The sequence below is a fragment of the Phascolarctos cinereus genome, unplaced genomic scaffold (assembly GCF_003287225.1).
Source record: "Phascolarctos cinereus isolate Bilbo 61053 unplaced genomic scaffold, phaCin_HiC Scaffold_3;HRSCAF=262, whole genome shotgun sequence".
Lineage (NCBI taxonomy): Eukaryota > Metazoa > Chordata > Mammalia > Diprotodontia > Phascolarctidae > Phascolarctos > Phascolarctos cinereus.
Genome location: NW_027555736.1, coordinates 190,289,715 through 190,433,893, shown reverse-complemented (window position 1 = coordinate 190,433,893; position 144,179 = coordinate 190,289,715). Strand labels below are relative to the sequence as shown.

The window sequence follows — 144,179 nt, the reverse complement described above, 5'->3', positions numbered from 1 at the left end:
GACTTGCCCAGGGTCACACAGCTAGTAAATATCTGAAACTAGATTTGAACTCGGGTCTTCCTGACTTCAGGACAGGTGCTGTATCCACTGTCACGTAGCTGCCCTAAGCCACCAATCTCTGGAGGCAATTGTACAACAAATGGCTAAGGCCTGGGATGAGAAGGGTTCCTTCTTGGTAGAAGATAATGAGTTAAAATCAAAATGAAGATAAAGATTCTTATCACTCAATGACCTAAGTGATCTCTAAAATCAACTCTGCTTTGTTCTCAGACATTCTTGAGCAGGGTGGAAAATGAGTATAATTAGAGGAAAGCATACTGGACTTGAAGTCCAAAGAAAGCTGAATTACTCTCTGACACTTACCACTAGTTGAGCCTCAATTTAATTTTCTGTAAAATTGAGGTGATTATCATTAGGTTGTAAATTCCTTGAGGGCAGGGACTGTCTTTTGCCTCTGTTTGTATCTGCTGTTCTTAGCACAGTGCCTGCCACATAGTAGACACTTAATAAATGTTTACTGATTAGTTGAATGATTGAATGATAATGCATGTACTATTTATCTTTCAGGGTTGTTGTGAGAATCAAATAACATCATAGATTTAGATGTAGATGGTACCTTAGATGTCATCTAGCCCAATTCCCTCATTTTACAGATAAAAAAAAAGTGAAGCTCAGAGAGGATGTGTCATATATCCAAGGTAAGTGAAAGAACCAGAAGTCAAACCTGGATTTTCTGACTCTAAGCTCAACACTCCTTCCAGAGCACCAAGGTATTTCTTCTCTCATGAGCTGATACATACACAGTTATTCCTTCCAATCATGAATTTCCCCATTGCAGTTTCAATACACCACATGTCAGCATAAGAAATTAAATGTGAATTTGGGGGGAGTTTTGTAGAAGCTGCAGACAATGTGCAAAGGCTAACAGATGACAGAAAAAGTTTAGAAACAGAAATACATAAAATATATGTAGTGTTATATAATAATAAATACTTTATCTTTTAATACTGTAATAATTTAGACCTTCTCTAATATAGGAGGAGAGCCAAAAAATTTTATATGGATTTTCCAGATCATGGGGATTGCAGGTGGCACTGCGTCCCTGTCCCTAACTCTCTTGCTATGGAAGGGATAACTTATACCATGATAAAGCACTCTGGCTTTACATAGCACGGGAGCTGGTTGAGGCACCTCATCTGAGTACCAGCTATCCCAAGAAGGACTCAGGATAGATGCCTTGGAGAAGTGGAGGGGGCACTTACATCCATTGAATCTTAGAGCTTAGAAGAGTCCTCAGAGATCATCCTACTCCTATTCTCTGCATGACACACAAACTACTTATACAACATTCAAGAGAAGTGTTCATCCACATGTGTCCAATGATGGGGGAATGGCTGAACAAATTATGATGTGAACATAATGGAATAATGCTATAACCTCATCTAGCCCCTGCATAGGATTTGACCACCTCCTTTCCCTTTGGGATGAGTTGCTCGCTCCAACCTGTTCTCACACCAAGTCCTGGTGATCCAGTCCTGTACGAGATCCAGTTGATCCTGACGGCCCATGATTGTTGCATGGCTACAACTCAAACTTTCTCAGTGTCCTAAGGGTAACTCTGTTTTGGGGGGAAGGATATACTTCTACTACTCACTACTGTGGCTCCCAAGCCCCAACAGGTGTACTTCCCACTCACACAAAGTCAATAACCATGACCATTAATTCTTAAAGATAAAATATTTATTTAATGATAAGGCAAAAGCAAAAATAATTATAATATCACAGTTTTTCAGTATAAGGCAAATGCAAAAATAATAAAAACATCATAGTCCTGGATCACATTTTCCCACCAATACATTTAGTGTTTATGTGAAAGAGTGAGCACCTGCTTATAAAAACCTAGCAGAAAATCCTATGAGTAAAGAATACTCATATGCCCAAACAGCCATTTATGACTCTGGACTGCAGGATCTGATTTCCTTGGTTCCTTCAGGAACAATCTGAACCTCATAAACCTTTTTTCTGCTAGATGCTCACCTTCTGCTCCTCATTGCTCTTGTACTAGGCAAATCTGTTGCACTTCTGCTCTTGAACTGATGAAAGAGTTATAAGTTCTTTTAATTCACAATCGCCCTTTAGAGGGCATTGAGAAAACATCTTTCCTTTCTTGTTTTTAATTTAATTTTTTTTACTCTAAATTTAACAAACACTAAATAAGATGAGCATTTCTATATACAAGCTAAAATAGATTGTATAGACAACTATGAATCTGTATTATATACAACTTCCTTTTCCTAACTTAAACATGTAATTTTCAAAGCTGTCCTGTTTGAGTTTCCCTCTTCTGTGAATTTAAAAAATGCCTCAAAAACCCTCTTTTCGTTTTTATTAAACAACCTTATTGCAAATTCTCTTCTCTCTCCCATCTTCGCCCCCACTTTTTTTAAAAAGAAAAACAAAATATTTATAGCAAATATGCAAGTGATGCAAAATAAATTCCCCCATTGGCTATGTCTGAAAATGTCTCCTTGGATGTACTTTGCATCCATCACCTCTCTGTCAGAAGGTGGGCAGCATGCTTCTTCATCAGTCCTTTAGAATCTTGCAAATGATCAGAACTTTAAAATCATTTGAAGTTGCTTGTGCAGTATTATTATCATTGTATAAATTGTTTTCTTGGTTTTGCTCATTTTGCTCTGCACCAGTTCATACAAGTATTTTCAGGTTTCTCAGAAAAGGTTCCTGTCATCATTTCTCATGAAGCAATAACATTCATAAACCCACTAACCATTCATGAACCATTTGTTCAGCCATCCCCCAATTGATATGTATCCCCTACATTTCCAATTCTTTTTTATAACAAAAAAGAACTGCTACAAATATTTTTGTACATATTGGTCTTTTCTGCCTTTCTTTGATCTTTTCAGGCCTAGACGTGATATTGCTGGGTCAAAGTTGAGTGGTTGGGGCAGGGTTGGGGCGGGCTGGGGAAGCATACCAGTTCACAGCTCCACCAACAGTACTTGTTTTCCTGCAGCCCATCTAACGTTTGTCATTTCCCTTTTTGTCCCTTTTGTCAATGTGATGATGGAACCTCAGAATTGGTTTAATTTTTATTTCTCTTATTAGAGATTTGGAGCATTTTTTTTCATGTCTATTGATAGCTTGGATTTCTTCCTTTGAAAACAATATGTTCATATCCTTTGATACTTTATCTGTTAGGAAATGAACATTGTTCTTATACATTTGAATCTATTCATTAAATATTTTGGATATGAGACCTTCATAGAAACTCACTACAAAGTGAGTTGCCCCATGCTGAGAAAGGTTTATATTGTTATTACATTATTATAGTATTATAATAACAAGCAATTTCCTTAAGCCAAAAAACTTGCAAAATCCTTTTTCTCTCCTTCTTTCTCCCCTTCCCTCTCCCCTTCCTCCCCTTCCCTCTCCCATCTTTCCCTCCATCCTTTCTCCTTCCTCCCTTCCTTGGCCTAGAGGATGCCGAGGAGGCACAGAACCCACCAAGGTGGACATCACCAGGCTGTGTGAGGACATGTTCTCCAAAATGGTCACGTACTTGACAGGTGAGCTGACAGCGAACAGTGAAGACTATAAACTTTTGGAAAATATGAACAAACTGACTAACTTGAAGTATCTAGAAATTAAAGATATGGCAGTAAACATAAGTAGAAACCTAAAGGACTTAAACCAGAAATACACAGCACTTTGGCCTTGTCTGGATCAGATCACTTTAATAGAGGAACAAGCAGCAGCTCTGGAGCAGGCAGCCTACAAGTTGGATGCACACTCAAAGAAACTAGAAGCAAAGTACAAGAAGTCACCTTGTTACAGCAAAGCAGGAGGGGAAAGCGTGCACAAGTGTTCACAAGTAAAATGGCAGAGGAGGAGCCCAGGGAAACAGCTCTAGATACCTAGGGTCAACAGAGCAGTATCGATGAGGTTGATAGCAACGGAGCTGCAATCCTTCTCCTTTTCCCTCTCTTCCTGGGAGAGGGATACCTTTCCTGATGTGTCTTGTGAATTTATCTGCTTTCTAGTTAGCTGTTTAGAGATATTTTCAAAGATGGCTGGATTTAACCATTAACTCATCTAAGAATTTCATTACTTAAATGCAGCAGAGAGAAGGGCAATCACCTGAGGGAAAGAGGAACCCCTAGGAGTGGGAGAGGGAGAGGAAAAGAATTATTTAATACTTTATAGTCTTTCAGAGCAGAGAGAAAACAGAGCTGAAGCATTTTTAGATGTGTTTAATCGCTTCAGTTTGGGGTGGGAGGCAGGAGTGACTGTGACTGGAATGAGAGATGATACTTTGACCACTTCCTCTTTCCATTGACTTGAGGGAGGAATGAAGGGTTGAAAGGAATATCATTCCTCCTTTGGGAGTGGGAGGTGGGGGTGGAGGGAAGCATGATTAGCCCTTCACATCAGCAACAACACACTGCCTCACCTTACTCTTAGACACCGTAGCTGGCATGAGGTACAGAACTGTGCTGGACAAAAAGTTCCACAGAGAACGGGGAACTATCCAGGAATCCCCTACCTCTTCCATCAGTCTTTTCAGGAAGCTTTGCCTGCCCCAGGCACCAGGAGAATTCGGTTCACTGAAGCTTCCTCTCTTTATATGGTTTGGTTTCAAGGGATGTAGCCAACAAACAGGTTTTTTTTTTTAAGTTTTAAGGGGTGGGGTAAGAGAAAGAGGAAAGGAACTAAGCAACCCAGAACAGCAGGAAAGAAAGAGCAAGGAAGCAACATTGACGTCAATAAACAGGTTGGAATGACTGCTCAGTGACTGACTAATTAATGGTCATAGAAGTGAGAGAGTGGCAAAGCCTACCCGCCTTGACTTGATGATTGACTTGATGGGGCTGAGAGAGTATAAATGTGAAGGGAATATCCAGATTCCCTAACTGCTTCCGGGTTTCCCCCCTGCTATGCAGATGGGAGTAGCATCCTTTGTTTTGCTGTGTAACTGGAACGGGCTGATGTCTTTTAAAATTGGTCAGCCTGAGACAGGCACTCTTCCTGGTATGCTCTTTCCTGCTGTGTGTAGAGGACAAAGATCACAGTTCACTCATAGTGTGGGAATCCCCAACTGAACCAGGAGGAGGGTTACTTCCCCTTTTCACCCAGCTCCCAGAAATGAGCTTTGGAGGGTATTTCTCTTCTGTTTAGCTTGTCCTCAATTTTGGGTGCTCTCAGTGATCTCAGGGAGAACTCTGGGGGAGGGATGAGATGTAGCATAATGGGTCTCAAGGAAACAAAGCAATGAGAACCAGTGCTAGTTACACTTGGAACACTCTTCCTTAGGAACTAGACACACCCAGAGCCGTGGCTTCAGCCAAGCCAACCATACAGCCTCACCCAACAGAGTAGGCAGTTGTTTCCTTCCAGAGAGTCACCTGGTTTTTTTTGTTTGTTTATTTTGCTTTGTTTCAATAACTTCCCCCTTCCTGCCTGGCCAGTGATTAGTCTCTACAGGTTGGTTAGGTTGGGTTTTTTTCCCCTTTACAATTTTCCCAGTACAGTTTGGGGAGAGGACATAAGGTCATGATCAAGAACTAGAAGAGACCTCAGAAACCAATTAGTCCAAGCTCATTTTGCAGATGAGATGTGTTCCTACTTTGAATCTTAACTATAACTTCTCAGTAAATATTTATTTTTAAAAGTTAATTGAGTCAGCAGTCAAACATTATCCTATGGATCTGTCTTTAATGAGGATCACACAAGTAAGGCAAGCAGTCAAGGTCTATTTAATTTTTTTTTCTTTTTGTTTTGTTTTTTAGGCAGTTAGGGTTAAGTGACTTACCCAGGGTCACACAGCTAGTAAGTGTTAGGTCTGAGGCTAGATTTAAACTCAGGTCCTCCTGACTTCAAGGCTGGTGCTCTATCCACCACGCCACCTAGCTGCCCCTTCTTTTCTTTCTTTTTAATGAGTATTGATGAGCCAGGTACCAGCATTTTAGGACTGCAAAATTCATGCTTCTTATATTAGTTACAATACTTACACTGGGCACAATTATACAGCAGTTAGCAGTATCATTGTTGTTCAGTTGAGTCTGATGCTTGATGACACCAGGGTTTCTTGGCAAAGACACTGGAGCATTTTGCCATTTCCTTCTCCAATGTGTCCCCATTTTACAGAAGAGGAACTGAGGTAAATAGGGGTTAAGCAACTTGCCTGGGGTCACACACCTAGTAAGTATCTGAGATTGGATTTGAACTCAGATCTTCCTGATTCCAGGCCCAGGGCTGTATCCCTTGTGCCACCTAATCAGATTGGATTTGAACTCAGATCTTCCTGATTCCAGGCCCAGGGCTGTATCCCTTGTGCCACCTAATCACCCCAAGTAACCAGCATACCTACATTCAAATAAGGAAAAATAATAATAAAGGGATCGGTTTGACTTGTAAGGAAACATACCAGAAAAACTTACTGTACGATTACGGCTTAAAATAAAATAGGAAAAAAAAAACGCCAGTTTTTCTCTATTGGATCCCCTAAACTAGAGAATCCAATAGCGTCTTTAGTAAAGAATCTGTCCAGTGGGTCCCCACAAATGTGAAGGACGCTGGGTTTATCCCAGATGGGGCCTCGAATATGAAACATGTACACTTTAGTTTTACTCTCCCAAACCCTGATCACAATGTCTACTTTGGTTCCTAGAGCAAAACTACTACTTCATCTCCCTTCAGGGAGTATCCATAAGAGACTACAAGGTTTTTCTGATGCCATTACTCAAGTCCATATTTAATGTATTCCTCCCCCCCCATATCAATTACCAGTGATTACTGTCCCAATATTTTGATCAGTTGATAGTTTCTCAATCACTTACAAAGCCAATCAACATCAATTAGCTATTACAAAGAGATGTTTCCTAAGAAGATACAACACCCACAGTTAAAAAAATAACACAGCTGGGGCACACTCTTTTCTAACACCTAGGTCCCTCTGGAGACTGGACTGAATGGTTACAACAAACATTCCTGCCATCAAGTTCACTCCTGGGGATGACATAGCAGATAAACGAGTGGCCTCCTTCCCTGGGAGATACGGGCAAGGTCAAGGTCAGTTCACTGTTAGGCTGGATCATTCAGGTTGTTCTTCGGCTGCCTCAGCCTCTGTTGTTGATTGTCAGTAGCAGTGGTGATCGGTTATGGTTGGTATTGTTCAGTGGTTTCAGTTGGGTCTGACTCTTCATGACCCCATTTAGGGACCTCTTGGCAGAGATACTAGAATGGTCTGCCATTTTCTTCTTCAGCTCATTTTGCAGATGAGGAAACTGAGGCAAACAAGGTTAAGTGACTTGCCTCGTGTCACACATCTAGTAAGTGTCTGAGGCCAGATTTGAACTCATGAAGATGAGTCTTCCTGACTCCAGGCCTGGCACTCTATCCACTTCACCACCTAGCAGCCTGACTATGTAGCCGGCACATAGTACGTATTTATTAAATGCTTATTTCCTTCCTAGCTTGCTCCCTGTTGCCTCTAGGATAATAGGAATATTCCTCTGCGGGTTTTTAAAGCCCTTCAGAATCTAGTTCCCTCCAACTTTCCCAGTTGTATTTAGTATAAGTCCCACTTCATTTACTCTATGTTCCAAGCAAATTGGCCTGCTTGCCATTGTCTGAACTCACCATCACATTTCCCACCTTGATGTATTTGCCTAGGCTACTCCACTCACCTAATGAACTTCTTCCTCACCTGTACCTTTTACAATCCTTAACTTCCTTTAAGGTATTTACTAAATATATGTTGGCCATCTTCTGCTTAGTCTTTTAAAAAGTTATATTTTTAATTGATATTTTTATTGATTTATTTTATTATTTTTTCTTTAATTGATATTTTAAATTGATTTGTCTTTGTCATATTCTTTTCCAAATATGTCTCTTTCCCCTACCCTCTCCAGTGAGCTCTCCCTTGTAACAAAGACAGAGAGAGAGAGAGAGAAAGCACAGTTCAGATCAGGCATTGTCTGTCAAACTACTTAGCAATGATTCAAATTAATGTTTAGATCATGGGATCACAGGATTTGCATACTTAAAGAGGACCAAAATGACATCATTATGTCAGGATCAATGTATAAGTGTATTGACTGTGGCTGATCAGACCAATAGGAGGTAGGAAGGCTCTATCACAGGTTGGACACAAATAGTCCATATGACCATTTGGAGAGAGATGCTACTAAACTTGTGCATCTCGTGGTCCTTTTGAGCTACTGCAATTCTGATTTTCTCATAGAGTACAACACCTTCTTTAATGCTGGGTGGTCTATACTAGTGTCAATGAAGTTAGGAGAGTAATTAGTCCATCCCCTTCATTTTACAGAAAACAGCCTTGAGAAGGTTAAAATAACTTATTCAAAGTCACACATATCATAAGGAAAAGGTGTGGGATTTGAACCCTGGTCTTCTGCCTCTAATTCCAAGGCTTTTTCCATGATATCATCCTGATGTCATGTTTATAAAATCTACCGATAGCATGAAGCTGGTCCTGATGTCATGTTTATAAAATCTACTGATAGCATTAAGCTGGGGAGAGGCAATGCAGCATAGTAGATAGAATGGTGGATTTGAAAGTCAGAGAAATCTGGGTTCAAAACCACCTTTCACACTAAGGAGCTTTGGGATCATGGGGAAGTCCTTTAACCTCTCTTTCTCTGAGCCTCAGCAACTCTCTGAAGACTTAGACTTACTTACTAAGTTACAGAGGAGTTGGGATCCGATCTCCTTGGAAAGGGAATTCCTCCACTCCCTTCTTAAGGGGCTCCCAGAACCAGGATATGTAAACTATAACTCACAGGTCAGATTTAGCTTGCTACTTGCTTTTGAACTGCCCATAAGTTGAGAATGGTTTTTACATTTTTAAATAGGAAGGATTTGACCCTCAGAATGTAGTTTGCCAACCCCTGTCATAGAAAATTATAAAACCTAGAGGTGCTGACACATGAAACTGGTAGGTATAGCAACACATTGAACTGGGATTTCAAATGATCTTCAAAGCCTAGAACAAGGGGCTGATTCTAAGGAGATGAAATGCAACATTTTTAAGCATCAAAGTCTACCTCTAAGTTAAAAATCAACATAAATATCAATCAATAAACATTTATTAAGCACCATGGTGCCAGGCACCATGCTAAGTGCTGAAGGTATGCATACTATGGAAAAAACAATATTAGACATGAATCCATATGAAAAAGATGCATGGGATTGGGGAGGCTTAGTGGACTTTGAAGTTAGTCAGTGGTGTGGCATGATAGTCATAAAAGCTAACTTAATCTTAGACTGTGTGAATAGAAAGATGGTCTTCAGGAAAGGGAAAGTAATAATCCAATGACAGGAAAACTCTGTCCTAAGGGCAACTAGGTGGAACAGTAGATAGGGCTCTGGGCCTAAAGTCCGTAAGATTCATCTTCACAAGTTCAAATTTGGCCTCAGACACTTACTAGCCAAGTTATCCTGGGCAAGTCACTTAACCCTGTTTGCCTCAGTTTCCTCATCTGTAAAATGAGCTGGAAAAGGAAATGATAAACCACACCAGTATCTTTGCCAAGAAAACCCCAAATGGGGCCATGAAGAGTTGGACACGACTGAAAAACGACCAAACAACTAAATTGTCCTGGCCGTCCGTATCTAGAGTATCGTGTTTTGTTCTAGATGTCACGTTTTAGGAGAACGGCCTCTTTGGCTTCCTTCAGTTTCTTGTTAAAACCTTACCTTTTATAAAAACCCTTTCTTGATCCCACTTAACGCTAGTGCCTTTGCTCTGCTTCTTGTTTTCAATGGATCCTGCATCTAACTTGTTTGTACGTAGTCATTCTCATGTTGAACGCTCCCTTGGATTGTGAGCTCCTTGAGAACTGGGCCTGTCTTTTGCCTTTCTTTGTATCCCCAGCGCTGCTAAGTATAGCGTGTGGTGCACAGCAGCCACTTAAATGGTTTTTGACTGACTGAGTGGCTTCTAAAGGAAGACAGTCAAGATCATAAGGAGACCTGAAGCTAAACCAAGTTGAAGAATTGAGGATGTTTATCCTGAAGACAAGAGAACTTGGGGGCATTTTGAATCTATCACCTCTCCATCAGAAGTTGGGTAGCATCCCCCCTTATTAAGATCTGCTGGAATCATAGTTGGTCATTGCCCTGAGCAGAGTTCTTTTTTTATTTCTTATTCATTTTGAACTTCACTAAAGACAAAAAAAAAGAACATTTCCATGTTCTTAACACATACAGAAAATTCATTATAAAACCATAAGTTGACATTTCATACTGTTTATTTTAAAAAAACTATATAAGTACTACTCGTTTTCAAAGCTACCCTGCTTTCTGTTTTCCTGTACATTTTCTTTTATTCTCTGCTGCGTACTTTTTATATTTATTTTATGTATTTATATTTTTATATTTTCCCCACATCTCCCTCCCTGTCCCCCCTCCCCATGGCTGTCATTAGATATTCATAGTTCCTAGACCCTTCAAAATTGTTATTCCAACTTTATTGTATAAATTGTTCTCCTGGTTCTGCTCAGTTTTTCCTTCATCAGTTTCTATGTCTTCAAAACCATTGATTTTTTATAGTATTGCTATTAAAATATAATTTTTTCTTCCGCTCATTTCAATCTGCACCAAGGATATCAGCTGATATCAATGAGCCAGTTCCACTCAGTGAGTTGTTAGTTAAGTGCAAAATAGTATGGTGAAAAACAGTCGGTACAAAATATTCTCACCTCCACCTTGCACCGACTCTGGGACACCCTCTCCCACAAACACATGCAAAGTGCAGGTTGCTCAGATGGCAAAAGGGTAAGTCACAGCTCCTGATTCCTGGAAATTCTTTTCTACTTTGTGGAGTAGGCATGATTTCACTTTCAGCCCTTCTCCTCCTATAGCCCTGAAGCTTCCTTTCCTCAAGTTGTCTCGTTTGTACTTCTTTCCTGATGTGGACACTTCCACCAGTCACTGCTATTCTAGACACACTGCTGGGAAAGCCAAATTCTCCAAACCTTTATGAGTTCATGAGGTCCTCCTCTGGAAAGAGAGGCATGGAGGAGAAGAGGAGGCAGAAGCTCTTCTCTTTCCCCCTCTCCTCCGATTGATTCCCTCCTAGAGTCTTACCTGCTAATGCTTTCTCCTCTGTGCTGGCCAGAGACAGGAAGCTGGAAATCCAACCTGGTTATTATTTTATGCAAGACCCATTGGGTGTGACTGAGGCTCTGCAGCCAATCCCAATACACTTCCTGTGCAGCCTCTTCCATTTCATTCAATGACTTTCACTCCCTCCAAATTGATCAAGGATATCTTGAACCTACACCTATGCCTTTTATTAACTCATTGATTTCTCCCTAGTTCAAATCTGATTGATTCAGTTGGGAAGTCTTTACCCTCTATGATTATTGAGGGATGGGGGGATAGAATTTACACTTAAAACAACCTTATATAAGCATCATAATTTCTGTTTTTCTAGATGTAAAACTAAGGCTTGGAGAGATTAAATGACTTTTTTGGAAATCCATAGTTAGTAAGTGGCAGAGTGAACACTCAAACCAACGTCTAATGCTCTTTCTGATATATTAAGCTGCCTCTTGTGGGGCAAAGGCACTGACTGGCTCACCAGCACCCTAGGTTCTCGAGGAATATTGCTGAAGTCTTGGTATTGCTGTGACAATCTCCGGAAAGGTTTAGAGGGCTTACTCAGAGCCAGGAAGTCCGTGATGAAGAAGAAAGGTCATGGGAAGTTGTATCGTAGGGAAATGGTACAGCAAAAAAGGCGAGGACTTCTTCAATCTCTAGCTATGATGCTGCAGTAATGATCACTCCCACCAATGTAGTGTCTGAGGGGTCATTAGCTTCTGCTGCTTCCACAGTCTTTGCAGGGAGTTGTGTTCACTTCCCTCCTGAAAGACCCTCGGGTAGGCTGGGAAGCTCTACCCCCTTAACTATAAGCCACAACATCTAAATACATTCTATTCTGCTCTAATATGTGTTTCAAAAATATGTTCCAATACAATGAATATATTAGGGAACGCTTTGAGCGTTGATTCAAATTTCCAGTTTGCCTCTGCACTATTTCTTCTTCAGGAAACATCAAGAATGCAGAAAACGGCAGCACTTCACAATAACTCATAAGCCGCAACCCTTCCAATAGCCACCCACTCTACCTCTACCTTCACCTTTACCCCTTTCCCTTTCCACCTAGAACCTTAATTTCAGCCGGTCCAGCTTGCTCTTGCAGCAGCAACCTGAGGCTGGTCGTGCAGCCGCTATGTATTATAGTATTTACCTATTTTTTAGCCATGTGGCATGTATAAAACTATGCTACCATATTTTATCAGGCAGCTAGGTGTTACAGTGGATAGAGGGGCCCACTGGAGTCAGGAATATTCCTCTTTGTGGATACAAATCTGGCCTTAGACACTACCTATCTGTGTGATCCTGGGCAAGTCATTTAAGCCTGTTTGCCTCAGTTTCCCCATCTGTAAAATGATCAGGAGCAGGAAATGGCAAACCACTCCAATATCTCTGCCAAGAATGGGGTCATGAAGAGTCAGACACGATTAAAAACAACTGAACTAACTACCATATTTTACTAGGTTCCTATTTTGTGTGTGTGTGTGTATGTGTGTCATTGGCACAGTTTTTGAGCACTGTGACCCTAACTTCATTTCCCTCATAAATTCTGTGGTTTTTACTGTGTGATTTGCATAGAGTGATGCTTTTGGGAAACACATATGGTCTTGTTGGGGAATTCTTCATCCGAGAGATCCTAACATCCTCCTGGAGAGTGATTCCCCCTACCTTGGTTGATTTAACTGGAGGTCAATAAAGAGGCAACGCTGGAAGATAAAAAGTTTAATTAGCATCATCTGATAGGAAGTTGACAGGTGGCTAGTGTTGAGGAATTCCTCACCCTAGAGACCCTAATATCCTCCTGCAGAATAATTCCTTCCACCTAGGTCCATTTGACTGGAAGTCAATAAATCAAGAGGTAAGAATAGAAGATAAAATGTTTAATGAGCAACTTCCCAGAATAGGTGTGTGTGTGCGCGCGCACACACACACACACACACACACACACACACACTTTACATATCTTCTTTTGCAGGTGCAAAAGAAGCCTAACCTGAGAGTCTGCTCAGCCACTTTCCTTATTTGGAAGGTTGAGTAAAAAGGACAGGATCACCCATGATTTGGGGAAAACCCTCTCAACCTTCCAGTTAACCTTAGTGCTTTTTTTTTTAGAGGCATTTGGGATTAAATGACTTGCCCAGGGTCACATGACTAGTAAATGTCTGAGGTCAGATATGAACTCATGTCCTTCTGAACCCAGGGCCAGTGCTCTAACCTTAGAGCCTCCTAAAATCAGGTCTACTCTCAATGGGGCTGTCTCCCTGTAGTTAATCTCACAGGATTATCTTGGTGGGACAGGAGGTCTTTCACTAATCTCATCTGAATGTCTTGGTGGCTCAGTAGACAACTCCCTTTAAGACAGAATCAGCACAACCCTGCAGGCTCCATTTCTTTGGCCTCTAAGTTTCTTTTTAAATAGTGGATGGTTCCCCTATCTCATAGCACGCAGTTTTTTCTATTTCTTCCAAAATTCCCTACTTTAATACTTCATTAGAAGTATCAACATGTTATATATTTAAAAGGAATAGCAAGTTGTACTTAAGAGTTTTGCTAAGGCATCCTTCCCACCCTGGGAACCAGGAGAGGAGGTTCAGTTGTGTCTGTCTCTTACTGACCCCATTTGGGGTTTTCTTGGCACAGATACTGGAGTAGTTTGACTTTTTTTTTCTCCACCTCATTTTACAGATGAGGAAACTGAAGCAAACAGGGTTAAGTGACTTACCCAAGGTCACACAGTTAGTATCTGAGATCAGATTTTAACTCAGGAAGATGAATATTCCTGACTCCAGGCCCGTCACTCTATCCACTGCACCACCTAACTGCCCTTAGGACAGGAGAAGATTACAGTCTAAATGAGAAAGTTTTCCACTTTGAAGATAGCAAAACTTGGAAACCCTTGAAGAATCTCAGTAGTGTTCACACTGGACCTGAGATCAGGATCTAAATGAGAAAGTTTTCCATTTTAAAAGTGGCAAAACTTGGAAACTCTTGAAGAATCTCAGTAGGATTCACACCAGGCCTGAGATTGTGATCGCCTTGAGAATAGAGATTGTCTTTTACCTTTCTTTGCACCTCCAGTGCTTAGCACAGGGCCTGGCACACAGCAGGTAGTCAATGTTTATTGCTTGACTGAATTTCTTCTCTAAGGACTGGGCTTCTCCTTTCATACCCTCATCTGTATCTGACTCAAGTAGGAGGTGCTCAAGCAGACAGTGACTTCTCTTCCTCCCAGGCACTTAAAGAACCTGACTTCACCATGTCTGAGATGCTCCAGTGAGACCAAGGCATGGATATAAAGTCATTCTAGTTACAGAAAAAACTTTCTTTTTTGTTAGGCTATCGGGGTTAAGTGACTAGCTGGATTTGAACTCAGGTCCTCCTGGCTCCAAGACAGGAGCTCTATCCACTGTACCACCTAGCTGCCCCCCACCTCTCCCTTTTGCAGAGACTGACTCCTGCAGAGAGAAAGTGATTTACCCAAGATTTCACAGCTATTAAAGTTCAAAGCAGAAACTAGAACCTAGTATTCCTCTCCCTCAAGTCCGTATTCTTTCTAATCTTCCATACTATGCCTGTTGTAGTTATTATTATTTATGGTCCAATCCTGTGATTTCATTGGTGTAAGGAATTCCCAGAGAGGAAATTCCTTTTTGCTAATACAGATCAGCAACTGTTCTTCAACATATCTCTCAATTGAAAAGTATTTGAGCCTGAGTTGTTTAGAGCCTGAGTTGTTTCTGGGGGCAACTAGGTTGCTCACTATCGAGCACTGGCCCTGGAGTCAGGAGGACCTGAGTTCAAATGCAGCCTCAGACACTTGACACTTAACTAGCTGTGTGACCCTGGGCAAATCACTTAACCCCATTGCCTAGCCAATAAATAAATAAGTACTGTTTTTTAAAAAAAAATCTCTTGTCTTCATTTTAAGGGGCAGCTAGGTAGCACAGGGGATAGAGTGTCAGCCCTGCAGTCAGGAGGACCTAAGTTCAAATTCGGCCTCAGACACTTGACACTAGTTGTGCGACCCTGGGCAAATCACTTAATCCCATTGCCAAACAAAAATACAAACAACTCTATTTTCCCAGGTGCTATTATTATTGCCCGTTTTACCATTGAAGTAACTGAGCCAAACAGAGGTTAAGTGACTTGTCCAGGGACACACAGCTAATAAGCATATGAGGCTGGATTTGAACTTGGGTCTTCCTGTCTGTGGGCCCTGTGGTTTATCCATGATGCTACCCATATGCCTAGGAAAGGCTCATAGATTTAGAGATGGGAGGGTCCTCAGAAGTCATCTAACCAACCCCCACACCCTCACTTTATATAAGAGGAAACTGAGATCCAGAGAAATTATGTCACTTGCCTTATATCAGAGGCAGAATTTGAATCCCAGACCCACTGATTCCAAATTCATTACTCTTTGCTGGGCGTCACAGCTGCCTCTCAACTGAGCACAGCACAGGACTGTAGGTCCCTGCCCATAGGATATTGTTTCAGCCATGCTGCAAAGAATCAAATGAGACAGTATTTGTTAAAAGTGATGCGTAAGAGGCTCTATATAAATGCTTATTCCCTTCCCTTCCCTCTAAGGCCTAATGTCTCTCTTAAAATCTCCCTGAACTGGTTGCTCTATGACAGACCTTCATGCTTTTAGTTTAAGGCTTGAATCCTTGTTTAAATGCACATAATGATGGGAGGGATACTATTTTAAACTATTATTAGTCATTTACACCTTAGCATAAAGGAAGAACCTGACAACCATAAGTTGGGGGTAGGAGTGGGGAGCTAGAAGGAAGAAACATGAGAGCACTGGGTGCTAAGGAAGGTAAGGAGGCCAAGGCCCCAAATGGATAGGGTGGAGAACGTTGGCTACTTCACAGTTTTGCACTGGGCTAGCCTACCTTGGTGTTACTGTCAAACCCTTACCAAGACTGAATCATCCCAGGACCTTTAACGTTGTTGTGGTTTTTAATTTCTTCTCTCTAATTGTTTTGGCTTCTCTCTCCTTTCATGATGATTTCTCCATCTTACCTTTGCTGGACTTGGGTATCTGGATACAGGCTCAGTCTACGATTGCTCTGGGCCATTGTCTTTGCCCACCCAGAACACACATTTGCCATTGCAGAGAAGCTTTGGGATATGGTTAATGCAGAATTACAAAAACAGCCTAGCAAGTAGAGGATCATTCATTTCGAGCTGGAAGGAACTTTAAGGATCCTTTAAACCTGTGGTTATCAAATTAAAAAAGAGCTGATCCCTGCAGGTTGTATATTGACTGAGAAAACCACAAATTAACATCATCTATGTTTTATAGTACTTTTTTTTATTCTGCTAAACATTTCCCAATTACATTTTAATCTGGTTCAGGCCGCACTAGAGAAGTATAGTCAGAAAGGCACTGAACTCTTCATAAATCTAGGGGTCTTGATTTATCTCCTTTGGATATAAGGTATGTCAGAATGTCAGTTTCCCTGTCATAAGGAAATAGAAATATTTTGCTTATTCAAAGCAACTCTGGCTGAGCCTCACCTCAGGGTGGGGCTATGAAGAGGCCTTCCATGGGCCATTATGTTGGATGAACCTTGATTCCAGAAAACTTGGGGACAATGTTCATCTGCTTTGGAAACACACCCATGGTATAGATGGATTTGATAAGCATATTCAATCTAGCCATTCCTTCTTGCCTCAATTCACCAGAGGGGAGCTCCTCACTCCATGAGGATATCCCCTAAATCCAGAATCTGCACAGGAACCAAGCACACATCATCATACCCAAATATTGCCTGGGCATTAATGATGAGAAAGATGGGTACATACAGGCTGCTCCTTTCAGAACTGATGGAAGTGATTAAGATCTCTGGATCTTAGAGCTGAAAGGGCCCTCTGAGTCATCTAGTCTCATGCCTCATTTTTTCAGGGGTATGTGCTAGGTTTAGGTTTAGGTTATGCAAAGGCAAATTTAATTTGACATCAGGAAAAACTTCCTAAGAATTAGCACTGTTCAAAAGTGGATGGATTGTCTGGGGAGGTAATGGGCATCATCATCTAAAGGGGAGGGGAGGTATACAAGCAGAAACTGAACAACCACTTGTCTGACACATTATAATAGGTGTGTTTCTTTCTGGTTTGAGTTGAATTCCACGATGTGGGAAGTCTGCTACAATTCTAAAATTCTGTGATTCTGGGTGGCTAATCTGTGTTCACTTGCTATGTAGGAACCTACCTCCCTACCCCCCCCCCCAGTTATACATTCTCCTGCAGAAATCCTTTATGTTATGGCATCCTTTAAAGGGTTTTACAACCCATGAAACAAAATACTTAAAAAGTAAGAGAAAAAAACCTAATTAATTAAATTAGTTTTAAACTATTAGTTTAATTAAACTAATTAACTGGGATTAGTATGTGTCTTAGGCCAGATTTGAAATCAAGGCTTCCTGACTCCAGGCCTGGTGCTCTATTCAGTGTGCCACCTAGCTGCTTTATCAGCTATATGACCCTGGGCAAGTCACTTAACCCTGTTTACCTCAGTTTCCTCATCTATAAAATGAGCTGGAGAAGAAAATAGCAAACCACTCCTGTTTCTTTGCCAAGAAAACCTCTAATGGGGTCATGAAAGAGTCAGAAACTGCTGAAAATGACTGAACAGCAAGTCATCCTTTCTATTACTGGCTGTATATTTACTCATTCCACTGACGGCACTGACGTAGGAAGAAGAGTCAGAATATTCTTTGTTCCCCATTGATACTCCTTTTAACACTCACTCGGGAACTTTTCCCTTTCTGAAGTTAATGAAATTGAAAGTTAAATCAGTTAAAAATTTCCACCCAATTCAGATGAATGGTTTCTTTTGTGTTCTGTTTCTCAGGTCATTCATCCCATTTCCTAAAGGAAGTCAGAGCCAGGCTCACTTCCTTTCCTTTCCCACACCAGCTTTTATACTAAGTGACTTAAACATCCATATAGATGCTTCCTCAAACCTCCCTACACTTCTCAATTACTATCTCTTTAAGCCTCATGACCTACTCTTCTACTCTACCTCTGCTTCACATAGGGACATTTATTGCCTTAATATCATCATCACCCAGAAACATACCACTTCCTTAAAAAAATTTATAAAAACTGGCATTCTTCTATTTAACTATATCATTCTGTCTTATAATTCTCTCTCTCCCTTTTCGTTACACCCATAACATTTTTTTCTCTCGTTGCAATATACATCATGTCCCAAAAGCCTTAGTGCAATTGTAAGCTTTAGTAGCTTAAAACTAATAAACTCGGAGCTTTAATAGCTTAAAACCGTACAAAAACTTTTGGGACACTGTATAATCTCTCTATCCCCTCAGTACTTTCCTAAGCCATTACTCTCTGACTTAAACTTTCTTCTTTTTTCAATCTCAAACCAATTCAACTATACACTGTCCCTCACTATTGAGTCCTTTGGCCTCTTAGCCTAGTGTCTTATATCTCGACAAACCTCAGCTCTGGATTACTCCTCCCACATACCTCCTCGGCCCTTACTCGTGTGTTGCTGAATGGAGTTGGAAGAAGTCACACAATTGTGCTGACTGGTGTAAAATTGAAAATTGCTTTTAATTCTGTTTTTTAGACTTAATCAGGCTGGCATAGGTTTAATACACCATGTGAGTCTAAACTCCTCACCCTTGGTAACTTTGCCCTTCACCTCCGCTCTGGAGAAACTTGCTTAAAGTTCAGTCTTTTGTCTAGTAATTACCTCCACCCACTACTCAGGTAGCTTCCAGTTGTTTGAGTCTCAATTCTATTATTTTAATTTGAATCTCCCATTGTGTCCATCTTTATAACCTCACCAACTGCCCATTTAACTCAAATTCAAGTTGATGCAACCAAAGCCAGTGCAGACTAAACCCAAGTCTTCAGGGCCATCTCCAGGCGTCCTGATCTATATCTTACCAATGGACCCAGATAGCTCTGGAGGAGAAAATGAGGCTGGTGACCTTGCACAGCCCACCCTCACTTAAATCCAAATCATCTGCAAGTCAAGGCATTATGTTCCTGATGTCATGGTCCTCTTTGAGAATGGAGGACAAACAACAACCTGTAAGTAGTCTGAGCTGCCCCACTGGGGACCCAACTGGCCAGCTCCCCTCCCTTCCCTTCCCCTCTCCTCCCTTCCCCCCTACCTTTGGGTGCCCTGCCCAAAGGAATGTGGATTTTAATGGCTGAAACCTTCAAAATATCTTGGAATTTACTGGCTAGATTTCTTTGTTAAAGATTATGCCTTAAACCAAATTCATTTAGGCTCTCTTGGCCAACAATAGGTCCTAGCCCAAGAACCACTTGGTGGTTATTGTTTGGCCCCTGATGGCTCAGAGAGAAGGTAAATAGTAATTGTTTCTGTTTTGTCCAGAAACCCTGAAGGTCTTCCCTCCCAGATTGATTTTTTTTTATTAGATAAAAGAGGCTATTCCTTGGCTCATTTCTTAACCAGCCTTAATCACTGAATGGGCCTTGCCTCAGTCAAAGTGAGAACTCAGAAAGACCTTAGTTAAAAAGGCCAAGGTCCCCCCCCACTACATCCAGGGCCATCTCCAGTCATCCTGATCTATATCTGGCCGCTGGACCAAGACGGCTTCAGAGGAGAAAGTGAGGCTGGTGACCTCACACAGCCCTCCCTCACTTAAATCCTATTCATCTGCAAGTCATGGCACCATCTTCCTGGTGTCATGGCCCTCTTCCAGAATGAAGAACAAACAACAACAGTGTCTCTGACGTGAGGGCTTGCTGAGCCCTTTTTGGAGCTACTCATATGTCTTTGGTGTCTACCTGGCATTAAACTCTCATCCAAAAAGCTTTAGGATACACAGGCAGCCACACCAAGGTAAAACCTTCTTGGCAGATGGGCTAAACCAGGTTGAGGGTAACCAAGGGGCCTCAAACCCATCAATTAGTTAGTGGAGTGTCTATTCCAAACATGTGAAGACTTTCCCCAGCAGAATGGGGCACTAAGGAGTGCTTAAAGTTTGGTCAGACATCAAAGACACTAATGTCATCCACTTCATCCATCACCAGCTGTCTTTTTTTTTCAGTAATTAATTCATTTCTAGTTTTCAACATTCACTTCCACAAGCTTTTGAGTTTAAAATTTTTCCCTCTCCCTCCCCACCTCCCTCTCCAAGACAGCTTGCATTCTGATATAGGCTCTACATATACATTCCTATTAAACTTATTTTCACAGTAGTCATGTTGTAAAGAAGAATTAGAACCAATAGAAGGAACCACAAGAAAGAAGAAACAAAAGAAAAAAAAGAGCAAATAGTATCTTTTGATCTGCATTCAAACTCCATAGGTCTTTCTTTGGATGTAAATAGCATTTTCCATCATGAGACCTTTGGAGACGTCTTAGATCCTTGCATTGCTGAGAAGAGCTAAGTCTATCAAAGGTAGTCATCATACAACGTGGCTGTTACTGGGTACAATATTCTCCTGGTTCTGCTCACTTCACTCAGCATCAGACCATACAAGTCTTTCCAGGTTTTTCTGAAGTCAGCCTGCTCATCATTTCTTATAGCACAATAATATTCTATTACATTCATATACCACAATTGTTCAGCCATTCCCCAATTCATGGGTATCCCCTCAATTTCCAATTCTTTGCTACCACAGAAAAAGCTGCTATAAATATTTTTGTACATGTGGATCCTTTTCCCATTTGTATGGTCTCTTTGGGATACAGCCCTAAAAATGCTATTGCTGGGTCAAATGGTATGCACATTTTTATAGTCCTTTGGTTGGATCATTTCACAGCTCCACCAACAATGCACTAGTGTTCCAATTTTGCCACATCTTCTCCAACATTTATCATTTTCCTGTTTTGTCACGTTAGCCAATCTGACAGACATCACCAGTTGTCTTGACTTTTGTCTTGCCACTGGACTCTGATAACTCTGGAAAAGAGAGTGAGGCTGAGGACTTTGTGTAGCTCTGCCTCACTTAAACCAATTCACATAGGAGTCAAGACATCATCCCATGATGTCATTGGTCCTCTGAAAAAGAAAGACAAATAACAACAGTCCCATGCCTTCATTTTATAGATGGGGAAACTGAGACTTAGAAAAGTTGTATGATTTACCCAAGACCACAAGTAGTAACAGAGCCAGAATTTCCTTTGAACTCAAATCTGGTACAAGGACAGAGAAGAACTTAAATGAGTGAGTGACACCCAGAACCAGACAGATGTGAAAAATAGAATTTTAGTATGTTCACCAACAATCAGCAAACTGATAGACCATTTCCAGATTAATACTTCTGTTTTCAACCTAATGGTTCTTCATTTAACTGCCTTTCTTAGGGTACATTAATAGCATGTTAAAATGGGGCACATAAAATTTTATCCCAAGATACAACAGAGTAAAAAAAGTATATTAGACACTTGACCAGGCTTTACAAACCCAATTTTGATGTGCTTAAAGCTTCCAGTAATGACGATAGCCAGGTAAACATTGAGAGGAGATTAAGAAAAACAAAAAAATAGCAAATAAATGTCAACAATATAAGCACAGTCCACTTATTAGCTGCTGCCTGACAGTATTATTCACTGACGAAATAAGTGGCAAGGCTCCCCTGCCTAGGTCTTTGGGAGGCCAGGACTGAAATCCTGGAGTGATAAAAGCAAGGGACCCTAATCAGAAACTTTTCCCAGAAAGCAGTTACAAAATAAGGTCATGCCAGGTTCTACAGTTCTATGATTCTAAGTAAGTAATGTCAAAAGCAAGCCAGAGGAGATCAGTAGAGCAGTGTGCCAGAGGTTTTTGTGTGCCTTAGTTCCTATGGCAGAAGGCAAAGAAATGCCATAAGGAAGAGAGGACTATGGTCATTACACACCCTAGAGCTAAAAGATAAGACTTTGTTCCAGTCTGGGGAATCAGTCCTAAGATTGTTAGCCTTAGATATTTATTGCCCTACCTGTGGTTACCTGAAATGTTCTCTTCCCCAGAAACGGAGGTCCAATCTGCTGAACCTAATCTAGTTGACCTTCAATCTGGAAGATCTTGATAAAGAGATGCCTAAAAATAACTGAAAAATGCCACGTGGAGAAGTCTTCCCTCAGCTTCCAGGCTTTTAGCAGGCAGATGTGTGTGTGTATGCATGTGTGTGTAGATATGTACATATAATGTATATTATGTGCAATGTGTACATTATATTTAATACATAACTTTTTTTGTTACTGTTGTTTAATCATTTCAGTCATGTCTCACCCTTCATGACCTCGTTTGGTGTTTTCTTGGCAAAGATTCTGGAGTGGTTTGCTATTTCCTTCTCCAGTGGATCTGTTTTGTCAGGCAATCAGAGCTTAAGTGATCTGTCACACATCTAGGACACGGCTGAGGCTGGATTCAAAATTCAGGTCTTCCTGAGTCTAGACCCAGTGCTCTATCCACTGAGCCACCAGCTGCCTCTAATACATAGCATATAATGCATTAATATACAGTGTATAATACATACCACATTTGTTAATATGTATATTATGTCAATATAAAATAAATTATATGCATACACATATATTTATATATAATAGAAGCAATGAACATACTCAGATTTACCTTTCCAGATAGATTGTGCAGAGCAAGGCATTGATATTCTCTGTCTTCTTTTAGGTGATCACCTGGAAGCTGGAAGGGAAGGGAACCTTCCTTCAGTCATGAGAGGGATTCCCTCGCAAAGGGAGATTGCAGAAACTTCCAGCTGGCTTTGGAGGTGTAAGAGCTGAAGATGATTTGGTGGAAATACCAGAAGGAACAGTTAGTGTTGCTACTACTCTCTTCCTTTCCCACTTTAAAGCTTGACTTCTTCCTACTGTACCCAGACAGTTGGGTAGTTAGATGTGAAGTTGCTGAATTCTATTCAATCCATTAATGAGCACTGTGATTCTTTTGTACTTAGCATTTCTTTTTATATAGGAAAAAACCACCTGTCTTATATCTTATTCATGTTTGTATCTACCTCTTTTAATCCCTACTTTGGAGAACCCTAGAGAAGGGGTGGGGAACCTTCGGCCTCAATGTGGCCTAGAGTGGTCCTCGGCCTAGAGGGCCACATGTGGCCTCGAGGCCATAGGCTCCCCACCCCTGCCCTAGACACTTGTAAGTTATAACTCTTACTAGAATAGCACTATCCCTAGAATGCTGGCATTGGAGTTTTTAATGAGCTAATGATTAGGAGAATGGAAACCTAATCCCATTTTCAGTAGGGGTAGGTTCCCCCAGCACTGAATATAGTCAAACCATCTATTTGGGTATAAAACAGGGAGGTGCAGGTATCCAAGTCTTTGTAAACATCAGTAGTCATTGCTTTATGCTATATTTAAAAAAATACAAAAAATAGATGCAAAGTAAACTTTTTTACTTGGGGGGGTGGAAAGGAGACACAAAATAGATCATAAGAATCAAGAAAACACTAACTAAAGGTTGTTGTCCTTTGTGCTTGAAAAGAACCAAAAATGACAACACCATGTCAAGGTCAAGGTGCAGTGTGTCCGATTTTGGCTGAGCAGACTAATATGATCTCTGAAAGCTCTACCACAGGTCAGGCACAAGTAGTCCAGTCCATGTGAACACTTGAAGTGGAGATGTCTCTACAACCATAATAATATAAAGGGAAAGAACACCAACAAAGAAGACATACTTATCTACTCTTGTACCCCCTTCTGCTCCCCTCCATTTGAGAATCAAAGTCTCCCTTGGAGAGGGATGGGCAAGATTCCAAAGATGTCTATCCCTGCTTCCCCAATGAGCCACATTTAAACAACCTACATGGATATGCACATTTCATATAAGCAGCACACACACCCTAGAGCAATATATACAATGACTATAGCCATGTAAAAGAAAGCCAAACTATGAATAATTGAAAAGCCACTAATGGTCCCAGAGAACAGATAATTCCCAGCAGAATGTTTCAGGCATTGTCAGAGGAGGTCATTGTATCTGTTATTTGTGTTTATTTGCTTTTCTTTATTACAAGGAAAGTTTTATATCCAGAAATAACTAGAGTTGCAAAAAAAAGGCATTTATTGTCCTTATTTTTAAATACATACAAATATTTAAGACCTAGAGACATTCCCCATTAGAAAACTGAACAAAGGATATGAACAGTTTTCAAAAGGACAAACAAAACCATCAACAACTAAAAGACAGATGAAAGGGGCAGCTAGGTAGCTCAGTGGATAGAGCACTGGCCCTGGATTCAGGAGGACCTGAGTTCAAATCCAGCCTCAGATACATAACATTTGTTAGTTGTGTGACCCTGGGCAAGTCACTCAACCCCATTGCCTAGCCAAAAAAAAACCCAAAATAAAAAAAATAGAATAAAAGACAGACGAAACCAGAGAAGGTATACATAGGAGAATATATAGTGAAGGAGTTGTCCCATTGGGTTCAACAGTTCAACAAAGAGAGAGTGTCCTGGATCTCACCCAAGCGGAAACTCCCCAAAGTCACTAGAGTAGCAAGCTGGGAATAGGAACGTGATAGAGACTGCCCATTCCTCTCATGTCTTCCCAGACAACTTGAAATGAGATTAACCTCTTCCATCTTCTCTCTTGAAGCTGGAAGATGGAAGCTCTCAATGTTTGAAGAGTTGAGAAGAAGTTGAGCTGAGGAGAAGATTCATGATGACTCTTGAAAAGGGGACTCAAAACTTGGAGAGTCTGGAAAGGGACTGGTGAAGGCTGGAGCTCTCTCATCTCTCGCCAACTCCGCATTCATCTCCATCAATAAGTAGAGAGCCCCATACCAATGGGCTTTGAAACAGGGGTCATTGTTGGATGTACTCACAGAGGTGGTTGCTGTGTGGATTGGTTTTGCTTTGACTGCTTCAAATTCTTCTAAGGTCCCTTCCAGTTCTCAGTGAATGAGCCTGTGATTCTCCAATCCCATAGCTCCAATCTCTTTCATTACAAGGAAGGGTTGAATAAACAATCAATAAACATTTATTAAGTTCTTACTATATGCCAGGCACTGTGCTAAGTTCTGGGGAGGGGAAGGTAGCATATAAGGAAATCATTGTGGGGTGAAAAAAACAAATAGCATCACATGAAAGCAGGTGGAGGTGTCTGGCTCTGGGAGTCAGTTCAAGTTGATAGGCTAGAACAAGGGAGGGGAATGTAAATAAGAAATCCATGCTCCCTAAAACCAAATACAATATCCAATGAAAGCAAAAGATCATGAGCATGCCATTCTTCTGTGTGGGAGTGGTTATCTATATGGGTGGCTGCTTTCCTTCAATTCCTTGAGTGTATCTAATTAGTTTATCTGTTCAATATAGTTTCCAAGCATCTTCTGAAATCTGCATACTGGGAAGGGTAAGCACAGCAGAGCTTTAAAAAGGAAAATAGAAAAGAGGTTGGCAGGATCAGAGGTGGAGGCTGGCAGATATTCCCTATTCAGTTGTTTAGACCTTAGAGAGTGGGCTGGCAAGATTGTATCATAGCTAAAGTCTCAGAAGAAGGACTAGAGGTGCCAGGTTCTGTGACCTTCTTCTAATTGGGTCAGCCCTGACAGCTGAAAAGTGAGAAGGACCTCCAGGACTATATATTAAGTTCTAGGGGTGATGTTAAGAAATAAAATAGGTCCCTGCCCTCAAGTTTTCAGCCTAGTAGGAGGAAATAACCCATACACACACATACACACACATATACACACACATTGACTTACATGCTGCAATACTTGCATATCTGAAAGTGAGAAGGGACAGCTAGGCAGTGCAGTAGATAAAGCTCTGGCATTGGAGTCAGGAGGACCTGAGTTCAAATCTGACCCCAGACACTCGACACTTACTAGCTGTGTGACCTTGGACAAGTCACTTAACTTTGACTGCCTCACAAAAAAAGAAAAGAATTCTAATGTAAAAGTGAGAACAATGTTCTCTGCAAATTATCAACTATAAGAAAAAATGGAACCAATATTAATATTATATAGCTAATAATATTATTTCTTATGGTTATTATAATTGTATTTTAACTAATGGGTGCCCAGTGCCTGGCAAAGTGTCTGGCACAAAGTGCTTAATAAATGCTTGTTGATTAATTGATCACTTGATTACTACTAATTTATTTTATTTATTTTTGGTTTTCAACATTCACTTCAATAAGATTTTGAGTTCCAAATTCTCTCCCCATCTCTTCCCTCCTCCCACCACAAGAAGGCATGCAATCTGATAGGGTTCTACATATACATTCACATTGAACCTATTTTCACATTAGTCATGTTGTAAAGAAGAATTAGAAGCAATGGGAGAAACCACAAAAAAGAAGAAACAAACAAACCAAAAGAGAGAGAGAGAGAGAGAGAGAGAGAGAGAGAGAGAGAGAGAGAGAGAGAGAGAGAGAGAGAGATATTAAATAATGTGTTTCGATCTGCATTTAGACTCCATAGTTCTTTTTCTGGATGTGGACAGCATTTTCCATTATGAGACCTTTGGAGATGTCTTAGATCTTTGCATTACTGAGAAGAGTTAAATCTATCAAAGTTAGTCATCACACAACATGGATATTACTGTGTACAACGTTCTCTTGGTTCTGCTCACTTCACTTAGCATCAGTTCATAAAAGTCTTTCCACGTTATTCTGAAGTCAGCCTGTTCATCATTTCTTATAGCACAATAGTATTCCATTACATTCATGTACCTGAACTTGTTCAGCCATTCCCCAATTGATGGGCATCTCCTAAATTTCCACTTCTTTGCCACCACAAAAAGAGCTGCTATAAATACTTTTGTACATGTGGGTCCTTTTCCCATTTGTATGATCTCTTTGGGTTACAGACCTAGAAGTGCCATTGCTGGGTCAAAGGGTATGCACATTTTTGTAGCCCTTTGGGCATAGTTCCAAATTGCTCTCCAGAATGGTTGGATCAGTTCACAACTCCAACAGTGCATTAGTGTTCCAATTTTCCCACATCTTCTCCAGCATTTATTATTTTCTTGTTTTGTCATGTTAGCCAGTCTGATAGGTGTGATGTGGTACCTCAGAGTTGTTTTGATTTGCATTGCTCTAATCAATAGTGATTTAGAGCATTTTTTCATATGACTATAGATAGCTCTAATTTCTTCATTTGAAAACTGCCTGTTCGTATCCTTTGACCATTTATCAATTGGCAAATGACGTGTATTCTTATAAATTTGACTCAGTCCTCTATATATTTTAGAAATGAGGCCTTTATCGGAGACACTGGTTGTAAAAATTCTTTCCAAAGTTTCTGCTTCCCTCCTAATCTTAGTTGCATTAGCTTTGTTTGTGTGAAAAATTTTAAATTTAATGTAATCAAAATTATGCATTTTGCATTTCATAATGTTCTCTATCTCTAGTTTGGTCATAAATTCTTCTGTTCTCCATAAATCTGACAGGTAAACTATTCCTTGCTCTCCCAGTTTACTTATAATATCAGTCTTTATATCTAAATTGTGTACCCATTTTTATTTTGTTTTGATATACAGTATAAGATGTGGGTCTATGCCTAGTTTTTGCCATACTATTTTCCAGTCTTCCCAGCAATTTTTGTCAAATAGTGAGTTCTTATCACACTTGATAATTATTTATTGGAGAGTTCCACATTTACTTGGTTTGTACATATTCTGCCAGGGTTGAAATGCTGAATGAATACTATGTTCTCTGTAATTACCAGATGGTCCAAGACCATCACCTCCCTCTGTGGGGAGGTCATGACTGTAGTCTAAGGTTGTATAAATTCACTATTCTACCAAGTAGAGCCCCAACCCACTTGCTAACTGCACCTCCCTTTAATGGTGTTGTATTTCAATAAGCTTATCACACGATGTTGTCAAAATGATCTTGCCTCTCAGGGAAATGGACACATATGCTGAAATACTACATAATCAGCAGTTCCATTCTTAGCCTAAATTCAATAAGTAGAGAATCAGTACTTAATAACCAGAGAACATAACGCATAATAAAATTACAAACAATAAAAATAGCCTATCAAAAACTACAAATCCATCTTTATTCAGAAGTCCCAAAGACAAGGACCAATCTGGACTTATGAGTTCTAGGACATACATAGTTTGAGTTCTGGAGCAGCCAAAAAAGTGCTTCAAGGGATACTTGGTTGTTATTGTCATTATTATTATCATCAATATTAATCGCTAGGATTTTTATGGAGCATTGAGATTTGCAAAGCATTTTACAATATACATTTTACATTTCTCATTTGGTTCTTGGGAAGTGAGTGATATTCTTGTCCCCATATTGTAGATGACAGAACTGAGGCTACAGACTGACTTGGTCACATAACTAGTAAGAGTCTAAGGAAGGATTCAACTCTAAGACATTTTGACTCCAAGTCCAGCACTCTATCTACTATGGCTTGTAGCTATTGCGTCCCATTTGATGGTCAACACGCTTCCCCAAAGATATCAGTCATAGACAGCAACTCTATAGTCAGGGTCTCAGCTAACCCACAACACAGGGATTCAGTGCAACTGGAATTCAGGAGCGCTGATACTTCCTCATTTAGGCTGTCTAATTATTGGTATAGATCTCTAACCTCTTCTGACTGTAGCTAAATTATCATATATTGGAGTAAGTGGAATTGGCAGCTAGCCATCCTTCTATTTCCTCATGACCTTCAACCCACAACTTTCCAATGTCATAGTGCCCCATTACATTCTCTCTTGCTTCTTCTGATCCAATAACCTCACTGTTCTTTGAAATATAGAAAAGGAGTAGCTACAAAGAGAGGTTCTATCTATCTATCTATCTATCTATCTATCTATCTATCTATCTATCTATCTACATATACACATAGATATGCGTGCATACATGCAAGTATAGGCATATATGTGTATATGTGTATCTAAGTATAGGCATATATGTGTATGTGTGTATCTACATACACACATGCATGTGTATATGTATGTGTATGTGTGTGTGTGTATGTGTATGTGTGTGTGTGTGTGTGCGTGTGTGTGCGTGTGTGTGTGTGTGTGTGTGTGTGTGTGTGTGTGTGTGTGTATTTAAGGCAGGCAATAGGCCCAGAAGGGAGGAGTATTCTGCAGAAAGGAAAATTGTAAATGATCTGGGTAGGCTGGAACAAGGGAGGGAACTGTAAATAGAAATTCAGGCTCACTAAAACCAAATACAATATCCAATGAAATCCTGAACAACAAACTCACCAATGAACACCTTGCTGCAGAATTATCATCTCGATCCTCTCTTGGTTACCACATCAGTATCAAGGCCATTTGCTGACGTCGGCCTTGTTGCTCTGGTAACCCCACGTTCCTACTCCTGTTCTCCCTTTGTGTCCCTAGAGACACAAATACGGAACAACGTGAAGTCAGCTGGTCCCACCTCCACGCACTTGTCCATTGCTAACTGAAGCCAGAGCTGCAGCCCTTCCGCCGTGATCACCCTCACACACCAAATTAAAAGCTCTGGTCCTTACAGGAGGTTCAATTTGATTTGCTTCCTGCCAGAGTTCTTACAATAATTTGCCACTTCTCATAGAATAGAAGGGGAGAGCTGCCAACCAAATGCTCCTTTACATTTCAATTTTGAGCCAGAAACCTTTTTCCCCCAGGAAATTTATAAAATAACAGGCCCACTGCTATTTTAAAAAGCAAATAATGTCATTCAGGAAGGCTGTATTGCCACAATTTCCTGAAGTCGTTGATAACTGTCTCAATATATTCACTGGGTTATTCCAAGGCTCATAACAATATGACATTATTATGACAACAATACAATAACATGATATTGTTATAGCTGTATAATGGCTATAAATGCTAGCTATTTACACTGAGAGCTTTATAGTCTGTAAAGCAGTTTACAAAAGGTACCTAAGTGGTACCACGGATAGAAGGCCAGGCCTGGAGTCAGGAAGACCTGAGCTGAAATTCAGCCTCAGACACTAACCATTTGTGCGACCCTAGGTAAGTCGCTTAATCACCATTTGCCTCAGTTTTCTTATGTGCAAAATGGAGATAATAACAGCATCTGCCTCCTGGGGTTATGATGAGGATAAAAGGAAGTATTTATAAAGCACTTTGCAAACTTTAAATTGCTATGCCAGTGTTGCCACCGCTGCAGCCACCACCTGCCGCAGCTACATAGCCCAGAGGATAGAGTGCTGGGCCTGGTGCCAGGGAGACTCCTCTTCCTGAGTTTAAATCCTACGTCAGACACTTACTAGCTGTGTGACCCTGGGCAAGTCACTCAACTGTATTTGCCTCAGTTTCCTCATCTTTAAAAATGAGCTGGAGAAGGAAATGGCAAACCACTGCGGTATCTTTGCCAAGAAAACCCCAAATGGGGTCACCAAGAGTTGTCCATGACGGAACAACAATAATAAATCATTTCGATGGTGATGTCATACTTTACATATATTATCTTGTCTGAGCCTTATACAAACCCCGTGAGATTAAGTGCTTTTATTATCAACATTTGTACAGATAAGGCACTTGAAAGACGTTAAATGACTTGCCTAGGATCCCAAAGCTAGTAAGTACCTGAGGCAGAATCTGAACTCAGTTCTTCCTGACTCCCAGTCAAGTGCTCATGGTTACCATCTAACCATGAACAGCTTATAGAAGCATGAATACTTTATAAGCTGCTGGCAGGGCAAGACTTAGAATAGCTTTTGACTTTCCATTTTAATACACTCAGTTAAGGACTCCAGTCAATGTGGTAGAAGTTAAAGAATGCTGGAATTAAAGTCAAGAAAGCTCAGATTGACTCTTGCCTCAGAAACTCACCTATGAGGTCCTGGGTAAATCACCTTACCAGTCTGAGTCTCAGTTTCTTGGCTTGTCAAACACCTGAAGTATTGACCTCACACGGTTGTTATGAGGATCGAATAAACTAATACATACACATTTATGTGTGTGTGTATGTATGTACACATACATATACATACACACATATTTATGTGTGTATGTATATATATAAAGATTGGCAAAACTCAAAGCACTATGTCAGTTATAGCATAATAGTATTATGTGTGTCCAGTCCCTCCATGCTATCCTTTATGTGGTCAGTCCCGGTCTGGTCCAGCCAACCAGATAATAAAACTGATGAAGTCATCTCCCTTACAGCCTATTTGAACATCCCAGGAAAGGAAGCCTACCCACTCAACCCTACCACATAAACTCCTTCCTTTTCCACTTCATTTATGATACAAACCATTTATGGGAATGAGGTAAATGAATGAATGAATGAAGCATTTGTTAAGTGCTTATTATATATAAAGTTCTGGGAATACAAAGAGAAAAAGAAGACCGCCCCTGCTTTCAAGGAGCTCATAGTCTAGTGGGAAAAATAACACACATGGAAAGGATTCAGCTGCAAGTCAGATGGGAAAGTTTTGTGGACCTTAGAGTATAGGAGCAAGATATATATTAATGATCTAAGACATCTCCAAAGGTCTCATGATAGAAAACGCTATCCATATCCAAAGAAAGAACTATGGAGTTGGAATGCAAAGCAAAGCATACTCCTTGCTATTTTTTTTTCTTCTATTGTGTTTTGTTTCCTTTTTCTGGTGGTTCCTCCTATTGGTTCTAATTCTTACAACATCACTAATGTGAAAATATGTTTAAAAGGAATGTATATGTATAGCCCATATCAGATTGCACACCATCTTGGAGAGGGGAGGTAGAGAGGGAGGAGGAGAAAAATTTAAAACTCAAAAGCTTATGGAATTGTTGATAAATCAAAATAAATTAATTTTTTAAAAATAGCTCTCAAAATGAACACAACATTTTGTATGGGATATAATAAAACAAACAACAACAAAACCAAAACCAAAATATATGTTAATGCTTCTTCTTCAGTAGTATTTCCACTGATAAAACTATATTGGTTTCTGATACTGAACTCTTTGATAGCGCCAAGGTCTTTGGGGGCGAGAACATCCTTTTCTGGGTCTTCAGAAGCTATGGCTGTAGCATCTGTAGGAACAGTCTTGTTGTTGATGCTGAGTTGTTTCAGTCTTGTCTGACTCTTCGTGACCCCATTTGGGGGTTTTCTTGGCAAAGATACTGTGGTGGTTTACCATTTCCTTCTCCTGTTCATTTTACAGATGAAGAAACTCAGGTAAACAGGATTAAGTGACTTACCCAAAGTCACACAGCCAGTAGTGTCTGAAGCCAAAATTGAACTCAGGAAGATGAATCTCCCTGATTTCAGGTTCAGTGCTCTATCCCCTGCACCACCTAGCTACCAGCCAGGCTGTATCTCCATAGGGGTTGCTTCTCGGGATGATGACGAAGGGAACTATTGGCCTTAAAGTATTGCCTTTCCCAAGGCTCTTGGATTCTGAGTCCTGTATTATCTCCTCCAGGGTCTGAGGGGAGATGGTAGCCAAGGTGGTGATGGCGTTTGATTTGCCCGGTACATGCTGCCTCCTGTCTTTTCTTTGGGGTACCTTAATACTTCAGCTAGACTGGCTGGCTTGCCTGCCCTGCATATGGCAATTGGTGGGGATGAACACATAAGGTAGTCCACATAAGGAAATTGTACAGAAAACATAGCATTAGACACCAAAGCTTTTTTTTCTCTGAGAGAAAACTTTCCAGAATAAATTAGAATCTCCCATCTTATTTAACAAACCATGTCCCGTATAATTTAAACTTACCTTGGAGCTAGTGCTGGATTTAGAATCTTAGGACCCAGGTTTGAATCTCAGCTCTCCCTCTTACTGCCTATATGATCTTAGGGCAGTCACTTAGACTCTGGGTCTCAATTTCTTTACCTATAAAATGAAAAGGTAGGATTAGATAACCTCTAAGTTCATTCCCAGCTCTAAATCTCTCATCTAAATGTAACTCAAAGTCATCACTATGAACTTCAATAAAGCAATGCACTTAAGCCTTATTAATGAAATAAATGAATTTAAGGAATGAAAAAAAGTGTTAAGTGCTAATTCCGTGCCAAGCACAACGCTAAGTGCTGGGGATATAAATACAAAAGCAAAGGTAGTCACTGTAGTCAAGAAGTTTACAATCTAATGGGGAGAGACGTCTCATATAGAAGAAGAGTGGTAGCCAGAGAGGGATATTTTGATTTGAAAATTAAAAGGATGGAAGGGCAGCTAGGTGGCACAGTGGATAGAGCACCGACCCTGGATTCAGGAGGACATGAGTTCAAATCTGGCCTCAGACACATAACACTTACTAGCTGTGTGACCCTGGGCAAGTCACTTAACCCCATTGCCTAGCCAAAAAAAAAAAAAGAAATTAAATGAAAATTAAAAGGATGGCTAGTGAAACCATAGGGGAGCATATTGACCCACCCTTTCCATGAGCTATAACAAGTGAATGAACATGTATTAAGTGCTTACTGTAGGCCAGAAACTATGTTCAATGAGTGATGGGGAGAAGTGGTAGTTCTGAGACTGGGCAAGATAAGAAGAAATGTTCATCAATCAGAGCCCAGAGACAAAAGGATTAGAACTTCATTTCCTGAAAAAATAGAGGCTAGAGAGTACATGACATAAGAAATGACCAGGAAGTGATGACAAGTTCCAGAGCTGGAAAAGGAAGGGGGTTGGGAGATAACTGATCAGTGAAGTGAATTGTGGCTAGAATTGTGACCTAGATGTAGTGGGGAAGAGAAGTAACCACTAGTAGAGACAGAGGCAGCCCACAGCAGGAATTCCAGGCATATAAGAGTAACATTCTCCAGGAATTGGTTTCTGGCTAGAAGACCTGACCCCAGTAGTGAGGATATGGCTCCTAAAGAGGGGTACACATTTGTTTGCCCTACATTAAATAAGGCTCTAAGTCTCTATGCTTTTTAAAAATTTGTGCCTCTTTTTTTGTGCTACCTAGCCTATATTTCAACTTAGGAAGGGGATAGGAAGAGCAGAGGGTGGGTAGGAATATTCATGTAACAGAACTCTGGTGCTTCCATCTTATGTGATCTGAGAATGTGTCAAAGTCCCTTTACAATAGACAGAAGGATTTTTAAAGCAGGCCATTCAATGTGGAACAAACAGTATATATAGCACGCCCCAGTGTGATATAGTCAGGGCCCAAGAAGACAAAGGTGACATAAGGAGGTGAGAATAATCATTCCCATACCCCGTTCTTTCCATATTCTATGCTATGATTTGGGCATCGTGAAAATTTCCCACGTCTGACTCAAGGGAAGGGAAGCAAGGACCTGAGAAATGCATGTGATTGGACGAGGGTCTACAGAGCTGGTGATACATACGAGAGATCAAGAGCGTGGCTGGAGCAGCCAGAGCTGGAGAAATCCATGCAATGGATCAGATTCCTCTAAATAGCAAACAGATTTGGATATACGGCAGCTGTCCAAAAATACTTGCTGAAAAAAGAAGTTGGGATGGGGCAAAGTGAAGTTCAGTCGGGGACATATTGGTGTTCAGGCTGTCAACAGGACGCCCAGTGGAGTTATCCAGCAGGTAGGTCGTTGAAAAATGGGACTAGCACTCTGGGAAGAGATTGGGAGTGGAGTTAGAGATATGAGAGTCATTTCTGCAAAGTCCAAGTCAAGAATCACTTATTAAGCTCCTGCTATGTGCCAGGCACTGTACTCTGCTCTGGGGATGAAAAAAAAAAAGGACACAAAACAATTTCTACTGTCAGAATCTTGCAGTCTAATAGGGGAGAGAACATGCAACAACCATATATAAACGAGCTACATAAGAGATGAAGTAGAGGTATTCTCAGAGAAAAGGCGCTAGCATTAAGAGGGGTCTGGAAAGGTCTCTTGCAGAAGATGGGACTTCAAATGAGACTTAGAAGAAGCCAGGGAAGCCAGATGATAGAGCAGAGGGAGGAGAGAGTTCCATGCATAGGGGACAGCCAGTGAAAATGCTGGGAGTCTGGAGGTGAAGTATTTTGTATGATGAACAGCAGGAAAGCCAGTGTCAGTGAATCTTAGAATCCATGGAGGGGAGCAACGTATAAGAGGACTGGAAAGGTTGAAAGGGGCCAGTTTAATAAAGGCTTTAAAAACCAAACAGAGGATTTTATATTTGATCCTAGAGGTGACAGGCAGTTAAGCAGCACAGCAGAGTCAAGAAGATCTGACTTCAAATCTGGTCTTAGACACCGTGTGATCCTGGGCAAGTTGCTTAACTTCTGTCTGCCTCAGTCTGCTCGCCAATAAAGTGGGGATCATAACAGCACCTACCTCCTAGGATTGTTGTGAGGCTCAAATGAGATATTCGCAAACTGCAAAATATTTACAATATTTGCAAATATATGCAAAACATATAAATGCTAGCTATTATTATTTGTAGGGAGCCACTGGGGTAAATGAAATCACCTAGGGAGAATAAATAGAAAAGGAGAGAACCAAGGGCAGACTGTAGAGGTATAGCTATATTTAAGGGGCAAGAGAAAGGAATGAAAGAAAGAAGAAAGGGAAGCAGAAAGGAAGGAAGAGGCAGGAAGGAAGAAAGGAAGAAATAAAAGAAGGAAGGAAAAAGAAAGGAAGGAAAGAAAAAAGAAAGGAAGGAAAGAAAGAAAAAAGGAAGGAAGAAAGGCAATACATATTTATTAAGTGCCTACTGTGTGCCAAGCACCATGCTAAATGTTTCACAAATATCTCATTTGAGGAGCTCTAGGAAGATTTCAAAAGACATTAAAAAAGAATAATCAGAGACTTGGGACGAGAACCCCAAGAGGAGAATCACACTTCCAGTACTTAATGGGGTACAGTTAGTAAGCTGGACCTGAATCCAATGTAACAGAAGCCGAGGGAAGAGTGGGAGTCAAGGATAGAGGAGTCAGCCTGGTCCACTGTTGCAGAGAGCCCAAGGAGGAGGAGGCTGAAAAACCCAGGATGAGTGCTTTTGAGATAAGATCGTTAGTGACTTTGTAGAGAACAATTTCTGTAGAATGTTAAGGGACCAAAGCCAGATTGCCAAGGGTTAAAGAGTGAGTGGGTAATGAGGAAGTGAAGTGAAGGCATACTTTATATAAATTTGGCAGTGAAGATAGCACAAAGACTGATAATTTAGAGGGGTGGAAGTTCAAGAGAAGGGTGTGTGTGTGTTTGTGTGTGTGTGTGTGTGTGTGTGTGTGTGTGTGTGTTTTAAGAGAGACTTCAGCATATCTGTAGGCTGAGGGGTAAGTGCCAACAGAGAAGGAAAAGGGGGAAATACAGAGATGATGTTTGATTGAGCAAAGTAACAAAAGAGATGGGAAGGGATGGAATTGAGGGTGTGGTGGAGGGATCAGCTTTGGCAAATAAGAAAGTCATGTCTTCCTTAGAATCTGGAATGGGGGCAGCAGCTAGGTGCTGCAGTGGATAGAGCTCTGGCCCCAGAGTCAGGAAGACCTGAGTTCAGATCTACCCTTAGACACTTACTAGCTGTGTGACCTTGGGCATCACTTAACACTGCTCCCTGCCCCACAAACACCTACACACAGAGAACCTGGAATGAAGGGGAAAGGATAGATGAGAACACTGAAGGGTTTAGAGGAGTGCCCAACCTTTTCAGTAAAACAAGAAAGCAATTGAGAGTAGAAATAGAGATCTGGAATTCACCTGCAGAGCATGGAGAGACATAGAAGTGTATGTGATAGAGAGCTGGATTTGAAATGGATTCAGATCCCATTTCTGATACGTACCGACTCATGCTAACAAGGCATTTAACCCCTCCGTTCTGTAGGCAAATCTCTAAACTGCCAATCTGTGCTGATTGAGGGTTCTCTATACCAGCAAAATCACAGGTCTTGTCTCTATTTCTATCATGCTGAAAATGAGAGGGGAAGGGACAGAATTGAGGGTTTCAGGACATAAGAGAAAATATGGAATAACTTGTAAGGCACATGAGAGACAATAACAGATCATCAAAAGGTTTGTCATGCAATTCCAAAGGACTCATGATGGAACATGCTATCTACATCTAGAGAAAGAATGATAGAGTCCAAATGCAGATCAAAGCATACTATTTTCACTTTCTTTATTTCCTTTTTGCTTTTTTCCTTTTGCAAACTGTAATTTTTTTGCAAACTATTTCTTTTTTCACAAAATGACTAACGTGGATATATGTTTTACATGATTGGACACATATAAGCTATCAAATGTTTGTTTAACATTTAATAAAATTATAATTAATCATTTAATAATACATAGTCAAACTGCTTACCATCTTAAGGAGGGAAGAAGGAAGGAACAGAAGGAAAAAATTTGGAAGTAAAATTTTCATGAAAAATAAATGTTAAAAATTGTCTTTACATGTAATTGGAAAAATTAAATACTATTAAAAAAATAAAAGGATAAGCATAAAAAAAAAGGTTTGTCATGTCATGGTGACATGGTTGGACAATATTCATCTGTAGTGAATCCAGTCAGAATGCCTTTGTGATTTCCTTCAGCACCATCTTGGCCAATAGGGAGTAGGATAAGAAGAGGAGAAGAGGAGTGACCCAGGGTTGAAGGTTAGCAAAGAATTCAAGAGTAGAGGAGGAAAAACCATAATAGTAGCTTACTGACTATAGGGCATAGACTAGGTGGGAAGGAAGTTGGGATCACATCAGGCTTGGTGGGCTGGAAAAATCTGGCCAAAAAAAGAGGAAAAGGTCATACCAAGGGCAAAGAACAGATATGGGAGGAGTAAGAAAGTGGGCGAGAAAGGAAGACAGAAGACTGTAAGTGGAAGAGGAGAATTTCAGACTATAGGATCTTAGGGGTGAAATTGTTTTGATAGATTGTATGGTATAGGGAGTACCTATTCTAGTGGGTACCATAGTCGAGTAGAATTGAGGTCACAGGAAAAGAAGAATTTAAGGAAAAGTGAAAAAAGGAAATTAAAAGGGTCACCTATATGCCTACTGACATAACCAACCATCACAAAACGTGGGCCTGAAAGTCAGACCAAGTCCATAAGCATTTATTAAGTGTCAATTATGTGCCAAGCTCTGGAAGTAACTTTGTAAATCGTCTAATTCAATCACCTCATTTAAAACACTTGTTTTCAATTAACAAAAGTCAATTTTTTCTCCCTCTCATCTTCCCCCACTCCTATACTGGAAAAAGGAAAAAAGGAAAACAAAACTCTTGTAACAAATATGCAGAGTCCAGCAAAACAAATACCAACAATGGCTGTGTTCTAAAAGAAACCTATCTCATTCTGCACGCTGAGTCCATCACTTCTCTATGAAGAGATGGATAGATAGCATGCTCATCATCAGTCCTCTGAATTATCTAACCCTTTTATTTTAAAGACAAAGCAACGTAGGCTCAGAGAGTTAAAGTGAAACTAAGACCTAGAGAGGTTGTGACTTGCCCAGTGTCACACCTGTGTAAATAGAAGAGCTGTAATCTCTGAAGGTGATGACAATGGAAAGGGTGTGGAGTCATGAGTGAGAGGGTAGAGGTGGGAGTCAAGTGCCAATGTCCCAGAGACAGGTGAGAGCACATGCAAGAGGTCATCAGAAGACAGCACTGAGGACTGAGAGTGGCCATGGTGCCCAAGAAATGTTGAATTATGGTGACAGAACATAATGCAGAATTACCAAAAACACTAAATGATTAGAGTCAGCTGGTAGCACAGTAAATAGTACTGGGCCTTGAATCAGGAAGACCTGAGTTCAAATCCAATCTCAAATACTTCCTCGCTTGTGATCCTGGGCAAGTCACTTAACCTCTGCCTCAGTTTCCTCAACTGTAAAATGAGGACAATAATAGCACCAACCTCCCAGGGTTGTTGGAAGGATCAAGTGACATACTTTTTGTAACATGCTTAGCATAGTGCCCGGAACATAGTAGGAGCTTAATGCTTGTTCCCTTCCTCCTCCCTACAACTATTATACTTCTTTTCCATTTACTCTACTATTTTTTCTTGTTCAGCCTCCACATCCATTCACCTGGCTCTTCTCTCCAAAAAGGCATACCAAGACAAGAAGCATCTATTAAGCACTTACTGTGTGCCAGGCACTGTGCTAAGCACTGGGGACACATACAAAAGGCAAAAAAATGATCCCTATTTTCAAGGCTCTCACAGTCTCTTCAGTTTCTCAGTTGATGTACCTTGGGTTACAAATACAAAAATGTATTTCTGAGTATATATACGAATAACCAGTTTGAGGCCATATGCTATTGCTGAAAAAACACTGGACAGGGAGCCTGGTTTGTCTTTGCCAGACTAGCTGTGTGACCTTGGACAGTGACATGAATGTATTTACACTGTACTTTTATCTATGGGTACACGCCCACAGATCTATGGGTATCTATGGGAGCAAGTAGATGAGGTATGTATACACTCTAGCTCAGTGGTTTCTAACTTGAGCCTAGGAAGCAGGAGTGAAATGAGGAGCTGGGACAGGCAGAGAGAAGGGGGTAGGATTTGCTTTGTGTGAATCATAAACTTAGAGTGGTCCTGATAATTATCGGATGTTAGTAACCCCTATGTATGGAAGCTGTCATGTTAACCACCATAAAAACAAACCATGAGAGTCACCCAAGGGAGTTAAAGGATGGTCCATCTTCTTCCGTGGTTGCTTAGTGATATAAAATTTGTTCACCCTACATTTCATTTTTATCTTTAAGATATTTATGAATATTTAGTCAAAACTCAAACAAATTTCAACATATTTGGGTCACTAGCTTTGTTAAATTGTGATAGAATCTCTGGGCAGGGAAAACAAACATGAGGCATTACACATTATTTGTTGGATTGAATTGCATTGAAATAGTAATTTCATACAGTTTTGTTTAGGTTAGGTTGATGTAAATTTGACGTACCTCAGAGCAATATCTCATGATAAACCAATGGCACGTGTCTCTTCTGAATATATCCAAGTATCATTTCACCCAGTATGCATCACTGAAAGCTACATTTACTCACCTTGCAAGACTAGACACAGGGACAGCTAGGTAGCACAGTGGATAGAGCACAGGCCCTAGAGTCAGGAGGACTTGAGCTCAAATCAGGCCTCAGATACTTACTAGCTGTGTGACCCTGGGCAAGTCACTTACCCCAACTGCCTCCAAAAAACCAATCCCCACCCCACCCCCCAAATACTGGACATAGGGCAAGTAGTTCTGTCAGTCAATAAACAGCCACAAACATAACAAAAAAAAAGTACCTACTATTGCCAGGCACTGTGCTAAGTGATGGGAATAAGAGGTAAAGAAACAAAAGACAGCCCCTGTCCTCCAGGAGCTTACAATCTAATGGGGGAGGCAAGCAAATCTATACAAACAAGCTGTGTGTAGTTGAGAGGGAAGGAATAGAATTGAGAGGTTGGGAAAGTCTTCCTGTAGAAGATGGGATCTTTGGGACTTAAAAGCCAGGGAAGGCAGTAGACAGAGACAAGGAGGAGAGCATTTCATGGGTGGGGGACAGGCAGAGAAAATGCCCAGAGTTGAGAGATGTAGTCTTGTTGGTAGAACAGCCAGAAGACTAGGGTGACTGATAAAGAGTGCATGATGGAAGATGATGTGTAAGACTGGAAATGATACTTCTACTGGAAAAGTAGGAGGCCAGATTATGACCGGCTTTTAATGCATGTTGTATTTGATCCTAGAAACAATAGGGAGCTGTGGCAGAGTTAGAATTTCCTCCAGGTCCTGAGATTCCTGAGGCCAGCACTCTTTCTATCACACCATACCGTCTGTGATAATGAAGTCATCTAAGTAAGGGGATACCGACAAATGGACATAGGGCAATGAGTTGGAAGTGAACCTGCATTCTCAAAGGCTATGCCAAGTAGAAGCTGGGAAGGCGTGTTCCATTATGACCATGTGATAGATTTTGTTTGCCTTCCAAAGATCAAGCTAGACTCTGCTGCGCATCACAGAAAGTTTGGCCACCAGGTAATGTTTATTGGTCTCCACTATTTATTAAAACTATATATTACTTTTCTTTTTCCTTTTTTTTTTTTTTAGTGAGGCAATTGGGGTTAAGTGACTTGCCCAGAGTCACACAGCTAGGAAGTATTATGTGTCTGAGGCCAGATTTGAACTCAGGTCCTCCTGACTCCAGGGCCGGTGCTCTATCCACTCCACCACCTAGCTGCCCCAAAACTATATACTACTGAAGGCAAGAAGGGGCTGTGATCTAGATTAGGAGAGTAGATACAGGCATACCTTGTTTAACTGAGATTCGCAGGTAGAGTTTTTCACAAATTGAAGGTTTGTGGCCACCCTGTATCTATAGGTGACTTTTTTTTTTTTTTTGGCGAGGCAATCCGGGTTAAGTGATTTGCCTAGGGTCACACAGCTAGTTAGTATCATGTGTCTGAGGCCGGATTTGAACTCAGGTATTCCCGACTCCAGGGCTGGTGCTCTATCCACTGTGCCACTGTAGCTGCCCCATAGGTAACATTTTTCAACAGCATGTGCTCACATGGTTATTCCAACAATATTTCAAACTTTCTTCATTATTATTACATCTGTTATGGTGATCTTTGATGTTATAAGGTCATTTGTTCTGAGTGTCACGAACTGCACCCATATAAGATGGAACTTAATGTGTGTGTCCTGACTCTCCCTCTCCTTGGCCTTCCCTATTCCTTGAGACACAATATTGAAATCAGATCAATTCATAACCTTTCAATGGCCTTCAAGTGAGGCAAATTTCATTGTCTTATTTTAAGAAATTGCCACAGCCTCCCCAGTCAGCATCCATCAGCAGCCATCAACATTGAGACAAGACCCTCCACCAGCAAAAAGGTGACTCACTGAAGGCTTAGATAATAGCATTTCTTAGCAATAAAGTGTTTAATTAAGATATGTTTACACTATATTATTAAAAAATGTATTTAACTCATATGCACTGGGAAACCAAAAAATTCATGTGACCGGCTTCATTGAGACACTTCCTTTATTGTGGTGGTCTGGAACCGAACCCACAATATCTGAGGTATGTCTGTGTAACCAGTGAAATCAAGGATCCACAAAATATTAAGTAACAGCTCTATTAGACTGAATGTAAATAATTTTTACATTTCAACTGGAAAGATGTATGTGAAAAGTTCTTATCTGGGTTTTAAAATGGAAATTTTTTCAAATATGAAAATTTGAATTGTAAAGCAGCATATGAATAGATACATTTTCCAATGACGAAATAAATATTTACCTAACTTTTGGGGGAAAAAAACACAGGGGTAGCTTGGTGGCAAAGTGGATAAGGAGGACCTGAGTTCAAATCCAGCCTCAGACCAAACACTTGACACTTACTAGCTGTGTGACCCTGGGCAAGTCACTTAGCCCCAATTGCCTAAAAAAGAAAAAAAAAAAACAAGAACACAGTATCACTTTCATTATAGTAGACAATTTATCTTACAAGTCATTATATATTTGCCCTCCAAAGAATACATAAGTACAAATAAATGCAAAAAATCCTCAAGAACACTTTAATGAACTACATATATTTTATACAAAATGGAATTCCTCCTTCAGAGTCCAAAAATGTAGGGAGACCCTAAAAATGTAGTAGAAGCACTTCCGCACACTGGTTTCAGTAGCCTAGTTTGTGCAGAAATGTTTCCACTAGATTCATAGAGTGCGATTTAGATGAAGACTCTTCATTTGGTCAACTGTTTGACAGTCTGCAGCTCTTCAACAGGCTCCCACTTTTGGTTAATTGTGAAAAGCTATTAAAAAAACCAGAGAACATTATTTGAGAAAGAATTCTAAAATAAGAAATTGCCTTTTTATAATCATTTATGAAATGTTCTATGAAATGCTTATAAGACATTGTACTTGGCACTAAACACAGAAGCGTGGATCCTGTTCCAAAAAGAAACCCAGAATTTGTAATGATCTAGAGCTTTTAAGAAATTGTCCATAATGAATCAAGGTACGAAGGAATAAGGACAATTAAAAAAGGGCCTCTTGAAATGTTTAGAACAGCGAAGGCTGAAGTTCACTGCTTAAGAACAGATAAAGTCATGTTAAGAGATGACAGAAATTCAAAGTTTCTATTTTGCTTGTCTGTTAGATCACTGAGAATTATCTTAAAATTGGAAAAGAATGAAACAAAAATCATTTAAAGGTAATTAGAGTTCCAACACAGGTTGAGATGGGAAATACTTCAAAATGAGTTAAAATCTTTGGCCAAGAAAGGTTCTGGGTTTCTTAACTTTTTGTGATATGGACTCCATCAGCTAATTCGTGAAGCCTATGGATCCCTTCTCAGAATAATGGCTTTAATTTATAAAATAAAATCATTGGATTACAAAGGAAACCAGGTATATCAGAATGCAGTTCTCTTTATTTCTATATGTATATGTAGGGATGTGTGTATGTATGTTTACACACATTCACAGTCCCTAAGTTAAGAAACTCCTGGCCTAAATGGATTACACATAAAGATATTAAAAGAACTTGGATTCATGAAAGGAGTCACAGGAGGAAAAAAAGGGGGGAGTTCTCAGTAATATGAGCAATGCAATTGGTGATAAATAATGCAGATCTAAACTCTTTCTGAATAAATGGAGGACAATTCCCATTGAATGGAATAGTGGGAACTTTCTTTTAAGAATGTCGCAGACCAGTTGATTCAAGGGATAGAAAAGAGGAGACTGAACTTAGATGAGTGGATAACCAACGGATGTGGAGGAGGGCAATTTGTTCTAAGTTTGACAACCACTTTTAATCCATTTCCCAAAGAAAGGTCTTTTGTTACTCTACCCCTTAAGTATATAAGTCTGGAAAGGGTTTTCTGACCTATGACTGACTTATTACTTAGTATTTCTAGAGAAATGAAGACTTGGACAGGGGGACCTGCTTGTTTTAACAAATTTGAAGGGAGGTTACCTTAAGAGGAACCAAATTATTCTTCTATAACTCAACAGTAGAGAGGAGGGGAATGGGGTTGGTCAGGAACACAGTCACACAGATTTGGCTTCACATATGAAATCTATTCTTGTGAAGTAGTAAGATTCTCACCCACAAGTATTCAACAAGTTGGATGACTACTTGTCAGAGAAGCTTTAGAAAGGATTTCTCAGACAGGTGAGAATTTAGACTAAGTGACACCTAAAGTCTCTTCAGCTCTACAGATCTCATTTATCCCCACTCCACAGGAATAATGCTTTCCCTATATAGTAGTTAGAACTATGTTGCATTATTCATTATTTGGCACAAGACAGTTATAACATACATTTATTAATTCTGTAATTAATTCTTAATTCTATTTTGCTTTAAAAAGTTCTTATAGTTTGGGCCTAACTTGACTTGTCAGGTTATTTTATCAGTACCTTCTGAGGCTCGTAGGGATTCACATTTTCCCATGGTTCTGGATTTTTCTGTTTGTTAACACTAAAAAAAAAAATAATGAAATGAGATAACATTGTGACATCATAACCTCAAGATTTTGCTTTTAAAACTCACCCAGTTCTGCTTTGGGAGCACCATCATGCATTTAATCTATCTTATAACACTAGTTGCATAGAATTGATTTAGTTAAGAGCTGCTAAGTCACAAGAGATTTATTAGACATATACGGCTGCATATGTAAGACAGCTCCTATCCTATTCTACTGTAGAGTTTTGAAGGGACAAAAACTGAGCTCACTCCCCCTAGGTGATTTCTAGATTTCTCTTTCTCCCTTCAGCTGAGCAGACTGTTGGTGGTTTAAACAAAGCACTACAAAGGGAAGAACAAAGAAAGGGAAACTAAGGGAGAGTAGGTTCCAAAGGGGTCATATATAATAGCTCCAAATTCCAAGCTGAGAATAAATTTTAATTAACAGCCTATTGAGTATTGCATCACAAAAGATAGATATTTGTAACAGCTTAAAAATAAAATGGAAAAATACCTTACAATTGAAATCATTATTTGATTATGTAATGCTCAATATTGCATTTTTTGGAAAATCTTTTTAAGTTTAGAAATTGAAAAATAAAATCCAAAATTGTGCCCCATTTGAAAAGTCATGGACTAAAAGATACTTGTAAGAAAAAAAAAGTTAAACTAATGAATTTCTCAATTTTTTAATCTTTATGCATTTGAAATTTTTTGCCAGCTTTGACTCCATGTCCAGAAACTGCTATTCTCACACCAGAAAGAATAAATGAATAAAGCATTTATTAAGCTATTACTATGTGCAAAACGCTGAGAATCTATATTCAAAAGTAAGACTATTCTAGCTCTCCAGAAGCTCACATTCTAATAGGGGAAGACAACACAAATAAGAAAACTGGGTAACTTTTCATAATCCACACATCAACCTAAAGACAATAACTGTCTTCCAGCTATATCCCCATTTTACTTACATCACATCAGTTTTGAAAAGGGAGTATACGGACATGCAGGCTGCTCCAACTCCAGCAAAACTCACAAATGCGATCAAAGGAATAAGCTAATGGACAAAATATTGCAAAAGAACATCTTCAGATGACTCTTTAAAATATTAAATGATGCAGAATAATAAACTTTGCTTGTTGTAATAATGTAAAAAAAATGCTAATACTTACTTCTTTCTTTTTCATCATGAGTTGTAAGAAGCTCATGACTGCGGCTTTTGGGGTGGAGGTCTAGAACAAAGAAGTCCAGTTATTGCTCAAATCAGTCACTGATGCCCTCAAATAAGTACCTGCATCCAATGACCCTAAAGGGCAGTCCTTACCCACCCACCACTCACCACCAAAACAAACAAACAAAAGTGGAATAGTCTAAAGATTTCCAGTTGCAGCCGAGAATGGATAAAGCGACCCAAAATTTCCTTACCAAAGAGGATGACCAGGTATTGGAGTGACTGTTGGCAAAGCTGAGAACTGTATCCTGGATCCTTCCTGCCTCTAAAGTTTATATACCGAAGATTACGCCCAGAAGGAGGCCGGCCAAAGCCCAAATCACGTAGACATAGGTTGGTCACTTAATTTCATTTCCTAAAGGGCACTTCCCCTTCTCCGTCTCCCCGGACTTTCTTCAGGTTTTTGAGTCCCTGGCGTAACTAGATCAAGTATGCCTGAGATTAAGTACTGGAGAGAGAAACAAAACGTAGTCCTCGCGCCCTCTGCCGGAAACTGAATAATGCCAGGTGAGTGGCAAACGAGCTCCAGGTAAAGAGGTCGGTGTCTCTTCCTCAAACTCCTTCCCCTCCCTCTCTCTTCCCAACCTCAACGCTCCAACCCTCACTAGCGCGCTCCACCTCGGAACTTAAGCTTGAGTTCTTTGGCTCCTGGAATGCATTTGAGGAGTCCAGGAGAGTGTGGTGGGAAAGTGAGAATTGTTTTATTATATTGTTACAGAGGAAAAGAGGGAGAGTTGGGCGATTCGTTGGATAGCGCGTGGGGTGAAGCCGGTGGAATCTGATCAATCAATCAATTCGTCAAAAAAATTTTACTTAGCACCTACTATGTGCCAGATACTGGGCTAAAGAGCTGCAGATACAAAAAAAAAAAAAGGCAAAAGACTGTCCTCAAGGAGCTTGCAATGTAGTGGGTGAGACAACATACAAATATATATCAAACAAGCTATATACAGGATAAATTGTAAATAATTAACAGAGGCACTGGAATTAAGATAGATTGGGAAAGGCTTCCTTTAGATGGTGGACTTCTAGGTTGGGACTTAAAAGAAACCAAGGAGGTCAGAATTTGAGAGAGGACGAGGGAGAGTGTTCTTAGAGAAAATGCCTGAAGATGAAAGATGAAGCACTTTTTTTTGTGGAACGGCCAGGAGGCCGTGTCACTGTATCGAAAAGTACTTGTCAAGGAGTAAGGGGTGAGCAGACTGAATGCCAAAGAGAGCATTTTGTATTTGATCCTATGGGCAAAAGGAAACCACTAGAGTTTAAATAAGGGGAGAGGGGGACGGGATATGATCGGACCTGCTCTTAGGAAAAATCACTTTAGTGGTTTGAATGGAGGATGGATTGAAGCTGGGAGAGACTTGAGGAAGGCCGGCCCACCCACACTTACCGCAATCCAGATGTAAAGTGATGAAGGCCAGGCACCGGAGTGACGGCAGTCTCAGAGGAGTAAAGGTGTATTTAGTAGATGTTGCAAAGGTGAAATCGACTGACCTTGGCAACAGCTTGGATATGGAGGTGAGACATAGAGAGGAATTCAGGGTGACTCCTTTTTTGCAAGCGTAGGTGATCAAGGCGAAGGTGTTACTCTTTACGGTAATAGAGAAAGTAGCAGGTGGGAAGAGTTTAGTAGGGAAGATAGAGTTCTGTTCTGACCAGCAGGTGGAATCTGATCAACCGATGGAGTCTGATCAGTCTGTTAACTCGGACTTATGTTTCTAAGAAAGAAATGCTCTGTTTTCTTAGGTGACAAAGAATGGGAATCTGAGGGGATGTTCATAAATTGGGAAACTGATTAACAAGTTATGGTATTTAAATTTGATTGAACATTATTTATCAGTCGAATAACTAACCAAGATTCCAAAGGACTAATAATGAAACATTCTTTCCACTTCCTTATAGAGGTGGACTTTCTTTTTTTAAATGGCCAATGTGGAAAGCTGTTTTGATTGACTCCACATGTTGGGTTTTTTTTTTCCCCCTAGCGTTCTCAATTGGAGAGGGTGGGGACTGTGGGGGTTGGGAGGGAGAGGGCGGTTCTCAGGGTCTCACTGCTAGTTAGGGTCTGTCGCTGTATGTAAATTCAGGTCTTCCTGACTCCAGGCTCAGCATTGCCACCTCGCTGTATCGTGGTCGCCTCCAAGGTTCCTTCAAACTCTACCTTCATGATCCAAAGATCAATCAATAATCCCTAAAACCAATGTAGTCTTCCAAAGTAGAAATATAATGAATGTGTTCTAAGCTATAGCTAAACCTGGAGGAAGCACAGCTTCCCTGACTTTTCCTACATGCCCCTGGGTCAGTTATCTTCTCCTCCTCCTCTGCTTTCCCCGCTTTTCAGCTTCCTTTTGTGGGTGCCCGGCCTTCTCCCCCGCTCCACCCTTAGACTGTAAGCTCCCTGAGAACAGGGACTGCTTTTTGGGGGGGGGGTATTTGTGTCTTTAGCACAGTGTAGGGGAGGAGAGGGAGGACGCTTAGTAAGCACCTAATTAATGTTTATTGATTGACTAACCTGTCAACCCAACTACTCACCAGCTTTGTAAATCAACTATGTGCATTTCCACAGATATTATACATTTCCCATTCACACTCAAAACTCAGGCCAATAACCATAGCTTTTAAAGGTGAAAGCCCTTTAATAAATACCATCTAGGTTCATTGTTGGTGTAACCAGTCTCAAAGCTCTTTGGACTGGGAAGGGGAACTAAGAGGGAGGGAAGGTTAAGGGAGGGATTAGTTCTAAGGCCAAAAACAAAAAATGCTCTATGCATGTACAAAAATATTTATAGCTTTTTCTTTTTGAAGTAGCAAAGAATGGGAATCTGAGAAGTAGCAAAGAATGGGAATCTGGGAGAGTGCTCATAAATTGGGAAATTGATGAACAAGTTATCATATATAAATGTGATGGAATATAAATGTGCTAAACTCTTATCAGTCTAATTGACGACGTCTAGAGGTTTGGGGGTTGGGACCTCCACGATTGCTCAATGTGGACCCTGCCTGAATGAATTCAGCCAGAGGAAAGGTTTATTAGAGATAAACCATACAGGCCAGACTCTTAAGGAATCTGAACATTAGTAACGCCTGTAGGGATGAGGGCATGAGAAAGTCTCATGCGTGACAGAGTCTCAGCGTTAGAATGGGGGCCAGGGTGGATCTTACATACACTAAAGCAACTTTGGGTGGCCAGAGGAGGGGACTGGGAAAAGAGTCTAGGTGAGAATTCTGATTGGAAGGTCTGTGAGATTGAATAGACAATAGGAATAGGTAATGAAGGGAACTGGAAGGAAGAAGTTTGAAAGGCATCTGCATAAGATCAAAAGGTGGGGCTAGGGCTTTCAAAGGGAGATAAAGGGAGTCTATAAGGAGCCTAAAAGTTTAAAGGTTTTCTGGGGCCTGTAGACAAATGGGAACCAAATTCTTTTTGGTGGAAGGGGCAAATGTCTCGGCTTCTGAAACTGAATGATGGGCCCATACCCCATCATAATGACCAATGATTTCCAGACAACTAATGAAAAAACATGCTATCTAACTTCTAACAAAGAGGTAGGCATCTTTTTGGACTTGGCCAGTATGGAAAGTTGTTTTAATTGTAATCCCATTAGATTGTAAACTCCTAGAGGGCAGAGACTATCTTTTGCCTCTTTTTGTATCCTCAGTGCTTAGGGAGAGCCTGGTACTTAGGAGGTCTTAATAAATCTTGATTGATGGATTGGTTTTACTTGTTTGTAATGTCTGCTGTTCTCACTTGGAGGGGAGAGCTTGGAGTGAGAGGGTGCCCAGAGTCACAAAGTTAGAGGGCCTGAAGCTGGATGTGAAGGAATTAGGCCTTCTGGATTCTGGGCTCAGCGCTGCCCACTGTACCTCCTAGCTGTGGCTGGATTTGATGGCCCTTAGAGACTCCTTAGAACTCTAACTCGGATCCTATGATTAATCAATAATCCCTAACTCTCTCCTGATGGAGACCAATGCCCAGGCCAGCCGTGAGGGTTAGACCCTAGTCTGGGACAGCAATAGTAGTCTCTTCTAGCCCTTCAATATCTTCAGGCCTTGTAGTCTCTGTGCCCCTCTGGCTTCCAGCTTTGAGAGAGAATATAGACAATGCCAACCTCTTCAGGTTGCTGAAGAGAAAGTAAGACTCTAGGAAAGCACCAGTGTGAGAAGAGTTGGTATTCTCCATCATGTCCTCCTCAGCTTGCTTTGGGGCATTTCTCCTTGGGTGAGATCTGGGATTCTCTCGGTGGAGCTGAGTTACCTCTCCCTTAATGTGAGAGCTCCTTCACTCTTTATTGCCTGTTATTTTTCTATGTATACTTTCTCTGATTTCTGTTTTCCCACAACTTGGATAAATGGGGTTTCTTTGCTCTTTGCTATGTGTATGTTCATTATGGAACTAGTATTTGGTGAGAAGAGATTCAAGCTTTGGATATAAAGCTTAGGGTTCTCCTTCACGCATTAAGAAAATTAGAGGCCAAAGTCACAGTGTTAACAATACCCTGATCTAGTTTGGAAGCTAGCTATTTGAAAAGTTTCTAAAGTTTTAAACTCTTCTCCACTCCTTCTGGGGCCAAAGGGCTCTCTTTTAGGCTATGAAGGTTGGAAAGACAGGACCAGTTAACTGAATATAAGGGAAGGGTGAGGAATTGAGAATGATACCTCTCTGGGGGCTTTGGTGACCAGGAAGGATGATGGTGGTGCCTTCAACAGAGATAAGTAAGAAAAGAGGGGAGTACTTGGGGAAACAAGACAATGAGTTCAGGTTTTGGATATGCTGAGCTTATGATATCTATAAGAAATTTAGTTCAAGACGTCTAATAGGCAATGGAGGATGTGACAATGGAGGTCAGCAGAGAGTTTGAGGCTGGACAAATAGGTATAGGGATGATAGCTGAATCCATGGGAGCTGATGATCTCACAAAGTGAAATAGTATTATATAGAAGGAGAAAAGTAGAGGACCTAGGTCAGAGCCTTGGGGGACACCCATAGCTAATAATGACTGTGGCAGCCTGATAGTATTTAAAAACTGTTCTCATGAAGAAGGATGCTCACTTTTGACCAAACTGAGGCCTAGAAAGGTTAAGCGACTTGCCCCAAGTCCTATAAGAACTCTAATATCTCTCCAGGTCTTAAGATTCTGAAGGCCAACACTTCTTCTATACTGTCTTCATTCATTTAGTTTATTTCTACCACATATCTGAATGGAGAAGATTCTCATTAATGAGGTCATCCACTTAAGAGCAAACTTTGAAAATGGGCATGGGGCAAGTAGTTGGAAGTGATTATACATTTTTGATGGCTATGCCAAGTAGAAACTGAGAAAACCTCTTCCATTAGGGGCCTGGTGATAGATTTTGTCTGCCTTCCAAAGATCAGTCTATATTCTGTGAAGCTCATCACCAAAAGTTTGACCAACAGTGATGAATTTTTTTTTTGGCTTCCACTATTCATTAAAATCATCTACAAAGGGGCTGTGATGTGCATTAGGAAAGTAGGAAATATGCACACTGATGAAATAAAAGATCTCTAAAGTATGGAATTAACAAGAATTATACGTGATAAATAATTTTTACCTGCTGGCTTTCAACTATGCAGAAGATGTAAGTGGAAAATACTTAAATTTTACTAAGTTCACTTCAAATGTGAAAATTCATATTATAAAGCTGCATGTATATCATTAGATATTTTTCTAATGATTGATCAGTTCAATGATGAAATAAATATTTAATCTTTGAAAAACACTAAACATACAAATCATTATACATATGCCCCCCAATTCAATTTAATGAAAGAATATACAAGTACAAATACATGCAATAATTCTTTCTCATAAATACTCTAATGAACTGATGTTGTATATTATATAAAATTCAACTTTACACAAGACACCAAACACGGGAATTTTATTTTTGGACTAACATGGATTTTGTTAAGCTTGCCACTTTTAGGGCAAAATGGAATTTGTCATTCAGAGCCCCAAAATGGAGGGAGATCCTAAAAATGTAGCAGAAGCACTTCTTCACACTGGTTTCAGTAGTCTAGTTTGTGCAGAGATGTTGCCACTAGATTTATAGAATGAACTTTGCAAGGAGAGTCTTATCACTTGGTCAACTTTTTGACCTTCTGTAGTTCTTCAACAGGCTTCCACTTCTGGTTAATTGTGAAAAGCTAAAAAAATAAAAAGCCATATATAGCATTATTTCAGAAAGAAACTCTAAAATAAGAAACTAATTTTTTCAATCAAAACATGTATTAAGTGCTTACTTTAGGCCAGGCATTTTACTAAGCAATGCACAGAGAAGTATATTATATTCAAAAAAGAAATCTAGTATTTGTAATGATCTAGAGCTTGTAAAAAGAAATTGCCCATAACAAACTATGATGGTAAGAAGAAAGTAGAACAATTAAAAAGTGCCTCTTGTGATACAGAAGAACAGAGAAGGCTGAAGTTCACTGCTTGGGACAATAACAGTAATGTTAAGAGTTGACAGCAATTGGAACACAAAGCTTCTTGCTTCTCTGCTTCATTAAGGAGAATCATCTTGAAACTGGAAAAGGTTAAACAAAAATGGTTTAGAGGCAGAGTTCAACACAAGTTGAAATGGGAAATGCTTTAAAATGGGTTAAAATATTTGGTCAAGAAAGAGGTTCTTAACATTTTTTTGCGTTACGAACCCCTTTGGCTGTCTGGTGATGCCTATGGATCCCTTCTCAGACTAATGTTTTTAAATGTGTAAAATAAAATACATTGGATTACCAAGGAAACCAGGTATACTGCAATACAGTTTTCTATATCTCTGTATCTGTCTGTGGCTCTCCCTACATATGTGTATACATACACACACACAAACATACCTATAAAGATAAGCTTACACTCCCTAGGTAAAGAATCCTTGGCCTTGACAGATTATATATCAGGATACTTCAAACAACTTGGAATCATGAAAGCATCATTAGTATTCCCTCAGAAATCACAGAAAAAGGAGTGCTACCAAAAGTAAAGACATGGGCAAACATTCCAATCTGCATAAAAGGAGAAGGGGAAAGAGATAAATTAAGGAAGGTACAAATTGATACACCTAATATTGGGCAGCTAGGTGATACGGGTGAATAGAGAATGGGCCTGGAGTCAGGAAGACTTGAATTCAAATCCAGCCTTAGACACATACTAGCTGTGTGACCCTCAGCAAGTCACTTAACCCTGTTTACCTCTGTTTCCTCATCTGTAAAATGAGTTAGAGAAGGAAATGGCAAACCACTCCAGTATCTTTGCCACAAAAATCCCAAACTGGGTCACGAAAAGTCAGACAGAACTGAAACAACTGAACAATAACAAATATCATTTTCTTGCAACATTCTACAAGAAATATTAAATACCTGGTTGGTGTGCATTTATAACAGAAGACAGTAGAAGCCACCATGGGTTCATTCAGAACTGTCATGACAAATATTTCCTTTTCTGAAACGGTTACTAAATCCCAGGAATATTTTAGACTTCATCAAGACATTTTGATCTAGTATCTCACTGTATCCTTAGAGACAAAAGAGAAATGTTGGGGAAGATGGTGGCAGAATTTGGTAGCTTGATAGCTGACTGAGTGACCATAACCAATTTTAGTAATGGATTAAATATAAAACTGAGGAGTTTTCAAGTGTTCTGCCCAAAAAGTTCTGCAAGTTTTTACCAAGGGCTAGCTAGGATTAGAAGATAAAAGTCATTCTAATCCAATCAGAATAACAAAGCAGGGCGAGATAACTCATTTGATATGACAGAATCAGAATATACAAGATGACCTGAACAAGATGAAACTTATTAGGAACATGTGTAAAATCTGTAAAATCTTTGCAGTCTATCACTGCAAAGCTCCAATGATGGAAGAGACCACTTAAGACAATTCATTTGAAAAAGAGCTGAGTTTTAATTTAGAAATATAAGGAATCAATGTAATGTCACTGCCAAAAAAGCAAATGCTCCAAAGGAGGTATAGTGTTGAGAAACTATCGTGTTGTGAATGGAATCATAAATTAGTGCAATCTTTCTGGGCCACAACCTGACAATTTGCAATGAGACAAAAGATATTATAATGAAAGTGGAAGGATTTTGTTAAATGTTAAAAAACCTTATAAAAATTATTTTAGAAACTATTTTGAAATTAAATGATTGTAAATGCATTATAAAAGTCACCTTCCCTTAGAGCCACCCATTACAGGCACCTAGCAACTTAACAGGAAAAATTCACCACATACATATGACATATGAGATAAGATAGAATATGATTAAAGGCAAAGGAGAGATGGAGACCAAAAAAAAAGCAAGCCAGGAAAATTTGAAGAGGGAGAGATCATTGTCTGCTGGAAGAATCAGGGAAGGGCTTTATGGAGGCAACTCAGGCATTAAAGAGTATTTCTTTTTTTTTTCTTTTTTTCTTTTCAGGCAATTGGGATTAAGTGACTTGCCCAGGGTCACACAGCTAGTAAGTGTCAAGTGTTTGGTCTGAGGCCAGATTTGGACTCAGGTCCTCCTGACTTCAGGGCCCATGCTCTATCCACTGTGCCACCTAGCTGCCCCCAAGAGTATTTCTTTATGAGAATTTAAGGGGTTCCAAGGATGGAGATGGTCTTTGCAATGTATAGAAGCAACAATATACAGAAGCAGAGGAATGTAAGATGAGAATAGAGAATAGCCAGTACATTTTCTAGTTTGACTAGAAGATTGAATGCAGGAGAACAGTAAAAAAATAACACCAGAAAGATAGTTCGCAAGTAGATTGTGGATACCTGAAATGTCAGACTAATGAGCTTATAATCGCTAGGAAATAGGAAGACACTGCTGATGTTGTTAGAAGACAAAGGTGGTTAGGAGGACAGAACACATTTTAACTATCTTTGATAAAAATATGAGAAGGGAACAGGCAGGTTCTTATATGTTAACATAAATAGCCACAAAAATAAATAAAGGGTACAGTTCAGAGAACGTACTATGTTGCTGAGTCTATTCATCCTTAAAAAGGATTTGACTTGGTAGGACAAAATATAGTCTTATTCTCTCCTTAAACAAGCTGTATCTTACACACATTTTTAAAAATCACAAAAGATTCCATGGCAAATGTAGACTTTGTTCTATGATCCAAGTATCAATGTCAAGCAGGTAATAAAAGAGGCTGACATATAATCACCTCCAAGTCTCTGACTCTAGAGACTCCTCAAGGAGATCCATAAGCACTCAATAAAGGACCAAGAACCTATTCTGGAGGGGGAAAGTTCCTATTATCCAGATAATGACACTGATTGAACCCACAAAAATGAGTCTCCCTGAATTCAGGCCCAGCACTTTATCCAATGCACCACCTATTTGCCTTGGCTTAATATTTATCAAGAGAACTTGAAAGTATTCAGTATATTGGTTGGATGTTCTGGAGGATTTAATAACAGTGAGAGGTAGGGGGTGAGAATCTCAAAGGATAAAAAGGTATACATGAGCTGCAATCTATATTAGCAAGAAGAGTACACACTTTCTTTTTCTTCTTTTTTAATTAATTTATTTTTTGTTATCAACAATCATTTCCATAAGCTTTTGAGTTTTAAATTTTCTGTCTTTTCCCACCTCCCTCCACAAGACAGTGTGCAATCTGATGTAGGTTCTACATATACATTCCTATTAGACATATTTTCATATTAATCATGTTGTAAGGAAGAATTAGAACCAATAGGAGGAACTACAAGAAAGAGGAAACAAAACAAAACAGAAGAAAAAATAGCAAATAGTATGCTTTGATCTGTATTCAAGCTCCATAGTTCCTTCTTTGAATGTGGATAGCATTTTCCATCATGAGACCTTTGGAGGTGTCTCAGATCCCTGCATTGCTGAGAAGGGCTAAGTCTATCAAAGTTAGTCATCACACAATGTGGCTGTTACTGTGTACAATGTTCTCCTAGTTCTTCTCCCCTTCACTCAGCATCAATCCATACAAGTCTTTCCAGGTTTTTCTGAAATCTGCCTGCTCATCATTTCTTTTGGCACAATAGTATTCCATTGCATTCATATACCACAACTTGTTCAGCCATTCTCTAATTGATGGGCATCCCCTCAATTTCCAATTCTTTGCTACCACAAAAAGAGCTGCTATAAATATTTTTGTACATGTAGGTCTTTCTCCCATTTTTATAATCTCTTTGGGAGACAGACCTAGAAGTGGTATTGCTGGGTCAAAGGATATGCACATTTTTGTAGCCCTTTGGGCATAGTTCCAAACTGCTCTCCAGAATGGCTGGATCAGTTTACAACTCCACCAATAGTATATTAGTGTTCCAATTTTCCCACATCATCTCTTTCCTGTTTTGTCATGTTAGCCAATCTGATAGGTGGGATATAGTACCTCAGAGTTGTTTTGATTTGCATTTCTCTAATCAATAGTGATTTAGAGCATTTTTTTCATATGACTATAGATGGCTTTAATTTCTTCATTTGAAAACTGCCTGTTCATATCCTTTGACCATTTATCAATTGGGGAATGACTTGTATTCCTGTAAATTTGACTCAGTTCTCTATATATTTTAGAAATGAGGTCTTTATCATAGACACTGGTTATAAAAGTTCTTTCCCAGTTTTCTGTTTCCCTCCTAATCTTGCTTGCATTGGCTTTGTGCAAAAACTCTTCAATTTGATGTAATCAAAATTATCCATTTTGCATTTCATAATGTTCTCAAATCTCTTATTTGGTCATAAATTCTTCTGTTCTCCATAAATCTGACAGGTAAACTATTCCTTGCTCTCCCAGTTTGCTTACAGTATCAGCCTTTATATCTAAATCGTGAACCCATTATGACTTTATTTTGGTATATGGTGTAAGATTTTGGTCTATGCCTAGATTCTACCATACTCTTTTCCAGTTTTCCCAGCAGTTTTTGTCAAATAGTGAGCTCTTATCCCACAACCTGGGGTCTTTGGGTTTATCAAATAGTAGATTACTATAGTCATTGACTACTGTGTCTTACATACCTAACCTATCCTACTGATCCACCAGGAATACACGCTTTAGATAACAAGCATTTTACTTGATCTACAGTCTGTATCAATGAAAGGAATACTCATGATAGTGAGATCATGGTTTCATTCAAGTATTTGTTGATAACTGTTATTAAGTTTACAATAAAAAGTGACGCTGGGGAAAATATTAAATATTTCTGATAGTGTTTTGACATCCAAGATATAAAGGCAACTAACAGAAATGTTTAAGACCAAAAGCCATGTTCCAATAGATAAATGGTCAAAGGATATGGATGAACAGTTCTCAAAAGAAAAATGGCAATCTATAAGCAATCATGTTAAAGAAAGAATGCTCCAAATTACCAATATGGGAAATATAAATCAAAACAAAACTTTATAATGAATTGTTCACCTCACACCCAGCAAACTGGTAAAGATGACAAAAGATGGCACCAGTTAATGTTGGATATGTTGTAGGAAGATGAACACACTAAAGCAGCGTTGGTGGAGCTTTAAATAGCTCCAACCATGCTGGAAAGCAATTTGTAAGTATGGAAATAAAACAACTAAAATGTCTATACATTTAGACTCAGAAATTCTACTGTTAGGCATATACCCCCTCAAGTAAAACAATGATAACAAAGGTCCCATAGGCACCACAATATTTACACCAGGCTTTTTTGTATTAGCAAAATTACTGTTCAGTTGTTTCAGTCATGTCCAACTCTTCATAATTCCATTTGGCATTTTCTTGCCAAAGATGCTGGAGTAGTTTGCCATTTTCTTCTACAGCTCATTTTATAGATGAGAGAACTGATGCAATTGGAGTTAAATCACATGCTCTGGGTCACACAGCCAGTATCTGAGGCTGCATTTGAACTCAGGTCTTCCTGACTTCCTGAATCTAGGCCCTGCATTCTATGCACTACACTACCTAGTTGCCCTATTGAGTAGAGAATGTTGTTAATACTGCTGAGCTGTAAGAAATGACTAATATGACGAATATAGAGGAACATGGGAGGAATTATATGGAAAATTGTGTTCACTTATTGATTCCACATTTGAAGGATCATAGTTGGAGAGGAGAAACATGCCCTGAACAAGGATATTAGGCGAGGCAGCTAGGTTGCATAGTGGATAGAGCACCAGCTCTGGAGCCAGGAGGACCTGAGTTCAAATTCAGCCTCAGACACTTGATACTTGTGACCCTGAGAAAATCACTTAACCCCATTGCCTAGCCAAAAAATATATATGTATTAGAAGATCAGAATAGTTAGAAGTCTGAAAATCCCTATCATGAAGGAAACTTGGTTCTTCCAATAGCTCAATATTTAATCTCAAGAATAGGGTATTTAAAGGAGAAAAAAGAAGACTTGGATGGAAGAGCATATCTCAAAACTCTGAAGAGATGTCACTAGAAGAGGGATTAGACAGTTCCTGTGCCACTAACTTTATAGTAGGGTAGTCAGGAACATGGGCACACAGATTTTGGTTTCATGTAAAAAAAGAACTTTCTAATTATTACTTTACTTGACAACAAAATAGACTATCTTGCTGTGAAGTAGTGAGTTACTCATCACAAGTATTCAAGGACAGGATGGATAATGACCTGTCCAAGAAGCTTTAGAGAAGACTTCTAAATTAGGTTAATATGTGGACTAAATGACACCTAAAGTCTCTTCAGACTCTACAGATGTCATTTATCTTCACATTGATATTTACGTTTTCCTGTGTTGTAGGTACAGCTATTTTGCATTATTCATTATCTGGAACAAGGCAGTTATAAATAAGCATGGTTTTCCCATATGCTTATTTTGATATTCAACAAAGTATTTTTTAAATTTCAGATGACCAAATTCTGCCAATGGTGTCTTCTAGACTTTCAATTTCCATTATTGCTATATATTGGTTTAATATTGTTACATACATTTATTAACTGCATTTGCTTAGAAGAATGCCTATAGTTTGGAATTAAATAAATTATTTGATAGGATATTTTATTAGTACCTTTTGTGACTTATTAGGATTTACATTTTCCCATGGTTCTGGATTTTTCATCTTGTTCATGCTAAAAAAATTATGAAATTAATTAAATAACATTGTGACAATCAAGCATTTATTAACTGCCTACTATATGCCAGGCATTAACTAAACACTGGGGATATAAAAGAAGGCAAAAGACAGTCCTTGCCCACAAGGAGTTTACACTCTAATGACATCTTAACCTCAAGATTTTAATTTCAAAATTAACACACTGGGTAAAGGCACAGGGAACATCCATCAGACAACTGTCTATAATGTACAACTCTAGTTGCACAGATCTGACTTCAGGTCAAGAACTGTCAGTAACTTGAAACAACCATGGGTATTAGGTTTACAAATTTTGATTCAACTAAGCTTTTATTAAACTTTTTGTGTGCACAGCTACTCAGCTAAGAACCCTAGACATCCCTATCCCATTCAGGAATTATTCTGTTGTACTGCTCAGCCTGGGTTAAATAACTCAGCTTACACCTGAAGTAAACATAGTTTGCCCTTTCTCCAATTAGCTGTGCAGCCTGAGAAGACTTGGTGATTAAAACCAAGCACTAACCAACCTGGAGAACACAAGGAAAGAGAAAGGTGAGCTGAGAGAAAGTCTAAGGGTGGGGAAGCTTCAGCCTCAAGGCCACATGTAGACTTCTAGGTCCTAGAATGCGGCCTTTTGACTGAGTCCAAGTTTTACAGAACAACTCCTTTTATTAAGGGGATTTGTTTTGTGAAGTTTGGATTCCGTCAAAGGGCCACACTTGACGACCTAGAGGGCCATGTGTAGCCTCAAGGACACAGGTTCCCCACTCCTGATACTATAGCCTCTTTGGTGGGTAGTTAGGTGGCACTGTAGATAGAGCACCGGGTGAAGAGTCACGAAGACCTGAGTTCAAATCTGACCTTAGATATACTAGCAAGTCACTTCATCCTGTTTGCTTCAGTTTTCTCATCTGAAAAATGGGCTGGAGAAGGAAACGGCAAACCACTCCAGTATCTTTGCCAAGAAAACCCCAAACAATGTCACAAATAGTCTAGACATGACTGAAAAAGGGTGTTTTTTCACAGCCTCCTCCTCTCCATGTCCCAAAGGGGGCATATAGCAGCACCAAATCCTGAACTGAGAATAAATTTCCATTAGCAGCTAACTATTTGATATTGCATTGCAAAGAAAGATGTTTATAACAGCTTAAAAAATAAAATGGGAAAACAATATCTTTCCATTGAAATTATAATTTTATTATATAATTCTAATAACTGCATTTTAGGAAAATCTTTGTTAAGTTTAGAAAATGAAAAGTGAAATCCAAAATTGTACCCCATTTGAGGAGTCATGGAATATACGATATTTATAAAAAATTAAACTAATGAATTTCTCCATGTCATTTTTTTTATCCTTCTGAATTTAAAGGCTTTTTCCAATTATGAATCTGTTCAAAAATGGCTATCCTCACACTAGAAGGAATGAATGAAGAAATGGATCAAGTATTTATTAAGTGATTACTATGTACAAAAAACTGTGGGTGCAAATAGAAATGTAAGGCAATTCTAACTTTCAAGAAGTTCACATTCTAAATGGGGGAGACAACACATATGAGAAAACTGGGCAACTTTTCACAATCCAGAAGTCAACCCAATGCCAATAATAAATATACCAGTTTTACTTACATCACATCACTTTTGGAAAGGGAATATAGCCCCATATAGGTTGCTCCAGCTCCAGCAAAACTCACAAATGTGATCAAAGGAATAAGCTAATGGACAAAAAGTTGAAAGGAAATATCTTCAGATGACACTTTAAAATGTTAAATGATCAGAACAACAAGATGCTCTTACTTTAAATATCGACTTACTGTATTAATGTAAAAAGATGATAATACTTACTTCTTTCTTTTTCATCATGAGTTTAAAGATGTTCATGATTTCAACTTTTGGGGCAGTAGCCTAGAATTAAGAAGCCTGGTTATTGTGGTTTTCCCCGATTTGGCAGAGAGATGTGATTGGTGATTGGAGGGCAGAGGGCAGAGACTTGCATTTTATTCAATTAGGGACCTGCATCCAATTTTACTAAAATGCAAGTCTCCACCCTCCAATAACCTCTCTCCCCGACACCCAGTGTGCCCCTGCACACTCTCCTGTTTGTCATGTGACCTGCAGCAACCAACCACCCTCAGTCTGTCTCTAGTCTAACCTATCTGCAGCGGAAGAAGTTTAGCCTATTTTAATTTTGGCCCCTACCTACTGCCAAGTTGTGCAGGTCTGCCCTAACCCTTCAGTTCTTCTACTTACTCATTTCCAGTGACCTATTCTTCCATCCCAAATATGGGCATATTTTTGATCTTGCCATCACCCACAAATGTACTGCTTCTGTGTTCAAGAACCTCCAAATCCCCTTATCCAACCATCAACTATTGGTTTTTCACCTCTCCTTCTGCCTTCCTTTACCAAACCATACTATTTGTCCACACTATAATCCCCAATACCTCGACCCCACAATTCTCTCCCAAGTCATCTCCCTCTGTACTAGCTGCTCTCTTCTTTTTCCCCATCTTGACTCCTTGGTGAACCATTTCAACTCTGCACTGTCCTCTCTTGAATCCCTAGCCATCTTGTCATTTCATCCATTGCACCCTGCTAAGTTTTAGCCTTGAATCACACCCACCGTTTGCCACCTTCACTCTTAGGCAGGTGCTACTGAACAAAGGTTGAAAAAAATCACACCAGCATTCTGATTGGGTCCACTACAATTTTATGTTACATAACCTCAACTGGGCCCACATTGCTGCTAGGCAACCTACTCTCTCCCCCTTATCAATTCACTACCCCACTCTCCACTAAGCTTCTTCCAAACCTTTTCATCCCTCCTCAAATCTCCCATGGATTCACCTCCCTCCACACTCCTAGCTGAGAATCTTGTCTCATATTTTACAGAAAAAAATGAGGCCATTCTCCATGAGCTCCCTCTTCTCCCCTTTCCTCATCTCCTATGACTCAGATGCCTGCTCCCACTATCTCCTCCTTTACCCCTGTGTCACATAATGAGGTGGCTTTACTCCTTACTAAGGCTAACCCCTCTCTAGCTGTTCAAGAGATCCTATTCCACCCTGTCTCCACCAATAGATGACCCCCTCTCTCATCACTTATTTTCAATCTCTCTCTAGCTACTGGCTCCTTCCCTACTGCCTATAATCATGCCTGTGTCCCCCATCCTGAAAAAACTCTTGCTGGATACTTATATCTCTGGTACCCTTTGTGACTAAACTCCTTGAAAAGACCATCTAAAATAGGTGCCTTCCACTTCTCTTCACCCTTTACAATCAATCTGACCTTATCATGCCATTGAAACTGTATCCTCCAGAGTTACTAATGATCTCTTAGCTGTCAAAAACGATGGCTTTTTCTCAATTCTTATTCTCCTTGACTTCTCTGTAGCCTTTGACACTGTTAATTACCCTTTTCTCCCAGAGACTCTCTTCTCTCTGGGTTTTTGGGACACCACTCTTTCTTAGGTTTCCTCCTATCTACCTGACTGTTCCTTCTCCATTTCCTTTGCTGAGTCCCTCAGGGTTCTGCTCTGGGCCTTCTTCTCTTCTCCCTCTATACTACTTCATATGGAGGTCTCATCAACTTCCACTGATTCTCAAATCTACCTCTTCTGCCCCAATCTCTCTGCTGACCTCTAATTTTACATCTCCAGCTGCCTTTCAGACATCTCAAACTGAATGTTCAGCAGACATTTTAAGTTTATCCAAGACCAAATTAATCTTTCCCCCTAAACCTTTTTCCTCTCCTGCCTATCTGTACTCCTATAAAGAGCAACACCATCCTCTCAGGCTCAAAACCTAGGAATCATCCTGGATTCCTCAATATCGCTCACCCCCATACCCAAGATATTGCCAAGTCCTGCTGATTTTGCCTTTGCAACATCTCTTGAATATGCCCCCTTCTCTCCTCTGATAATGCCACAACTCTAGTCCATATACTCATCATCTCACACCTGGACTACTGCAATAAACCTATTTAAGGGTCTACCTGCCTCAAGTCTCCCCATTCCAGTTCATCCTCATTCAGCCATCAAAGTAATTTTCCTAACCCACAGGTCTGACCATGTTACTACCTCCTACTCAATACTCCAGTGGCTCCCTATCATCTACAGGATCAAATACAAAATCCTCTGTTTGGCATTCAAAGCCTTTCATAACTTAGCTCCCTCTTACATTTCCAGTCTTCTTTTACCTCACACCCCTCTCCCCAAGTCCTCTTCGATACAATGACATTGTCTTCCAGGCCGTCCAACAAATAAGACTGGAATCTGTCCCTCTTCATCTCTACCTACTGCCTTCCCTGGCTTCTTTTAAGTCCCAACCACAATTCCATCTTTTCCACTCCCTCTTAATGGATTGTCTTTAATTATTAATTAATATGCCTTCTCTCTGTTGATTATTTCCTATAAATTCTACGCATAGCTTATTTGTACATAATTGTCTCCTCCTTATTGTCTCCTGCATTAGATTGTAAGCTCCTGGAGGGTAGTCACTGTCTTTTGCTTCTTTTTGTATCCCCAGCCTTTAGCACCATGCCTGGCACGTAGTAGATGTTTAATAAATGTTTATGAATTAAATGGCTACTTAAAGGTGCCCCAGACACTCCCTAAGACTAAATTGCCTCTACATTAAATCTTTATTGCTTTGGGATGTTTCCACACTGGCAGTTTCCTATATAGATGAAATCATAGGTCTACATCAAAAATAATTTTTAAAAAAGAACATGTCAGTATTTCCTAGTTGTGTTAAACCAAAATAAAAAAACATTTGTCTGATGGGCACCTGGCCCTAACTGGGAGAGATAACACTGAGCTCCATCAGCTGAAAATACCAAACAAAATCAAACAAAACAAAATCTTTTCTGGAGCCTCATCCTCTGGTTTTTTTGAAGGATCAAAAATCTAGAGCTGGAAGGGACCTCAGACGCCATCTAATTCAGCCACTCTTGAGGGTAAGTGATTTGTCCAAGGTCACTGAAGTAGGAAGAATCAGAAGAAGGGTGTTCTTTCCACTATATCATGCTGTCTCCTGGGCCTGCCTATTCAAAACCCAGCTACATTTTATTATTTACAGTATCCTCCAGTTTCCATCAGAGTTGAACAGTTATTGCTAGAATAGTGAGAGCTAAGTAGCCATCACAAATAAGTTATATCCTAAGAGCCACAGTGGGGCAGCTAGGTGGCGCAGTGGATAAGACACACCTAGAGTCAGGATAACCTGAGTTCAAATGTGGCTTCAGACACTAGATGTGTGACCCTGAGCAAGTCACTTAACCCAAGTCACTTAATCATGTTTGCCTCAGTTTTCTCACCTGTAAAATGAGCTAGAGAAAGAAACTGCAAACCACTTCAGTATCTTTGCCAAGAAAATCCCAAATGGAATCATGAAGAATTGGACCCTACTGAAAACCTGAATGATAACAAAGAGTAGCAGGGCAAAACCCAATTTTTCATGCAGTTTGCTTACTTCAGTACTTAAAAGATCTGTAATTGTCTTCAGTGTAGATATACCTACAAACTATATCCCTCTATAACTCAGACCAAGAGGTACTAGGGATGGAAAATTCATCACCCTGCAGCTGATGTGAGAAAGGGGCTCTCTGGCCTTAGCTAAGCTGGTCCTCAAACCACCTCCAGTTCATCATTGGCCTATGTTTGTAATACAGTTTAGGTAGGGCAATGGGAGGGAATAAGCATTTACAGGATGTAGCAGGCTCTATGCTAAGTGCTTTTTATTTATTTTTTTTAGGCAATTGGGGTTAAGTGACTCGCCCAGGATCACACAGCTAGTGTCAAGTGTTTTGGTCTGAGGCTGGATTTTGAACTCAGGTCCTCCTGACTTCAGGATTGGTGCTCTATCCACTGTGCCACCTAGCCGCCCCCTAAGTGCTTTTTAACAAATACTATCTCATTTGATCCTTACAACTACTCTACCAGATAGGTATTATTATTATTATTATTATTATTATTATTAATTATTATTATTATCTCCATTTTTACAGTTGAGGGAACTGAGGAAAATAGAAATTAAGTGACTTGCCCAGGGTCACACAACTAATAGGTGTCTGAGGTCAGATTTGAACTCAGGTCTTCTTGACTCAGGCCTACTGCTCTATGCATTGTGCCACCAACTTGGGGAAGGAAAATAAAGATGGATTCCAAAGCAGCCCAAAGAAAAAAACATTTTTTTTTCAATCTGAAGGTTGAAATGGATATCATAAAACACTCAGAGCCCCTTGAGAATAAGGGAACCCAGATTTTTTACCATATTATTTCACACTGAGACTAAGCTCAATACATCTAAAGCAGAGTTTCCCCTGCTGGGATCCACGACCTTGTTTTTTAAAAATATTTTGATGACTCTATTTCAATGGCACCCTTTGTAAATCTATTCATGCTTTTAATAATAAAAGCTGGTTGTTTGTTGTCCTTTGTTCTCAAAGACAACCCAAATGACATCACCATGTGAGGGTCAAGGTACAGCATCTCCAACTGGGACTGATCAGACCAATATGAACTGGGAAGGCTCTACCACAGGTCAGGTGCAAATAGTCCATATGAATGTTGATGTTTCTAAAAGATGTTTCTAAAATTGCACATCTCACATTTCTTTTGAGCTACTGCAGTTCTGCTTTGCTCATACAGCACAGAGTCTGCTTTGACGTAGGCATGTCATGCTGGACGGTCTTGTGCCAGTATCTCCTGTGCCTCACAATCAATTCCAAAGTTCTTGAGAGAGACCTTGAGAGCATCCTCGTATTTCTCTTTCTGACCTCAGTGTGAGCATTTGCCTTGTGTGAGTTCTTCAAAAAAGTCTTTTAGGAAAATGTACTTTTGGCATGCGAACAACATGGCCAGCCCACTGGAGTTGCACTCTCTGAAACAGAGTTTGAATGCTTGGCAGTTCAGGTCTAGAAAAGACCTCAGTGTCCAGAACGTTATCTTGCCAGGTGATCTTTAGAATCTTCCTAATTCAAACAGAATTCAACTGGAATTCAGTTGGAACAATTCAAATGCAGTCATTCAGCTTCCTAGCATGGCACTGGCAGACTGTCCAGGTTTCACAGGCATACAACAATGAGGTTAGCACAAGAGTTCTGTAAATCTTCAGTTTGGTAGGCAGTCTAATATCTCTTCTCTCCCACACTTTTCTTTGGAGCCTCTCAAACACTGAGCTAGCTCTAGTAATTCGTGCATCAACCTCATCATCTATGTGTATATCCCTGGAAAGTATACTGTCAAGGTAAGTGAACTTCTCTACAGCATTCAAAATTTCTCCATTTGCTATAACTGATGGTTCCACATATTGATGGTGTGGTATTGGCTGAGGGAGAATCTCTGTTTTCTTGGTGTTGATTGTTAGGCCAAAAATAGCACAAGCATACTTCATTACATCTCAGCCTGAGGTTGCATTGAGCGCAAGTCATCTGCAAATAAAAAATCAAATACAACTCTCCCTCCACTTTAGTCTTGGCTTTTTAGCCTTCACCATCAGTGCAGTAGCTGATCTTGAGCTGTTTTCATCTTCATTGAAGGCATCTAACAACATTGTTGAAAACATTATGCTAAAAAAGCATGGGAGCAAGCACACAGCCCTGCTTCACTCCACTGGTGACTTGGTGACTAGGAAAGCTCAAGAGCATTGCCCATTATCCAGAACCCAGGTGAGCATGCTGTCACGAAACTGATGTGCAATACTGATGAACTTCTCCAGGTAACCAAATTTTGCCATAATTTTCCACTAGCGCTCACAACTGACAGCATCAAAGGCTTTGGTCAGATTGACAAGCACACACAGTTCTCTGTTCTGCTCTTGGAATTTCTCTTGGAGTTTGCTCCTGGAGCAAACACCATATCAATTGTTCCTTTGCCTTTCTGAAGCCACCCTGGCTCTCAAGTACAGACCATCTTCCAGGTGAAGGAACAGCCTATTAAGGAGGACTCTGGCAAGAATCTTGCCAGCAATGACTAAGAGAGAGAGGACTCCTCCCAACTCCACTTTGATTATCACAAGATAACCTAGTTCCTTTTTTTTTTTTTTACAGAGATGGGCAGTGGAGGAATCCTTGAACTCCTGGAGGACAACCTCCTCTTGCCATATTACCCAGAAAATTTCATTCAGCTTTTGTACGAACACTGTAAACCTCCACCCCCCGCCACCCTGTAAATCTCAGCTGGAATAGAATCAGCACCAGGAGCTTTCCACATAAGAGTAGCCTACTGGTATTCAAAAGCTCTTCTTCAATTGGAAGTTCAGCTAGAGTGGGATTGACTTCAACCTGAGGTATATGGTCAAAGGCTTCAGCATTGATTGATGAAGGTCTGCAGAGAGTGCTATGAAAGTAGTCAGCCCATCTCTCCAGGATCATGTTTTATCACTAATCAATGTGGCTCTATCAGCACTGAGTAGTTGAGATACACCATAGGTCCTTAACCTATAAATGTCTTTCAGGGCATCATAAAAGAGCTTTGGAATGTTACTGTCAGTGTAAAACTGAATTTAATCTGCCTTCTTACTGAGCAAGAATCCTACATCTCTCTAAGCTTCACTTGTACTTTACTTAAATGCTGCCTTCTTAGAGATGGACGAACCATCCTGCTGGTAAACCCTGTAGAGTTCTCGTTTTTCATTTAATAGCTTCCAAATTTCCTCACCATTTTTGTCAAACCAGTCTTGATGTCTGTGAGTATTCTAGTCCAGATGAGTAAATACAGTGCTGTACACCAAATCTCTGAAACTTGCCCACTCATTTTTCTGTTCCACTGTTGCCCACAGTGTATTTATTGATTCAGCTTTCACTCCAAGTTAGCAACAAACTCTTCATGCTTGGAAAGCACTATTATCTATTGACATTAAGTCTTCTGGTAGTTGTCTTGCCTTGGGGTCACTGCTTTTGTTGAATTCAAATGTTTAACTTGGAGAGGATAAGTCTGTGATCAGTCCAGCACTCTGTACTACATGTCACCTTTGTCACTCTCACATTCTGTCTGTCTCTTCTCCTTACAATGACATAGTCTATTAAATGGCTATGTTTGCTGAGAGGGTGCATCCACAAAGTTTTATTGCATTTAGGTAGACACAAAAAGACAGTGTTAGTAATGAAAAGGTCATGAGACACAAACAAGTCATAAGTGACTATTGCTGTTGCTGTTTCCAATTCCATTCCTCTTCGGGACGTCCTACCTTGTCTATTAGCCTGCGCCTCCTCTGGCATTAAAGTCACCCAGAATTACAAACTCGTCTTCATTTGAAACATTGACAGTGGGGGCCTCCAGGTCTTCATAATTTTTTTTTAACATCAGTAGGGTTCTTCATGATAGGAGCATATGTACTGACGATGGTGGAATGCTGTTTTCATTGTCATAAGTCTGGCATTCATTTCTTTTGGGAGGCACAAGCTCGCTGACTGGATTAATTTTGATTGCAAAACCTATACCAGCTTCACAGTGCTCCTCATCACTTTGGCCACTTCAGAAAAACACGTATCCAGGTCCAACTCCTGTTTCCAACCAAACTCTTACTACCGGGAGGTAGTGAAAGTCTTATCCCCATTTGACAAACATTTGATAAACTAAATCTGAGAGAGAGTAAGTTATTTGTCCAGGGTCACTTTACTAAGTATTTGAGGCAGGATTCGAACTCAGACCTTCCTGACTCCAAGACCAACACTCTCACCCACTGTGCCATCAAGCTTTTCTAACACAAACTTAAACCAACTTTTCCAAAGAAAGTGCCACTGCCCAAAATAAATTTCATAGTGATGCCAAATGATACCACAGTGATACCAACACTTTGGCCAGGAAAGCTACTTAAATATGGGTAGGATCATCAAACATTTTAAGGGTTGCAAATACCACTACAATTTAGTAGATTAGAAGGGCCTAGGGAGTTGCTTGAGGCACAGACTGAAAGTGTCTTGCTAGGGCTGTTAAAGGAAAGATACAGTGAGAAGTCAGAGAATCTAGATCTGGAAGGTATTTAGGGAGATGTCTGGTCCTCTTTGGGAACAAAGGATGAACAACAATAACAAGGACAATTCCAAACCCCTCATCTTGCAGGTGAGGAAGCTAAGAAATGAAAGGATTTGCCTAAGGTTACACCAGGAGTCAACAAGGTGCCAGCCTGGAGTCGAGACAACCTAAGTTCAAATCCGGCCTCAGACACTTCCTAGCTGTGTGATTCTGGGCAAGTCATGTAACCCTGTGTGCCTCAGTTTGCTCATCTGTAAAATAAGCTGGAAAAGGAAATGCTAAACCATTACAGTATCTTTGCCAAGAAAGCTCCAAATGGGGTCACAAAGAGCCAGATATGACTGAAAAACAACTGAACACAAGATGACCTATATAGTCCTTCCAGGTCTAAAACCTACAGTCTATCAAGTATTTCAAGGTTTGCTATTCCTTATCAAACAGAATCCCAAGGCCTGAAAACACCCCATATTAGGGCCTGCTTATTCAGAGGAAACATTTAGAAAATTCTAGAGCTAAATAAAGCACCTAAGAAAAATGTTTATAAATATGCCTGTTTTTCATTTCCTGCCCAGCTACACTTCTTCGGATGTCTCCATCACACATCCAGGAACCTCATCATCCTAAAAGATGACATCAGACTTGTTACTCCCAAGGCATCATTACCCTCCTCCCCTCTGCATGGACGGCAGCAAGAAGGGTTCTTTCCCCGTCCTCCATGTAATGTCCAGGACAGCCATTTCTTCAGGTCCTACACAGCTGTGCTCCTTTGGGTTTCTCCCTCCTGCCTCACTGCCCCACCCCTGGGTATTTCCCACCTCTCCCTCTTCTGCTTCCTTCTGTGCATCCTCTTCTCCCATTATTGGACTGCAAGCTCCTTGAGGGCAGGGGCTGCTTCTCATATTTGAATCCCTTCCTTGCTTCTCCCCCTCCCCCCGACTGCTTAGCCCAGTGCCTGGCTTAATACGTTTAGTGACTGACTGACAAGGCATATCCCCACTCCTGTCGCTTACGTAGAGAAGGCAGGTACAAAGCAGCCATTTGTCACCTGAACGCTGCTGGGCTAGCCTGCTTTGGAGAGGCTTATAGATGACATTCCAAGATTTCATTTTGGCCACAGCCATTCACAAAGTTGACCAAGGCAGAGAACTGTCATAATGTAGTGGTTAGAGAGCTAGCCTTGGACTCAGGAAGCGCTGAGTTCAAGTCCTGCCCTCTGACGAGTACTACTGTGTGACCCTGAGCAAGTCACTTAACCCTCTCAGTCCCCCCCCCCCCCCCGTCTCTCCACCATTATTTGTTACTGAGGAGTTGCTAGTCCATGCTGTGCAGGGAGTTTCATACTGGGAGCTCCCCATACTGACCAAATTAAAGATTCAGACTAAGGTATAAGGAGGAGGAGGGTTCTGCCTCACTGGAGTTCCTGTGTCAACTAGATCAGATAGTTTGAAGTAGATTAGTTAAAAAAAAAATGAAGGGATGAACGAGCATCCTTCTACATACAAAGCCCTCCCCTCCAAAACACAGAGGTTCCAAGATGGCTATCCAGAAGGCCGGGCCTCCATCCTACCCAGGCGAGGAGGAGAGAAAAGCTTCCGGTCACAACGCACAAGGAGAGCCAGCGGCTGCTTCTGGGTCCAGTTCCCAGCAGCTCAGCGCCCCTCGCCACGTACCTCAGGGCCTCGACGGCAGCTGGGCAGCTCCAGGCCCACCTCAGAGAGGTCCCGCCTCCCGGAGGCTCTGACTGGCTGGGGCCAAGCAGGAAGCAGCCTCCTGAGAGAGCGCCAGGGCTGTCAGTCAAGTGATGGGGATTTACCCATGAGCCCTTGGGAGAGCTTTCCTTCACCCTTTGCCTTCTCCAACTGTCAGGCGCTACTAGAAGCTTCCCGCCCGCCCCAAATGAGCAGTCTGGCCCGTTTGTGCCACTGCAGGGGTGGGGATGTGAGGGACTTGTTCCCTGCCCCCCTCTTCCCCGCCCACCCCACCCCCACCCGCCCTCCATTTGTTCTACTTCAGTCTCTTCCCTCAGGAATTTAAAGTCTTATTCTTCTCATCCCTGGTCATGGGTTCAGCGGCTGGAAGAGCTCGGTGTGTAGTATTTTTGCATGTTTATTTTTGGATCATGGGAGCTAGAGTATATGCTTCACTAGGGAAACTTCCTCACCCCAGAGAAAGATCCCCATCGCTCCAAGGCTTGAAGTGCTCCCCAGGTGCATGAAGTTGCTGGCTGGGTGAAACTAGTCTTAGCATGTTTGAATTCCAACGTGCCAAGAGCTGATTGATCAGAATAAGAAAAGACATAGCGACTGAGAATAGTAGAACTTAACCATCCCTCCCCCTGTCTTCTTTTAGTAGACCCAGTGCTTGGCACAATGCCTGACACATAGTAGACACATAATAAATGATTGCCAACTTGCCAAGGCCAAGAAAAGGAAAATGATTTGCCCAATGTCCAACAGTTAGGCAGGAGCAGAACCTGGGTTTATTTGTTTTTTCTAATTTTTTTAATAATTAATTTATTTTTACTTTTCAACATTCGCTTCCATAAGATTTTGAGTTTTAAATTTTCTTCCCCTTCCTCTTCTCCCCCCTCCCCAAGACATTCTCTATTATACATTATTATACATTCTCTATTTATACATTATTATACATTCTCTATTTATACATTCATATTAAACATATTTTCACATTAGTCATAATGTAAAGAAGAATTAGAACTAATGGGAGGGACCATGAGAAAGAAGAAACAAAACAACAAAGGAAAAGGAAAGCAAATAGTATGTTTTCATCTGCATTCAGACTCCAAAGTTCTTCCTCTGGATGAGGATAGCACTTTCCATCATGAATTTTTTGGAGTTGTCTTAGATCCTTGCATTGCTGACAGGAGCTAAGTCTATCAAAGTCAGTCATCACACAATGTGGCTGTTACTGTGTATAATGTTCTTCTGGTCCTGCTCATTTCACTCTGCATCAGTTCATATAAGTCTTTCCAGGTTTTTCTGAAGTCTGCTTGCTCATCATTTCTTATAGCACAATAGTATTCCATTACATTTATATACCACAACTTGCTCAGCCATTCCCCAATTGATGGGCATGCCCTCAATTTTCAATTCTTTGCCACCACAAAAAGAGCTGCTATGAATATTTTTGTATATGTGGGTCCTTTCCCTGTTTTTATGACCTCTTGGGACCTAGAAGTACTGTTGCTGGGTCAAAGGATATGTACAGTTTTTTGGCCCTTTGGGCATAGTTCCAAATTTTTCTCCAGAATGGCTGGATCAGCAGAACTTGGTCTTGAAGCCAATGTTCTTTCTTTTAATTTTATGTTAAGCTCAGGGTATATTATGATGTTTTATCCTATTTGGGATAAATATGGGGCAGTACATGACTTCCAAGTCTTCCTTCTATCAAATTCTGAGCAAGATAGGGTCAAAGCTGGCCTTTCTAAGCCCAGAGTAGCTGCAGGGGCAGTCCTATTCTCAGGTGGAAGGGAATGGAATGAAGATAATGGGCAAAATAGAGTTGAATGTAGACCAAATGACTGGGAAGAATAGATTGCTAACCACAGACCTCTGTGTTGTTCAGTCATTTAAATCCTGTCTGACACTTTGTGACCCCATTTGGGTTTTTGTGGCAAAGATATTAGAGTTGTTTGCCATTTCCTTCTCTAGCTCATTTTACAGAAGAAACTGAGGCAAACAGAGCTAAGTGACTTATCCAGGGTTACACAGTAAGTGTCTAAGGCTGGATTTGAACTCAGGTCTTTGTGATTCCAGGCCTGATGCTCTATCCACTGCACCACAAAACTCTAAGGAATGCCAAAGTTTAGGAGACAAGCAGAGGAAAAGCAGGGAACAGAGTCAGAACCAGGTACGTATGTGTCACAGAAACCAAGAAAAAAATGAGTTTCAAGAAGGGGTTGGTCATTTATTTCAAGACTGGGGAGACCTAAATATATTTATAGTTAGAAAGGAAGTAGCTACTACAGTGAGAGCCAGCTCTCATATTTCATGCTATTTTCTGTCTTGCTTGAGAGTCAGCAGGAATAGGAGAAAGATTGCCCCTCCATTGAAGATGGTTGACGAAAGTTGTATCATTATGTGGTAAGCCTGCTTTCAGTTCAGCAAAAAGGACTGCTAGTGGAAAAACGGAAGGGTGGAAATGGATTTGCTCAAAATAGAACAGTGATTCCTAAAGGCATAATGGAAAGTGTTGGGAAGAGGAAGAAGAGACCAGAATGAAACAATTTGAGTTAGACAAGGATTGAGAGGACATGGGAAGTAAAGGAAGTTATACCTATGGTAGTGGTTGTGTTTAACAAGGATGAAGAAGGCAAGATGCTGGGAGGTAGGCTTTAGGGACAGGTTGGCTATAGGTATGTAGATGGTGGTGGGGGGGTAGGAGTTGGGAATGCTAAGTTATCATCATGGAGAAATTTATAGAACAAGCTTGCTCCAAAATTCCCATCAGAATGATGATTGGGTGTTGATGGGCTTCCATAAATTGTCTCCTTAGGTGCTAGACTAGACCCAAGTGTGTGCTAGAACCAATTCGAACTGGCTCAAGAGAGGATTGTTAAATTTTTAGTGTGAGCATTTATTTACGCCTGGGACACTGCTACAAATCAGGGTTTGATTTTTTCTTTTGTTGATTGTCTAAAGTAATGGAGAAAATGTTAATAACGTATATTAAACTTAAAAGTGTGTGGTGCTGACTTTTTCCCTGGAGAACCAATTAGTAAACATTTGCCAACATATCCCTTGGCCTAGACCTGATAATATCAGAAAAAGTAGTAAAGGTTGTATGGGAACTAGGTAGGCTGGTGCAATGACTGGAGAAGCAAGATTCCTCAGAAGCAGATCTGTGCTTCAAGTACCTCTGTAATGTTGACTTGATCATAGCCATTTTTTTTTAATAAATTCTTATTGATATCCTATTTTACATCACCAGAATTTCTTCAACTGTCCTTCTCATCCCCCTCCCAGAGAGCCATTCCATACAAAATATATATATCTATATGTACATACATATAGATATATATTTTTTTATTTTGTTTTTGGTGAGACAGTTGGGGCTAAGCGACTTGCCCAGTGACACAGCTACTGATTGTTATATGTCTGAGTCCACATTTGAACTCAGGTCCTCCTGATTCCAGGGCCAGTAGTCTACACACTGCACCACCTTGCTGCCCCCAAAATTTTTTTCAAAGAAAAAGAGGAAAGGAAAATAGCAAATCCAACTAATACATTAAAAAAAAACCCTGAAAATATATGCAATATTCCACAATCATGGACCTCCCACTCTACAAAGGAGTGGAGGGAAGAAGGTCTTCTCATATCTCTTCCTTGGGGCCATGTTTGTTCTTTATTTACTTTTGTTTTGTGACTCTTCCATTTGCATCGATGTTGTCATATATTGTTTTCTTGGCTCTGCTTACTTCACTCTGCATAGGTTTTTATAAGTCTTTCCATGCTCTGTGTTCATCATGTTTATTATTTCTTATAGCACAATAATATTCCATTACATTCATGTACCAGTTTGTTTAGCCACTCCTAATCAGTGGGCATCTTTGTATATATAGTTCTTTGCTACAACAAAAAATGCTGCTGTAAATATTTTAGTGCATAAAAGGACTTTCATCTTATCAGTGACTTCCTTGGGGTATATGCCTAGCAGTGATAAATCTGGTTTGAAGGTTATGGACATATTAATGCTATTATGTGCATAATTCACCTAGCCAATATAAAGCATACTAGAATGCTAGGGGTAGATGGGCCATTAGAGAAGATCTGTTCCAATTTTCTTTTTTGCAGCTGAGAAAATCTGATTGAGACTTAGTGACTAGACCAAGATCATACAGCTCCTGAAAGACTTGGGACTAGAACTGAAATATCTTAAGCCTTTAATCTAGTTCCCTTTTTCTTTTTTTTAAGACAAAGGCAGCTAGATGGCACAGTGGTTGAGCAATGGGCATGGAATCAGGAAGACTAATCTTCCTGAGTTCAAATGTGGCCTCAGACCCTTATTAGCTGTGGGACCCCAAGCAAGAACTTAAACTGTTTGCCTCAGTTTCCTGTAAAATGAACTGGAAAAGGAAAAGGCAAGCCATTTCAGTATCTCCGCCAAGAAAAGCCCAAATGGGTTCATGAAAAGTCGGATACAACTGAACAAAATTTCTTTAGACAATCCAGCCAAGAGACATGTGAAAGTAAAGGATATTTGAAAAGCTATCATTTCTCAGGAGCTTAGATAACACTTCTTGACATCTATTAACTATATTGTTATACATGGTTGGTTTATTGGTTGTTACTGCTAAACTTTTTTTCTTTCTTTTTGGTTTTAAAACACCATATTGCACAATATTACTTAAGAACCATTAAGTAAATATCTGAATTTAATGATAGTAAAACCTAATTCATTCGTATCTCACCAATTCAGTTATTGGTAATTGGAACATGAGGAAAATTCTAAGGAGAGGTATATTTTACTTAACTGTAGAGACAAACAGTTCTTAAATACTATAAAACCACTTCAGCAACATTAATTTACATAAAATATGCTGACAGACTAATCTAATTAAAGGAATTTCAAATACTGAATTGAAAGTAGTCAAGTTGGAATTCAGTTACAAATATCTAATAATGAGATAGAACTCCCTCCTTTCTCTCCCCTCTGAGTGAAACTTGTATGTATATTTTAGAAAGTTGCTTATTAATGTCAAAGGCATTATGCTACTTACTACATTACCAAGCCTTAGAATATCAGTATCATCTTTGACCCCACACTCACTCACCTCACATATCCAAATTGTTGCCAAATCTAGTTTCTACATTCACAACTACCTCCCTATACACAGCCACCACCTGTACTACTGCAATAGCCTTCTAACCAGTATAAGTTCTCTTTCCTCTCCCTCTTCTCCACTTCGCTATCCAGGTGATTTTAACTCCCCTTACTAAACAGGCTTCGATGTCTCATCTCCCAGATCAAATGTAGTCTTCTGTTGGACATTAAAGCTCTTTATAACCTAACCCCTTTTTACCTTTCCAATCTTCTATCTTACTCCCTTCCTAGCATTCTTTGATCTAGCTACGCCGGGCCACTTGCATTTCCTAATACACAATACTCAATCTCCCATGAATGTACCTTTCCACCAGCTGTCCCCTATGAACTAGACACTCTGCCTCATTTTTCATGTTTTATTAATTTTAGCTAATAATCTGTTTCAATTATGTATTGACTGAGGTGCAGGAATATTTTTCCAATACCCTTAAATACTAATGCCTTCCATCTACTCTGTATATGTCTTTTATGTACCTGGTTACTTACACGCCTTTCTCTTTCATTGGTGTTTTTCCCCCTTTTTATTCCTAGAGTCTAGCACAGTGCCAGGCACCTAATAGGCACTTAAATACTTCTGCTTTGATCAATTGGCATTTTAGGGCATGGACACTATGGCAGCCAGTTCAAGATTGTGGATGTGACAGGGTTAGCATGAGGTAAGCCCAGACCTGAAGAGGCAAGCTGCCATCCTACATTATGGGGAGTTGGCATAACCAGGGTACTTCAGCTCTAAAGCAGAGATGATTTCAGGCTGTCTGGATTAACAGCTTCTGGAAGCCACATGAGTTGATGGGCTGGAAAGAGGACAAGATATGGCACCCTTTCTCCCAGTGTTTCTTTGCTCTAAAAAAGGAGCCTTGGATCCATAACTTCCACTTGGGGAACTGGCCTGAAAGACTGGGAGTGGGGGCAAGAGGGACTGGAAATGCTTAGGCTAAGCACTCTATGAAACAGCTCTTAAGATATATCTTATTCCTTTTCTTAGTATGCGAAAGATGTATATAGCTCTAGTGCTGTGGACTGGTCCAACTAATCCATAAAACTTAGTAAGGTGCTACTCTATAAGAATAATTTACTTGATAGTATTAAGAAAACTTAAGAGCTAATCTTACAATATTTAATCTTCATGAAAATTACCTTTTTTGTTTTGAACTATTTGGACTTTCGACCATTCAGGTACATTCCTAGAAACAGTATGTGCCAGCCCCAAGTCACCATTTACTTCTCCTAAGGAGAAAGAGTGGAGCACTGAATGTACGGCATATGGGGACACCGATGCTTATGACCTGTATCTGTCAATAGTGCTTTATTTACTCTTGTCCAGCCTTCTCAGAGCAACCACAAGAGGTTGGGTATTTCCACTGAGTCCAATTCCAGCTGACATCCCTTTCTTCCTAACACGATGACAGAAGGCAATAGCTGGGCTTTGCTCCTTCTAGAAGTTGCCACTCCCTCCAAAATGGGATGACACAAGCTAGTATTGGGCTTGGGGTTAGCTGGTGGTAGAAAGTGGCTGACGTGGTCATGCAGCATGACAACAGGGGCACTAGGTCTAAAGGAAATGGAAGGGTGCTCAGGTCATGCAAGCCAACTCCCAGTTTGGTAGATGAGGACAATGACTTCCACTGAGGTTTGGTGACTTGTCCACATTGACAGGCACAGGTAGTTATTTTAATTTAGGCCCCATTCTGTGTCTTTTCCTGGCACCATGACCTAATTCAACAGTTTGTGGAGTGGGTGGAGTGAAATAACCACTGGAGCAAGATGACGTTTTATCAAGAGCCCTCTGTACACACAGCTGGTGATCCCAGAAGTCCCCATCCTCTCCAAACCCATAAACAGAACAAAGCTGCCTGAAATGTAGGAAAAAAAAAACCCACATATTCTAGTTTATTCATGGAAAAGACCATAAAAGTAATCTAAAGATTCTCGAAACCGGAGAATTCTTGCTTTTGAAATCCTTCACAAAGAGTCAAATCTTGATGGCATAAGGATGGTTTTATAGTCTTAGTGACTTCAGAAAGTGCTCCTGACTTACTGTGCTTGCTTCTAGGCCATTTTCTTCTAGAGCCAGCAAAGCAGCCTGTAAAAACAAAACCCCACAAAGTGAACTCTTACCTTCTGTAACCTGTAACAAGAAATAATCTGAATACAAAGTGTTATTTCAGTCAACCCAACATTCAAGAAACCCTAAGACCTCACTTATAAAGCGAGTTAAATAGACAAAACTCTTACTAATAAACCTTTATTCCTTTTATAATAATTTCAGATTTTCAAGTCAACTTCTTAAAAATTCTATAAAGAATATATTCAGAGCAATTCCTGCCATAAACACTTAAAACTTAACTGTATATAAACACTACGTAAGCTGCATTCCCTGTGTTTGTGTGATGCTTCTGTATTATAGTTTCACTTTTTAGGGGGAGGGGAAAGATGGGAAAGATTGTACTTTTACTATATAGGTAGGCTTGAATGAGATACAACTATAAATGGAGGCAGGAGAAAATGTGTGTGTGTGAGAGAGAGCGAGACAGACAGACAAACAGACCTAGGAGAAGTGATCTTACCTATGTAAGAATCAGACACGAGTTGTTATTCCACTGCAGTCACAGGGAAGTGTGTCTGCAGTGAACAGACAAAAGGAACTAACAGTAAATTTGGTTATACAACAGTAAAGTGGGAAGAAGAACGGAGGCAGACATTGGGAGCAGATAGGCCTTAACAGAACAAAAGCACAAGTTAAATTAGCTGTGAAGAGCTACTATAAACCAGGAAAATGATCTGACATGACCACTAATTCTTAAAAAAATTAAATTATTTAAAATAGAGAATTCTATCTTCTTAACATTTGGTGAGATGGTCTCTCCCAAACTTTATTAGACTCAATTTAATACTTGTTGGCATTTATACTGTCATTAAAAAAAGATTAACTTTCCTATTCCAAGAAATTAAATAATTTAAAATTCTTTTTAAATGAAGTTAATATCTATCTTTTTTTCATTACTGCACTCAACTAGTAGATGGGCAACTGAGGAGAATAACGGTGGGGATGAAGCTTGAGGAAATAAGAGTTTTTTTCTGCAGGCAACTTATGCTGTTCTAGCTTGCCTTCTAAATCCTTAAAAGGATGGATGTCATCACAAAGGTTTGTGTGGAGCTACAGTTCTACCTCAATCCAACCCCCTTCTATGATCAGGGAAAACGTCTCGAGCAAGGAGAGGCCATAAGGTGAGCTTGAGGAAGATGGTGGTTCCTTTTTCTGAAGTACCAAGCAAAGAGATATGAGATAAACTATCAAACTTTGCTCTGTGGTTTTTAGAGACAGGTGGATTACTACATTATGATGTACTCCTCCCCATGGCACCAAAGTAACTGGCTAGCCAACTTGTCAAAAGCTTTCCAAACTGCCCCTGATGGTTTGGAACAACTCATTACACACCATTCTGAATAAGAGACTTACCCACTGATAATCAAGTAAACTTACTTCCTTGCAGAGATTTCCAAGGTCAGCTCCAGAGAAAAAACTGGTTTTTGCTGCTAAGTTTTCTAAAGATACATCAGAATCTAGAGGTGTATTTTTAGTGCAGATTTTCAAAATAGAGAGTCTGTCCTAGGGTAGAAGTAAAAAAAAAAATTAACTTTCTCAAAGAACATAACATACTTAACCACTTAAGTTTGCATTTTCTACCACCCGTACAAAAAAATGAGATTATTGTTTATATCAATAATTGTAGTAACACTTAGGTAGCACATTAAGATTTTCAAGGGCTTAACATATATGCATTTCATTTGATTCTCATAACAACCCTGTGAGGTAGGTACTATTAATATCTCCATTTTATAGATGAGATGACTGAGGATGAGAGATGGCAAATGACAGGGTCACATGGCTGGTTAAGAGTGAGGTTGGCCTCAAACCCAGGTCTTTCCTGACTTGAGTCCAACACTTAACCCATCCCACCAAAGTGCCTTGATAAAGAATTCATTTATAAAAAATGAATTCCAATATTAATGCTTCATATTACTCAGGTTAATTTACATGTAAGAAAAAATGTATTTAAAACTCAAATACCACTGAAATGTATTTAACTTTAAAAAACCCTCATTTTTAATCAATTAAAAAAATACTTCTCTACTTTTTAGAAAATAAAAGATCCGCCTAGGTCGGGGTGGGGAACCTGCTGCCTCCAGTGACCTCCCGGGTCTTTGGGTGTGGCCTTTCGACTGTGTCCAAGTTTTACAGAACACATTTTAATCTCTGAAACTCTTTTTGTTTTGGTTTTTTCTCTTAAAGACTAGCCTAACCCCAAATCACTCAGGTCCCAGATCAAGTCATACTTGGTCACAGTTTGGGCCCTGATTGGCTCAGAATGAATGTAAATAACAATTGTTTCTGTTTTGACCTGAGGGTCTTTCCCTCTCAGACTGCCCCCCCCCCCGACCATTTTTGTTGCCTTAATCACCACTACCTCAAACTAAGAGCAGTTAAAGACCTAAGTTTAAAAAGGCCAAGCTCCCCCACTGTATCCTGGGCCACCACCAGTTGTCCTGATCCATATCCATATCTGGCCCCAGGATCCAAATGACTCCAGAGGAGAAAGTGAGGCTGGTGACTTTGCACAGCCCTCCTCACTTAAATCCAATTCACTTGCATGTCATGGAGTCACCTCCCTGATGTCCTTCCTGGTCCTTTTTGAGAATGAAGGACAAACAGCAGAATCAGCAAGAGAACAAATGTTTTCTGTGAAGTCTGAATTCAGTCAAAGGGCCTCACTTGAGGACCTAGAGGGCCATGTGTCCTCAAAGCCAAAGATTCTCCACCCCTGTCTCAGGCTGAGATAACTTATTCTGTCACAAGACGAATGCTATGAAATCTATGTAATAAAAATAAAATACAATTTTTCATTCTTTTAAAATATTGATGTCTTGTTTTTTATCATTATCCTCCCAAATTACACACTTCTCAATTCACTCCCTTGTTACACAAAGAAAAATGCAATTGATGATATAACTACATCTCAGCCTACCAAACATTCTGAATAAATGGTTCCCCTCCCTGCAATGTGATTTCTGGGAAGGAGAAAGAAGAGAGAAAAGGAGTCTCATCTGTTTTTCAGGATTGAGATTAGCCCATGTAATTAACATCAAATGAGATAACAAAGTACTTTGCAAACTTTAAAGTACTATAAATCTGTTTTTCTGAATTCCTCATATTAGTCATTTCTTAAAACACAACAGTATTCTATTATATTCATATACTATCATATTATGTTCATTATATTCATCATATACATTTTGAATATATGAGACCTTTCTTTCTGTCACTGATCTTCCTTTGGGGTATGTGCTGAGAGGTGGGTTCTGAGAGTACAAGCAGATTAGGAGTTTGTTTGTTTTTTTCGGATTAGGGGTTTTTCACATAATTCCAAATGATTTGCCAGCAAGGCCAGATCAATTTACACTAGAGTTCCTATCTTCTCACAGCCTCTCCAACTTGGACTATTTTGGTCTTTTCACTTTTTCCCATGATGGATGGGATGTCATTCAATTGCTGATCTAGTCTGTTTCACTGATCTGCTTTGCTCTTATTAACCAGTACTAAGTTTTGACGATTACCAATTTATACATGGCTAGAAACCTGAAAATGCAATGGTCCCCTCATTTCCATTTTTTTCCTGCACTTTCTCTCAAACTTCTAGACCTTTTGTTTCTTGAATTTTGTTTCAATGAATTTTGTAGTGAATTATTTTGCAAATACTTTTATATAAATTTGTTTTCCTCTTAGGAGTATAAACTCTGTTCAAGCAGGGAGTTTCATTCACTGTATTTGTATCCCTTGCACCTCACACAGTGCCTACCACATAGGAGGTACTTAATGCTCATTGACTTGTCTGATTCTGCCCTTTAATTGTACTTTGCTTTTTAACCCCATCTTCATTAACCAAGGAAGGCCTATTCTAGGAAAAAGAAATCTCTTGCCTTTTTCAGTATTTATTGTCAGAGTAAAGTAAAGCCAAGCCTCCAACATCAGGGAAGTTTTCTAGGGCAAAGGATTAACTAGTTTGTGACCTAGGGCAAATAGCTGAAATTTAGTAGGCCCTAATCTCCTCACCTATGAAATGAGGAAGTGGTTCAGTCCACATTATCCCTAAGGGCCTGTTAGTGTCAACATTCCCTGATTCTACAATTCTCCCATTCTAGTTGCAAAATACTAAGTCAGTGGCTGCTACAAGGCTAGAAAGGAGATGATCCCCCTATGATGACAGAACAACCAACAAAGGCAGAACAAAATGTGGCCCGAGACAGGGCTAGGCCAAAGCCTATAAACCAGTAGAGTAAGACCTCATACAAAATACAGAGGCAAAAACATCTGGAATCCAATTTGTTGTACACACATATGCAGACACAGGCATGATCTACCTTCTGATCTGGAGGTGGAATATAAATAAGTCTGTCTAGTCTTCCAGGTCGTAACAAAGCATCATCTAATACATCTGGTCGGTTTGTTGCAGCAATTATCATGACATTTTGATTAAAAACTTCTTGAAACTCTAGCTGAAAGAAAAGACATGTACACAGATGAAAGTCACCAAATTTTAAAACACACATGCACATATAAAACAGATTATATTAGGAAAAAGAAGGATCTTGGAAGAACCAGGTAAATAGCAGGAAAAAATTAGACTTGGAAACATCATATAAGATTTCAGCCAATGATTCTTAAAATTCCTCTAAGTGCTGGAATAAATGTCAATATTATTAGACCACAGATACATTTTGATACAAAGGCAGTATGGTTATGCAAGCAAGAGCGCTGAACATGACGCCCAAAGACCTGGATTTGAATCCCACCTCTGCTCCTTTATCTTAGCTGTGGGAATTCAGGTAACTTCTCTGCCCTTCAATTCTCTCACCTATAAAATAGTGATAACAATATACCTGCTCCACCCACATCACAGGACTCCTGTGATGACCAAGGAGGTGATGGAGAATGAATATGTTACTGATGACTTAATATTATGAGTAGAACAGGGGCATAATCAACCAATCAGCATTTGTTAAGCACCTACTATGTGCCAGGCACCATGCCAAAAATCAGAATAAACCACAAAAGGAAACATAAGGTTGAAGACATATCCTGGAGAGTTAAAACACGAACAGGAGGAAAACACAAGACGGCTTTAGTCAAATAACCGAAGGGCCGCCTTGTGGAAAAGAGAAGAGATCGTCTCTCCTACCCCAGACAGCAGAACCAGGCTTCCTAACAGGCGGAAAGTTACAAGGTGACGGATTTCAGAAAGGTTCCTCCTTTTACTGAGTCTACCCAATGGAACTGGCCATTCTGAGAATTAGTGAGCTCCTCTCACTGGAAGGGTCTTTGAGGAGAAGCTAGATGATCATCTGGGACCTCTTAGAAAAAAGGTTACACTAAATAACTATTCTTAAGTTTCTTAAGACTCTAAGATCCCGTAATTTTAAGACTCTGAGGGACTCTGTTTCCCTTTAACAACAACAATAACAACAACCCCAAACTGTCAATATGAGACCACAAACCAGAACTCCACAGTCCGGCAGTGTGGGGGCGAAGGATACATTTCCCAACTAGACAATAAAAATAGTACCTTACGTTAATATAGCACTTTATAAGTATGGTTAACAACCCACTTTCTTCACAGCAATCCAGAGAAGGAAGTATCACAAATATTGTCTGCATTTTACAGAGGAACAAACACAAGTTTAAAGAGTAAATGATCTGCCTAAGAAACCGAACCTGGGTCTTCAGACTCCCAAGTTCAGATCTCTCTCCTCCATCCTGTGCTGATTCTAATAGCTGCTTATGTTTACACAGCACTTTCTGCTTCTAAACCTCCAGAAAAAGTAAAGGCCTAATTAGACTGAATCAATATAATGTGCTATAAAATCTGCCCCTGCCATTCTAGCAGAATTACAATCCATGTCACATTTTATATAAAAGCAGATGTGGCCCAACTGGACAGTTATCACTTCATTGTTTTCACATGAGGAATCCAGCATAGGAAAGGCGTTGTTACATTACAGACAAATATTTAGTATAGTCATGTATAGATATATAAAGGAATACCTCCTCTTCATCTTCTCTCTGCTCTTCACAGTCATCCTGTAACCTCAATTTATTTCCTCTTCTTTCTATTGTCTTGAGTCCAACACCATCCAGCTCATTGAGGAGGACAGAAAGAACTCTCTCCTGAATACCATTTTCAGTTTTGCTGGTGGATCGAGATCCCAACATTGAATCAATTTCATCCAAAAATACAATTGCTGGAGTATTAGCTCTTGCTTGTCGAAAAACCTTTCATAAAATTTTTTTAAAAATTATGTTTATTAAAAATGTATTTTACGAAGTTAACTGTAATAAAAGGAAATTAGGTAAAAGTAAAGCTGTGAAAAAAAAATCTCAGATAACATACCTGGGCCAAGACTTTTTCTGAATCTCCAACGAAAGGTGAGAAGAGATCCGCCGCACTTACAGAAGCAAAAGAGCAATGACAGCTAGTGGCAGCAGCCCGAACTAGCGAGGTTTTTGCACATCCTGGGGGTCCATAAAGGAGAATACCTTTAGGTGGTTTCAGGCCCATCCTCGCAAATTCCCGAGGGAATTTCAAAGGCCATTCAACACTCTGCAAATACATCCCCCCAAAAGGGCAATTTAGCACAAAACACTAAGACTTAATAATACATTTTAAAACAATTCAAATGTATATTTAAGGGTATTCAGACCTAAACTTTTAGTGCCTGAAAAGACTTTGTTGTTTATAATTTCTCATGGTCAAATTTGGGGTCCCCTATCTAAAAAGAGGGAAGATAGCATGGTATAGGGAAAAGAACACTGGTTCTGGAATGATTCTCAATCAACAAACTTCTGTGCTTACCCACGTGCTAAGTGTTAGGGATATAAAGGTAAAAAACTCAGTCCTTGATTTCAACGAGCTCACAACCTAATGGACGAGACAGCAAGCAAATAATGGCATACATACTGGATATATGAAGTGTAAATGGAAGGAAATCTCAGAGGAAAGAGACTGGAGTGAAGAAGGAAGAAGGGGAAGAGCAAGCATGAAAGACCTCCTGCAGAAAGTAAGATATGAGAAGAAGCTCAAAAGTGAGTCCTGGAAGTCCAAGGTGAGCTAAGAACCTTCCAGGCATAAGGGACAGTCAGTGAAAATGCCGAGCTGGGAAATGAAGTATGATGTATGAGCAATGGTAGGTCAGCCAACCATGCTGGATCACTGAATATGTCAATGTAAATAAAACTTAAAAAGACCACTGAAAATAAAGTTTGGGGAAAAAAACTTAAGACCGCAAAGGTTGTGAAGAGCTTTAAATGCCAGTGATATTTTATATTTGGTCTTGGAGGTAGTGAAAGGGACCTATTGGAGTTAATAGGGCAAAACAAGGCCAGACCTGTGCTTTAGAAAAATCACTTTGGCAATGGAATGGAAGATGAACCGGTCTGGAAAGACGTCTGAGGCAGGGAGAGCAATGAGAAGGCTATTTCAAGACCAGGTGATGGCTGTGTGAATGGAGAGAAGGGGACATATGTCAGACATGTTGTGAAGGTAGATCTGACAACAGGATGGATGTGAGGGGTGAGTGACATGTCAAGATGACACTGACATTGAGAATTTGGATGAACAGAAGAATGATGGCGCCCTCAATAAAAATGGGGGGGGGGGTTTGGAAGAAGATACGGAGTTCCTGTTTTGTGCATACCGAGTTTGAGATGCCTACGGGCCATCCACTTTGAGATATTCAAAAAACAGATGGTGGTATGGAATGGAGATCAGGAGAATGAGGGCTAGATATACAGTTCTGGGAATCATCTGCATGGAGATGAGAGCTGGTACCATGAAAGCTCGTATTACCAAGTGAGATAGTATAGAGGGGAACAGAGGAGAGAGCCTAGGATAGAGCAGTGGAGGGTACTCAAGGCCTGGGTTCAAATCCCAACTTTGATGATTATCAATTACTACCTGTGTGACTTTTAACCTCCCTTGACTTCAGCTTCCTCCTCTGTAAAAGGAGGAGGTCCCTGAGGTCCCTTTCAGCTCAAGATTTATGATCCCTTTTAGCAACGATTTATATTTTGTTTCTACTATTCATTCATTATAACTAAAATACTAATGATTTTTCCTATTTTAAAATGATTCTGTGTTTACCTGCTTTAATTTTAACTTCACATCTTCAAGGCCACCAATCTGTTCCCAGCTAACAGGTTTAATGTCTGTTAGTCCAATGAAACTTCGAAAGGAAGAAGGCTGAATCTTTTTAAAGGCTTCAAAGAAATCTGTTGTATCAATCACAGGATTTTCAGAATTCTGTGGGGGGAAAAAAGACACAACCAGAAGTCAAGGGTTAGGGCTAGTATAATAAACAATCTTTTGTAAGTAAGTCCCTGCTGAAACTTCCCTGAACAGAAAACTACTGTGTATTTGTCACATCTAGCAAAGCAGTCACTGTTATCATATACTAGTATTTACTCTTTTTGTATTTCCATAATTATTCGAGTACTGTCCTCTTATATCTTGTCCTTAATCAAATTTTAAGAAAATCAAGAAAAGTGTGCCACCTACAACAAATTTCTACTTCCCTCTTTTCTTCTACTAAAAAAAAAAAACCTATGGCTTTCAGCAAAGACTTCCTGACATCTTAAAAAAATGCCAGTTTTTACAATCTGGCAATTCCTACTGTATTTCTACAGTGACTTCATATTTCCATCAGAAGACACTTTCCATAAAGCTAGATGAGCTTTATTTGTGCCACTAAAAACAAAGGGCAAACTAATGAGGTAACAAATAGCATCCAGACACTTAGATCCTTGCCAACTTGCCTCTCCCCCATGTCTTCTTTCTCCCTTTCCCCTCCGTCTCAGCTGTTCCTGAGTCTGATCAGCAATGAACTGTGGTAACTGCCGTTAATAAGGCATTTATTTAAACTCCCAATCCATTACCAACCTCATGAAGAGACACTGGGGAAGCTGCTCAATCTTCCTTTCCCTGGACCAAAAAGATGCTTAAGTTCCCAACCTGAAACTTTAAGGATAGGAAATTCCACTTAAATATAAGACAGTTAATTGTATTTGTTCTCTCCTTACAAATTCCTAGACCTTCATACACGAAATCTCCACTGAAATTTCTTTGAATGCTGTGTTCCTCCTCTTTATTCACAACAGATCAAGACTTAACTCAACCCCCTCCCCTCTACTTTTTGAGTTAAAATATCAGGGTATGGAAATCTGTGAATTATATAAGTAGATAGAATATTCTTCACAATTTAGGGTGAAGTGCTATTTTCATTTTATAACAATTCATATTAGAGAAAAATAGTTCAAAGTGAAAGAGCATAATTTCTTTTAGAGTTAGAGGGAACCTTTAAGATCACCTAGTCAATTCCTTCATTTTACTGGCCAGGAAGCTGAGCTCCAGAGGGTTTCGTGAAATCCCTTGCCCAAAGCCACCCAGTTTGATGGGGTAGAGCTGGGGCTAGCACCCAGGTCAACTGGGTCCAGTGTTCTTTCAATTATATTCCATATTGCAAGTGAAAGATATGCAGACCCAAAATTCCCCATCTGATAAGACACAACCTCATTACTTTTTTTTTAGCGATGTTGGGATTCAAGTATTACTTATTACAAATAGAATTGACTCTACCATCAACTGTGTTGGACACTCGCTAGCACTAGGGTGCAACAACTCATGTTTTTATTTTTAAATAAATGTCAGAAGTATTTAATGACAGACTTAATACTGGGGACATTTCTCTCCAAAAATTAGACTCAGGTATAAGGAAAGATGCTGGGACCCACCACCAGAAACTTCAGTTTTAAAAAGAGGGGAGAGGGAGGGAAGGGATACCAGTTCCCTTTCAGTTTCAATCTCTAAGCCACCTGGAGAAAGCCTATTTCAATTTCCACTACTCTCCCTACAGCAATAATAAGTGTCTGACTCAAATACAATCAAGTATTTGGAAAAAAGAGATAGCAGAAAGAGGAATATTAAAGAGGAAAACAAAAATGGGCAGATCTTAGCCAAGCTAAGATTTTTATTTATTTCAAAGCCTCTAATCTGGGACAATTCAAGTATTTGCCCAAATGGAGTGCCAACTCAGTCAGTTGAGTGAATACTTTATAAATCTCAAAGCATTATACAAATGCAAGTTATTATAATTATTAATTCACTTTAGCTAGCTACTCACAAACATACTACTACTAGGGCATGGACAGAGTGTAAGAAAACAACTCAAACCACTCTAGATAACCAACGAGAATACTAATGCCATCACTCTAAGAATAGGAAAAGGCTCCAACTTTCATGGTGTACCTGGCCAGAAACTGGGCACTATTAACAAGTCTTTGTGTTTACATCTTTAAATGACCTCCTCCTTCTATCACCCAGCCTTCTGGGTACAAGAAAACAGACCTGGCATAGAGGTGAAGGCAATTTGCTAGAGAAAGGAGGGAAGGAAGATATGAGAGGGAGCTCTGCTAGCTCTTTCCTTGGTGTGGTAAGACCCCTTTTTCCTAATCACCCATGACTAGACCAGCTGAACCTTCTCTGAACAGCCCTTAAAACACAATCCACTACGAAGTGCTGGAATCTTAGCCCAATTCTCACAAGCCACTTGCTTCAAATAGCCTGGAAAAAGCAAATCTTCTCCCATGTTCATAGTATTAAAAACTAGAATATCAGAGGCTATTATAATTATTAATTTTAATTGTATGTGACTGATGTGCTTCTACTGTGCTGCTACTCTGGGAAGGCCACTATAAAAACTGGGCCCTTCTGTATTTTCCTTAGCCCCACAAGAGATAGCTACGATAGGAATCAGCCAGCAAATAGCAGTCATAAATGGAATAAGGTAAAACCTCTCTTGGGAGAAGTTGATAGGTTCCACGTGCTTTTTCCTGTTCCACCGATATTTCATTCTATATTACTCTTCTAATAATAGCTAACATTTACATAGCTATTTGCAAAGGACTTGACATATCTCATCTTACACTTAAAATAACTCTGGGAAATAGGTGTTATTATCATCCCCATTTTACAGATGGAGAAAGTGAGGCTGAGTAAATTTAAGTGACTTGCCTAGGATCATATAAATGTCCAAGGCAGGGCTTGAACTTTGGTCTTCCTGACTCCAAGAAGAACACTTTCACCACCAGGCACCCCTAATCTAGAGACTGTTTTATTAAAGAAAAAGGGGCCTTCTTGAAGGCCCTCGAAAACTACTAGAAACAGAAACGAGCACTATTTTTTCACCAATGGAGATGGTAAAAGGTGGGACTGACAAAATGACTGAGGGTGAGTCACACTGGTTGATGCACTGTATGCTGTGCCCTAGAGACTAAAACTCAGCATGAATAAATGAAGGAAAAGGCATTTTTAAGCACTATGTGCTAAGCACTGGGGATTAAAAAAAAAAGGTAAAGACAGTTCTTATTCTCAAAGAGCTTATATTCTGTTTGAGAGAGAGCAGTAGGAGTTTAGGGATGACAGGTGAGGTAGAAAGGGGTATTTTAGCTGGAAGGGAAGAAGAAAGCAAATGTCAAGCCCAGGTTCCCATTCTCTTTCCTTGGGCCTTGGTATAAATCTCTCTGGTACCTCTCCTCTCCTCCAACCACCTCTTTCAGGACTAAATGGACCAAGTTTATGGTTAGTTTCAATTTAGTGAAGTGACCATCTGTTATACAGATCTGAAATTTAGGTCAGGTTTTGTGTTTCAGCCCTGAGGAAAACCTAGACTAACTGGAAAATGTTTTACACAAAGTGAGAAAGAAAACAAAGAAAACAATGGAAAACTTTTAAATGTGAAGCCCTGCCTGCCTAGTTGTTAGACTTTAGAATAGCGACCAAAACATTTCAGAATTTTGACACATTCAACCCACCCGACTCCAAGAGAAGTGAATCATGTTTCCTCCCCATCCAATTCAATTACTGGAAAATGTGTGGCACTGTTGAAAAGGCATTACTTCCACACAACGTTAAGTTTACTCTAGACACTCTAACATAGTGTTTATCTCCTATTTATTCTGTATAAATCTTGGATATTCATAGTTGTTTGGACATTGTCTCTCCCTTTAGAATGTGAATTCCTGGAGGGGAGGAACCATGTTTTTGCCTTTCTCTGTAGGATGAGTACAATGCCTCACACACACTAAGTATTTTGTTGATTAACTAGTATTAAAATAAAGACCATCAAAGTTACCTTAAATAAATTTTAAAAAATTTAAAAATCTTGCTATTAAAAAAAATACACAGCTAATGGGAAAATATGCTTAACACGAATGTAAGTGTAGAGCCTATATTGGATTGTACACTGTCTTGGGATGGGGGGGGAGAAATAGAAGGGGGAGAAAATTTAAAACTCAAAATCTCATGGAAGTGAACGCTGAAAACTAAAAATAAATAAATTTTAAAAAAAATTTTTAAATCTGAGTATTTCACAGATACCTTAAATAATTCTTCCTACCCCCACCCCACCCCCTTTCAATCAGCTGCCAAATTCTATAGATTCCACCTTCACAGCATCTCTCACATACACCCCCTCCTCTCCTGACACAGTCACCACCTTGGTCCATGTCCTCATCACTTAGGCCTGGACTATTGTAATAGCCTGCTGGTTGGTTTTCCTGCCTCAGGGCTCTCTCCCCTCAGTTGTCAAACTGAGCTTCCCAAAGCACAGCAGATCTCACCATGTTCCCTATTGCCTCCAGGGTCAAATATAAAAGCCTCTAGCGTTCATAATCAGCTAAACTTCCTCTTACTATTTCTAGTTTTCTGACACTTTATCCACCCCACTCTCTCCTTTCCACCAGTGATTCTGTGACACCAAGGTTTCTGTTTTGTTTTTTGGCTATTCCATGCATAAAACACTGCATTTCCTGTTTCCCGACTCTAGGTATTTTCATTGGCCATCTCCCTTCCCCCTAAAGCCTGGAATTCTCTCCACTTCTAGCTTCTTTCAAATCCCAGCCAAAATCCCACTTTCTACAAGAAGTCTTTCCTGATTGCCCTTCATGCTTGACCTTTTTCTCCATTAATTATCTCCAATTTATCCCTAATATATCTTGCTTGTACACAGCTCTCTGCCTGTTTTCTCCCCACTTAGATTATGAGCCCCATAAGAGTAAGAATGGGTTTTGCTGCAGCTCTCCACATAGTGCCTAGCACACAATAGGTCTTTAATAACTGCTTGCTAAATAAGTGTATGGTATAAAAGGCTCCTTCACTCAATTATCTTCATACCTTACCAGTGTGATGCATTGCCTGCATGGCAGCCTCTCTGCAGAGTGCTGTCAGATCAGCTCCTACATAGCCAGTTGTCATTTCTGCCAAGTTGTAGATCAAATTCTGCCAAGTGAAGTAGATCCACATTAGTGGAGACAGGCATCTTTGAAGTTATTACTCGAAGTATATCCTTCCTTTGCATCACTGTGGGTGTCCCAATGATGATCTAAAGCAAAACAAACCCCCACAAATTAAAGTCTACACATAGTTTTTGAAGTTATACCTTTTCTATTTTCCTCACTTTTTTTTTTGGCAATTCCAGTCAATAGGCTTGAATTTTAGCACCCACTACAAAGAATGTAAAGAACCGGACAGTTCCAATCCTATCAGAAGACCATTAGCTGAAAATTTTGCAGATGAAATTGTGACAGGCATTCTACATAGTAGGGCAGCTAAGTGGTACAGTGGATAGAGCTCCAGGCCTGAAGTCAGGAATGCTCATCTTCCTGAGTTCAAATCTGGCCTCAGATACTTACTAGTTGTGTGACCCTGGACAAGTCACTTACCCCTGTTTGTCTGTTTCCTCATCTGTAAAATGAAGACATGGCAAATCACTCTAGTTAATATTTGCCAAGAAAATCCCAAATGGGGTCACAAAAGAGTTGGATGCTACTGAAAACAACTGAACAATAAATTCTATATGGTATGGGTAGAAACCTAACTCAGACTCTTTTGCTGTTGGTCAGCTAAATGTCCTTTTTTTTGGTTTTCACCCTCATTGAAAAGGCAAGCAAATCAATACAGGCCATACATGTGCCGTTATGCTATTTCCCTTGATCCCATCCTGCCCCCCCATTTATTCTTATTCTTTCTTTTGACCCTGTCCCTCCTCAGAAGTACTTCCTTCTGATTATCCCTTTCCCAATCTGCCCTCCTCTCTATCATCCCCCTGCTCTCTTGTCCCCTTCCCCCCCCATTTTCCTGTAGGGTAAGATAGATTTCCATACCCAATTGAGTGTGTATGTCATTCCCTCCTTAAGCCAAATCCTATGAGAATAAAATTCCCTCATTTCCTCTCACCTTCCCGTTTCCCCTCCACTGTAAGAACGTTTTCTTGTCTGTTTTGTTCGAGATAATGTACCCCATTCTACCTCTCCCTTTCTCCTCCTAGTATAATCCTCTCACCCCTTAATTTTATTCTCCAGATATCACCCCTTCATCTTTAACTCACCCTGTGCCCTCCATCTATCTATACATACACATAATTTTTCCCCTCCCACTACCCTAATACTGACAAAAGTCTCATGAGTTATAAATATCATCTTTCCATGAAGGAATGTAAACATTTCAACCTTAATAAGTCACTTATGATTTCTCTTTCCTGTTTACCTCTTTATGTTCCACTTGAGTCTTGTATTTGAAAGTCAAATTTTCTATTCAGCTCTGGTCTTTTCATCAAGAATATTGGCTTGAAAGTCCTCTATTTCACTGAATGACCATTTCCCCCCCAAAGGATCATATTCAGTTTTGCTGGGTAGGTGTCAGCTAAATATTCTTTAGAGGTCCTTTACAGCTCTAACAAAAAATTCAATTTAGTACTAATGCTAAATACAAGGGCTCAATTTTGTTGAAAATCCAGGTAGTAAGGTTTTTTAACATTAAAGTAAATTTTGTTGCTATTTTTGTCACTTAAATGTCTGTCCTCAAAGAATTTGGTAGCAACAGTTCTAAAAGTTTCCCCATGGGCCAGCAAACCAAAAGTTATATAAATTAACCTGCACTCTGAGGAAATCCAGTTTTAGAAATCCCTTCCTCCTTCCACGTGATGACACACAAATCAAAACATCACATGTCCGAAGTATATACCTTTATACACTGTGGGAAGTAACACACAGTATACAACAAGCTACATTCAAGAGAAAAGGACTTTTTTTTTTTGCTTGTTTTTTGGTGAGGCAATTGTGGTTAAGCATCTCGCCCAGGGTCACACAACTAGTAAATGTCAGGTGCCTGAGGCTGGATTTGAACTCAGGTCTAAGCCGAAGCTCTATCCACTGTGCCATCTAGCTGCCCTAAAAAGGACAACTTTTAAAAGCAGTGTTGAGTGCATCAATTTAATTTCAGTAAAGTGAAATGAATGGGGAATGAATAGCTAGGAAATGAACAAGACAGTTTCATCTTGATATGCTGGGAGATGTATATCACAACTTTAGAGGACCATTCAAGCTCCATTAGGGAAATAAGCATTTAATATTTGTTAGAAGTCAAAATAATACAGGACCTGGAGTCAGAAAACTTGGCTTTTAGTTCTGATTCTGCCACTTGCTATATGTGACATGGACCTCCACTTCATCTTAAAAATGGGGTAGGGGCAGCTAGGTGGGGCACCACTCTGGATTCAAGAGGACCTGAGTTCAAATCTGGCCTCAGACATGTAACACTTACTAGCTGTGTGACCTTGGACAAGTCACTTAATCCCGACCACCTCACAAAAAAAAATTGTGGTAACACACTACCTGCCTTAGCGGCCTGTTTTGAGAAAAAAGTGGTATGCAATCTTTGCTTAATGTGAACTATTACATTTACTCTCTCAGTACCCAGTCTCTAAAACTAAATTAGAGAGGAATTGCAGATTAAATACCTAAGGGTAAAATTCTTTTGTGCCCGTCCTCCATAACTGGACTGAAATGGGCAGATACACCCTAAGAGCCAGGAAGGACTCATCTTAGCAGGAGAAGGCCTAAATGCTATGAGGCTAGCTTTGTTGTCAGGAAGACCAGGCTTCCAGTTCAGCCTCAGACACTCAATGCTTGATCCTTCAGGAAATTACTTAGCTTCTAATTTTTTGTCTGCAAAAACCTGCGATGTTAACAGCAGAACCCAATTTGCAAGATTATGATGATAATAACAATGATGATGACTACCACTTTAAGGTCTGTAAAGGAACTTAAAATGCCTCAGTTGAGCCCCACAACAGCCTTGCAAGATAGATGCTATGATTCCCATTTCACAAATGAAGAAACTGAGGCTGAGAGGGGTTAAGTGACTTGCCCTGGGTCATCCCGCTAAATAGGTAGCTAGGTAGCAGAGCAGCTAAAATTTAAGAAGATCAGAGTTCAAATCCTACCTCAGACACTTACCAGCTGTGTGATCTTAACCTCCATTTGCCTCAGTTTCTTTATATGAAAACTATAGCACCCACCTCCCAGAGTTGTGAGGATCCAATGAGCTAACAATTGTAAAGTGCTCAGCACACTGTCTGGCACACATTAAGCACTATATAGATGTTAGCTACTATTATTAAAAGTGTCCTAGTTCACATTTGCCTTCTTGACACCAGGTCAGGCACTATCAAATCAGATAAAATAGGCCAAAAAAGCATCACGCAGAGCTTTAAAGAGCTCATAGATACGTGTGAACTATGGCTTCTTTGGTACAGGGCACCCCCAGGTGAGGACACTCCCTTTCCCAGGGCAGGCTGGCACCTTCTCCGTAACTCGGAGTCTTTTAGAGTTGCTTAGTGCACACAGAGGTTGGGGGACGCACAGCCTCGAACCCAGGCCTGCCCGCCGTCGGAGCTCTCACCTCGCGGTCCAGCCGGCCGGGCCTGCGCAGCGCGGGGTCCAGGGCGTCCGGCCGGTTGGTGGCGGCCACCAGGAGCACGCGACGCTCGCTGCCCACGCCGTCCATCAGAGTGAGCACCTGGGCCACGGCTCTGCTCTCGGGGGCTCCACGCGAGCCGCCCCGCCGGGGACACAGCGCATCCAGCTCGTCGATGAAGAGCAGGGCGGGCCCTCTGCGGGCCAGTTCTCGGGCCCGCGCGAACACCCGGCGCACGTTCTCCTCCGTCTCGCCGGGACGCGAGCCCTGCAGCTCCGGGCCGCTCACAGCCAGCAGCCGGGCACGCGCCTCCCGGGCCACGGCTCTCACCAGCTGCGTCTTGCCCACGCCCGGCGGCCCGACGAGCAGGAGCCCCCGGGGAAGTGCGCAGCCGAGCGCCGCCAGGGCGCGGGCGTGCAGGTGCGGCAGGCGCAGGAGCTCCCGCAGCGCGGCGGCCGCCTCGGCCAGCCCGCCCAACGTCGTCTCTACGGGTGGCTCCGGCGTCGGGGGCACCGGAGGCTCGCCCAACTCGACGCGGGTGCGCGGCGTGACCAGCCCAGCGGGCTCCGGGCTGGGGTCGCCCCCGAGCACGTGCACTGCGGCCACCGGGCCGGCGGCGCCCGGGGGAGCCGTCAGCACAGAGCGCACCCCGACCGGCCGGTTTCGCAGCAGCTCCTGCGCCGCCTCCAGCACCGAGGCTCGCCTCGAGGCCCCGCCCGGGGCCCGGGGCTCCCGCAGCACCGGCCACACGATGACGCTCCGCAGAGGCGGGCAGGGCACCGCGCGGAGGCTGCTCAAGCGGATGCTTCGGCCTGCACCCCACGGCCCCGTGGCCGCGCCGGGGCTCGCGCACCCCGGGTCAAGCTGCACGAAGCCATCGGACAAGTCGCGCCGGGGCCAAGCGGTGCAGATGCAGGAGCCGCCGTCCGGCAGGGTGATTATAAGTGCGGCGCCCAGGCGGACCCTCAGTTCGCGGAGGGCAGAAGGGCCCAGGCGGCAGCGCTGCGTCCCCCGGTCCCTGGTGTCCGTGGGTAGCAGCTTCAAAAGCGAATCTGCCGTGGGGAGCCCAGAGTCCGGAGCCATTGCGCCGGGCTTAGCGGAATCAGCGAGTGGCCCGCACGCCATAGAAGTCGCGCGGCCGACCGATCGCGTCCCAGCGCGGTGACGTGTGCTTTCCTTCCCTCACCCGGTCTTCCTAGAGGGCCGGAAAAAGATGCTGCGCACGCGCCGAGCGGTTCTCGCGGACGCAGATTTGGAGTGCGCAGATCCGGTGCGCTTAAGTGGCCGACATCGAGGAGGCCTTTGCTCTCCCATGGTAGGGCAGTATTTACGTGTGGCTTCTGATTGGTTTCATCACTCTTGGCTTCTCCAGGCTTGTAGGAGTCTCGGTCTGTACCTTTAGAGCTGGAATCTGCGACTCAACCAATAAGCTGACCGAGCTTTGGACCTGTAATCAGGAAGAAAGGCAGCTTTGGACACTGATAACTTTGTGACCCCAACAAGTCACTTCACCTTTCTCTGCCTTATTTGCATCATCTTTAAGGGGGGAAAATAATAGCACCCATCTCACAGGATAGTTGTGAGGCTCCAGTGAAATGATGCTTTGCAAGCCTCCAAGTGCTTGCTATATAAATAAATGCTAGCTATCGTTATTAAGCATGTTAATGCTTACTGACATTTACCATTGTGCCTATCCCCTGCCACAATTTTCATAGAATACATCTACTCTTCATTTTGCAAATGAGGAAACAGAGGCCCAAGAGGTAAAGTGACATGTTTAAGCACACTTGTATAGACTCCACTAATCCGAAGTTTCTACCCTAGTTCTTAGGCTGCTGTCATGCCCATTGGAACCCTGAAGTACAATCCTATTCAGCTCATTTCTTTAGCTTAATGCTCAGCAGAGCAAAGGCATATTAAACACTTTCTTGATCTCATCTAACTGCTCACTAGCTCACATTTATGTAGCATTTTAAAGAATTTTCCGTTTATTATCTTACTTGATCCCCATACCAACATTATGAAATAATAGTAATGTCTCCATTTCATAAGATGAAGACATCAAAGCCCAGAGGTTGACTTCCCCAGGATCACACAGGTGAGATTTGACCCCAGGTCTTCAAGATTCCAAGGCCAATGCTTTATCAATACCAGGCTACTGCTTAGCAATGTGCAAGGCAAGGAAGAGAGAGAAAGAAAAACAGATTCTGTGTCAAGAACCTTACATTCTTTTCTTGTTGGTTTGTTTGGGGTTTTTTTGTTTTTGTTTTTGTTTTTATTAATTTATTTTGATTTATCAACTATCACATATGCTTTTGAGTTTAAAATTTTTCTCCCCCTTCCTCCCTACTATCCTCCCCAAGATGTCACACAATCTGATATAGGCTATACGTATACATTCCTATTAAACATATTTTCACATTAGTGATGTTGTAAGTAAAAATTAGAACCTATAGGAGGAACCACCAGAAAGAGGAAACAAAACTCAACAGAAGGGGAAAAAAAAGAAATGATATGTTTCGATCTGCAGTCAAACTCCATAGTTCTTTCTTTGGATGTGGATAGCATTTTCCATCACAAGATCCTTGTTTGCTGGGAAGGGTTAAGTTTATCAAAATTAGTCCTCTCACAATATGGCTGTTATTGTGTACAAGTTCTCTTCAAGAAACTTACATTCTAAAGAGAATGTATGTATGTACATAGATAAGTAAGAGAGAGAGAGAGATAGGCAGTGGATCAGCAAGTTCACTGCTTATAGGGAACTTCCACATGAAGAAACTACCTCCGCCAATGGAGATCAGCACCATCTTTGCGATTTATAATGTCTGAGAGCTGCCCAGAGCATTGAGAGGCTGAGTGATTTGCCCAGGGTCTCACCTCCAATATGTCCAGTATAGGAATTGAGTCCAGACCTTCCTAGTTTTGGGGGTCTCCATCCATTATTCCATGCTGCCAGGTAATTTGAGGGGGAAGGGGGCATGAATCATGGGGGTGGGGTGGGACTTTGAAAGAGATAGACAAAGAGGGGCAACCGTGGATTCTGGAGGACCCGAGTTCAAATCTGGCCTCAGACACATAACACTTACTAGCTGTGTGACCCTGGGCAAGTCACTTAACCCCATTGCCTAACCAGAAAAGAAAAAAAAAGAGAGATAGACAAAGGAGTGCATTCCAGACGTGGGGGCAGTTTGTGTAGGTGCTGGTGTATGGGTACAGAAGTCATTCTGAGGTCAGGGAATAGGTAGTAGTCCAGTTTGGCTGGAGCATAAGAGTCCAGGAAGGGGAGAAGTGTGAAATAAGGCAATAGGAAGGCAGTGGAGGTGTTTAAGCCCGGCAGTGATGTGGTTGGAGCTCTGCCTTAGGAAGATCGTTTTGGCCCCTGTTAGTGAAGGTGGAAGGTGTGCCCTCCAGACCCATCTGCCTACAGGGCAATGAGGAGTAAAATAAATGGAAGATTCAATACCATCTTAAGTCGTTTTTCTTCTTCATCCAACTGGAATGTATGTGGATATCACTTTGCTAAACGCTAAGCTAGGGACTATATCTAGAATGCTTTTTATATGAAAACTACTGTCTCATTCTCTTTTCACTGTCTTTACACTCCTGAAGCCCCCTTCCAAAGCGAGGGGATTGCTCTTCAGTCTTTATCAGGGTTGACATTTCCTATCCCTTCTAAGTGTTGTCGATTGAAAAGGATTACAGATAAGAGAACTCCTGAAAACATCCCTTATTTTTTCACCCTACCTATTGCATCTCCCCACCTTTATTTCCATTCCCTTCCCTGACAGTGTGTTTGTGAAACTAAAAGTCAGGTTACAGCAGGAGTTGAAGGAAATGCTAAATTTCACTTAGTTTAGTGAAAATAAAAATTTTGATATATATATATTATTTTATTAAAGTAACATATTTTTCAAAATTTATAATTATTAAAATCTAAATGATTATATTATAAGCAACTTGATAAATATTTATCTTTTATTTAAATTTATAGTTTAAATTATTTTATTGAAATTGATTTTTACAGTGTGATTTAATATTAATAATGAAATGATATATAATAATATTTTAAAAATAATGTTCATTTAAATTTATATATTTATTAAAATGTATTTTTATGAGAAAATAAGTATTTTTTTCCTGTCCAAGTTCATGGACCCTTTGAAATATCCTCACAAACCCCTTGGGGGTCTCTGCACCCCAGGTTAACAACTTCTGAATTAGTGTTACCTAGACTTTAGTGCAGCAGCTAGACAAGTTGATGCTACATAAGGCTTATGAATTATATGACTGGCTTCTTATTCCTGTCCCTAGGCTTCCAGTATCATCTTCCACAGTGCATGATCAACTTAAAAGTAAAAGGAAGTCCAGGAGATGTAAGTAAGCAACCCATTACCTTCTATTTTGTTACTCTTTTCAACAAATCAATCAATCACCAACCATCTATTAAGTGCTTACTAAATTCAAGGGATTTGAGAAGTTGAGGAGGAGAGAAACCAGGAAATGTTTTGTATAGAAGGTAGTATTTGAGTTGTGTGTTGTTGGAAGAGAGGTATTCTATGAAGTAGAGGTGAGGAGAAGTGCTTTTGAGGCATGGGGGGCAGTCAGGGGATAGGGCCAGGAGTACAGCAGATGGAATGCTGTGTATGGGAAAGAAAGGAAGCTGATGTGGCTATGTTTAGCCAAACTCCTCCTTTTCCCTCCCCACCAAAATCACCCAAAACAAAACTCCCTACCTTTTCCAGTAATCAAATTGGAGGGAAAAGAAACATGCTACATTTTTGCTTGAGAGTGGGTGTGGGCTGTATATGTCAAAATTAATTCTCTCTCCCTCCCTCCCTCCCTCTCTCTCCTCCTAAAGTCTTAACAACTAGGAGGAGGAGTAATGTCCAACAAGGTTGGGTTGGAAAGGTGGATTGGGGCTAGGTTGTGAAGGCTTGAAAAATGAAATAGGAGTTTCTATTTGATCTTAGTAGCAATAGGGAACCTGTAGAGTTTATTGAGTAAGGGAGTGAGTGGTCAGATCTGTACTTAAGGAAAATCCCTATGGTAGCTGTGTGGAGGATGTATTGGAGTGGGGAGACATTTGAGGCCGGGAATTTACAATTAGAAAGCCATTGCTTAGTCCAGGGAAGAGGTGATGAAGGCCTCACCTAAGAGTGTAGCTAAGTGAGTTGTTTGTTCTTGAAGTGGACCATGACACCAAAAAGGTAATACCTTGACTTGCAAGTGAATTGTATTTAAGTGGGGCACAGCTGTGCAAAGTCACCAGCCTCACTTTCTCCTCTAGAGCCATCCAGGCCGACTTAAGCTAAGTGAGTAATGATAAGGGGACTAATAGGGAATTTCTGGGATAGAAATGTTAAGATTTAACAACTGATTAGATATGTGGGGTGAGGGAGAGTGAGGAGTAGAAGATAATGCTGAGATTATTGGAAGAATATTGGTATATTCACCTTAATGGTTTCCACATTCTTGATCTTTTTTTTCCCCCACTAATTGCACCAGAAACAAAATTTAGAAGCCAGTGCTTTGATGAACCCTTGTAGGAGGCACAGGCCTGGAAAGAATGAACACACCTTTCCAGTCTGACATGGAAATGAAATCAGAGACAGACCATCTACCAAACTCTTCTCTCTTGTGGAAGCTAAGAGGAAAGTTCTTTGGCCCAGGCCATGAATGTTTAAGAGAGAAGTAAGGAAGGCTTGAATTAAGGGGAGAACTGTGAGGCAGGGAAGTAAGAGATGCATATACTAGACATTTTAAAATATAATTATGCTTTATTTTAACATTCCTTTCTTAAAATCCTGATCCAAATTCTCCCTCTGCCTCCAGCCCCTCCCCTACCCATTGAGAAGGCAAGCAATATGATATCAGTTATACATGTGAAGTCATGCAAAACATGTTTACATGTCAGCTATGTTGCAAAAAATTAAAAGCAAGAAAAATAAAGTGAAAAAAGTATGCTTCAGTCTGCACTTCAGTCTGCACAATCAGTTGTCTCTTGGGAGGTGGATGGCATTTTTCTCTGTGGGTTCTTCAGAATTGTCTTGGATCATTGTGTTGATTAGAGTAGCTAAGTCTTTCACAGTTGATCATCATTACAACACTGCTGTAACTGTGCACCATGTTCTTGTGGTTCTGCTCACTTCACTTTGCATCAGCTCATATAAGTCTTCCCAGGTTTTTCTGAAACCATACCCCTTCTATAATAGATGTTTTAAAGGAAGATCTGACCAGATTGGGCAGTTTATTGATTCATTAGTATTTCAAGGATCTATAACTTGTCAGTGTGGGTATTCCATCTGTGGATGAAGACTGATAATAGAGCTGTAACTAGGACAGGTGACTGGAGTTTCTCCTAAAAGGCACAAAATTTAGAGGGCAAAAAGAACACTCTCTGGGGATGTCCCCCCCCCCCCGTCCCCCCCCCTTCCTAGGGGCTGTGTTCAGGTTAATTATTCCCTGCTGAGACTTAACCTAGCCTAGGAGTGCTAGCGCCCATCCTTACCTGCACCCCACCCTTGTCCCAAACATTCCTTAGTCCTTCAGAAGCTTAGAAACATCATGGTGTGTCCTCATTGTCAGTGTCCACGTCTCAGGTGAGCTCCCTGCTGCCATACAACATCCTTTAGCCCTCTATGCTTTTTAGTAAGTAAGCTTTGAGCCCACTGACAGAGAAATCATCATTCTGGGACCTGATAAGCTTTACCTAATCTTGGCTAGGCTAGTCCTCAGACAGATACAGAATCAGTTACAAGTAAGAGAATTAGTGAGGTCGTTAGACCTCTTAATCCAAATCAAGAGGTTAATTATAATTAGAACTGCTCTAAGGGATTAAATGAATGACTAGTGGTGAAGCTTCTATTGAACCTGAACAAGGTCAACCCAATCTTCAAGCATACACCTTGATACAGAACTAACTCTGCCCTGAATCAGGAGCCTTAACAATTAGAACTGGTAAGACAAGCACATTCCTATGAAAACACAAGGATGCCTATGGGGCAAAATGTTTTAGAATATAAAACATGGATATCATAGAAGTAGAATGAAAACGTAGAAACTGCAAAATGTTATAACATCCTTGACATTTTTCCCTTTAAAAATATAAGAAATTAAAGCTGTAGAATTGAAACAGTGTTCAGAGCAATCTGGCTCTGTTTCTCCTTACCAACAAATAAAATCTCTTTTGGCTCAAGGGGCTGTTTTCTTGGTCTGGGTTTTGAAAACATGAAGAGACCTTCAGAACACAATGTACCTAGCATGATTGCTTGACTATGCAGATACTCCACATGTGTTTCTTGATTCATTGATGAGTATCCTAAGGCTAAATAAATAGGGCTCTGGACTCTGGGGGAAAAGAGGAAGGGAAAATTGTTAATTCCCAAGAGAAAAAAGAACCATTTATTTATTGTTCTGTTCCCTTTGTAACTTAAATTTCTCCCTCTCCCCTGATTCCTTCTCCTCTACCTACAAACATGATTATCATCATAATCATCAACAAACATTTATTAAGCATTTACCAGTGCATAGACACTGTGCTGAGGCCTGGGGATAAAGAAATCACCTATCCTAAAAAATTAAAAACAAAAAACCTACATGTTTAATTATTTCCCCCCACCCCAACCTCCTTCCTTTTTATTTTTATTTTTTAAAAGATTAGTCTGTAGTAATTACTCCCACTTACTACCTATTTGCTCTTCCAAATTTTGCAATCTGGCTCCTCCCCCAAATATTCTGCTGACCAAAGTGGCCAAATCCGGTGGCCTCTGCAGCATCTGACACCACTGACCACCCCCTCCCTTTTGGTTCCCTTTCTTTCCTTGGCTTCTATAATATTATAGTACATCCTGGTCTTCTCTTCCCTTTCTGAGCACTCCTTTTCAGGTTCTTCCTACGGGCATTGTTCAAGAATTTTGGCAATCTCATTCATTTCCATGGATTCCAGTCAACACTATGTAAATAACTCCTAATTCTGTTTATCCAGCTCTAATCTCCCTCCCAAGCATCAGCCCAGCACTTCTGATCGTCTACTACTTAATATCTCCACCCAGGTGTTTTGTAGGACCTCAGACTCAACAAGTCAAGAACAAATTCACCGTCTTTCTCCTAAACCTATTTCTAGGTCCTATTCTTTTAAAGGAGCTATGGTTTTCCTAGTGACCTGTCAAACCTGTCATTGTTGAACCTGACTTCTCTTCCAGTATCCTATTGGTGGCCAAGTCCTGTTGATTCTGTTTCCAAAATGTCTCCTGCTCCTGCCTCCTTTTTTCTTTTTTCCAGCTCTACAGTTGCTGGTATTTATTTTTAAAATAATTTTAATAGTAACTAGAATTTGTATAGCACTATGAGCTTTGCAAAGCACTTTACAAATATTTCATTTTATCTTCAGATGCTATTATTTTCCCCATTTTACAGTTGAGGAACCTGAGGTGGAGGTTAAGTGATTTACCCATGGTTACACAATTAGTAAGTATTTGAGGCTGCATTTGAATTTAGGTCTTCCTGACTCCAAATCTAGCTCTATATCCTCTCCTGAACTTTTGTTTTACATTGCCTTTATTTCCAAATATATCCCTACTTCCTCCCCTACCCATCAAGCCATTTCTTTATACAAACAATAAGAAAAGAAACAAAAAAAAAACCCAAACCTGATTTCAGCAAAACTGATCCAGTATGTCAACTGAGACTTATAGTATATATAGACCCACAGTCTCTCTCACTGTCAGGGAAGGAAGTGTTAAGGGGCCCCCTGAACTTGTCTTCTTGAGTTGCCATATTTTCCAGAAATATCAGACCCAATTATGAGGAAGGGAAGTACATTTTCTCATCTCTTCTGTCAGGCCAAGCCAGGACATTATAATTATGTAGCATTCTGTTTTATTTTGTTGTTATCTTTGTCATTCTTGACATTTATGTTGTTATAGTTATTATGTATGTTGTTTTCCTGATACTACTTTGTGCATCAATTCATAGGTCTATGTTTCTTAGACTTTTTGTATTCATTTTTTCTTACAGCACAATAATATTTTATTACATTCAGGTACCACAGTTTATTTAGCCAATACCCAGTGGATGGGCACACACTTTGTTTTGAGGTTTTTGCTACCACAAAAATTCTGTAATTAATATTTTGATACTTGTGGGACCTTTCGGTCTTTGAGATCCCTTGATCACTGACAAAAGAATTCCTGAGAAGTCTCAGAAGTTGCTGTCAAAGCTGAATAGTACAAACCTAGGTGGGATCTATGGGTCAAGGACTGTGGAAAGTTTAGTCATTTTCATAGCATAGTTCTAAATTGCTTTCCAGAGTGGTTAGACCAATGCAGAGTTCCACCACCAATGTCAGTGAGCCTATTTTTCTGTAGCCCCTCCAATGTTGGTTTCTTGTCATCTTTGCCAGCTTGCTGTATACGAGATGAAACTACAAGGTTTTGATTTGCATTTGTCATGATTTGTGATTTGGAGCAATCTTTTATATAGTTAATAGTTGTAACTCCTCTGAGTACTGTTTATGTCCTTTGTCCACATTCATCAGTTAATCTGCCCCCTCTTTTCTATTACTACCCAGTTCCATTTACCATCACCTATTTTTGGACTATTATAATAAATTCTTAACTGATCTCCTTACCTTTAGTCTTTTCCCAAGCCAATCCTACATGCATTTGCCAAATTAATCCTCCTAATGAATAGCACTGATTGTATTATTCCAGTAGTCAAAAATCATAAATAATTCTCTATTGCCTGTGAAATAAAGTCCACATTCCTAAGAATGGCAATAAAATGTCTTTTATAATTCATGCTATCATTCTATTCCAGTTTTATCTTACATTCTTCTCCTTTATATAATCAATATTGAAGGCAATATTGATTATATAAAGGAGAAGAATGTAAGATATGGATTATTCACTATCCCTGTAATATATTCTGGACTTTAAAGGATCATAGATTTAGAGCTGGCTTAGAGGTCATCTAGTCCAACCCATAATTACAGATGAGAAAAATGAAGCTTAGAATGCTTGAGGGACTTACCCAGGATCACATAGCTAGCAAGTATCATAGGCAGTATTTGAACTCAGATCTTCCTGACTCCAGGACAAGCAGTCAATCTACTTCTCCATGTTGCTTTTCTAATTTTTACTCTCTTGCTTCTCAGCCTTTATCCTTGGTATTCCCTAGACCTGGAACACTCCCATTTCTACCTACTGAGATTCTGCCCATCTTTCAGTGTTTCGTGTCTTCCTTGAAGCCCTGCCTAAAGGAATATGAGACCGTGCACATGTGGAAGGTTGGGAAATGACATTTGAGTTTAATCTTCCGTTCCCATCCAGAAATAATTTCTCCCCATCCATCCAATGAACAAACATAACACCTTACCTATGTCTCTCTTAGGCCCTTCCCTCAAGGAATCCACTGGGGAGATATGAAGTGTACCTAGATAATTTAGGGGCAAGAGCACGCCAGCAACTTGGAGTAGTAAGGAAAGCTTCGTGGGAGAGATGGCACCTGAGCCTTGTTAGAAGATAATGATTTCTTTTTTTTTAACAAATGTTATTAATTTATTTTGATTTATCAATAATCACTTCCATATGCTTTTGAGTATAAAATTTTTCTTCCCCTTCCTCCCCACCACCCTCCCCAAGACAGTGCACAATCTGATATAGGCTATACATTTAACATTCCTATTAAACATATTTTCACATTAGTGATATTGTAAGTAAAAATTAAAACCAATAGGAGGAACCATCAGAAAGAGGAAACAAAACTCAACAGAAGAGAAAAAAATAGCAATTCAACTTCCATAGTTCTTTCTTTGGATGGGGATAGCATTTTCTATCATGTGGCCTCTGGAGATGTCTTAGAACCTTGTATTGCTGGGAAGGGTTAAGTTTATCAATGTTAGTCATCACACAACGTGGCTGTTACTATGTACAACATTCTCTTGGTTCTGCTCACTTCACTCAGCATCAGACCCATACAAGTCTTTCCAGGTTTTTCTGAAGTCAGCCTGTTCATCATTTCTTATAGCACAATGGTATTCCATTACATTCATATACCACAACTTGTTCAGCCATTCCCCAGTTGATGGGCATCCTCTCAATTTCCAATTCTTTGCCACCACAAAAAGAGCTGCTATGAATATTTTTGTACATGTGGGTCATTTTCCCATGTGTATGATCTCTTTGGGTTATAGCCCTAGACATGCTATTGCTGGGTCAAAGGGTATGCACATTTTTATAGCCCTTTGGGCATGGTTCCAAATTGTTCTCCAAAATGGTTGGAAAATAATGATTTCTGAGGAGCTAAGTTGAAGGAGTGCCTTCCAGGTATGAGGAATTGCTTATTTGAGTCAGAAGCCAGATTACCGAGGGTTGGGAAGTAAGTGGTTAATTAAGAAGAGGAGGCCAGCCAGTATTGAAACTCTTTTTAGGAGTTTGGCAGTGAAGGGGAGGAGAGATGTAGGGAAATAGCTTGAGTGGGGTGACATGCTCAAGGAAACTTTTTTTTTTTAAATGAAGGTAGAGGCATAAGCACTTTTGTAGGCAGAGTGATAAAATGATCACGGGGTCGAGCCAGAAGAGACCGCAGAGGCCATCTAGTCCAGCCCCTTAATTTTACAGATGAGGGAACTCAAGAAAAGGGGAAAGATTTACTCAAGGTCACATTAGTAAGGAGGGACTTGTGGTCCAGTAGATAACCTCCGTGAAGGTCAGCTGGACAGGGTGGGACGGTTGTGGGACGGGGTGCAAAATGAGGATTTGAGAGCATTAGGAGCAAAACTTATGCCAACTTTCCCTCTTGGGACGCCATGAAGGAGGGAGGAGGAAAAGGAACCAGCAAAGTATCATCTGGAGAAAACCAGATTTGTGATAGTACAATGATAGAGGAACTCTATTTAAAAAACAAAAAACAAACCCCAAGAACATTGTTAGTAATGGCTTCTGGGAGAGGAAAGGATATAGGGAAAAATTTAGGAAATGTAAAAACAAAAAATATCAAAAATCTATTTTAGAAAAAGAATATGAGGGGCAGCTAGGTGGCGCAGTGGATAGAGCTCCGGCCTCGGAGTCAGGAGGACTTGAGTTCAAATGCGGACCGACACTTGACACTTACTAACTGTGTGACTCTGGGCAAGTCATTTAAACCCCACATACCTCACCAAAAAGCAATAAATAAATAAATAAAATTAAAAAAAAAAAGAATATGAGAAGAAGAGATCTAGGATAAAGGAAAATTTAACAAACAGAGGTAGGGAGTAGAAGAGTTGCCGGAAGCCACAAAGACTAAGCTCTGAAGGATAGGGCTGAGAACTAGGCAGAAATGAGAGGGGGGAAGAAATGGGGTTTTTGTTTGTTTTGGCTTAAGGCCTCAAGAATTCACTTCACTACTTAGCACAAAGGACACATACCACAGAGAACAAGGCCAGGAACAACAGGCCTGCAGAACTGCCTGCTCTCAATTAACAGACTCACCTGACGTAATCTCTCCCTCCTTCCAAGCAATCAACTCTACAGTCATAGTACAGTGTGTCCCAAAAGTCTTAATGAAGTCTTAAGCTACTAAAATAGCTTAAGCCATTTTAAGTTGAATTTTAAATAAAGCTACTAAGAGAGCTTAAAACTGCCTCAAGACATTTGGAATACCCTCTATAAAGGACCAGCCTGTAATACAGTGTCCAAAATTCTGTTTCTCCCTGTTTTTATCTGCTGGCAGCAGGCAGTCTCATTGGGGAAGAGGGATAGGTGTTTCTTCAGTGCCTATGTTCACAGCTGCTACTACTTACCCACCACAGCATACCTTCCTTAGGGTGATAACAGCTTCCTTAATATTGTTCATTCTTGTCTGGGGAGAGGGGAAGGGGGTGTTGTCAGGAAGACTTCAGTCCATAAGCAGGCTTCAGACAATTGCTAGCTCTATGATCCTAAGCCTCTCTCAGCCTGTTTTCTTCTCTTTAAAATGAGGATAATAATAAAACTTGCCTCTTTGGATAGTCCTGAGGATCAAATGAGATCAGTCACTCTTACTAGACTATAAGCATCTGGAGGGCAGGGACTCTGTCTTATCTAAACTCCAGCCCTGTGTGGTTAAAAGCTTATGAAGTGTGGAGTCTCAGAGTGAGAAGGGACCTCAGAAGCTTTCTAGTTCAACTTATACTTAAGCAAGATTCCCTCAACAACACCCCTGACAGTACAGCCTTTCCATTTTCTCCAGTGAGAGGAAATCCTTTACTTCCCAAGGCACTCAACTTCTGGATCTTTCGAATCATTAAGGAGTTTTCCTTCCATCAAACCTAAATTTGTCTCTTTGAAACTGTCTTTCATTGCTCCTGGTTCTGTCCTCACCAAGCCAACAAATGTGTGGAGAAAGCAGCAATCTTGGTGGCTGTAGGAAGGCAATGTTCATTGATGCAGTTTTGCTAAGCAAAGCTCCTAGGATTTGCATGGATCCAGACTAGTGTCCAGGGGACATGATGGAATTTGAAAGAAATGGATGTATTCCAACTCCAATGGAAAGCTAGCTTCCATTCTAAGTCTCTTTTATCTGGACAGTGAAGTTATACAGTACTATATATAAATGGAATGCCATGAGTCATTGACTGAAGTGCTTTCTGAAGCTGCCTCTCTGGTGAAATCTCAAAGATTCCATTTTTTTAGATAAGGTATATGATTTTTTCTACCTGTGGTCTTCTCACCTTGGAAGGTCCCTCCACCCCTGTAGCTCCTTACTCTGATGGTCATTTACTCCATCTTAAGTAACCCAGGCCATTCATTTTTCTTTATGCTCTCCTACTGATTCCCCATACTTCTTTTCCCACCATGCATCTATCTGCTCCCCACCTCCACCTTTTCAGCTTCCTTTTATGTATTCTCTTCACCCATTTGAATGTCAGATCCTTGATGGTAGGAATTGTATTTCTTTTTGCTTCTGTTTGGATGCCCAGTGTCTGGCATGTAGTTATTGTTGTTGTTGTTTGTTCTTACCTTTCAGAGAGGACCAGTGACATCATGAGGTGATGTTTTGACTTGCCTGTGAATTGGATTTAAGTGAGGCAGAGTTTCACGAAGTCATCAGACCTTCCTCTTTCTTCCAGAGTCATCTGTGTGGGTGTAGGGGGTGTTTAGAGAGGACTAGCACCTCTGGGGTGGGGGCTTGCTCATACATCTTTGATCGTGCACACAGTCTACCTGTCATTCAGCTCTCACCTGAGGCTTCAAGAAGCTGTAGCATGAACTGCGACCACACCTGGGTATGAACCATTTTGGCAGATGGGCTGAACTAGGTTGAGGGTAACTGACAGGATCCCAGCCTGTCGGCGAGTTAGGGAAACGTTTACCCCAAGCATGTGAAGACTTCCCCAGAGGAACGGGCAGATGAGAACAATTTGTTCCAGCGGCCGTGAAGGATGCTGACGCAGGCACTATGGAGGACTTAGAGCTTAGCTTGACATGGAAGGCACCAAGGTCATCCACTGCATCCCAGGCTGTCTTCAGTCGTCCTGACTTTTGTCTTGCTACAGGACTTTAATGACTCTGGCACATAGTAAATACTTAATAACTGCTATTCAGGGAATAGCAGTTGAGGCAGTAGCAAATAATTTCAAAAGGCAGATGTAATTTAAGACTAGGCAATTGCTAGTTGTAGGTCTGGCTCACAGAAGAACTGAAATACCCCCTGAGACTATGGACTGAAAAGAGCCAAACCCTTTCCCTTGCAGGGAATCAGCCTCATGATAGCTACAGTTCAACAAAGAACCTACAGATGGCAGCCAAGAACAAGCCAACAGATTCAGCATAGCTAGCAGCTCAGCAAAAGAAAGCCTCCAGCAGAGGACCCCAGCAACGAGCTGGTAAAGTAGACAACCTTTGTCCTGGCTTCCTACGAGCAACCAATATCACTTCTTTTCCTACAAATAAATGATTAAGGTCCATCTACCCAGAAGATATCAAAGACATTAAGAAGAATGGAGATGACTTACGAAGACAAAGAGGGCCACTTCATGAAGAAAATTCAGAAACAGAAGACCAGTTCACTCCAGCCATCATTCACCCAACTGAAGAGCCGTCTCACATAAAACAGGGGAATTGATTACTCTGTTAAAAGTGGGACAAGATTGACCCATGATACAAAAGGCCTTTTAAGCAACATCCGTTGTGGAAACTTTCCAGTATGAAATAATCCTGTAGAATAAGGGGCTTTGCAGGATTCTATCCAACATATTCTAGACACTGTTGAGAACCTAGCAAGCTAATTATTTCCTAACTAGATTATAAATACCATTAGGGCAGGGACCAGGGCTTTTTGTGTCTTCTAGAACCTAGCAAAATGCTAGTACCCTAGTAGGATCCTAGCAAAGGTTTTTTGAATTCAATTGAATGTTTATTAGTATTCATAAGTTTTATAACTCTTTGGAATTTAATGCTTAAAAACTATAGCTCTGGTGCTTCCTTTCTTTGTCTATTTTCTCTTCTAATCTCATATATTTAACAACATTGATGTAATTTGACTTAGGCATTGCTGACTACATATCAAGCTCTGTGATATGATTCAAATTATGATGAAGTTTACGGTAAAGGGCTGTAACCTGTTGACCTATGTTAATTCAGGGAGACCTGAATTAATAAAGAGTGTGCTGCATGTTATATTCTCAAGATGGCACCTGTCATCTCCTATAGCCTAGCTTAAGAGACATTATACTATAAAGGAACATCTAAAAAAAAATGGGACTTTGACACAGGTGAGAAGGGGACAATCAAAAGTTCAAAAAAATAGTCCAAGTCAGTACCCAGGGGAAAGTGAAAAGAATTGAGACAGGGCTCATAATGCTGTAGTAAGCTTTAAGTTTCTCTTAAAGCTACTGGGCTTGCATGTCTAATCAGTGCACCCAGGAGGGGCAGCAGTAAGGGATATACTCTAAGCCTAAGGCTGTCAGATCTTAGAATTTAGCCTGGGGGTTTAAAACAAATGAAAGGGAAGCTGAACTATTAGGGATGGTAATTCATTTCTGTAAAAAGGTTAAACCAGCCCAAGACTGTAATTCATCCATGAGCCAGGTGTGCCCAGGTCTGAAGGTAACCATGTGAACATGGTTCTTGAAATTTAATTGATTTATGGCAGGGATGATTAGGGAACTCTTGGTTGGCTAGACAGGGCACCTCCCACAGAGCTGCATATATACTCTGGCTCCTTGCTGAGGGACATGGATCCTGCTGGGGTGACACAAGGAACTCCACAGTTGTCCCTGGTGACTAGCTCTTGGTGAAGATGGTTGGGTTGGTAGCTGGGTTAGGAAAGAGCCGGGAGGATGGAATCCTGTTACCATAGTTGCTCCTTACATGGTCTAGAAGGGGAACAAAGAGAAAAATCTCTGTCTTCTTTTGTGATTCTTTTCTGGCTCTTTTTCTCCCTTGGACTTCCATAAAATGGAGAGAATGTATTATGCCACAAACAGCCATTGTTGGGGAGGAAAGAAGAGGGGAAAAAAAATCCCCTCCCTTTATCTTGGTCCTTCCTGGAAGTCCAAGGAAGAGAAAGAGAGTAGGAAAAGTCACAAAAGAGGACAGAGCCATTTCTTTTCCTTTTTGCATTCATGTGTTCTTTTTTTTCCAATGAGTTTTTTAAAATACATTTTTATTAATATCTTTTGTTTTAATATAACCTAAATTTCCTTCTGCATCTCTCCTTCTCCCCCTCTCCCAGAGGGCCGTCTCATATAACATATAATTTTCTAGAAAAATAAAAAGATGAAGAGGAAAAAAAATCAGCAAAATTGATCAATACATTGAAAAAAAATCTGACAATATATACAGTATTCCATATCTGTAAATCACTCCCCTCCCCCCATGCCCACCTTAGATAAAGACATTTCTCCTCCATTTCTTGTAGACCATCAAGGGGGCAGCTCTTCTCAACACAAATCCATTCTCTTGACAATCATCTTCTCAAAACAGTAGTAACATCAGCTGTTCCCTGTGTCATTTCAGCAAGATATACATGTTCCTCATCAAGGAGCCAGAGGACATATCCAGCTCCGTGGAAGTTATCCCAGTCCAGCAAATCAGGAATTCCTCTGATCATCCTTTGAGGTAAGAACATTATCTGTCAGGCCTGGTGTTTGCTTAAAAACTATTAAAAATAATTTTTTAAGACTTAATAAGCTGAGGGGACTAAGATTCAGCCTTTGACATAGTTTTCTGGTTGCAAAAAAACAAAACAAAACAACTCTACAAGGTGATTAGCTTCTCCCTTGGGTTGACCAACAGAGGCAGTAAGGCCAACTAAATCAATACTGTATCCTTGTTGTATCCCCTTTCCCTGTTTTGACTAAATCAGCTTCCTTTTGTTAACTGAAAGTCTACAGAGCCGTGGTGCTGACCTCATTGTTGTATGCCTGTGAAACCTAGACAGTGTACTTGCACCATGCCAGGAAACTGATCACTTCCATTTGAGTTGTCTTAGGACGATTCTGAAGATCACCTGGCAGAATAAGATACCAGACACTGAGGTCCTTTCTTGAACTGACCATGGTATTTGAATGCCAAATGTATGCTTGCCAAAAAAACTATTTTATAGAGAACTCACACGAGGCAAGTGCTCCCGTGGTGGCCAGAAAAAGCAATACAAAGTCTCTCTGAAGAACTTTTGAATTGATTGTGTGACATGGGAGACACTGGCACAGGACTGCCCAGCATGGCGTGCCCTCATCAGAGAAGGTGCTGGGCTCTGGGAGCAAAGCAGAATTGAAACAGCTCAGAAGAAGTGTGAGTTGCACAGATTTAAAGAATCCACCTCAGATGTTCACGTGGACTATTTGTGCTCGAACTGTGGTAGAGCATTCTGAGCTTGTATTGGTCTGATCAGTGACAGCTGACACACTGTGACTTGACTCTAACCTAGTGATGTCATTTTGGTCCTCAACCAGCCAGGCAGTCTGCAAGTGTTGCATTGCATTCTGATTCCAGACTTGAAGCACCAGCCCAACCTGAGTCATGCTGGTCATACAATGCTCCTACAATTCCCTTACTACATATTTCATGAATATTTGAGGAAACTCAAATAGTTGTTGTTGTTCAGAGCATGTCCATCTCTTTGTGACCCCATTTGGGGTTTTCTTTGCAGAGATACTGGAGTGGTTTGCCATTTCCTTCTCTGGCTCTTTTTACAGATAAGGAACTGAGGCAAATAGGGTTAAGTGACTTGCCCAGGGTCATATAACTAGGAAGTGTCTGAGGCCAGATTTGAACTCATGAAGATGAGTCTTCCTGACTTCAGTCTCTGCACTTTATCCAATGCACCACATAGCTGCCCCAATTATAGTCCTATCTCTAATTTACCAAGAGCTCAAACATTCTTTGGCCCTTTTGGAACCATGGATCAGCCTTAACAAGGTATATATACATCCTACCAACATACTTGGAAAACTAGAAGGGCCTTACATACCAGCTCTTTTCTTCATTCTGAGTCATAGGGAGACATGAATAGGGCCTTTGACCCTTCCTTGCTTACTCCCAGTAGGTTTACAAATATTCACATGGAACTTCATCAGTAGTGAGATTAAGAATCCCTTTTGCCTCCTAAGAACATTCTGTTTTCAGTACCATCATTCCAGCCATTTTAATAACCCAGTTTGCTCGAAGAATCAACATTATGGATTAACCATAAAAAAGTTATTCTGGGCAGGGATTAGGATTTAAGTATAGAAAAAGAAGAACCCAGTAGACATTTAGAGGGAGTCCACTGTCTTCTACATGAAGGCAGTAACAGAATTGTTAATGTGCTGAAAGAGTAGCTTGCACTAGGATTCTCCTGAGGGTCATAGTTAAGTGGAAAACCTCCATGGTTCCTTCGGGGTCTGAATCTATCATTTGAGGTAGTAGGGTTGTAAGTGTATTTCTACAATAACTTGTGTCTTCAAATAATACCAGTACATTCTTATCTAGATTTCATATTTGGGCTTTTTAGCCCATAGACCAAAGTTTGTGGAGTCTAGTGAGCTATAAAGATTGTAGATGCATAAACTGGATCACATACAATGTTTCACAATATTATTTTATTACCCCAGGTGTTGGATTCCTTATTTGAAAAGTTAAGGATAATAATATCAAGTCCTACCTATTTTTACTAATGGGGAAATGAGATTATTTGTATCTAACTTTGAACTCAGGGAAAAAAAAACTGTCATATGATTATGACCAATCAGTAAGAATCAATGAATTAATCAACTGGCATTTATTACTTGTTCCTACTATGTACAAGGTACTATGCTAAACTAACAGGGACACAAGTACCAAGAAAGAAATAATCCCTACTTGCAAGGGGGAGAGGAAGCAACAAGTACATACGTAAATACATACAGCATAAATATAAGTGAATAAATACAAATATATATAACAGAGGTCTATATATATATATATATATACATACTGTAGATGCAAAAAATACATATATATAAAATACAGGTTTGGGAGGGAGGCTGCTAGCAGTCGGAGGAATCAGGAAAAGCTTCATGAAAAAGATGGTACTTGAACATAATATATACAGACTTTGCTTCTTGGTGAATTAGAACATTCTAAAGAGGACGCTTATAAAGCAAAACTATTTATATGCTTTCTTCCAGTTTCAGCTCATGTCCTACCCTCTGCAATAAGCCTTTGCCAGTCCTCGTTAATCTTAGCACCCTCCCTCTGAGATTATCTCCAGTTTATCCTTTGTCCAACTTGTCTGTACATAGTTGTCTACGTGTTGTCTCTTCTAGTAGACTGTGAGCTCCTTGAGGGCAGCGACTGGTTTTTGCATTTTTTGTATGCCAGTGCTTGGCACAGCACCTGGCACATAGTGAGCTCTTAATAAATGCTTGTGGACTGACTGGGATTGGTTGTGTGTTTGTGTTTTAACTAACACACCAGTTGTAATGGAAAGAATGTTGACTTTGGAGTTAGGAGATCTAGGTTCAAATCCCAGCCCACCTACCTAACATCTTTGTGACTATTTACTATTTGTGACAATCATTTAACCTCTCTGGTTAACCTCAAAAAGGTCCTCCAATTCTAAATTTATGATCTGCTAGAATTTATACACCCCAATGAACATTGTCCTTAAAAGTTGCTGCTTTAGGAAGCCACGTGGAGACACTACCTTTGTTGAAAGTATTTTTGAAGCTCTTAGAATGGCTTTCAAAGTCAGTTTGAAAGCCTCAGAACAGTAGTCACATTGATAGACCTACTTTATTTTAGACTCAGTGTCCCTTAGTTTGATTATCCACCTTATTTGTTCAACAAACAAAACCAAATGCCTTACTAATTTTTTTTTCCGTTCTTACAACACTGTGCCTTCCCAGTGATGCTTCCTGCTGTCCTGTCAATCCCTCACAGAGTCCTCTTTTGTAACAAACAGCTAAGCAATACAAACCAACACATTCACTTTGACAACAAGTGTCTCATTTCTCAGCTGTGACCCAACATCTCTATGCCAAGAAGAGGTAGGCATGCTTCACTGTTAGTCATTCTGAGTCAAGATGGGTCGTCAGAGTTCTGATGTTTTTTGGTGTCTTTCTTCCTTACATTCAAATTCAAATAGAAATGGGGCCACTAAATCCTGTAAGGATCCCTGTGGCTGCATATTGACTTAGTAAACCACATATTAACATTATCTGTGATTTCTTGTATTTTTATTTAGTTAGTTAAATTTTTCCCAGTTAATTTTAATCTGGTTCTTATCCTCGAGCCCATGTTTGAAGCTTCTGTTATTGTTTGTCCTCCTGGTTCTATTTATTTCACTTTACATTAGTTAATAAAGTCTTCCCAAATCATTCTGAATTCTTAAAGTTCATATTTCTTATTTCAGAGTAAGAAAATTTCATTTTATTCATATGCCACAGTTTGTTCAGCCATTTGGCTTCTAGGTTTTTTTCGACTATAAAACGTGTTGCTATAAATATTTATGTGTATGTGGGGCCTTTCTTTTTGTCTTTGACCACCTTGAAAGATATGCCCAGTAGTGGTATCACTGGGTCAAAGTTAGGTGGTTCAGTGATTTTTCTCGTGTAATTACACATTATTTGGACTAATTACAACAATAGCTAGCATTTACAGAGTGCTTACATATATTTACATACATTATCTCATTTGATCCTCACTACAGCTATGTGAAGTAGGTAATTATCATCTAGTTTATTCACCAGACTTGATTCCAAATAACTTTGGGCATATCCCCAAATCAAAAGCAAATATTTGCTACTATTGAGAAAATTCAAAGGACCTTTACAGTTCTCTGAACACCATTTCTCAGTGGCAACATCTTTGTATAGATTATCAAAAAAAAATTTTTAAAAACAAGGTCATGGATCCCGAATTAATGACTCCTGCCTTAGAATAGCATGTAGAAGGAAGCCAAGTCATGCCATGGTTATATTATAGTCACATCACTTATTTTTTAAGCAAATTAGTAAATTCTTGTGACACTGTACTACTAATAAGTTACTATTTTTACTGATTATGCCCTGGGTTTAACATTATCATCAGTTAAGCATTCCCAGATAGCCAAGGTACTGTACTAGGTATAATTTACATCAAAAAAGTAATTGTGAAGAACAAGTGGATAAAAGAACAACAAAAAGAATGAAGATAAGAAAAACCATCATATCTTCAGAACTGACCTGTATTGGGAGCCATCCCCAGCTCCCACTCAGGAAAACATAAAAACAAGTTTATAAGCCCTAAGTTAGAAAATGGTGTCAGTGATAAAGAAATTAACAGGTTCTCACCAGTCAGCCTTGGACTTTAGAGCATGTTTTATTGACAGAGGTCAAACTGTCTGGGATGTGAAAATATTTGAATGAAAAGATAGCACAGCCACCTGTTTGTAAGAACACTACCCTATTCAGTGGCTTTCCCACAGTCAGAGCTAACAGCAACCTAGAACACTGGTCATCTTAATAGCAATTCCTCTGGGTCTCTTTGTCCCAAACTTCCTTTCTTTAAAGCTGATTGGGCAGACCACTTAACTTCTCAGAGACACATTTCCTCCATTGTAAAACAGAGGAAATAATGGTTGTTCTTCCTACCTCACAGATCTATTGGGAGGAATATGCTTTGTACATCTTAAAAGCACTATACAAGTAAGAGTCAGAATTCTTTCTACTTGGGCTCCAGCTAGTACCCCACACTGGAATGACTCTGCTCCCCTATTCCCCCTTTTTCTATATAGCTTCAGTTTTTTTAGGGAAGTTTTTTCTCCTTTGCTTTCTTTCTTTTTTTTTTTCTCCCAGCCAAGCATCACATTTCATTTTTTGGTCTTTAAAAAATTATTGGTGTGCTGATTTTACATCACCTTTATGTTTTAATCTACCCCTTCCCTGTCCCCCTCACAAAGCTGTCCTTCATGATCTGGACTGGGTTTGATTTAGGCCAGGCTTCCTAGTAATTTAATTTCAATATTAGAACTAAATGAAGCACTTTCATGTGTCATTCAACAGTTAACAAAAGATTAACTTAGCCATCAGAAGAAAAGGACATTTAACAAGGATATACTTAGAGGATGATACCTAGAGCTGATTCAGTGGAGCAAACCTCCTGAGAGCTCTGGGTTGCCCATCATTGTCCACTACTGGAGTGCCTCATGACTGACTATTTTGTTGTACTCTGGTAACTAGTATATGACATTAATATCCTGAGCCATTAGTCCCCTGGGCCACTCAAGGATTTGAGGATGGGCTTATATTTGAATTGGATGGAGGAGTTAGTATATTGCTTCCACCAAGTCAACAAAAAGTCAACAAGCATTTTTTTTTTGCCTTTTTGGTGAGGCAGTTGGGGTTAAGTGACTTACCCTGGGTCACAGAGCTAGTAAATGTCAAGTGTCTGAGGCTGGATTTGAACTCAGGCCTCCTGACTCCAAGGCCAGAGCTCTATCCACAGTACTACCTAGCTGCCCCAGCAAGCATTTGTTAAGAGTCTGTCAAGTACTAGGCCCTCTCTTAAGTACTGAGGATACACAGAAAGGTAAAATAATCCCTGCTGTCAAATTGACAGTCTGTGGGGGAGATGACATGCCAACAAAATACAGACAAGATACGTACAAGATAAATTGCAGATAATCAATAGAGAGAAGGCACTAGTGTTAAGTGCTAGCACCATACCTTACAACAAAAAACAAAAAAGGAAGAGGAGGGGAAAAGTCCTTTAACAGAACTAAACACATCAACAAAGCCTGGTGTCATATGCAGTGTTCCACACCCATAGGTACCTACCTCTACAAAGAAGGAAGAGAGTTACATTCTTATCTCTTATCTTTGGACCTAAACTTGATCATTGTAATCACACAGCTTTCAGTTTTTATTTTTTTTTTAAATTCCATTTATATTGTATACATAGGCATTATATACATATTTGTTTTCCTGGTTGTGCTGACCTCAATTTGCATCAGTTCACATGTTTTCTCATGCTTTTCTGTATTCTTCATATCATTTCCTAGAATGTGGTAGTATTCTGTTAATTACTATAACACAATTTGTTTAGAAATTCCTCAATTGATGGGCATCAACTCTTTTTCTAGTTTTTTGCTACCACAGAAAGTGGGATCCATGGATCAAAGGATATGAATGTTTTAATAATTTTCTTTGAATATTTCCAAATCGCTTTCCAGACTCGCTGGACAAATTCACAGCTACACTAATAAGTTACTGATGTACTTGTCTTTCCACAACCCATTGAGCCATGATCATTCCTACCTTGTCATCTTTAATCAGTGTATGTGAGCTAGAAGCTTAGAGTTATTTTGCTTTGCATTTCCCTTATTATTAGTGATCTGGAGCAACCTTTCATATAGATGTCACTAATTTCCAATTCTTCTTTAGAGAACTGTTTGCTTCATATCCTTTGACCACTCATATACTGGGGAATGACTCTTGGTGCTCTATATTTATGTTACTTTCCTGTATATCTTTGATATCAGACTCAAATATTTGATTCAAAGATATTTTCCTGATCAGCTGTTACCTTCTTATAGTGATTTCAAACTTATACAAAGTCTCCCATGTTTAAAAAAAAATCAGGTCAGAGGACCTTGAGCTTGATCGTGCTCTAGCTACTTCTCATTTTCTTCTTTTCACGCTGATTTTCTTGAATGAGACACATCTGCCTCCATTCCTCACCACATATTCCCTCCTTAACCTTCTGCCATCAAGATTCCATTATACTGCACTTAATGTATCATTGCTCACCAGTGAACTCCTTGACAAATCCAATACTTTTCCCAATCCTCATTTTCCTTGACCACTTTTCTTTTCTGATGCTGCTGACCATCCTCTCTTCTTTTTAAAATTCCTTCTCCCCTTAGTTTATGTGATAATTGTAATAGCTCTCCCTGTAAACACTTTGTAGAGTGCTTTCCTTGAAAAAAGAACTGGATTGGACCCGGGTTTGATTCGCACTCTTCTGCTTTCTAGATTTGTGACTTTAGTTTACCTCTTCAGGATTCATTCCCCAGCAAGAGGGCTGAACTAAATGATTTCTGGGATCCAGTTCTCAATTCTGTGAGCCCTGTGAGGTACAAGCAGCGCAAGTACAATATTTGCTATTTTAGACATAAGGAAATCAATTCTTCAAGAGGTGAATAGGCTTGATTGAAATCCCCAAACCAGTAAATGCCAGAGCTAGGACTCACACTAGACAATCCTGGTTCTCCTACCATTTCTCAGGCTGTTCCTTCACTGCATCCTTTTACTGCTGTCATAGACACCCCAAATTTAGGCACTGCTCAAGGCTCAGTCATTGGAGAGCTCAATCATTCCATACCTGGAATGTACTCCCTCCTCACCTTGATCTCTTAGTCTCCCTGGTTTCCTTCAAGAATCCCCTCAAATCTCACCTTCTGCAGGAGGCCTTTCTCACTTTCCCTCCCTGCCCCATCTGCTAATGCCTTCCCCTCCCAGAATGCCTTCCATACTCTCTTTATAATATCTTGTATATACCTAGTTATTTACATGTTCGGTCCTCCATTAGAATATGAGCTTCTGGAGATACAGGACTACTTTTTGCCTTTCTTTGTGCTCCCTAGTACTTAACACAATGCCTGACACAAATAAATACTTAATTGCTGACTCTCTTCCTTGTTGAGGATCCAAATCTGTTTCTCTCTCTAACCTCTGACCTGAGTTCTAATCCTGTATTTCCAACTTCATACTAGACATTTCCCCTCCATGTCTACTGTCCCTTCAAATTTGAAATGTTCAAAACCAAATGATAAATTTTCCTCCCATACAAGTCCTTGGCCATGCTGGTGTATTGAGTTAGACAAGGGAGCACAAATCTACCCCTCCAACATTCATGTCATCAGGGAATACACACCACCATCTTAAAAGCCAAAGCTTTCGGGAGGCAGATTAACTCCAATAATCAGTTTACCAAGATAATTTGTTCCTCACTTTCTGATCCAGCTCTGTCTTCCTTGGTTGGAACCTGCATCCCATCATTTGGCTTCCCATTAATTTCTGTATCAACAAAGACTTTGATGCCAGGTTTCCCTGTCTTGTTTCGCCATCAGTTACATTCACTTGTATCCCAGTCCAGATTCTGCCCCTCTGTTCCCAACAGATGATTGACGTTCCTTTCTCACCTCTCCTCTGAGCTCTGCCTCAAGTCTCTCCCCACCATAGCCTCTCCTCTAATCACCCTTCAAATTAAGTTAAACTATGGGTCACCTCCCATTCAACCAACTGTGTTCACTCCACGTTACCTCCAGAATCCTCTGGCTTTAAAAGTCCTTCATACGTTGTCCCTTTCCTACCTTTCCTGTCTCACACCATACTTCCCTCCCCGTATACTGTGATCAGTGACAATGGCCTTCCTGCTGTTCCTCTCACATAACACACTATCTCCCAACTCCATTTTCATAGGCTGTCCTTTATACCCAGAACTCTCTCCCTCATCTCTGTCTCCTGGCTTCTCTGACTTCCTTCAAGCCCCAGCTAAAGTCTCACCTTCTGTGAGAAGTCTTCCCCACTTGTCCTGAATTTCAGTACCTTCCCTCTAAGATTATGCCCAGTTTATCCTGAATGTATCTTGCTTATACATACTTGTTTGCATGTTGTCTCCCCCCCCATCCCCCATTAGATTGAGCTTACCAGACATGAGAAACTGGGGGCCTGAGTGGTCTTATGACAAAGTCATAAAAAATGGCACCAAGTAGGGAAGAGAAAGCAAGTGACATATTCCTTCTTCCTCTCCTTTGAGTGATTGGGAGCAATGCTCCAAGACAGGATTTGCGGTTGGAGGTAGAGGAGCTTTTATGTGAGGGACTGAAGATTTACATGCATCTTTGGAACTAATGGCACTCATGCTGACATCTTCATTTTGTTTTCTTCCTTCCAGTACTTTCTTCTGTTAAAATTATGATTGGCATGCTTATAAATAGGGAGGTGGCCTCACTCATGCATACTTTTTTCTTTTTAACATTTTTATTTCATTAAATATTTCCCAATTACATGCAAAAAAAGTTTAACCTTCATTTTTTAAAATTTTCAGTTCCAAATCCACTCCTTCCTTCCCACCACACCCCCCACTGGAGAAAGCAAGCAATTTGATATAGATTTTACATGTGAAGTCATGCAGAACATTTCCATTTTAGCTGTGTTGCAAAAGAAAACAGACAAACCCAAGAAAAACAAAGAGTAAAAGAGTATCATGCATATTTATTTTGAGGCTTCTGTGTGTGAGCGAAGAGCCAAGAGTCTGAGAAAGTCCCCCTAGGTGTACCTGAGGCCCTTTGTGCCATGCAAGAGTCTAACACAGTGGTGTCAAACTCAAGCAGAAACAGGCACCACTAAACTGAACATACGGATCCCTATGGGCCTGAGCTGACTTAGAAAATCACATATTAATATCTTCTGTGTTTTATTATGTGTTTATACATCGACAAATGCTTCCCAATTATATTTTAATCTCTTTTGGGCTACTTTAGGGAGTTTTGTGGGCCGCAGGCAGTCAGCAGGCACCTTGTTTGACCTCTCAGGTTGATGTGAATTAGTTATTTAGAAGTTAACTTGTTTTCTTATTATTTCATGTGTATTGCCTACCCAAATGAGATTATTAAGGCACTCTGAGGGTTGGGGACATGTCTTGTTTTAGTTTATAGAATTACCAGTTCATAGAATACTAAGTCTGCACTGAATTTAATAAGATAATAATAAGCACATTTTTTTGTCCTCATGATCAGGAATTTCTGGTGTGGGAACTCCATTCATAAAGTAGATCAGCAATAGCTCTGTAACTTAGAATCTTAGAGAGGTTGCCTTGGCAAATCAGGATGTTAAAGTAATTTGGCCGGGGCTACCCAACTAAGAAGTCAGTGTGATGAGGTCTAGAGGTCTAGGGGTGCTGGGACCCCAAGATCAAAACATACAGGTCCTGCCCAAAAGAATTCTACCTAACCCTTCTTTCAGCAAAAGGCAAGATTTATTAAAGATCCCCTATATTGGGCAGACTCTTAAGGAATCTGAGTGTCTGTGAGGTATTGGCTATATTGTAAAAATCTGAGCAGTGGCTAGATTTTAAGATATATATATATAGATTACAAGATATATATCTATATATATCTATATATATCTATATAAATATATAGATATATATAGATATATAAAAAAGATACATATATATAATGCAATTGTCATATATATGTGTGTGTGTGTATATATATATAATGTAATTGTGTTATCTATCTATCTATATATCTATATATCTATATATCTATATCTATCTATCTATATATCTATATCTATCTATCTATCTATCTATCTATCTATCTATCTATCTATCTATCTATCTATCTATATTACAAGATGGACCTTACATACAGAAAGACTATGGGAGGGATCTAGGAGTGGCCAAGTAGTCTATGAGGTAGTAGTACTCCAGGGACCTGGACTACAAGGACAAGGGAGAATGGAGTTTAGGTAGGATTAAGGGTGGGAAGTGGCCAGGGGCCATAGGGAGGTAAGACAACAGTCTTTCCCATAAAGTTTTCTTATCATACTTTGTCTAGATCCATTCTTTGCCCTTAATAATAATAGCTGGCATTTACACAGCACTTTAAGGTAAGCAAAATGCTTTGCAAATATATTATTCCTGATTTTTGAGGAAACTAATTTATATTCCTGTTTTATCTCCCCTTATTAGATTGTAAGGCACTTGAGGGCAAGGTCTATTTTGATTTTTATCTTTGTGTCCTCTGTGCCTAGCCCAGTGCTTTGCAAACTGTAGGTACCCTATATTTGCTGAAGACCATTTGGGAATGGAATGGAATTTTGACATTCCTTAACTTAGTAAAGCATTAGAAAGGAGGGCTAGGTTAGGTCAAGGGTAACAGAATTGGGAGATTGGGGGTAGCCACAATTAAAGGCCAGTTGATGGGATTATAGCCTCAGGTGAACTCCAGAGATTTGGCCAGGGTTTTTCCTCTCTAGGGACCAGATCCCAACCCCATCAAGTGGCAGGACTTAAGCCCAGGTCTGACTGGTATATGTCCCCCTACCTCCACCCCCCAACTTAAGCCAGGACCAAAGCAACCTCCAGGAGGAGAGATACCATCACTCTTTTGGTACTGACTTGCCCCTCTTCCTCCCACTCCCTCTCTTTCCTTCATGTGCTTTCTTTTCCAGCCAAACTGGACCATTGGCCATTCACATTTTGCCCTGCCTATTCTGTCCTTCCTCATTTTTGGAATATACCTCATCTCCACTTGTTAAAATCCTTTCCTAATAAAATAGATAAACCTTCGGTTAATTTAATTTAAAAAAAGAAGAAAACCAAATTACCAGTATCAAAAATGAAAAGGGTGAATTCACCACCAAGGAAGAAGAAATTAAAACAATAATTAGAAACTTTTGCCCAACTTTGCCAATAAATTTGGCAATCTTAGTGAAGTGGATAAATATTTACAAAAATATAAATTGCCCAGATTAACAGAAGAGGGAATAAAATACTTAAATAACCCCATCTCAGAAAAAAAAATTGAACAAGCCGTTGATGAACTCCCTAGGAAAAAATCTCCAGGGCCAGATGGATTTACAAGTGAATTCTATCAAACATTTAAAGAACAATTAACTCCAATACTATATAGGCTATTTGTGAAAATAGGTAAAGAAGGAGTCTTACCAAATTCTTTTTATGATACCCAAACCAGGAAGAGTCAAAACAGAGAAAGAAAATTATAGACCAATTTTCCCTGATGAATATAGATGCAGAAATTTTAAATGAAATATTATCAAATAGATTACAGCAACTTATCACAAGTATAATACACTATGACCAGGTAAGATTTATATCAGGAATGCAGGGTTGGTTCAATATTGGAAAAACTATCAGCATAATTGATCATAGCAACAACAAAACCAACAGAAACCACATGATCGTCTCAATAGATGCAGAAAAGCTTTTGACAAAATACAATATCCATTCCTATTAAAAACACTAGCGAGGATAGGAGTAAATAGAGTCTTCCTTAAAATAATAAATAGCATCTACCTACGACATTCAGCAAGCATCATATGTAATCCGGTAAGCTAGAAGCATTTCCAGTAAGATCAGGGGTGAAAGAAGGGTGTCCATTATCACCACGGCTGTTCAATATAGTACTGGAAATGTTAGCTTTAGCAATAAGAGAAGAAAAAGAAATTGAAGATATTAGAATAGGCAAAGAATAAACAAAGCTATCACTCTTTGCAGGTGATATGATGATATACTAGAGAATCCTAAAGAATCAAGTTAAAAACTACTTGAAATAATAAAGTTGCAGGCTATAAAATAAATCCACATAAATCATCAGCATTTCTATATATTACCAACAGAGCCCAACAGCAAGAGATAGAAAGAGAAATTCCATTTAAAGTTACTGTAGACATTATGAAATATTTAGGAGTCTACCCATTGAAACAAACCCAGGAACTAGGAACACAATTACAAAACACTTTTCACACAAATAAAGTCAGATCTAAATAATTGGAAAAATGTCAGTTGGTCATGGGTAGGCAGAGCTAATAAAATAAAGATGATAATTCTACCTAAGCTAATTTACTTACTCAGTGCCATACCAATCAAACTACCAAAAAATTATTTTAAAGAGTTAGAAAAAATAATAAGATTCATTTGGAATAACAAAAGGTCCAGAATGTCAAGGGAACTAATAAAAAGAAATGCAGGGGAAGATGGCCTGGCAATTCCAGATCTTAAATTGTATTATAAAGCAGCAATCATCAAAACTGCTTAGTACTGGCTAAGAAATAAAGTGGTGGATCGGTGGAATAGGTTAAGTATGCAAACTGGGAGAGCAAGGAATAGATTACCTATCAGAAGAATTCATGATCAAACAGGAGATAGAGAACATTCTGAAATGCAAAATGGATAACTTTGATTACATTAAATTGAAAAGTTTTGGCATAAACAAAGCCAGTGCAACCAAGATTAGAAGGAAAGTAGAAAATTGGGAAATAATTTTTACAGTCTCTCTGATAAGGGCCTCATTTCTAAAATATATAGAGAATTTAGTCAAATTTGTAAGAATATAAGTCATTCCCCAATTGATAAAAGGTGAAAGTATATGAATAGGCAGTTCTCAGATGAAGAAATTAAAGCCATCTATAGTCATATGAAAAAATGCTCTAAATCGTTATTAATTAGAGAAATGCAAATCAAAACACCTCTGAGGTACCACATCACACCTATCAGATTGGCCAACACTATAAAACAGGAAAATGATAAATGTTGGAGAAGATGTGGGAAAATTGGAACACTAATGCATTGTTGGGGGAGTTGTGAAATGATCCAACCATTTTGGAGAGCAATTTGGAACTATGCCCATAGGGTTATAAAATTGTGCATACCCTTTGACCCAGCAATAGCACTTTTAGGGCTATATCCCAAAGAGATCATATGAATGGGAAAAGGACCCACATGTACAAAAATATTTATAGCAGCTCTTTTTGTGATGGCAAAAAATTGGAAATTGAGATGCCCATCAATTGGGGAATGGCTGAACAAGTTGTATATGAATGTAATGGAATAGTGTTGTGCTATAAGAAATGATGAATAGGCAGACTTCAGAAAAACCTGGAAAGACTTGTATGGTCTGATGCTGAGTGAAGTGAGCAGAACCAGAAGAACGTTGTACATAGTAACAGCCATGTTGTGTGATGACTAATATTGATGGACTTAACCCTTCTCAGCAATACAAAGATCTAAGACATCTCCAAAGGCCTTATGATAGAAAATGCTATCTGCATCAAAAGAAAGAACTATGGAGTTTGAATAGAGATCGAAGCATACTATTTGCTATTTTTTTTTCTTCTGTTGTGTTTTGTTTCCTCTTTCTGGTAGTTCCTCCTATTGGTTCTAATTCTTACTTACAACATCACTAATGTGAAAATATGTTTAATAGGAATGTGTATGTAGAGCCTATGTTAGATTGTGTACCGTCTTGGGGAGGGTGGTGGAGAGGAAGGGGGAGAAAAATTTAAAACTCAAAAGCTTATGGAAGTGATGGTTGACAAATCAAAATAAATTAATTAAAAAAAATAAAATCCTTTCTTTTAAGACCCAGTTAAGGTACCGCATCCTCTGTGAAGCTTTCTGAGATTGCTTCAGCTTGAAAGTAGTCTTTTCCTGGTCAGGTTTTCTTATCATACTTTGTCTAAATCCATTCTTTATCATTAATAATAATAGCTAGCATTTACATAGCACTTTTAGGTAAGAAAAATGCTTTGCAAATATTTTGTCTTCACAACAACTGGTGCTATTATTAATCCTGATTTTACAGATGAGGAAACTAATTTATATTCCTGTCTTATCCCCACTTTGTTAGATTGTAAGCCACTGGAGGGCAAGGTCTGTTTTGATTTTTCTCTTTGTATCCTCAGTGACTAGCCCAGTGCTTTGCAAACTGTAGGTGCCCTTGATTTGCTGGACACCATTTAGGAATGGAATGGAATTTTGACATTCCTTTACTTAGTAAAGCATTAGGGAGATATGGCAGTGGAGGGCTAGGTTAGGTCAAGGATAACAGAATTGGGAGATTGGGAGATTAGCTAGCATTTACATAGCACTTTAAGGTAGGCAAAATGCTTTGCAAATATTTTGTCTTCACCAAGACTGGTGCTTTTATTAATCCTTTACTTACATTCCTTTATTAAATTGCTTTATTATTCCATTTATTCCATTCCTTTACTTAGTAAAGCATTAAGATCAGGCAGAATGCATTCACAAAAATCGCTTACACACACATCTCCTCACTTCTCCCCCAATAGCCCATTTTTCAACAGATCTGTTTCTGCATAACTCACAATCCCAGGAGAAAGTACAAATCTTGTATCTGAAGGAAACTGATCTATGGGGATCCAAAGTAGAGAAACCAAAGACAAAAGCAAATACACATGTTCAAGTTTCCTCAAACTGTTAGAGCTTTCATTAGAATAATATCATTGTCCTTGGTGTTGAATACCTCTTTTGTTCATGGAAATAAAGGTCACTACTCCCACACCCATGAGCAAAAAAGTGTAGGACTAGACTGTGTGTGTGCTGCCAGACACTTCTCAAAATTCCGTCTGAGCTACTTCAGTGTTGCTTGTCCCCTGGATGACCAAGGGAAGGGATTATATGGATTTGGTGGTGTCTTTTTGAATGCTTACTCTTGGAGGCTCTCATTCAAGTTTGCAAGCAGAGATAAAAAGGAATTGGGAGAAGTCTGCAAGATCCTAAGTAGTTAATTACTCAAGGGGAGTTAGGTGTCAATGGCAGGAGCAGTCATTTCAGTGATTGGGAGGTGTTTTGAGGGGAAGGAGAGGCATCCTGAACACTGCCCTGAGGAAGGGGAAGCAGTAGATGCTCATGTTTTCACCTAATTATTTGTTAGATGTATGTATTCACCAGTATAGTACTAAGATATCTAAGCCTGTCCAGCATTAATTTAGCAGTTTTGGCCTCCTCCTTTAGTACCACTGGCTCTCAGTTTGCCAGGGCTTATAACAGATATCTTTGTCCACCCCATGTAGCTACATATTTAATGTTACTTTTTTAAATCATCAAATCAAAAATTTTAAAACATTTTTTAAGCCAGAACATGGACATGTTCACAGAGGGAGGTCTTCTGTGAGCTTAGATTTAAAAGGATATGTAAAAAAAATGGAGATATTTTCCCTTGGGTGAGATCCAGGACTCCCCCTTTTGTTTGAGCAGAGTTACCTCACTGCCAGTGGGAAAGCTCCTTCATTCTGTATGGTCAGGTATATATTCTCCTAATTATACTTTGTCTTGTTTTTCTTTTGCTATCAACTTGGATAAATGGGATTTCTTTGCTTAAAAAAAACACCACATACACATAAAACAGAATGAATATCAAAAAGCAGCATGACTTTGTAAGGTTAGGAGGTCTGAAGGCCAGAATGAATTGAAGCTTGAGAAAAACACCAAGGAAAAGAATAGAGCTTTTTAAGGTGTGCCAAGAGCCAGAGGAGCAAGGAAGGAATAGATTATTCTCTACTAGGGCTGATAGGCTGTTTTCAAGGCTATGAAAGTTGAGATGTATTGAGATTCTCACCTTAGTTTCCTAAGGCCTAAATACACTATAGCAAAATAGGTATAAATGTCCCAGGTTTCCAGAGCTAGGCTGCTCAATTCCCTCTACAAGTATCCTTTAGAGGTTGGGGGTATCTTTTCCCAATACTATTGGTATGAATTCCCGTTCCAGTGTATTCATACCACTGTTCTTTGTTGGATTTTTAAAAATTTAAAATTTATTTCTAACATTCATTTAAAATAAATTTTGAGTTCCAGATTCTCTCCCTTCCTGCCCCTCCCCCTTCCATCTAGAAGGCAAGCACTATATCAGTTATACATATAAAGATATACAAAACATATTTACATATTAGCCATGTTGAAAAATACAACACAAGAAATATAAAGTAAGTGAAAAAATATACTTCAGTCTGTACTTCATTCTGCATAATCAGTTCTCTCTTGGGAGGTGGATAGCATTTTTCACTATGGGTCTTTCAAAATTGTCTTCATCAGAGTAGCTAACTCTTTCACAGTAGATCATTGTTACAATGTTACTGTTACTATATGAGATGTTCTCCTGGTTCTGCTCACTTCAGTTTTCATCAGTTCATGTAATACTCTCCAGGTTTTTCTGAAAACATCCTGCTCAAAATTCTTATAGCACAACATTATTCTATCACAATCATATATCACAACTTGTTCAGCCAATCGATGGGCATCTCCTTGATTTCCAATTCCTTGTCACCACAAAAAGAACCCCACCAACAGTGCATTAATGTCCCAGTTTTTCCATATCCCCCTTCAACATTTGTCATTTTCCTTTTTGGTCATGTTAGACAGTCTTCAATGTCCTTCAAGACTCAGCTGGTATGACTTTCAGTATGGTGCCTCTTTTGGTCTCCCCAGATGCTTGTGCCTTCTCCTCTAAGGTAACCTTATATCTTCTTTGTATATACCTATACATGTATGCATTGTCTTTCTCAGTAGAATGTAAGCTCCTTGAGGGCAAGGACTATTTCACTATCGTCTTTGTATTTCTAGTACCTAACAGTGTCTGGCACATAGAAAGCACTTAATAAATGCTTGTTGATTAATTGGTTAATTTCACTTTCTTTGTTCCTTTATTTTTGTTACAGAGAATATCTCTCTGGGATGAGGGATTTGGAAATGAACCTGATGAAAAAATAAAATAGATCAACAAAAAACAGAGAATTGCTTGGAATGATTCAGGTCTCTTGGCCCAGAGAGATTACAAAATCAAAGTGCAAGATTCTTACCTCTTGACATCTGTAGTCTACCATTCCTTATCTCCGATGGACTTGAGTTTATTTAGTAAGTCCTGGTGCTATGAAACTTCCTAAGCTTAGCCATCCTTGGCAATGTCGTAGTTTGCAACTGAGGCCATTTAGATGTGTAAATGGGATAGGAAGAGTTCCCTCCCTCACTTGTCTTCAGCTAGCTCAAGAATAGTTGTCAGTGGGTCACACATTGAGAGGTTAGATTTCTCTTCATGAATGATACAGAATCCCTTAGATTCAAAACTGTGGACCGCAGTGAATCATGTGGACTGGACTAAAGAAGTAGCTTTCTGTTATCATAGATTAGGAATTCCCTTCTCACCCCGCCCCGAATTAAAAAACAAAACTGACTCCTCCCTTGGAAAAAGGACACAACATCCCATGACAGAATCACAGAATTTGAGAGTTGGAAGGGATCTCAGTAACCATCTAGTCCAATCCATATGTAAAAAGAATCTCCACTACAATATGCCTCATATGTAGTCATCTAGCCTCTAATTAAAGACCATATCTAAAAGCTCCTACTTCTGGGCAACTCTAATTAAGAGGTAGTATGGTATAGCTAACACTCCTGACCTCAAAGCCATGATGATCTGGGTTCAAGTTCTATCTTTGACACATACTACCTGTGTGACCCTGGGCAAGTCACTTAAGTTCTCAGGTGCTCTAAGCAGCTCTCTAAGAACGTAAGTCACAGGAAAGGTACCTGTAGCAGCTCTCTAAGAACGTAAGTCACAGGAAAGGTACCTGTAGTAGTAGAAGAAGTTCCCTTACCTGAGAGTTCCCAATACCAATGAAATCAAAGGTCAAACTTAAATTTGTCTTTGCATTTTCTACCTGTTGTCCGAGAGAGATAACCCAGACAAAGCAAAAGCAAAAATAGACCAAAATAAAAGAGATAATCAACAAAACTACATTTTGCTAAAAGGTACCATAGATGATAAAGTAATATAAAAAATTTTTATGGGAAGTTTTTCTGATAAAGACCTCATTTCCCAAATATACTGAGCATAGAACTAAGTAAAATTTATAAAAATAAGAGCCATTCCACAATTGATAAAAATGGCCAAAAGATATGAATAGGCAGTTTTCAGAAGGAGAAATCAAAGCTCTGAAAATTACTATTGATTAGAGAAATGCAAATTAAAACAATTGAGGTCCTACCTCACACCTATCAGAAACGGCAAATGCTGGAGGAGATGTGGGAAAAATAAGTACACTAATGAACTGCTGGTAGAGTCATGAACTGGTTCAGCCATTCTGGAAAACATTTTGGAACTGTGCCCAAAGGGCTATAAAAAACTTGTGCATACCCTTTGACTCGGCAATACCACTCCTAGGTCTGTATCCCAAAGAGATCAAAGGAAAAGGAAAAGGACCTATTTGTACAAACACATTTATAACAGCTCTTTTTTGTGGTGCAAAGAATTTGAATTTGAATTGGGGAACAGCTGAACAGGTTGTGGGGAAAGATTGTGATGGGGTATCATTGTGCTATAAGAAATGATGAAGGGGAATGGTTTCAGAAAAACATTGCAAGACCTGTATGAACTTATTCAAAGTGAAAAGAATCAGTAGATCATTGTGTATAGTAACAGTAATGTTGTAATGGTGCTCAACTGTGAAAGACTTGGCTACTCTGATGAATACAATGATCTAAGACAGTTTCAAAGGACTCGTGAAAAAAATGCTGTCCACCTACAGAGAGAATTGATGAACTCTGAATGCAAATTGAGATAAAATTTTATCATTTTTTTCATTTTTCTTGCTTTTTTTGAAATTTGTCTAATTTTGAAATATGTTTTGCATTATTTCACATGTATAATTGATATCATAGTGCTTGCCTTCTCAGTGGGTGGGTGAGGGGGTGAAAGGAAGGGAGAGAATTTAGAACTCAAAATTTAAAAAGAAAAGAATGCTAAAAATAAATAATAAATTTAAAAATAAAGAAAAAAGAATAGTTGATATAAAGCATTTCCTCCTAAAGTCTGTAACACACTCTCCCATAAGTATACACAAAGTCTAGGGGAAAAGTGGGTTCAGGCTTAGAAAACAAACATGGCAAAGGAGTAACTCAGAGCTCCCATGCAGTGGTGCAGTGTTACTCTAATTCATCCAATGGTTTTCAAGGACATCTAAATTGATCAGACTTTTTCATGCTTAGTCTAAAGCCCATAGTTGATTAATTCATTAAAGAAGGGTTTTTACCTGGTTAAAATAATTAATTACTTCTAAGTGTGGTAATGTGATTGCTTGATTCAGTCTCCCCCACCCCTTTTACAAATGAATAAATGAAAAAGTATTTATTAAATACCTTTTATTGACAAGTACTTTGTTAGGTGCAAAGAATGCAGATATGAAAATGAGACCATCTCAGTCTTCAAAGAGCTTACCTTTTTTTTTTTTTAAGGCAGTTGGGGTTAAGTGACTTGCCTCGGGTCACACAGCTGGTAAGTGTCAAGTGTTTGGTCTGAGGCCACATTTGAACTCAGGTCCTCCTGACTTCAGGGTCTGTGCTCTATCCACTGTGCCACCTAGTTGCCCCAAGGTAACCTTCTAGTTCCTGTGCACAGGATGGAGAAATATAACAAGGATGATTGTATAGCTAGATAAATTTAGTGTTGGTTGAATGTCCATACTCAAAAGATATTAATTGTTGAGCTAATGCTAACGTAAGAGGAGATTTCAAATGGCATACTCCAAGGTTCATTCCTTGACCCATCCTAGTCAACACTTATGCCCACAACTTAGATAAAGACATGACAGAATTCCAGGCAGAAGAGGGGCTGATACATCATATAACAGACTTGAGAAGGAAAAAAGAATCTTAGCAGGCAAAAACAGTAGGACATCTGCCAACATGGCATTTAATAGAGCCTGAGCTAAGTTTCAGAAAATTTTTCTCTCTTCAAACTACTCGTGGACAGTAGTTTGCCAGAGGTTAATCAAATGAGGGAGTGTTGGAAACACTAGTAAGACTGAAGGGTCAGATGGTCAGCAGCTCAGAGGGAGCACTAGGATATCCAACGAGCAAAGCCTTGAGTCATTCAGGCGGGATGGAGACAGGGAACAGCTCAGGTAAAATACGGAAGACACACAGACTGTAAGTGTTCTTATGTGCCATAAATCAGAAGAGTTAAATAGAGTAGACCAAAGAGGAATCCATGAGTTGTTGCTACATGGCAAGTGAAAATGTATTCATAAAGTTGTATCCACGTTGATTTTCCTATCAACTGAAGCTTTCTGGAAGTCAACCAGGTATCAGTTGATTTTAAGAAGGCAGGCTGACTTAACTTTAAAGGGTCTCTCATGAGTTTAAGGGTGGTGGTTAGATGGAGATGACCAATTTCTCCCTTCCCTACTTTTGAGGAATATCTAAGTCCCCAGGAAAATTATCCTTTGAGGGGCCCCAGGGTTCTAGTTCTACCCTAAGAAGAGAGTTTAGGGGTACATCCCTGGATCCAACAAACACCAACAACAGAAGGGCCCAGTGGGAGAGAGCTGGCTTAACATCAAGTCATATGGAAAATCTGTAGGGGTTTTACTTGATTGTACTCAATGTGAGTCAATTGGAGGTAGCATGGAATAGTAGAAAATACAAGGGGCTGCAATCCAAACCTGGGTTCAATCTAGGTTCTGACACTAACTCACACAAAATACCTGCGTTTGTGGCTTAAATAAAATAACTTGAATACATGTTGCTCATCATGATGACTATTGTCTCCTAGATACGTGAAAAACTATCTTCTGACTAATCTGTTGTTTTAGAAATGGTTCATCTGGGACAAATCCAAGTACCTGCTTAACCACAGTGTTACAGTGAAAAAGGAAGTGAATTCTAGTCCTGTATCTGACACTAGTTAAACCAAGCAATCTTATGTAAAATGGGGAAAACTGATCTCACAGAAGAAATAGGTTCTTTCTACCTCACAGGGATTATAGAAGGATCAGAAGATGATGGATGAAAAGTCCTTTGAAAAAGCACAGGCCAATCAATCCACAAGCCTTGAAAGCACTAAATTAAACATGAACCACTCTGTTCATGACTATTAAGCCTAACCCTGACATTGCCATGCCCACAGAGTCATTGCCATGGAAATGTAGCAACTGTTTTTGCCTGCAAGTATGGTAGACTGCTTAGAGTTCCTGAGGTTTTAGTTGTCTTGTCTTGACCTTAAACAGACTTTTGGAGAGAAGAAGCCAAAAGAGGTGGCTTCAGGGGTGTAGCCATGCAAACAGGTTGGAACATGTGAATGAGGAGCAGGTCAATGGCTATGAGCAGTCAGGAAAGACCCAGCAGGTCCTAGAGGGGCTGGTGAAATGAATGTACCTCATCTCTAAGCATTTCGTTTTCCTCTTTTTTGGTACTAGCCCGGCTAGCTACTTTCCATTTACTGTTATATCAAGCTGGTACCATATTCAAGAGATGGGTACCCATTCAAAGTTTTTGATCTGGGAAATGATGTGATTAGACTGTCCTAGTGTGCTACAATGGATCTGTGAGCTTGACCTGGTGGATATTCCCTCCAGTTATGCAGATTGCAACCCATGCATGCTTGCCCATCCTATTTTACCCTGCCTTGTCCACGGCTCCCTATAATTCTTAGAAAAGGGATCCACCCAATGCTCTGGGGGTCTCCTGTGCATACTAATAGTGCAAATGGGCTATTTGTCCATCATCATTCTCTTACTACGTGACTGACCATCCCATCTTTTCCTCCCACCACATGTATCTCTAATGACATCCTTACTTGGCTTTTCCTGTGTAATTCCTTATTGATAATGCGTTACAGCCTGTTCATGCCCACAATGACCTATACGTTAGAAAGATCATTTTTGTGGTGTAAAGCATGGGCCAGAGCAGAAAGAACAGATTATATCTTGTTACAGTAGCCCAGGTGAGAGTTAATAGGGACCCAGACTAGGATGGTGGCAGCAGGTGTGGAAAGGAAGAAGAAAAATAAGAGGAAGAAGTGATAGGACTTGGGAATTGATTGAATAAAAGGGGTGAGGGAAAAGGGAGAGTCAAAGATGACTCAGTCCAGGACACAGGGAAAGATAGTGTGATCAACAACAATTATGAAGGCAAGAGGAAGAGGAAATTTTAGAGGAAGAATGATGAGTTCAATCAACTAAGTCCTCATTGCTTTCTGATATAATTCTAAAAACTAGTCTGAAAGAATAGAAAGACAAACCATTATTTTATACTGCATCCCTGGCAACTGATCATGGAATGTGAGCAGTGGTTCTGATGTACATAATGTATGAGACAGTACCAGGGACACAGAAGTGGATGAGGCAGATGTAAGAGATCAGAGTATAAGAAGGGTGCTTAGGGGAACCACCTGATCTGTGGGGCTAGGGACTTTCCATGGAGCTGTGCATGTACACTTTGGCTCCTTGGGAAGAAATACATGTATGCCCTGTCCCCCAGCTAAAAGGAAGTGCACAGCCATCAGATCAGGGGTTCACCTTTGTTTTTAGGTGAAGTTACAAGGTAAGACTGGATAAGCAAGCTAGAGTCATGGCATGTGCAAAGAGTATAGGTCAGGAAAAACAATGGGTCAGAAGTCAGGTAGATAGGAGAGAACTGGGTTACCCAAACCAGAGAGCAGCACAAAGAGGAAGGACTAAAGCAGGAATCCAGAGGGTTTGGAGGGGAGCAGAGCTCCAATAGATGGGCCAAATGATCAGGCAAGTCAGGCACCAAAGAAATAGGACATAGCAACAAGAAAAGAGATTTAAGACACAAATAACAAGGGAAGACTTTAAGAACTGAACAGAAGCTTCAGATTTCACGTGATTCCAGTGATGGCAGAGCGCAATCCCCAAGCATGGCTGCCTTTCGGTTTGCAGATGCAAATAAATGAGAACAACTAGCTGGAAAGGAGAGTAGAAAGGCAAGCTACTTTGCAGTTAGGAGGAGGTTTCAGTTACAGGATGATCGAATTAACTGAAAGTGACCTCAGAGGTTATTTAAATATAACCACTCTCATTTTGTATAGGAGAAAACTTAAGACCTAGAACATTAAATGATTAGCCCAACATTATAAGGGTAGGAAGTGTCAGATGCAGGAATTGAACCTGCATCCTGTGACCCTATAGGCAGGATAGTTGGGGTGATGGACTTTATTTACATGAGCAAGGGTGAGAGTGCCAGGCCTAAAGTCAGGAAGATTCATCTTCCTGAATTCAAATTTGGTCTCAGACACTAGCTGTGTGACCCTGGGTAAGTTACTTAACTCTGCCTCAGTTTCCTCATCTGTCAGGGAAGCTAGAGAAGGAAATGGCAAGTTGCTTTAGTATCTTCGCCAAGAAAACCCCAAATAGGGTCACGGAGAGTCAGGCCCAGCTGAAATGACTCAGTAACAACAGCAGCTCTCTTAATGGACTGGAATCTGTGGGTCAGAGTTTAAAAAAAATTTTTTTGAATCTTTTGGGGACGGTGGCTGATTCATTTCATCTTGACCTTAGTTGAGGATTCCCTCGTACAATGGCCTCTCCTGGTGCGACCGGCAGAACCTCTCCTGTGCTACGTCTTGAGTGCTGGCCCTGTCCTGTGCCACAGGGCAACAGAAAGAGTAGCCAGAGAATACGAAATCTGTCTGTACAGACACATGAAGGATCTGGGTCTCATATGACTGTGCCAGGCTACATCTTGTCAGTTATACTTCTTATGGTTAAAAAAAAGGCAGAAGGCAAATAGTTGATTCCATGTAGCCATTAAAATTATTTTAGCTATGACCCACTCAGCTAAAATTGTTCAACCCCTTTTGATTCTGCACAGCAGCATCATAGGTCCAGATGGTGACAGTATAAACAGCTGACATTTCATCTGTCTATAAGCTATTGAAAGGTAGTGTAGCATAGTAGATAGGGGGCCATCTTTGAAGTCAAGAAGACCACCTCTGACACATAATAACTGTGTGACCCTGGGCAAATGAGTTCACCTTTCAGTGTCCCAGGCAGCCCTCAAATAGTATAACTTCTAGTTTGCTGGTCTACATCAGTAGGAAGGTGTTTCCATTCCAGGAGTTCCCTTCGTTGTTGAGGATTTGGTTGGTTTCTGTGTGTAGGATTTTGCGTCCCTTGTCTAAGACATAGGTGTCCAAGGTGTAGCATGATCGCTCTTTGAGGGTAGCAGACTGGTCTAATACAGACTCTCTTCTGCTTCAAAGGCTTATCTCTACTACTATGTCATCTCATAGGTCTGGACCAAAAGCTATAATAAAAAACACTTATTCAGCTTCCCTTTCTATCAGTGCTGCTTTAGCATTTCTAAGCTATTAACTCTTCTCCTTTGCCCCACCAAAAAGTAATATTTCCAGAGAGAGAAAGAGAGAGAGAGAGAGAGGGAGGGGAGTGGGAGAGAGGGAAGAGAGGGGGAGAAGGGAGGGAGGGAGGGAAGAAGGGTAGGAGAAAGAAATATTGATTTGAGATTCTTTGAAACCTCACCCTATTTAAGCCCTGATGATAAATGGTTGAATTAGAGTAGGTTTCTGGGCTTGAGCCAAAGCGTCAGAGGTTAGGGGAGATTAAACATAATATTAAATTACCTTTCCTGGAATAGTGACATTCAGTCACTTGCTGTTTTCCACTTACAACTTTGACATGATAGTGCCCTTAAGTAATATGATCAATCTGCTTTCCAATTCTATATCCTTACCCAGTAAGTCTGATTTATGAAATGGTTCTTTTATTATATTAAAGTAAGAAAAAAAAATAGACAGCTATGACAGACTACAGCTGCTTTTGTAGAAAAAGAAAGCATTATATGCTATAATCATTGTGAAGATTGTTTTATTTAGGAAACGCTGTCACTTGGGATTGAAACATGCTGGGCTGGAGCTAGGTTTTAGCTTAAATGTCCTTAAATGTGTTCCCTGATGCCAAGCTAGCTGAGGGATTCACTGGTGTTTCATCAGATAGACATGACCCTTACTGTCCTTTAGAACTTGGCCTGAGAATGTGTTCTAACACCATGGTGTCAAACCCAAACAAATGGGGGGGGAGGGGTCATTAAACTATACATAAGAATCCCTGTAAGCTACATATTGACTTAGAAAACTGCAGATTAATGTTATCTGGTTTTTTTTATTATATTTTTATTTATTTTTGTTATATATTTCCCAATTACATTTTAATCTGGTTCTTGCTGCTCTTGGGAGTGTGGTGGGCCGTGTGGGACCCACAGACCACTTTTGACATTTCTGGTGTTATGGGTAGTGCTGAGGGCACTTTTTTTCCTTTTTTTTTTTTTCAGATAAAATATTTTATTAAGAAAAAAACTCAGAAATTCAATGAAAAATGCATTCAAAATAATTGCTTAAGTAAAATTTCAAGATATATAATAAACCCGCAAAAGTCATTAACTTTTCTATATCCCTCTCTCCCACTCCCCTCCCTCCCTCTCTCTCTTTCTCTCTCTGGAAATATTACTTTTTGTTAGGGCATAGAAGGAGAGTTAATAGCTTAGAAATGCTAAAGGAGCCCCGAAAGAAAGGGAAGCTGAATGAGTGTTTTTTATTATAATTTTTGGTCCAGACTTATGAGATGTCACTGTAGTAGAGATCAGTAGGTAAAAATGAAAATTTTGTTTAAAATTATGAAATGCATAAATATATATATGGGACTTAACATACCAAAACACACTCCAGATTTACATAAAGTAAGACTTAAATAGTTGGAGTGATTCATTGTTCTTGCTGACACACTTTTAAGTTTAGAAACTTGAGTTCATAGGATCCTAAAACCAGAGCTAGGAGGGGACTTCGTACTCCTTTTACAGAAAACTGAGGCCCAGGGAAATTAAGTGATTTTACCCAAGGCCAAATAGATAGTAAGTGTCAGAGGGGGATTTGAGCCCCAGACTGACTCCAGGGCTGGTGCTGCCCTTTCCACTGTAGTACAATTCTCAACCTGATACTCCTGCTATATATTACCAGGGAAAGTGGATTGGATTTGAAGTCTGAGAGCTGGGATTTGGTCTTGCGTCAGCCACTTACTACCTATGTGACCCTGGGCAAGTGGGCCTCAGTTTCCTCACTTGTAAAATGAAGAGATTGAACTTAAATGGCCTTTAAGATCCCTTCTAGTTCAAAATCTATAGTTGTACTTATTCCTTTAGTTTCCAAGGGAGATTCAGTATCCCTAAACCAGTGGTCTACATGGCCCTATACACCCCTACTTTCTGCACATTCCCTTCAGTCGCACAGAGAAGCAATGATGAGGTTCTTAGGGACTATTTTCCTATCACTTAAAGAATGTCCAGACTTTTGTATTGGTCTCAATGTGACACACAGATAATAGGAAAATAGAAATTCTCTTACTCCCTCAGAGGAAAGGGTATTCTGCATGATTTTCTTCTACTCTTCTTTCTTGTCCTTCTTCCAGAAATAAACCTACAGAGGGTTTTCCTTTGAGCTATAACAAGACTGATTCCGTGGAACATGTGATTAGACTCCATGAGGATGGACATGCCCATTGACCACTTCCTGGAGGACACGGACTTTACTTTGCTGAAATGATATAACAACTCATTAATGGTCATCATGTATCCAAGTAGATTGGCCATAGAGCCTCATGGTAGATGGACACATACTTGTGGAGGAAACTTTTCCTTTCAGCAGTCTTTAAGAAATATAGAAAGGCTCTGTCTGTGCTTCTCTCTGGAATCCCCATCTTGGCATAGATTCAGTCCCAGCTCTCTCTTGAAATTCTAGAAAGCAATAAGAAAAACTGAACTGAAATTGAGTTAAAAACTAAGACTCATCAAGGAAGAGATTTTCCAGAATGAGTTCCAGTGTGGTGCCAGTATCCCTGAGGCAAACCTGCTCAAAAGGAAATTCAAATAACAAGAGAAAACAAATTAAAAAGAGGGGGGGGAGGTGAGAAAAGGAAAAATCCTAGAAGCAGGAAGAAGAAAAAATTTAAAAATCCCAGACATGAGATCCCACAGGTACCAAGTCGGGGAGATATCCGAGCAATGATGGAAGTCTTTTAACACTGGTCAAGGAGATTTGGCTAGTCACAACCAGGTCAAAGGGAAAACATGTATTCCCCACCCCTCTGTACCCACTTACAAGCTTATTTCCTTAAGTTTAAAACAGAAAAGTCCAGAGTACAGTATGTGAATATTATCAAAATTTTAGATTATCTCTCTAACCTGTTCTCCCCACCCCCTATCTGTCTCTCTCTCCCTCTCCCCCTCAATCTAAGCTAAGGAAGATCCTTTTCCTCTCCCTTTCTAGTTTAACTTGCCAAAATTATGGTAAGTGGCCATCTAATTTAACAGCAGCTTTAAATAAATAATAATGGGGATGAATAATGAAAAGGATAAAGCTTCCAGATGCTGGATGTACTAGTTGCAGAGGAGGAGAAGAATGTCTTTCTTCCCCTCCCACTGGTTGGAGGGAAAATAGGAAGTAAGGAGATCAGAAATCAGATCAGGGGTAGTGGCCTCCCTAGGCAATACTTCAGGGAAAAGGGGGAGGAAAGCAAAGGACTGTGAACTGGAGCAGTTCAGTCAATAGAGTGCCAGGCCTGGAGTCAGAAAGACTCATCTTCCTGACTTCAAATCTGGCCTCAGACACTTACCAGCTGTGTGACTCTGGGCAAGTCACTTAACCCTGTGTGCCTCAGTTTCCTCATCTGTAAAATGAGTTGGAGAAGGAAATGGCAAACCACACCAGTATCTTTGCCAAGAAAACCCCAAAGGGGGTCACGAAGAGTCAGAGAGGGACTGAACCATGACATGAACTGGACCTGGGCATCTCATTGGTCACATGTCTACCGCTTGGTTCGATCTTTTCTCTGTGGCTCAGCTCTAGCCCAGGTCTATTCATGCCTCGAACACATCTGATTTGCAACTGCCACTTCTTGGTACTCGTCCTCCAAATGTCCCACATGACTGCCTTGACTTGTATGGAGAAGTCTCTTTTAAAGACACCAGAATTCAGAAGTATCCATAGCTTCTCACATACCTCATCCCCTCCTATCCTTTTTGGTCCTACTCTGGCATCTCGGTGGCTCTTTTTCCCCTCCTCCCTCCAGGTGGGAAGGGGGGAGTACATTTAATTTATAGTATTTCCCTGTCCAGTCTAGAGGTAGAAGAATTGGACAGAATGAGGATTAAATTTCTACGAGTCAATCTCCATCAAAACAGTAGGAGCACTGCTTTGGGAGCAAGTAGCACACATAAGGATAATAAATCTGAGAATGGCCAGGAATAGAAGGCAGTATGAGTTAGTGCTGGACTTAGAGCCAGGAAGACCAGAGTTTGAATCCTGTTTCTGCCATTCATTAGCAGTGAGTCCATGGGCATACTCCCCGAGCCTCCAGTTCCTCCTCTGCAGAACAAGGTGACTTCTGAGGTCCCTCCTGCCTCTGACTTTTTGATCCTATAGTATACTTCAGTTTTGTTTGTTTGTTTGTTTAAAGGCAATTGGGGTTAAGTGACTTGCCCAGGGTCACACAGCTAGTAAGTGTCAAGTGTTTGGTCTGAGGTCACATTTGAACTCAGGTCCTCCTGACTTCAGGGCCAGTGCGCCACCTAGCTGCCCCACACTTCAGTTTTTCTCTACCAGAAGATCTTTTGCCATAGCAAACTATGTTTACTGTTAGTAGTATTACAGTTAACAGCATTGCTGCTAGCTAGCAATGTCACAGACATGATAAACAGCATAATGCTACAGAGACAATCAGTGGCTTTGCATCTGGGTGGGCACCAAGAATTTTTCTGTCATGTCGTCTGATCAGTTTGTAGCGCCTTCTGGTAAACAGAGGGTCCACAAGCCAGATTCCTTGAGGCAGAACAGCCAACCACTCTGTTCATTTTATGCCAGCACCACAGAGGCGTTTCCAGCTCTCTCTTCTCTGCTTCTGGATGAAGTGGTTTTTGAGGCACTGCTCCACCACGACAACCTCGCTGACTTAGCAGCAAACCCATGGCCTTTTATGGCTTCAGAGAGGAAACGTGCTTAGGAGTGTTTTGGACGAATATGAGTGACTCAGGAGGAATGATGGACAGCAGGGACCAAGCAGGGGATAAGAAGCTAAACTAAGCCCATGATTAAAAAGCACTAATACACTGCCTATTATTTTAAAATTTAAATTAAAAGTTTTTCAACAAACAAAAACTAATTTTCTCTCTCTCCCATCTCCCCCTCCCCTGTTGGGAAAAAAGAAAAAGAAGACTCTTGTAACAAATATGCATAGTCAAGCAAAACAAACCCTCATGTTGGTTATGTCCAAAAAATATGTCTCAGTCTGCAGCCTGTGTCCATCACTTCTCTATAGAGAGGTGAGTAGTGTGTTTCCTCTGGAGTTGTGGTTGGTCATTGCATTGGTCAGAGCTTTTAAGTCTTTCAAAGGTGTTTGCTTTACTGTGTTGTTATAGAAATTGTTCTCGTTCTGCTCTCATTATACATTAGTTCATACAGCTATTCCGAGGTTTCTCTGAAGCCGTCCACTTCATTTCCTGTAGCACAATAGTATTTCATTACATTCACATACCATAATTTGCTCAGGCATTTCCCATTTGGTGGGAACTCCCTTGATTTCTATTTCTTTGTCACGAAACAAAGAACTGCTATAAGGACATATGTATTTACAAGTCCTTTTCCTCTTTTTTTGATCTTTTTTTGGGCAGAGACTTAATAAAGGTGCCGGGTCAAGGGTATACAGTTTAGTAACTTTTGGGGCATAGTTCCAAGTTGCTTTCCAGACTGGCTAGATCAATTCATAGCTCTACCAATAGTGTCTAAATGTATTTGTTTTTCCATAGCCCCTCCAACATTTGTCATTTTGCTTTTTTGTCAACATTTCCAATCTGATGGGTTTGTGGTAGAACCTCAGAGTTGTTTTAATTTGCATTTCTCTAATTATTATGATTTGGAGCATTTTTTTATACAGCTTGTATTTTTTCCTCTGAAAATTGTTTGTTTGTATTCTTTGACCATTTATCAATTGGGCCAAATAGCTCTTATAAACTTGAATGCGTATATATTTTGCAAATGAGACTTTATTAAGAGAAACTTCCTAAAAAGATGTTTTTTCTAGTTGCCTACTTCCTTTCTAATTTCTAATTTTCATTGCTTTTGTTTGTTCAAAACTTTAAAATTTTATATATGATACACCTAATTTTTTTTTTTTAATGACTAAAGGCCAAATTTAATGACTTCTTTACAAATCAGTCTCAGGGAACAAAAGATAAAATCATTTGTAGATTACTTGGCTATAAAGATGGCTCAGAAAAACATTTCTAGTCACATCAAAATGACTGGAAGAAAAAATTGGCTTATATTTTGCGTGGCAAAGAGACCCTGCAAGGGTGCAGGGGTAAAGAGAAGCCAGCTAGCACAACCTAAAGAATCAATATGGCGAAGGACCACTAATTCTGCCTTGACTGCATCCTGTTTCAGATTCTAGTTGGCCCTCCCAGCTCCTTTCAGCTTTTCTTTTCTTTTCTTTTTTCTTTTCTTTTCTTTTCTTTTCTTTTCTTTTCTTTTCTTTTCTTTTCTTTTCTTTTCTTTTCTTTTCTTTTCTTTTCTTTTCTTTTCTTTCTTTTTTTTTTTTGTGGGGTAGGGAAGAGCCCTTCATTCAAGAGAACTATTAAACAACAATGCTTCAAGAGCCACCCCCAGAGCCCTACCACTCCTGCATCACAGCCTAGAGAGGAGGAAAGTTTCCTTCTCACCCTGGAGCTTTTTACACCTGTCCCTTCACACTCCCCTCTCCCCATACATATATATACCCCTAAGGGGAGTAGGATCATAGATTTAGAACTGGAAAGGACCTCGGAAGTCATCTTGTCCAACTTCTTCATTTTATGGGAGAGATGGGGGTGGGGGGAGACTTCCCCAAGGTCACACAGTAAGTGACAAAGGTAGACCAATGACCCAGATCCTCTGCCTGACTCCAGAGCCAGGGCTTTCCCCACTGAGTCTGAGTGCTTTAAATGACTGCACTTCTATGGGATTGCTAACAACGCAAGCTCACATTTCCATAGCATTTGCAGGCCCTTTTCTCATGACTACCCCTTTGAGGTTGGGAGTGCAAATGTGGAAAGTATTTGTTATCCCCATTTTAAAGACGAGGAAACGAAGAAGTAAAGCCCTTGTCTCCCAAAGTCCGAGGGGCAAGGGTGACAGCCGAAGTGTAAACAGCCCCACCTGCCATTTTATGCCAGCAGCATCATAAAAAATTGATTTGGTCACCACCTGAAGTACACAATACAGAGTATTACAAGTGTTCTTTCTAGTATGACCGATAATGATATTCATTAAGCTCGTTTAATAAATTCTGAGGCAACAAGGGCAATAGTTATTTCAACACCTTAGAGCCAGTAAATAGGTATGTACATAAGTCATAGTATGTATGTCCATTAAGTTATAATCCACTAGAGTAGAGACAGGTTTAAGAAATCATTCAAGTAAAAAGTATTAGTGGAGTATTGCCTAGAGGTGCAGTGCTAGGCTCAGTTGTAAATCTAAAAAGCTGGATTTTCCAAGGACTTATAGAGCATTGTTTATGGATAGGGAGCTGCCTGTGGAGTCAGGAACATCTAACTTTTCAAATCCTGCCTCTGACATATACTAGCTGTGCCGCCATGGGCAACTAACAACTTCTTAGTACTTTAGACAATTCTCTATGACTTGTAGAGTTCCCTGTAGATGAGATCACAGGTCTAGGACCCATCCTTCTCTCCCTCCTCCCCCCTAAAAAATAAAGGGCATGATTTGCTTTTTTTACAATTAGGTCATTAAAAACCGGGTTATATCATGCCACTGAAACATGGTAATTTTTGAAGTTTATTTATTAATTTATACAACAAATATTTATTAAGTTTTTAATATATGTGATTCACTGTGCTGGATGATGGAAGGATATGGAAAAATAAACAAGACATGATCCTTGCACTCAAGGAATTGATAGTCTAGTAGGGCTGATAAGTTATTCATAAATTCCATGGGAATCAAAGAATTTTCAAATTGGACTAGACCTTGAAGATTATCT

General features: G+C 40.1%; 3 protein-coding genes and 1 long non-coding RNA gene across 5 annotated transcripts; 1 reads left to right on the top strand and 3 right to left on the bottom strand.

Moving 5' to 3' along the window:
• Window positions 1-42,372: 42,372 nt before the first annotated feature.
• Window positions 42,373-46,008, bottom strand: LOC110223733 (normal mucosa of esophagus-specific gene 1 protein-like). The gene is made up of 5 exons (XM_021009404.2): window positions 45,794-46,008; window positions 45,541-45,600; window positions 45,340-45,425; window positions 44,323-44,383; window positions 42,373-42,714 (listed from the first exon to the last, which is right to left on the bottom strand). Exons 2-5 carry the CDS (start codon window positions 45,574-45,576, stop codon window positions 42,646-42,648), a joined length of 252 nt encoding a protein of 83 aa, XP_020865063.1. The 5' UTR covers window positions 45,577-45,600; window positions 45,794-46,008; the 3' UTR covers window positions 42,373-42,645.
• A 5,475-nt stretch (window positions 46,009-51,483) lies between these two features.
• On the bottom strand, window positions 51,484-70,374 carry LOC110223734 (normal mucosa of esophagus-specific gene 1 protein-like). 2 transcript variants are annotated; one of them, XM_021009405.2, is made up of 5 exons: window positions 70,298-70,374; window positions 60,497-60,556; window positions 60,281-60,366; window positions 58,592-58,652; window positions 51,484-51,765 (listed from the first exon to the last, which is right to left on the bottom strand). In XM_021009405.2, the coding sequence occupies exons 2-5, from the start codon at window positions 60,530-60,532 to the stop codon at window positions 51,697-51,699; spliced, it is 252 nt and encodes an 83-aa protein (XP_020865064.1). In that variant the 5' UTR covers window positions 60,533-60,556; window positions 70,298-70,374; the 3' UTR covers window positions 51,484-51,696. The 2 variants fall into 2 exon arrangements, with proteins under 2 accessions (XP_020865064.1, XP_020865067.1); XM_021009408.2 differs by lacking the exon at window positions 70,298-70,374 and adding an exon at window positions 70,128-70,291.
• Window positions 70,375-77,317: 6,943 nt separating this feature from the next.
• On the bottom strand, window positions 77,318-95,728 carry AFG2B (AAA ATPase AFG2B). The gene is given in 10 exon segments (XM_021009344.2): window positions 77,318-77,487; window positions 77,490-77,550; window positions 78,952-79,077; window positions 81,888-82,022; window positions 83,569-83,796; window positions 83,915-84,124; window positions 85,664-85,822; window positions 90,749-90,865; window positions 90,867-90,956; window positions 94,316-95,728. Coding segments are annotated over 10 exon segments (2,367 nt in total). The 5' UTR covers window positions 95,456-95,728; the 3' UTR covers window positions 77,318-77,386.
• On the top strand, window positions 95,568-114,414 carry LOC144456336 (uncharacterized). The gene is made up of 3 exons (XR_013485417.1): window positions 95,568-95,645; window positions 98,642-98,703; window positions 111,310-114,414. It is a non-coding gene; the product is annotated as an uncharacterized LOC144456336 (long non-coding RNA).
• Window positions 114,415-144,179: the final 29,765 nt, after the last annotated feature.

What these genes read in the sequence shown, in the direction of transcription:
- LOC110223733 (XM_021009404.2), bottom strand. Translation starts at nt 45,576, where the DNA reads ATGAGCTTCTTACAACTCATGATGAAAAAGAAAGAA. An exon ending in CTTTTCAAAACTGATGTGAT is followed by an intron (nt 44,384 to 45,339) that starts GTAAGTAAAATG and finishes TTTTTTTTTTAG; the next exon opens with TGTTAACAAACAGAAAAATC. An exon ending in ATCCCTACGAGCCTCAGAAG is followed by an intron (nt 42,715 to 44,322) that starts GTACTGATAAAA and finishes TTTTTTTAATAG; the next exon opens with CTTTTCACAATTAACCAAAA.
- LOC110223734 (XM_021009405.2), bottom strand. Translation starts at nt 60,532, where the DNA reads ATGAACATCTTTAAACTCATGATGAAAAAGAAAGAA. An exon ending in TCATGATGAAAAAGAAAGAA is followed by an intron (nt 60,367 to 60,496) that starts GTAAGTATTATC and finishes TTTGTCCATTAG; the next exon opens with CTTATTCCTTTGATCACATT. An exon ending in CTTTCCAAAAGTGATGTGAT is followed by an intron (nt 58,653 to 60,280) that starts GTAAGTAAAACT and finishes TAATTTTTTTAG; the next exon opens with CATGAACAAGATGAAAAATC.